This window comes from Puntigrus tetrazona, unplaced genomic scaffold (assembly GCF_018831695.1).
Source record: "Puntigrus tetrazona isolate hp1 unplaced genomic scaffold, ASM1883169v1 S000000009, whole genome shotgun sequence".
NCBI lineage: Eukaryota > Metazoa > Chordata > Actinopteri > Cypriniformes > Cyprinidae > Puntigrus > Puntigrus tetrazona.
In genome coordinates this window covers 24,349-168,527 of record NW_025047689.1, presented here as the reverse complement: position 1 = coordinate 168,527, position 144,179 = coordinate 24,349, and the positions used below count along the sequence as shown (strand labels likewise).

Genomic DNA, 144,179 nt, shown 5'->3' with positions numbered 1-144,179 from the left:
CGAGTCAATGATTCAGTTAGACACTCATTAAGAAATGACTCCTGAATGAATCAGGCTTATGAACGAATCAATTCGTATGATTCGAAGTTTTAGTTTCAATTGTAAAATACTCATTCTGGAAACTAGTTATTTTAATATTATATATATATTATATATATATATATATATATATATATATATATATATATATATATATATATATATATATATATATATATATATATATATATACACACACACTGTATGAACCACACTGCAAAAAAATCCTGGTCTTAGTTAGATTGTTTCTAATTTTCAGTTAAAATATATAAAAAAATTGTTAAATTAGATGGATTTTCTAGAATGTAAGTTTACTGACAAAGCTTTCAAGCAAAATCTCTCACTTAATTTTGACTCACTTTTTCCTAAAATGAAGCAATAATTTTGAAAAAAACAGAAAAAATGTATGTAGGAAAAGCATATTTCACAGTGCAGCAACAAAAAACAAAATTGGTCATAAAATTGGGAAGGACTAAAAAAGAAATCCAGATATTCTTGTCTGGTGACAATCTGTTAAAAATTAGCATACATTTTATTATTATTTGGTAAACTATTGTTTCTTTTAATATGGCGTGTAAGCTATTTTGTCTGTAAATGTCCCTATAGTAAAATTTGCTGATATGATCAAACCAGTGTGCATTAAAAATAAATAAAATAAAGTGAGCTGCATTAAAAACACAATGGAGCTCAACAAGAGTTTTCTGCTTGTAATTGTGGAAATTGCTTGATTTATTGACTTGTCTCTAAGGATCCTCGCTCTTATACTAAATACTAAACACAATGAAAATGAATTGATTTGAAAGACACACACCTTGTTTATGTCTGTGTTGTGGTTTGTGATGGTGACCCCCGAGACCTTTTGTACTCTGTCATCTAGTGGACATTTTATATTGTCATTTTTTATGTTAATATTCATTTTAGTAGAGTTACGTAATGCATTGGTAAAAATTAACACGAATGAATATAGAGCTAATACATTTATCTGAAAAGTATTTGCCATAAAACAAATATATATGGACATTTGCATTTCATATTAAAATCAGTCTATGTAAAATGTACTACAGATTCACTCAGAAACTCCATTTGTTGTAATGACTTGTGGATGTAGCTTCGAAATAATTCTATTAAAACACATCAGGTATCTACATAGCCTATAGGATCATAAAAACAGGCCATTTCTAAATCATTAACATTACATTTTAAAATGACCAGTATCAAAAATTCATTAACATGAACCTATAGCACGCATATATTCTTTATTCTCCCATTTACTGAACAGGATACTCTATTTTAGTTGATCTCATTATTTTGTAACGGGTCTTTTATACTTGCGGGGAACAGGAAGTGTTTTTGTTGGTCTTTCTCGCTGCTGTTAAATGAATGGCTCTATAGACTAATAAAAAGAATTAGAACGTGTGGCGCGAGCGTTCTTTGAGGCGCTTATGTCGTCACAGTAGATGTTTGAAAAGAATGTCGAAGATTAAACTTGTGCTGCTTCAGTCTCGCATCGGTATCACATCTGATCTGCTGGTGAGTCCACGATAAACTTATGTTTTTATATTGCTTTATTGACTTAATTTGCATATGAGTCATCTTAATCCTTAACGGTGTTTCCGCGTGAACTGAATTAGAGCCAAATCACATTTATTAGTGTTGTGAATATCCCTTTATGAAACACGAAGACGCAACATACGTTAATTACTGCTATTTGCGATTTTAATACACATTTTTATTTCATTTTTCCCTTATTCAAAACTTTGTGGTGCTTCTTACATGGCTGAATAAATTCAAATGTAATATAGGTTGTGATAAAAAGTCATCTGCAGTAAGATGGAAACACAAATTAGGTCTTAGCTTCTTTCCATTAACATCAAACAGTAAACGCGCAAAAGTGTTTTGGGGTCATTATTTAAGAAAAAAATATTTGAAAAAGGTATTGCAGCATAAAAGCAAACTTCAAAAACCTGTTCTAGAATTATGTTATTACTATAGGTATATGTTGTAGAGTACAGGTAAGGTTTCTTGACTAGAGGTAAGTGTTGTATAATACAGTTAAGTCCTGTAGAATACAGGTAAGGTTTGTAGAATAAAGGTAAGTGTTATAGAATACAGTTAGGTCCTGTAGAATACAGGTAATGTTTGTTGAATAAAGGTTAGTGTTGTACAGTACAGGTAAGTCTTATAGAGTACAGATACGTTCTTTAGCATATGTAACAGGTAGTATAAAATAGTATTTGGGGGCTTGTTCACTTTAAATGGTATGTGTCTAAAATGGACCAAGTTTGCCATGGTAACGTTTCTGTTCAAATGGAAATATATTTGGTTTGGTTCGATATATATTTAATTCCATTCAGTAGTTTATGTAACACATGCGGCTCTTTCGGGATTGTGTGTGTGAGCGTCGGGGAAAATAATGGTGTAGGTGCCAGTTTGATTTGGCAGCGATTGCCAAGTGAAAGCATCCATTTTTCTGGGAGCAATTGATTGGGTGTGGTAATATACCTTTGCGGGGAGTATCGCGAGAACTTCCTCATGCGACTCAGAGCCTGCTGAGGAAGTGTTGTGTTATTTTCCCCTGCTTTTTACAGGTATTACTGTGATATATGTGGAAACTCATCACTGTGTGTTTTTATAATGCATGCCAAGAGTATGAACCGGTATATTAGTAGTTGAAAGAGTGTGATATTCGCTGCAATAGTGCTGCTTGCTGAGTGTGGAGGCACATGGCCGTGGTGTGCAGCACATGGATGCAAGGTGATTTCCCTTCTCACAAATCTAGTGAGATGCACATATTTTGTGTTACATTCAGTTATACATTTGATAATCGTTATGAGTTGTATAAGAGATTATACAGTTATTACTTTAAGTTACTTTATTTTACTACAATTACAAACAATTACAAATGTATGGAACAGTTTGCATATAAAAATGGGTTTGTCTGTTTTATGCAAACACAGTATATCCATACGGTGACGGATTTGCTTTCATGATTGATTTGTGAAATGTAATGTGATTGTGTACGATAGGAGTAAAAGTTTTCATCAAGAAACATTGTCGTAACACTCGTGGTTATTATCCCCTGCTTTTTCCAGCTTTTTCCAGGGTGTTACACATAGAGGTAAGGATTGTTGACTAAAGGTAAGTCCTGTAGAATAAAGGTAAGGTTTGTTGAATAAAGGTAAGTAAGTCCTGTAAATTATAAGTAAGGTTAGTTGACTAAAGGCAAGTCCTGCAGAATACAGGTAAGGTTTGTTGAATGAAGGTAAGTGATTTAGAAAACAGGTAAGTCCTGTAGAATACAGGTAAGGTATGTTGACTAAAGTTAAGTGTTTTAGAGTACAGGTACAGTTTGTTGACTAAAAGTTAGTCCTGTAAAGTATAAGTAAGGTTTGTTGATTAAAGGTAAGTCCTGTAGAATATAGATTAGGTTTGTTGACTAAAGGTAAGTCCTGTAGAATAAAGGTAAGGTTTGTTGAATAAAGGTAAGTCCTGTAGAGCACAGGTAAGGTTTGTCGAATGAAGGTAAATGATTTAGAAAAAAAAGTAAGTCCTGTAGAATACAGGTAAGGAATGTTGACTAAAGGTAAGTGTTTTAAAGTACAGGTACAGTTTGTTGAGTAAAGGAAAGTCCTGCAGAATAAAGGTAAGTCCTGTAGAATACAGGTAGGTTTCTTGACTAAACGTAAGTGTTTTAGAGTACAGATTAGGTCTGTTGACTAAAGGTAAGTCCTGCAGAATACAGGTAAGGTTTGTTGAATGAAGGTAAGTGATTTAGAAAACAGGTAAGTCCTGTAGAATACAGGTACAGTTTGTTGACTAAAGGTTAGTCCTGTAAAGTATAAGTAAGGTTTGTTGACTAAAGGTAAGTCCTGTAGAATATAGATTAGGTTTGTTGACTAAAGGTTAGTCCTGTAAAGTATAAGTAAGGTTTGTTGATTAAAGGTAAGTCCTGTAGAATACAGGTAAGGAATGTTGACTAAAGGTAAGTGTTTTAAAGTACAGGTACAGTTTGTTGAGTAAAGGAAAGTCCTGCAGAATAAAGGTAAGTCCTGTAGAATACAGGTAGGTTTCTTGACTAAACGTAAGTGTTTTAGAGTACAGATTAGGTCTGTTGACTAAAGGTAAGTCCTGCAGAATACAGGTAAGGTTTGTTGAATGAAGGTAAGTGATTTAGAAAACAGGTAAGTCCTGTAGAATACAGGTAAGGTATGTTGACTAAAGGTAAATGTTTTAGAGTACAGGTACAGTTTGTTGACTAAAGGTAAGTTGTGTAAAGAATAAGTAAGGTTTGTTGGTTAAAGGTAAGTCCTGTATAATACAGTTAAGGTTTGTTGAATAAAGGTAAGTGTTTTAGAGAACAGGTACAGTTTTTTACAGTCCTGCATAATAAAGGTAAGTCCTGTAGAATACAGGTAAGGATTCTTAATTAAAGGTAAGTCCTGTAGAATACAGGTAAGGATTCTTGACTAAAGGTAAGTGTTTTAGAGCTCAAGGAAGGTCTGTTGAGTAAAGGTAAGTCCTCTAGAATACAGGTAAGGTTTGTTGATTAAAGGTAAGTTTTGCAGAATAAAGGTAAGGTTTGTTAAATAAATGTAAGTGTTATTGAGTCCAGGTACAGTTTGTTGACTAAAGGTAAGTCCTGTTGAATACATGTAAAGTTTGGTGAATGAAGGTAAGTGATTTAGAAAACAGGTAAGTTCTGTAGAATACACGTACAGTTTGTTGACTAAAGGTAAGTCCTGTAGAGTACAAGTAAGGTCTGTTGAGTAAAGGTAAGTGTTTTACAGTACAGGTAAGTCCTGTAGAATATACAGGTAGGTAAGGTTTGTTGAATGAAGGTAAGTCCTGTAGAGTACTTACCTTTGTTGAAGGTTTGTTGAATAATGGTCAGTGATTTAGAGTACAGGTACATTTTGTTGATTTAAGGTAAGTCCGGCAGAATAAAAGTAAGTCCTATAGAATACAGGTAAGGTTTCTTGACTAAAGGTAAGTGTTTTATACTACAGATTAGGTCTGTTGACAAAAGGGAAGTCCTGCAGAATACAGGTAGGGTTTGTTAAATGAAGGTAAGTGTTTTAGAGTACAAGTAAGGTCTGTTGATTAAAGGTAAGCATTGTAAAATACCGATTAGGTCTGTTGACTAAAGGTAAGTCCTGTAAAAAATAAGTAAGGTTAGTTGACTAAAGGTAAGTCCTGCAGAATACATTTAAGGTTTGGTGAATGAAGGTAAGTGATTTAGAAAACAGGAAAGTTCTGTAGAATACATATAAAGTTTGTTGAATGAAGGTAAGTGATTTAGAAAACAGGTAAGTCCTGTAGAATACATGTACAGTTTGTTGACTAAAGGTAAGTCCTGCAGAATACAGGTAAGGTTTATTGACTAAAGGTAGGTGTTTTAGAGTACCAATTAGGTCTGTTGACTAAAGGATAATCCTGTAATGTATAAGTAAGGTTTGTTGATTAAAGGTAAGTCCTGCAGAATACAGGTAAATCCTGTAGAATACAGGTAAGGTTTCTTGACTAAAGGTCAGTCCTGCAGAATAAAGGTAAGGTTTGCTGAATAAAGGTAAGTGTTGTAGAATACATTTAAGGTTTGTTGACTAAAGGTAAGTCCTGCAGAATACAGGTAAGTCCTGTAGAATACAGGTAAGGTTTGTTAAATACAGGTAAGCATTTTAGAGTACAGATTAGGCCTGTTGAGTAAAGGTAAGTGTTGTACAGTACAGGTAAGTCCTGTAGAATATAGGTAAGCTTTGTTGAATGAAGGTAAGTCCTGTAGAGTACAGGTAAGGTTTGTTAAATACAGGTAAGCGTTTTAGAGTACAGGTACGGTTTGTTGACTAAAGGCAAGTCTTGCAGAATACAGGTAAGGTTTGTTGAATAAAGGTAAGTGTTGTAGAGTACAGGTAATGTTTGTTGAGCACAAGTAAGTGTTTTAGAATGCAGGTAAGTTCTGTAGAGTACAGGTAAAGTCCTGCAGTACTTATTGCAGTAAACAGTAACATGCCGACAAAATAATATTTAATGTGTCTAAAAGCAGTCTAAAGAGATAAAGACAGATAAAACACTGAAGTAAATGCATGTAAACACAAACGTAAATGTATCTTTATACTCTATATTGGCAAAAGTATTGGTCTCCCCTTCCAATAAACAGGTTGAACTACTTTAATTTATTATCAATTTTATTATTAAGTTTATTATGAAGTATGTATTTATTATTATAACATCCATGAGTGCAAATCGTAATGTTAAATAATACAATGATGTTCTAGGGAATTGTGGATACAAATTTTTGGACAGGACTCTAACATGACAATGCCTCTGTGTATAAGGCAAGTTTATATAAGAAATGATTGGTTGAGTCAGTGTGGAGTCTAAAATGAACGTTACCAGTGCAAGACAAGTCTGATGTAACCTTAACTTAATGAAGTAAATAGAGCATGATCTAACGTAATGTCAAATAACGCTGCTTCTGGTTATTTTAACGACCACAAGAACAATGTCAGAGCTGTAGCCCAAGGCTGATGATACACAGGGCAATTGAGAAGAGGTAACAGATCTTTATCTGGATCATTTAGATCAGTCGTGGGCTCCATGTATCATCAGTCTGCGAGCCTCATTGATTCAGAACAGGTCCAGCTCCAGTCTACAGCCATGATCCCGGTCCATATCAGTATCATTTTCCAGTAATAAAACCGACAACTCAAATAAACAATGTAAAAATATTTTGGAATAAAGAGTGATTTTTTTTTTCACAAAACACAAGTCTTCAGTGTTGTTTTCACACTTAAGTTTATTCTGATTGAACTTTAGTATCTGTATCAAGTATCTGTAAACAAAAACGTATTTAAAAATCACATTTATATTATTTTACTTTTGAAGTCTAATCTAAAATTGAAACAATGAGGTCAATGTAATTGCAGTCTCATAGTTATGTTGGGCATATCCTACATTCACTCTTTGGTCTGCTATGTTATGCAAATAATGTCATATCATTTCAAACCTGCTGTTTTTATCTATTTGTATTTCATACACACTCAGAAAAAAAGGTACAAAAGCTGTCACTGGGCGGTACCTTTTTAAAAAATACACTTTTGTACCTATTAGGTCGTCACACATGTGGACTCTTTTGTTGTTGTTTTGTCTTCTCCCCTGTGTTCAGTGTCACCTACTTTCTATTAATTGTCTAATTGTCTTCAGCTGTGTCTTGTTAATTTAGTCAGTTCCTCTGTGTATTTAAGTTCCAGTTTGCTTCTGTTTAATCACACACGCGTGTGGTCTTTTTGTTCTGCCTGCTTGCAACTATATTGCTATTTTGCTTGTTTGTAGAGGATTAAAACTGTTTCAGTTTATTTTTCTCATTGAGTGCTCCTTCTCGCAAACCACACCGTGAGCGTGATCCAGTCTACTTCTGGAAATAGTTGAACGTGGACAAACTTAACCCATTTACAGCTGTATTTAGCTTTTTTCTACTTCAGACCAATGAAAAGGCACCTTAATAACAGGTTACTGCAATCCAGAAATGCATTTTTGATTCTTTGTGTGATATTTTTAAATTCAGCTTTTGACTGCAATGCAGTGGACAATGGATATTTTTTTTTTTTAAGATGTTGATTAAAATGGTATTTTCTTCTGCCACTAAAGCCACAAGAGCATTTTTTACAATCAGTAGTGATTGACATAAAATGTCAATGAAGTTAGAAAAGGAAACAGGATTCAGAGATCTGTGGAAATCTGTTAATAAAGTACATTGTGAGCTCATTCAAACTGTTCAGAAGTCTATAGCAGGGCTGGGTGATTTTCCATCAGTTCTGCAGTAGAATATGAATCTGAATATGAATTATGAATCTGACCATGAGATCCTTGACCGACTCCTAATAAATAAATAACTGAAGAGTAAGAGAATAAAATTTGAATATCCTAGTTAGAAAGTGAAATAAATGATTGATAAATGTCTCAGTATAAATGGTCACTCTCTTAAAGCCACAGGTGTCTAAGAAAAGAAGCAAAACCTTGGAAAACTTTTACACTTGGAAAACTAATGTTTTTTCTTCAGCAAGCACCTCACAACTTTTCTTCAGGCAATGTCAAATCTAGTGAGTGTTATATAATTATATTACATTGCATTAATAAGTATATATTTCCTCCTTAGAACATCATATAAATAAATCTCTGAAGTTTGATTCAGTGAGTTTGTGTTGTTTGTGATCCTCTCGCCATCAGCTGCAGTATCTCTCAGCTGTATCAGTGCAGTCACTGTGACTCTGACTCACAGCTTTTTGTACGACCCTTTATCACTGTGTGAACACATCTTTATTGTTGATGTAGTGATAACTCTGACAGTAATAATCTCCTGTATCTTCAGTCTGGACTCCTCTGATGGTCAGAGAGAAATCACTTCCTGATCCACTTCCACTGAATCTAGATGGAGTTCCTGACTGCCGTTGATCTGCTCCATAAATGAGGAGTTTAGGAGCTTCTCCAGGTTTTTGTATATACCAGCTAAGACATGCTGTACCTCCACAACAGCAGGGAGGACTTGTGCTAGTCGTACACTTTAGTTTAACTTCTTCTCCTGTGTTGGCAAGCAGCTGTGAAGGAGTTTGAGTCACTGTCACCTGCCCGATGGATTCTGTCAAGTGAGGAACAGTAGAAGTCAAATACTTTTACAAACTCATTTATCTTTGGAAAATACAGACATAAATAATATTGCAGACCTTGACAAAACACTGCCAGAGTCCAGATCAAGATGATGCTGAAAGTCATGTTTGTTGGTTGATGAAGAAGAGCTCTTGATCATGTCGAGTTCATAGAGATATAAGGCTTGTGCTGTTCATGCAAAACACCCTCAGTATGCAAAAACTAAAAGACAGAGACAGAAGAATCTCATTTATTGATTCAGAATCAAAGTGTTTCAATTCAATTTTAGTTTACTGTACTTCACTACTGTAATTATTGAGGTTGATTTAGTCTCCACTTCTATGAAAATGGTTGAGATTGGCCGGTTTGAATTTGTGATCTGTGTATTTAATCACTTCATTCATATTATTCATTCAGTGAGAAACTTAAACAGTATTATTGGATCAATCATGATCCATTGCTTTCATGAATCCTCAGTTATAATGAATCACCTCAGATCTACTACATTATGACAGAAAAGATACACAGAGATCATCACTGCCCTCCACACCTGGATAAAAGAGAAACGTGTGAGATGCTGTTTGATGACTTTAATTGAGTCTTGGGCCCTGTCCACATGAATAAGTGTATTTTCTGAACCCGTTCTCTACTTGTTTGGATGTTTATTCACATTTAAACACAGTATCAGGTCGCTGAAACTGAAACTTGTTCAAAACTCTTTCCAGGGTGAAGATTTTCCAGAAAGTCTGGTTGCAGTGAATGAGTTCGATGTCAGAGTGTAAGATTTTTTCAGGCGTTAGGGTTTTTATAGTAAAATACCTGTTCATGTGTGGACTTGGCTTTAGATTCAATAGTCCCAGAGTGTTAAATTTACAATTAGCAAATGAACCCTGCTCAGTGTTTTATATGAGAAACGCTAAAACAGTGTTAAAAGTAAAAGTTCTATTAAACATCAGTCAATAAAACATTTTTTTGCACTTACATATTTTAACTAAAAATATATTGCAACCTTTACAGCCTACATATGAAAGAATACACTGAAACTAACCTGACAAATAAACTGTTATGTTTGATTATTCTGTATCTTTCTGAAAGTGTTAAATCTAGATTAAAATGGAGTCTGATTTCCGCTTCAAATCTGTGTCCAGCATACAGCAGATCAAACTGAAGACCATGAAATATAGATGAATGATGAAAGACACTGATGTACAAACAACAAACACTGACTGTGAGCCTAAACTTGACTAAAAACTATAAACTGGTTCTTCAAATCTGATTGGTTAATCACAGAGTTGTTTCAGGATGAACAAAGACGCCCCACTCAAGCTAAACCAGGTTACAGGTAACTAAGTTAGGGACATGTTTAGTGATATGAGTAGATTTTAAGAGATGGGTCAACAGTATAATTATGAATATAACTACAGAAAATAAAGATGTAACTATATGAGTATTTTAAAAATATAAAAATATTTACATTTACGATGAGTACATTATATCAAATTATTGATTTAAATGTAAGTACAATGTAGTTAAGGCCAACTATAAAGTGTGACTAAATATCTTAATTAGAAACTGAAATAAATGATTGATAAATGTCTCTGTAAAACTGATCACTTTCTAAAAGAAGAGAAAACTGTTAACATGGTGCTAGTTTTTCATGAACAAGCAGCACACAACCTTTTAAATCTAGTGAGTGATATATAACTGAGAGAAATAATTATGACTGGGCTGTATTTCTTTAGTACATCATGTATATAATAATCTGTGAAGTGTTTGATTCAGTGAGTTTGTGTTGTTTGTGATCCTCTCATCATCAGCTGCAGTATCTCTCAGCTGTATCAGTGCAGTCACTGTGACTCTGACTCACAGCTTTTTGTACGACTCTTTATCACTGTGTGAACACAGCTTTACTGTTGATCTCATGATAACTCTGACAGTAATAATCTCCTGTATCTTCAGCCTGGACTCCACTGATGGTCAGAGAGAAATCACTTCCATAGTTTGATCCACTTCCACTGAATCTAGATGGAGTTCCTGAATAAAGGTTTCTTATGTAATAAATGAGGAGTTTAGGAGCTTCTCCAGGTTTCTGTTGATACCAAGACACACAGTAACTACAGCCAGAAATCGGCTGACTGGTTTTACAGCTGATCGTAACAGTTTCTCCTTGTTTGATGGTTTTTATTTCTGGATTCTGAGTCACTGTCACTTGTCCCCAGATCTCTGAAAAAGACATTCAGTGTTATTGCAATTGTTTCATAAGATGTGTGTAATGATATTTAGTGCAGTATTTAGTCAAATATTTACCCAGAATACAGAGAGTCAGAGTCCAGATGAGGATGAGGATGTTGTTCATTGTAGTAGTTGAGTCTTGTGTGATGATGAAGATTGTGTTGTGTTCTGCTCTCAGTCATGAAGTGTTAAACTCACAGCACTATAAACACTCTCATGTAAAGTGTCTCTATGTAAATGATCTTCAGACACAGAACGGCTGTCAGTCTCAGACCGCAGATGAATTCATTATCATCACGTTATTCATATATTCTATAAACTTATTTTGTATGTAAATATTCTCTTTCTCACGGAGCAGGAGTGTCTCTCTCTGTTTTATCTCAGTTTTTATCTACATTATAAAAAAGGCTTCATTTTAACATGTACAATTTTCAGATGTTCGATCGGGACCTGAGTTTCATTTTTGAGAGGGGACATTTTCTAAAATATGCCATTAAATGTTTGATCCCGCTGTGTATTTTTGTTTTTACAATGGAGAGATTGTTGAGCGTGTATGAGTACAGTCTCTGAAGAAAACACCACTGTGTAATGTTTTAAAGACTTATAGCTAATTATAACTTTTAGTGACGATGCAGAGTTTTCTAATGATTTTGTTATTAAAGAAATTTTAACTGTACCTGACCTTAATCATTATTACTATTTTATGTGCGCCGGACTGTCAGGATCCTTTCCTGACCGTCATGTGTGTCCTGTCTTTGTTTAATGTTTCTTTCTTTGTGTTTGTCATGTGCTTCTCTTCTTCTGTCTCCTTGTTTCCTGTTACCATGGACTCTTGTTTAGACCCCTTCTGTTCCTTTATAATGTCCTTGTCTTCTCTCTTGTGTTGTTAGTTTAATAACTCTACCTGTTGTGTTAACGCTCAGTGTTTGCTACTGTGTCTCCTCAATCTCAGAGTCTTTGATTATTCCCTGTCTGGAGTTGTTTTTGTTTTCTTGGTTTTTGTCAGTCATCTGTCCTGTCCTGTCCTGTCCGGTCCTGTCCTGTCCTGTCCTGTCCTGTCCTGTCCGGTCCTGTCCTGTTCTGTCCTGTCCTGTCCGGTCCTGTCTCTGTTCTGTCCTGTCCTGTCCAGCTGGCTGTGGACTGGCTTCACCTCAATACTATCAGAGCTCCGGTCATTATCTCTCTCAGTGTCTTCACCTCTCTGGTCACCCCGTCATCTGGGGCTGGACTCAGTCTCCTCTCAGACTGACTACTGTCTGGACTGTGTTCACTTCTCTCATCTAGTCTAACAGTTTTTTAAATAAAGCTGTTGACACTCACCGTGTTTTTGAGTCCTCTCTTCAGATCCCTGACACGTCATCAGCTTGAGTTCAGTTTATGAGAACAGCTTCTAACTCTCCATTAACACACAAGTATGAAGAAAACAACACACATATAAAGAACTGTTTTGTTTGTCCTAAAGCTTATTGTTAGTCGGGTATTAAACTCAATCACACACCGTTTAAACCAGTCTTAAGTTGCTGAAGAATATCTGTAACAACAAACACATTGCATTGGTCAAAATGAATGATGTTTCTTTTATTCCTAAAATCATTAAGTAAAGATCATGTTCCATGAAGACATTTGGTAAACTTACATTTTGATTTAGTAATATTCATAGCAAAACAACTTAATATGGATAACTTTAAAGGTGATTTTTTTTAACCAGTGAATCTTGTTTTTAGAGTCTGAGGGTCATTTAGGTGTTTTTTTAATTCCAGGTGTGTTTTCATGCATCTTCACCCGAAAGAGATGATTGATTTGGTCACACCACCAATTAAAGTCCAGACTTTCAGTGAAGTGTCTCCGTGATGTTTGTTATCTGTAGGTTTCTCTCATCTTCTATGATCATGGAGCTCAACTCAAGTGACCATCAGGTTCTTGGTCATCAGTCCAGACAAGGCCTTTCTCCATTAATTTGCTCAGTTTGTCCAGAAGATCAGTTGTAGGAGAAGTCCTGTTTGTTACAGTAAACGTCTTTCATTAAGAGAGACTACGTGCTTCTATGAATCTTCAAAGCTGCAGATTTTGTTTTGTACAATTCTCCAGATCTGTGTCTCTGATACAATGCAGTCTCTGTGGTCTACTGGACACTTTCTTGTACTTCATGGCTAGGTTCTGCTCTGACATACACTGTTAACTGTGGACCTTTTCAGAAGCATGTCAAGTCAAGGTGTAGAAACATTTCAAGATGATCAGTGGAAACAAAATGAACCTCTACATAGTACACATAGTAATGTCTTTCTACTTTAAGACATTGACAAGAATGTAGTGGAGGAAAAGTATGATATTTGTCTTTTGTAAAGTTAATGTTATAAGTTTCCAGAAAATAAAACAAAAAGTACAAATTAAAAAAACTCATGTAAATGTACTTTGTTGCTGTCTAACTCTGCCCCTAATACGTCTCCCTGCACATTGACTAAGATCTTTTTGCCTGATGTTTCACAACTATATCATATAAATTAATCCGCTCTGGAAGTCTTTGATTCAATGTGTTTGTGTTGTTTAGATCCTCTCATCATCAGCTGCAGTATCTCTCCAGCTGTATCAGTGCAGTCACTGTGACTCTGACTCACAGCTTTTTGTACGACTTTATCACTGTGTGAACACCCAGCTACCACTGATATAGTGTACACTCTGACAGTAATAATCTCCTGACATCTTCAGTCTGGACTCCTCTGATGGTCAGGAGAGAAATCACTGTCAGACCCACTTCCACTGAATCTAGATGGAGTTCCTGACTGGAGGCTGTTAACTCTATATATCAGGAGTTTAGAGCTTTCCAGGTTTCTGTAAGTACCAGTGTAACTCATTACCATTATTAACTCTGCTGCTGGTTTTACAGTTTATTGTGACGTCTTGTCCTCGAGTTGTTGTTATTAATGATGGACTCTGAGTTACAGTGATCTGTCCTCTACACTCTGAAAGAGAAAACAAAAATAACATTTTAAATATTTGATGTACATTTCACATTTCAAAGAATGAATAATAATCATCAACTTTTATCACACAAACCTTGTCTTGAGTCTTGTGTGATGATGAAGATTGTGTTGTGTTCTGCTCTCAGTCATGAAGTGTTAAACTAACAGCACTATAAACACTCTCAGAGCACTGAAGCATGTCTGATGATGTAAATAAGTGGGCGGTGCTTAGCTTGATCTCTGCTAATTAAGTAACTGATAAATCAGTATAAATGAGATTAGTTTGTTATTTTAATTGCAATATTTGTTTAAAAAAAGAAGAAAAAAGATTTTTTAGAGAATTTAGAATGCTATGATATTTTGATTTTTTCCAACATTATCATCAACAACAGAAACAACATTTAAATATTTATGGTTTTTCAATGTTTGAATAAACAAACAATATTGATTCAAAGATTCAACGTTAATTCTTACACTGAAACAATTACATTTTGATACTGGAAAATCATTTTATGTGGCCTTTTGTCCATTACTATAAAGATCAACTTATAGAATCAAATTATAGATCAACAAAGTAATTTTTCAAGTAATTTCTTTTATATTTTACACTGTGAATGGGACAATAATTACATTTACAGCACACGATTCTGCCCCGAGCTGATGTTTCTGTTAATAGACACTACATTTATTAGCAAAAATTTATTAATTTGTGTATTTGCATAATGCTGGACTTGATTTAGAACCTTTCTTTTTATCATTTCATGCAGGTTTTCTTACAATGTTACATCCCCTATCATTGTATTCTTCTGCTTTATACTGTTCAGTGCTTTGATGCAACCTGTGATGTTAAAAGCGCTATATAATAAAAATGATTGATTGATAAACTCGTAACGCCTGTGAAAGAGCAACAGTTGACACGAATGTGAAAGAAACAGTGAAGACATGACTGAGAAAGCTTGTGTAACGTTTCAATTAGAGTACATTTAGATCTGGACAGATCTCATGGAGAGATGGGAAAGGTCGACTTCTTGAGACTGACTCTGAGAACAATCTTACTCTTTCTTTATATGAAGTGCTGCTGGGTCTTATGTCACTGCAGGAGTGTGTATGGTGGGTTCTTAAAGCAGTTTCATATTCTTGACAGGGTATTAAAGGGGTGTTTCTTTGTTTCACAGCTTTGTTTTGTTTTACCTTCTTCAACTCGCAGTATATGTGTATTATTATAGCAATGTATGTATGTGCTATATATTGTAAAGTGTGGAGAGCCAACGACAGACACAGTGGGTGGCGTCAGGCTTTTTTATTAATAGAAATATACAAAACAAAGTGTCCACGGGGAAAAGTGCCCACAATAAACAGGGGAACTGGTGTCCTCGCCATGCTGCAGGGGAAGAGCAGGTCGGGTAGTGTTCCAGGGGAAGGGTCCAGGTAAGGGGTGGAGGCCGGCGGCGCGCACGCGCCCCTCTCTGGTCCGGGCGCAAGGGCAGCAGCTTCTTTTCCCGCGGCTTCTCCAACACATTTCCCGGTCGTCAGTCAGACAGTGCCGCGGTGGTTTAGGCTGATCAAGCAACGCGCTACTTTCTGTGGGGAGTAAAAGAAGAGCGGGTTAGTGTCGTGTTCATGGAGGCGCAAATGCTCCTCACAGCGTGCCACGTGGCTTTCTTCTGTCCGCTTGCTGATTGGGGGCAGCTGGGACCGATCAGCCTGTGACAAGCAGGTGCACATGTTCCTCGCTGCTGGGGACGCTACTGCCAGTGTCTGCAGTTGGTGTCAACAACCAGGGGACCGGTGGTCACAAGGTCGTGGAGACTTGGCCTCGATCCCTTCCATATTTTAAAGAGGTTGACATAGTACAGCTGGTCAGGTCTTTTACGGGTCGAGCGGGTGCAGTCTGTATGTGACTGGGCCGATTCTTTCCAATTACCGTGTAGGGTCCCTGCCAGTTTGCTAAGAACTTGCACGCAGTCAGAGAAACGAGGACCATGGGACCTTGTCACCAGGCTGGAATTCCTGTGGTTGGGCTGCCCAGTTGTAGTGCCGCTTTGGGCCTGCTGAGCCTTGCACAGGTGGTCCTGGACTAACAGTTACGGCGCGCCTATCCGCTTCCCTCATCTCCTTGACATGCTCTCTACGACGGATGCGATGGGCTGTCGGGCCGCCCGCTCACCCTAACCTAGCTTCGGGGTTTCCTTGCTCGTGGTGGACGGCGCGGCCAGCCAGCCAGCCAGCCAGCCAGCGCGGCAGGGGGTGCCGGATCTTCTCCATTGGAATCGGCTCGTCGTGAGCAGAGAGTGGAACCGCTGGCCTGTTGACTGGTCGCGTGGCGTGCCCTCCGGTGCCTGTCGCTCTGGACCACCCCTGGGAAAAGCGGCGCACTTGCTCCTCCAGACTCTGATGGTGGGCCTCCACTGCTTGAGCTCCATGGTGGTAGCTGGGTTCACCTCATCCCTGACAGCTTGTGCTGTGTGGCGGGAGGCTCTTAGGGGCTTGATCGGCTGCGACCTGCTCCGCCTGACCCGCCGCTAGCGCTCAGGCGGGAGATATTCAGTTGTACTGGCCCAGGTGGAAATGCTGGGCTGCGGCGATGGTGAAAAACTGAGCCAGGAGAATCTCTTGGGGTACTTCTGGTTTAGCTCTCCGCGCCTCGCTGGAAGAGGGAGAAATACACGCTGCGCGCCGCCAGTTAACAGGGAGCCGTATCCATTACTCACTCCTCTGGGTGCCAACCTTATTGCGTTGTCTCGAACATTAGCAGGAATGCCTCGGGATGGAAGTCATGTGTGGACATTTTTGGTAACAGTGGTAGCAGAAGCAGGCTCTGGGGTCAGGCAGCGGAATGCCCGTTTCGCCCTGTCGAGTGTGAATGCTCGGCAACGATTTGTTGCACAGCCGGTGCTGACCTCGGTGAGCCATTGTAGCAGTTCTTCCATGGCAGAGTGTTATGCCAGCGGTAAACTAAAGGAAACAGAAAAAAACAAGGGGGTGAAAGATGAGATCCACTTGCCGGTGTTTCTTCACCTCTTGCCACATTCTCCACCAGTGTGACAGGGTGAAGAAACACACAGAGGAGGCTCAAATCAAAACCTCGGAGGGTGGAGTTGTTAACAAAGAAAATTTTGCACTTTGCATGTCTTTATAGTCACTTTTGTTCAGTTTAATGCATCCATACACAAAGAAAAGTAGATTCATTTTTATTTAATAAATCACGTGTTGAGTTTGCACTTGTTCTCAGTTCTCATTACCAAACCAGTTCCAGACAACTAGCCAAAAAATGATTTATGTGTGTGTGTGTATATATATATATATATATATGTATATATATATATATATATATATATATATATATATATATATATATCTATATCTATCAATGCCAGCAGCAGTGATTCTGGTCTGGAACACTTTCTTGGACACAGCAGCAGAGAGGACATGTGTGAAGGACAGACTTGAAAGCTGCCAGTCATAACCTCACATAGCACTGGTCCTGTAATGGGCAACAATTGACATGAATGTGAGTGGAACCTATTAACGACAAGCTGAGTGTGTCATCATTACATTTCAGTGTGATATTGTCTCAGTTTATTGATTTTTATCTGTACTTCCTTCCGACGGCTGCAGACTACTCTCTTTCTCTCTTTCTGTCTTTCTTTTATTCCTTTACTCTTTCTTTTTTCCAGGAAGCTGACAATTACACTGACCGTACATAAGAGCAGAGATATGTGCCATATCATCTCCATAAACTTTTTGCACAGTGGCTTCTCACAACACTGACACATACATCAAAACAAATTGTGATGAAGTCCAAAACAAATGCCCACTGATATTAACACAAATATCAGAATTCAAGAGAATTTAGTAATTTCTTGAGCTCTGAAATAGGATTTGTGCTGTAAGGGTTTTAACAAATTAGGTTTAATGAGAGTTTAACAAGTCAAAAGTAGGTGCCTTTCTGACTTTCTTTGTAAGAGGCCAGCATCGTCACATTTATTGACTGAAGTGTTTTCAAAAGACAACTTCAAAAAGCCTGCCAGGAGTTACACAGTTTTTTTGCTAATGAACCAAATAATGTCGAATCCATTTCAGAGCCTTTTTTTCTATTTGTATTTCATACACTTCTCAGAAATAAAGTGCAAAGCTAATCACTGGGCGGTACCTTTAAAAAATACATGTACCCATTAGGCCAAAAAATGGACCAACTGGTACAAATATGTCCCCTTTTAAAAATCTACCCGCCCAGTGTTCTTTACTATTTAAGTGTATATTTGCACTAAAGGTATATTATACAGTATTATCATAATTCCTATGTTCCTGTTTCATCTAATCTTAGATATATCACATTAACCCTCTGTCCACTAAAAGACACACCAATCATCTGCAAATGTGCAGACTTTTATTCAAATATATTTACTATATGTATGAGTTAAAAATTACATTTCTTTATATGATTCAATGAATTTATAAAACCACAAGCTGGTTTTTAGGCAGCACGAACTCCTTTTACTGGAAATAACTAAAATCTATTACATCTAAACATTAATAAATATGAATTATATGTACAATTTGATGTACTAGTGCCTCAGTCTGTTCCTCTTATTTACACAATGCCCCATTTCTCCTTTTCTCTACTCTCTATCTGATTTCTAGCTCTAGTTTCTGCTGGTGCTGTGTGTTTCCAGCTCCTCTGAGATCCAGGCCTCGGACTGAAGATGACCAGGAAGGCAGTTCTCTGCACTTCCTGTGTCACTTCTGCTCTCCTATACAAACAGTCGAAAGCATTGATCCAGACTGATCCCAACGGCACAAATCCAGCCGTGACTGCTGTGATTCAGAAAGTGTGTCCTGGTCTTACCTGTTCAGTTAACCAGGGTAGCTCTCAATGTCCTCCTAAACTGGGCAGGTCTGATGCCGATGCTGCAGAGACACCAGCGAATCAGCTGGCGGCACTCCTGTTACACACAACACAGCCTTCAGCAACACAAGCACACGCTACCTGGATCTGGACGTGATGTCCGTCTTGCCTGCAGACAGCTCTCTACTAGGGAAGGTCAGCCTGCTTTTGGAGGTGACCCTCGCATTATCCTCTGAAGGAAACAGCTGCTGGGAGTGCTGTAGAGCGTCACCGACCGACAAACCCGTGGCGGTCCCTGCGTGATATGGTGCTGCCCTAAACCACTCAGGAGGGCGTATTCAAAGTGCCTGGGAGCACAACAAGACCTGGCGTCCGATCAAATCTTCCACTTTGGTGTTCTAAAACACATGACTGCAGTGAGATCGGGAACCTGCAAATTGTTGGTAGGCCGAGTCTTGCAGCAGATCTCCACAGCCGAAGTCCAGCAAGCGATGCCATTGGGATTTCAGTGGAGATCAGAAGTTCTCAAGTTTGACGTCCGGTGCAGGACTCCGGCTCTCGCAGTGTTTCAGGCGCCGTGATCAGCTGCAGCAGGACCTTTTGGCCAAAGTTCCTCAGACATCCGTTCTCTGCAGAAACTCTGGAGATCTGGCAAAGAGCAGGGCGCTCAGGATCATGGTGTAAGCGTCTCGCGATGGTCGGGCTCCTCAAGCAGCTGCAGGACGTTTGGGCAGGCAGGGCAGATTGACCAGGTCATCAAAGCCACCCCCTCCGTGACAGCCCAGACCTGACCTTCCTGCAGACAAGATCCATGCATCAGAGCTGAATGCGAATTCTAGCAGATTCCGCAACCTTCAACTCACCACGTTCAAGCGTCTCAGGCGCCCATACTTTGCAAGCGTGTGATGGCAACCTGTGAACAGATAAACCACAGGAAATCACGCATTCACAATGTGGCCATTTCACAAAAGCTGTTTTGAATGAAGCAGAGGGAAGAAGCGTCTTTACTAGCCGTCTGCTGGACCTGCGTAGTCCCAGCATGCAGACAGATCCTCGGCCCAGCAATGGGCCCTTGGCATACGACACAAAACTGCACAGAAATGCTTATAAACAGAACATTTTCTAATTAATAACCGAGTCGCGGCATCTTTGATAATCCTGACCTCTGCGGGGTGTTTGGCGCTGGTCTGTGTTGGGTGGACGGCCCCCTTCATCCTCCCGACCGCGCTCTGCGCTTCCTCTTCCTGTGAGGCTGATCTGTAGACACAAGAACAGCTAGGTCAGAAGGCAGAGGTGCGATGTATCCCTGTAACTCTTGCTCAGGGGCTGCTCTGGTCACGATCTACCCCGACCTCGTCTCCTCCTCCTGGTGGCCCGTCTGAGAGAATACCAGCGCTCCTGGATCTGGAAGTGACCCGGACTGAATATTGCACACTTTATTCACGCCATACTGTTTATTAACAGTCAATAAATAAAACATATCAAAACATTAATCAAAAATACACAGTTTATATCACGTGGAACAAGATACACATCCCTTAACCCAAATATAACAGGATAGTCAAGCTGTCAAACTAATGCACATACCAATAATAAATATCCTAAAATAATCAATTAAAAAACAAACTAGTCATTTCGATCAGTGGAGCCAAGTGTGATCTCCTCCAAACTCCTCAAATAAGAAAATAGGGAGAAAGAAAGAAAATTAATAGAATAAAATGAAATACAATAACAATGCAAGACACAAGTGCAGAAATAAGTTTAGTTATAGAACAAATAACAGTTTAAAACTCTTCTCAAGAAAATCCACTGATCTCATCTGAAATAAAAATCTTCTTCTAGGAATCTTCCTCAGAGTGACTTCGAAGCAACAAGATCTGATCAGAAAATATAAATGTCTCTTGTCTCACAACCAACAGATAGCGATAGGTTCAGTGTTTATATATTCAGTCAGAACTCATGAAAACTTTTAGCGTCAGCTATAACAACCTAAGGCCTTCGAATCAAGCGTGCTTACGTCAGTTCCATCGTAGCGTGCATAATCAGCACGAGTTGAATATTTATGCAATTATTCATTTTATTTTAAATATAATGTTATATAATTGTTTAGCTAAACACTTTAATTATTTAACAATTTAAAACAGCTTTAAATGAATATTAAGTTAGTTTAATTTGCAAGATTCCCTTCTAACAGTTCAATAGCAGCGGCTGATATTAAATTACTTACATTGGCTAACACTTTTTCATGATTTTTGTTCTGTTGCGTCAAAGAAAAAAAGTTTTAAATAAGTTTTGTTTATGCATGACTACAATGCGTTTTTAAGCGACAGTCAATGATTCAGTTAGACACTCATGGAAACAGACACCTGATGAATCAGTCTTTTGAACAGATCAATTGAATGTATGATTAGATTGCTTTATTTCAATTGTAAAATACTATTTCAGATTTGAGTAATTTTAATATATATATATATATATATATAGGCCATCATAAAATATGCTACTGTATTTACCACTGCAAAGAAAATGCTGCTATTTGGATTTGTTGTCATGTTTCCAGGCAAAATATAGAATAATTCTTAAATTAGGATTTTCTAGACAGCAGATTTACGACAGAGTTTTAATAAAATTTCTCACTTATTTTTGACCTTTTCTTAAATGAAGCAATAATTTTAGCTTCTAGATATTTTCTGGAAACAAGACAAAAAATGCAGAAGTAAGAAAAGCATATTTTATAGTACAGCAAAAACAAAATTGGTCATAAAATTGAAAAACAGAATAGGTAAGGACTAAAAGTCAGCTATCTTGTCTACTGACCATCTGTTAAAGAAATGACATAAGTGTATTATTATTTGATCTATTGTAAGATATTTTGTCTGTAAATACTATAGTGAAATTTGCTAATATGATTAAACCAGTGTGCATTAAAAATAAATAAAAATAAAGTGAGCCATTAAAACACAATGGAGCTCAATTTTAAGTGCTATTCATTTTAATTGAGTTCGTAATGCATTGTTGGAAGTGCTTTTGAATGAATATGGGAGCTGGCCATTTATCACAGTATTTGCCATAAATAACATATATGGACATTTGCATTTCATAATAAATCAGTCTATGTAAATGTGCCTGCAGATTCCTCAGAAACTCAATTTGTTGTAATGACTTATGGATGTAACTTCGAAATAATTCTATTAAAACACATCAGGTATCTACATAGCCTATAGGATCATAAAAACAGGCCATTTCTAAATCATTAACATTACATTTTAAAATGACCAGTATCAAGTCATTAACATGAACCTATAACTACGCATATATTCTTTATTCTCCATTTATGAACAGGATACTCTAAGCTGTTTTGATCTCATTATTTTATACTTGGTCTTTTATACTTACGAGGAATGAAGTGTTTTGTTGATCTTTCTCGCTGTTAAATGAATGGCTCTATAGACTAATAAAAAGAATTAGAACGTGTGGCGCGAGCGTTCTTTGAGGCGGCTTATGTCGTCACCAGTAGATGTTTGAAAGAATGTGAAGATTAAACTTGTGCTGCTTCAGTCTCGCCGGTATCATCTGATCTGCTGGGTAGTCCACGATAAACATGTTTTTATGTTGCTTTATTGACTTCATTTGCATGGAGTCATCTTAGTATAACAGTGTTTCACGTGAACTGAATTAGGCAAATCCCATTTTATTAGTGTTGTAGATATCCCGCTGTAGAGCAGAAGACATAGCATACATTAATTACTGCTGTTTGGCTGAATAAGTTCAAATGTAATATAGGTTGTGATAAAATACATCTAGAAGTGAATGGAGACACAAATTAGGGCTCAGATTCTTTCCATTAACATTAAACAGTAAATGCGCAAAAGTGTTTTGAGGTCATTATTTAAGAAAAATATTTGAAAAGGTATTGCAGCATAAAAAGCAAACTTCAGAATTATGTATTACTAACAGTATATATATATTTCATGAGAAACTAGGTAAAGGATTTCTTGACGAGAGGTAAAGAGGTTGTATAATACAGTTAGTTATGTAGAATACAGGTGAGTTTGTAGAATAAAGGTAAGTGTTATAGAGAATGCAGTTGGGTCCTGTGGAATACACAGGTAATGTTTGTTGAATAAACGTTAGTGTTGTACAGTACCAGTGAAGTCTTATAGAGTACAGATAAGTTCTTTAGCATATGTAACAGGTAGTATAAAATAGTATTTGGGGGCTTACATTCACTTTAAATGGTATGGGTCTAAATGGATAAGTTTGCCATAGTGACGGTTCTGTTCAAATGGAAATATATTTGGTTTGGTTCGATATATTTCATTGCATTCAATGGTTTATGTATCACGGTGGCTCTTTAGAGTGTGTGTGGCGTCAGGAAAATAGTGTAGGTGCCAGTTTGATTGGGCAGCGATTGCCAAGTAGAAAGCATCCATTTTCTGAGACGTTTGATTGGAGTGTGGTAATATGCAACTGCGAGGAGTATCATGAGAACTTCCTCATCGACTCAGAACCTGCTGAGGAAGTGTTGCTATACTCCCACTGCTTTTACAGGTATTACTGTGATATATGTGTAAACTCATCATTGTGTGTTTTATAATGCATGCCAGAGTAACGAACCGGTGTTGGTAGTTGAAAAAGAGTGTGATATTAGCAGTAGTGCTGCTTGCGAGTGTGGAGGCATGCATGGCTGGCAGTGTGCAGCACATGGATGCAGGTGATTTCCTTCTCACAATCTGGTAGGATGCACATGTTTTATGTTACATTCAGTTATACGTTTGATAATCGTTGTGAGTTGTATGAGTTATACAGTTATTACTTTAAATTACTTTTATTTTTTCTGATTACAAACAATTACAAATGTATGGAAGAGGTTTTGTCTGTTTCAACACAGTATATCCATACAGTGGATTTGCTTTCATGATTGATTTGTGTGAAATATAATGTGATTGTGTACAATCACAATTAAAAGTTTTCAACAAGAAGACATGTCATCAACTATAGTGGTTATTTCCCTACTTTTTTCCAGAGGCGTTACACATTACTGGGTAAGGTTTGTTGAGTAAAAGGTAAGTGTTGCCAGAGGAATACAGCTAAGGTTTAGGTAAAACAGGTGAGTGTTTGCAGAGTACAAAGTACAGTTTGTTGACCAAAAGTAAGTGTTTATAATTTAAATGCGATCTGTTGATTAAAAGGTAGAGATCCTGTAGGAATGCAGGTAAGGTTTATTGACTAAAGGTAGAGTCCTGTAAGAATAAAGGTAGGTTTGTTGATTAAAGGTAAAGTCCTGTAGAATATGGTAAGGTTTGTTATTAAGGTAAGTCCTGTAGAATAAGTTAAGGTTTGTTGAATAAAGGTAAATCCTGTAGAGCACAGGTAAGTTTTGTTGAATGAAGGTAGAAATGATTTAGAAAAAGAAATGGGTCCTGTGGGAATACACAGATGGGAATGTTATGAAGCTAAGGTAACTGTTTTTAGGAGTACAGAGTACAGTTTGTTGAGTAAAGGTAAGTCCTGCAGAATAAAGAGTGAGTCCTGCAGAATAGGTAGGTTTCTTGACTAAACGCTAAGTGTTTTTTTGAAAATTACTGGAGTAGGTCTGTTGACTAAAGGTAGAGTCCTGTAAAGTATAAGTAAGGTTTGTTGGTTAAAGGTAAGTCCTGCAGAATAAAGGTAGAGTCCTGCAGTGCAGGTAAGGTTCTTAATTAAGGTAAGTCCTCTAGAGAATACAGGTAAGGTTTGTTGAATAAAAGGTAGGTCTTGCAGAATAAAAGGTAAGGAGTTTGTTAAGACTGAGGTATTGTAGAATACAGTTGAGTTTGTTGTTGAATAAATGTAAGTGTTTTAGAGTGCATTTAAATGACTAAATGGAAATGCAGAGTGCAGGAAAGGTTTATTGACTAAAGTATATTGTTTTGAAATTCAGGTGTCACAAACACACCCCTTGAATCCGTCTCCCGTAATCACACTCATGTCTCCTGAATTCAGCCCACCTGTTCACACCACACCTGTTCCTTAATCAACTCTGCCCCATATATACACGGAAGCCCAATCGTTCCTTGGCTGGGATTGGAAGTTATTCTACAAGCTTCTGTCTAAGCTCTCCATGGCCAGTCTTCATGAGGAATACCTTCAATACAGACTTCCTGCACTTGGTATTCATGTTGTGTTTACTTTGTTTTGAGCTGATGTTACGCTCAGCGTTACGCCCTCCTAGTTTAATTAAACAGTTCAGAGTGTTCTCTGTCTGCCTGCCTCATCTCTCCTCAGAAACCAGTGACAAAATCCCAGCCCGAAAAGCGAGGAAATGGGAGAGCGCTAACCTTGGAACCCACCAGCTCGCGAATCCACTGCGAGTTCACACCCAGCTATCCACGCGGCTTTTCCCGACCCTGCAGCTTCACGCGTGTCCCGCCGGCTCAAACCGTCACCACTCCGGTGAGAAACTTATAGCAGCTTTGTGCTCCAATGTTCCTCTGTATTTGGGTACAGTTTACCAATTCGCCTCCGAAAGCAGCAAAGTGACCTTCATCATACGCTTTCTATTACAAGAATGGCGCTGCAGTGGGCGGAAGCCCTCCATTCAGCCGAAACCCATTAAATCAACTCGGCTCACTGACTTCTTGGCTCATTAAAAGGAGGTATTTGGACATTACTTCACGTCTGTACGCAGTGAACTGTTTTACCTCGGCGAGCAGGCGAGGATTCACGACTCGCCATCGTTCCGAACTCTGAAAGCGACGGCTGAAGTGGCTGGAATGAGCGGCTACTCTCCATAATCCGCCCGAGGATTACAGCCAGCAGCAGCCAACAAATGGCGATTTATGTGATACTGTGGGACTGAAACCTTCATTAACTAAAGCATTCGTATTTCTCAACATCTAGTGCCTGTAGTGGTCCCTTCCACCCTTCAGAACTACCTGCCTCACCATCACAAAATGTCCAGCAGACCACATGATCGGACACTATCATCTCACTCCCTCGAGCTTGTGCCCACCGACTTGCTGCCAACCTGTGCGGTACTGTGGTGACGAATCACCGCCTTAACACCTGTCTGTCAGGCCCCTCGCCGGCCCGGTGAAGGTCTGATTAGCTTCACTCCTCAAGTAACCAATCTACCACATATATCTGGTCAATTGATCCATGCCAACACGCCTCTTCCAGTTTTATATCCTGCGTGGACTCAGCGCTGCCGGGAAGCAATCTCCTCCAAGACCCTCCGCAGATACCAGATCCCCTCTCGCTCTGGCCTATACATCAGCACCATCAGAGACCCGGCTGGGCAGATGCGCGTGCCTACCCGCACCACAAGCTCACCCACTCCAGATCGGTCTGCTTCATTTGGGAGGAACTCCAACTCCTCGTCTGGAGGATGCAGCGGTGGATGTGGTGCTCGGAGACCCTGGCTGGAGCAACACCAGCTGACATCAAATGGAATCGATGAAATCCTAAAATGGAGTGCTTCCTGTTTCCAACACTGTTTGAGAAATCTACCCCTGCCTCTCTAATTCTTCTTCCATGCCTGTAGGATCACTTCAGTGGAAGGTCAGACAAAGACACGACACCCCAATTCCCGAACCTTCCAGGATTTCAGGATGTGTTCAGCAAGTCAGTGACCATCACGCTGCTCCACACCCCGACCATGGGATTGCCATCGACCTGCTGCCAGGTGCCAAGATTCCCTAAGGTCGTATACCTTATCGGTTTTCGAGGCGATGGAGGAGTGCGTGGAGGCCCGCTCCAGCAGGTTTCATTAGCCCATCTGCCTCTGGCCGCATCCAGCTTTTCTGAAGTGGCGAAGAAAGGCGGTGGTCTCCGACTACATCGACTGCAGACCTCAATTCCCAAACCGTAAAGTGCGCCTATCCACTTCCTCATCCTGCACGCTTTGAAAACCTTCTTGGGGCCGTCTTCCACGAAACTCGACCTTTTCTCCCGCAAACGCTGTCCCGGCGGAGCAGAACTCGGCGTATGGAGCGGCAAGACTCACCATGTCAGCCTAGCCTGGAGGAATGGCGCACTGGCTGGAAGGATCCCAGATTTGCCGAGGTTATCCACGGATCACAGAACCTGCAATACACTCCAATAGCGCCTGAACCCCCGACAAGCCCGTTGGGTCCTTATTCTTCCACCCGTTAATTTCTGTCTCCTACCGGCCTGGCTCAAAACGCGGCTGAAAACCCGGCGCACTCTCACGTATCAACAACCTGATCAGGTACCCGACTCACCGAACCCGTGCTTCCTCCTCACGTGTTGCAGCTCCTATGGTGTGGGAACTGGAGACCAGATCCGTGCGCCAGCGAGAGCCTGCTCCGCCCGGAGTCGGAGGGCCGATCAGCTATGTTCCATCTCGCCCTGCTTCTCGCCCTCCTGGACTCCCGCACACACGCATCTCCGAACAGGAGGGCATCCTGGCGGGTGCAGACCCTCTCCATTCTCTCCCCCAGAGTTCTGGTGGCATGGGATGGCCTGAGCGTTCTGTGGTGTCTCGCTCCTGCCCAGTCTGTGCTGTGACCTCCACCTCGTCAGCTCCCGGAGTGGCTCAACCTCCCCACCCGGCTGGCCCTGGTCCCATTGGTATTGACCGCCACCCGACCTGCCTCCCTCTAGCCAGTGTGCTGTATTAATAATAGTGAGCCGTTTTTCTAAGATGTGTACAAATTTGTATCTTTACACCAGTGTCCCCACAGCTCTGGGCACCCTGCCTCTGGCCCCTCTTCAACCATGTCTTCCAGAAGCCCGGACTACCCAAAAGACAGCCGGACCGAGCCATAATTCACCTCACGGGTATGGCGAAATTTCTTCCGTCTACTGGGGCGGCGGTGGCTCCACCTCAGGTACCATCCCCAGGCCAACGGCCAGGCGAGCATAGGTCAGGGCGCCCGCTGCCCTGCGCCTGCCGCAGAACCAGAACAGCTGGAACCAGTACCTGCCCTGGGCCGGATATGCCGAACTCATCCCATGCAGACCACCACCGGGTCCACCCCATTCCAGTGCGTGCTGGGCCACCAACCTCCTGTTCCCCTGGTCGGGTAGGCCCTCTTGATTCCGACGGTGGACTACTGGTTCGGGAAGCGAGAGGGTATGGGACTCAGCCCATGTCCAACTCCAACAGGCGATGCAGCGCCATCAACGCAAGCGAGATGTCGGCGGTCACCTGCACCCATCTGGCCGGAGGGGTGGTCTGACTCTCACCGGGACGTCATGCCGTACTGCCCTGTAAAGCTGAGTCCCGGTACGCCGAATTACTTTTCCCGTGGTCCGACCGTCACTCCATATCACCTACCCGGCTCCCAACTACCCCACCAATGCGCATCTCACCTTCCTTGCATGTTTCAGTCTGAAAATACACTAATCCTGTTTTCCTCCTCCACGAACCGGAATAATCCTGCGCGAGTATTCATGTTGTGTTACTTTGTTTGAGCTGATGTTATTGGCTCGTTCGCCTCTAAGTTTAATTAAAACAGTTCAAAGTGTTCTCCTGTCTGCCTATCATCTCCTCAAACCGTGACACCAGGTACATTTGTTGATTAAAGGTAAATCACCAGAATACAGGCAGGTTGTTAGCAAAATAATGCACCAGAATACAGGTATAGTTTGTTGAGGTGAAAGGTAATTGTTTTAAGACTAAAGTAAGGTGTGGTGAGTAAAGGTAAGTCTGTAGAATGCAGAATGAGGTTTGTTAACTAAGGTAGAGTACTGCAGAATAAAATTTTGGTTGTGACTAAAGGTAGATCCTGTTGAATACACATATATGAGGTTGGTGAATGAAAGGTAGAGTGGTTAAGAAAACAGGTAAGTCTATAAAATACACGTACAGTTTGTTGACTAAGAGTAGAGTCTATATGAAGTACAGGTGAGGTTTGTTAAGATACAGATAAGTGTTTTAGAGTACAGATTAGGTCTGTTGAGTAAAGGTAAAGTGTTGTACAGTGCAGTTAAATCCTGTAGAATATACAGGTAGGTAAAGGTTGTTGACTAAAAGTAGAGTGCAGAATACAGGTAAAGGTTTGTTGAATAAAGGTAGAGTGTTTTAGAGTACAGGTACAGTCTGTTGACTAAAAGGTAAAGTCCTGTAGAATACAGGTAAGGTTTGTTGAATGAAGGTGGATATATGAAATATGGGTGAGGTTGTTGACTAAAGTAAGTCCTGCAGAATACCAGGTAAGGTTTGTTGAATAAAGGTAGAGAGTGTTGTAGAGTACAGGTGTGTTTGTTGAGCACAAGTAAGTGTTTTTAGAAGGCAGGTAAGGTTCTGCTTAAATTGAGTAAAATCCTGCTAGGAGAGTACCTTCCATGATAAATAGTAACATGCCGAAAAAATTATGTTTAATGTGTCTAAAGCAGTCTAAAGAGATAAAGACAGGAGATAAAACACTAAAGTAAATGCATGTAAACACAAGCGTAAATGTATCTTTATACACTATAATGACAAAAGAAGTGTTGGGTCTCCCCTTCCAATAAACAGGTTGAACTACTTTAATTTATTATCAATTTTATTATTAAGTTTATTATTAAGTATGTATTTATTATAATATCCATAGTGCAAATCGTGTGTTAAATAATGCAGATGTTCCTGAGGTGTGGATACAAATTTTGGACAGGACTCTAACATGACAATGCCTCTTTGTATAAGACTAGTTTATATAAGTGATTGATTGAGTCAGTGTGGGAATCTAAATGAACATTACCAGTGTAAGACAAGTCTGATATAACCTTAACTTAATAAGTAAATAGAGCATAATCCCCTAGTGTGTCAAATAATGCTGCTAGTTATTTTAAGCCACAAGAACAATGTCAGGCTGTAGCCCAAGGATGATGATACACAGGGCAATTGAAAGAGGTAACAGATCTTTATCTGGATCAATTTTAGATCAGTCGTGGGCTCCATGTATCATCAATCCCTGCGAGCCTCATTGATTCAGGACAGGGTCCAGCTCCGTCTACAGCCGATCACGGTCATATCAGTATCATTTTCCCTTAATGAAGCCAACAACTCCACGTAAACAATGTAAAAATATTTTGGAATAAGAGTGATTTTTTTCACAAAACACAAGTCTTCAGTGTTGTTTTCACATGATTTATTCTGATTGAACTTTAGTATCTGTATCCCAAGTATTTGTAAACAAAACAATGTTTAAAAATCCACATTATATTATTTTACTTTTTGAAGTCTAATCTAAAGTGAAACAATGAGGTCAATGTAATTGCAGTCTCATAGTTATGTTAGGCATAGCCTACATTTCACTCTTTGGTCTGCTATGTTATGCCAAATAATGTCATATCATTTCAAAGCTGCTGTTTTTATCTATTTGTATTTCATACACTCAGAAATAAAGGTACAAAGCTTTGCACAGGTACCTTTTTAAAAAATACTACTTTTGTACCTATTAGGTGCGTCACACATGTGGACTCTCTTTTGTTGTTGTTTTTGTCTTCTCCCATGTATTCCAGTGTGACCTACTTTCTATTAATTGTCTAATTGTCTTCAGCTGTGTCTTGTTGAATTTAGTCAGTTCCTGTGTATTTAAGTTCAGTTTGTTTCTGTTGTTTAGTAAATCATTAATCATTATGGTCTTTTTGTTCTGTATAGCATAGCTATATTGCTATTTTGTTCATTTGTAGAGTTAAAACTGTTTCAGTTTATTTTTCTCATTGAGTGCTCCTTCTGTAAACCACACCGTTAGCTGATCAGTCTACTTCAAGATAGTTGAGCGTGGACAAACTTAACCCATTAACAGCTGTATTTAGCTTTCTACTTCAGACCAATGGCTTACCTTAATAACTGAGTTGCACTGCAATCCAGAAATGCATTTTGATTCTTTGTATGATATTTTTTAAATTCAGTTTTGACTGCAATACAGTGGACCAATGGATCATTTTTAAGATGTTGATTAAAATGTTATTTTTTTTCTGCCACTAAAGCCACAAGAGCATTTTTACAATCAGTAGTGATCGACATAGAAATGTCAATGAAGTTAGAAAAGAGAGCAGGATTCAGAGTCTGTGGAAAATCTGTTAGTAAATGGGTGTGGAAGCTCATTCAGCTGTTCAGAAGTCTATAGCAGGGCTGGAGTGATTTTCCATCAGGCCTGCAGTAGAATATGAATCTGATTGTGAAATATGAATCTGTATTTTGAGATCCCCTGAGCGCTCCTAGGGATCCTGAGGATTTGTAGCTTGTTCTCTTTGACAAATACAGTTAATTTCAGTAATGTTTTTTTTTGCATAATGTGTGATAAATGTTTAATCATGCAAAAAAACACAGTACTTTTTCATTGGATATCTTATTGATTCTTATTACACAGTGGTTTATACTGACACATGAATTCAGCATCATACAAGTAAAGCATGTTCTTCATATTGCTTTAAAAGGTCACATGTAAATGTGGCAGGTGGTGATAGAGACTGAGTGGCAGGAAAGACCAAACTACTGGCCAGTATGAAGGACTAACACTCAAATCTCTCATCTGACTTCACATACACAGTGGGTATTTCACTCAAGAATTAAAACAGGCAAATACAGATTCAGTACCACCAATTAAGAGTCAGAGGAATTGGGTTTATAAAACACTTTATTAATAAAATCTTGAGTCAAAACAGGACATAAAATGGTCTTGAGGTTGTTTGAGTACCACAAGACTTACTTCCTAAAAGTCAAGTGTAAATCAAAGAATGGAGCTTACCAAAATAAGGAGGGTTGAGCCACACCACTTGCTGTTAACTCACTGCACTTCACTGTGTACACACACACACACACACACAGACAGAGGAGATAGTCACTGCACAGTGTGGGGAAGATACCACCTAAAGAAATTTTCTTACTGCCAGTGAAGGCCCTGTCACGACAAAGAGGGAATGCAGGTCAGTAACTTAATTAAATTAAATTAAATTACCAACACAACCAATCAGAAGATGGAGTACAAAACAAACAAATAAACACAAGTCAGTTCAAATAAACAGATCAAAACTGAAAACAAATGGAAAAAGGAAAATCAATTCAACTTCAAAGATGAAGATACACAGAAAACCAAAAAAATCGAAACAGGACAGCACTGCAACCGTTGATGAAGCAAAAAAGGTGACTGCTGTGCAGTTTATGGACCGTCATAACAGACCGAGAAGAATTTGGGTTTCAACCACTTTAATCGATGAATCTTCAAAGTCAGTACAGGCAACAAAACTGTTGGTGGCGCAGTGTCACAATTTACCACAGCTTCTCCAGCGTTTAGATGCTTCTACCAAACACCACGCGGGTGGCCCAGCAGCCAAAGGAGCATTCGAACCAAGACCAGTACTTAAATCAGGTCTCAGCTCGCGTGCTCCAGTTTAGTTCGGAAATGGCCAGGCAGCGTGCAGCGCGCTCGCGGTTCGTCAGGCGACACACCTCCAAACAAGCGCATATGTTCACGTTTTTTATAACGCGGTATGACTCAACAATAATGCAATACACAATAAGATCTGCCAGCTCCTCCTGCGCAAGGTCCTTTTTAACCACTTGGGCGTAAGCTTTCAACTGCAGTGTATTGTGCCGCTTTCTCTTGTGACTCCAAATGGACAATAATAATAATTTTAAATAACTATGCCTCCGCGTCTGCGTTTTCAATTTCAGATTTACTTGGATTTGTCCTGTGTATATCAACAGTAAACAGAGAGCTGTGTCTGGGTGAAAAACAAGCAATTGTAAGCTAAGAGAAGAAAAATCAATCAAAAGCGTTGCACACACTTTTTGTAACATTTTCAGCAATGTCTAAAGAAGAAAAGAAAGCCACTGGTGTGCTAAATAACAGACATCAGACAGTGGACCAAGGAAACCTTTGCAGTTGATGACCAAACATTGAGCTGTCAGAAAGACCCCAAAACAACTGTGGAGATCGCTGGCAACCTCAGGGCAAGTGAAGGTTCACAATCTACTGTAACTTATCCAACTTGATGAATAAGGACTGAGCTGGGAAGTATATAAAGTACAGAGGATTAGCCTCAAACATCTAGGACAAAGGTTTTATGGACTGATGAGACAAAGATTAATCTTTACCAAAGTGGAAAGGCTAGAGTTTGGAGAAAGCGAGATCTGCTCAAGTGATCCCAAACATACATACTCATCTGTAAAAACACAGTGAAGGTAATAGTAGACCTTCTTTCTGGTACAGAAGCTCATTAATCTTTATTGATGATGTAACACATGATTGCAGCAGTAAAATGAACTTTACACAGAAACGGTTTTCTGCTAGTTTAAAGAAAGACACAGCAAACTTGTGGGAGATCAGCCAACATGCAGCAAATGACAGCTCCGACACACACTGCCAAAAAAATAAAGGACTCCCTTTTTGGTGAAAAAAAATAAAATAACCAAAATGAACATTCATATATTTCAGTGCAGTCTAATAACATTTTTAGAGATTTTTTTTTGTGAGATTATACCTGGATATATATACATAAACATGAATCAATCATTTCAATCAATCATTTTTATTTATGTGCTTTTAACAACACAGGTTGCATCAAACACTGTACAGTATGTGAAGCAGATGTATAATGGCAGGAGTGACCAATTTCTTACTAAATGCAGAGCGGTCTCTGTAGTCAATTCAATGATAGTCACTAGAAGTTGAGTGTCCACAACCAAGCAGAAGCCAGAGCTGACAGCGGCAAGGAAACAAAACCCCCATCCACGCTACAGAATAGAGAAAAAAAACCTTAGGAGAAACCAGACTCAGTTGGGGTCAGACAGCATTAAACGTGACAACACCATAGAAACAGGACTGCAGTCAAATTTTTGAACGATTTTGGTCTCAGGAAATATTTCATTTAGTTTTTCATATTTCAGATTCATAGTCAGATTATACTACAAACACTTTGATACAGTAAGGGTGGGAGTCAGAGTTAGGGTAGGTGTACATGGCCAGTACACAGCACTGAATATAACAAGCGCTACTGGTGCTCGTTGACTCAGGCGACACTGAAATAAGTTTAGGATGAAAGGTCCTTTAGTTCTAATCCATGAAAAGCTGAAAGATGCCAGATCAAAAACCCAGCTAGAGCAGCATGTTGTGATTTTGTGTTTTTTTCTACGTCATATTCACTTTGTTCATATACCTCAGAGTTTGGGAGTAGATTCAGATAGCACCTCAAAAATAACGACATTTTCTCTAAGATTGTTTAAATAACACGCAACCATAAACCTACTTCTTAAAATGAATAAAATAATCAATTATTATACATTTTTATACCATGTAGTCTTTTAAATAAGATATTATCATTAATATATAATAAATAAATAAATACAGCCCTAGATGAGAGCTGTAAAAAAACTAACAAAATCAAAGACCCACAAATCAATTACAGAACACTTCTGTAATAATACATAACAATTGTATTAGTAATGCCAAATTCAATGCAGAGAATTATTAAAGTGTCTAATTTCAGAGCACAGTTTGTTTAACTTTGCCACAAGTTGAAGAATTATCTTCCCAGCATCCCTCATAAATCATCAGCTGCAGTATCTCTCCAGCTGTATCCAGTACAGTCTGTGACTCTGACCTCACAGCTTTTGTCAAACTGCATCACTGTGTGAACACTATAACTACCACTGATATAAGTGTTCACTCTGACAGTAATAATCTCCTGTATCTTCCAGTCAAGACTCCACTGATGGTCAGAGAAATCACTTCCATAGCTTGATCCTTCCACTGAATCTAGATGGGTTCTGAATAAAACTTCTTATGCCATAAATGAGGAGTTTAGGAGCTTCTCCAGGTTTCTGCACGATACCAGACACACAGTTGCAGCCAGAAATGTTTGTGTTTGTGGTTTTACAGCTGATTGTAACAGATTTCTCCTTGTTGATGGATTTTATTTTGGATTCTGAGTCACTGTCACTTGTCTGAGTCTCTGAAAAGACATTCCAGTGGTTATTGCACTGTTTCATAAGATGTGTGTAATGATATTTAGTGCAGTATTTAGTCAAATATTTACCTGAATACAGAGAGTCAAGTCCAGATGAGGATGAGGATGTTATTCCTTGTAGTAGTTGAGTCTTGTGTGTGATGATAGAAGATTGTGTTGTGTTCTGCTCTCAGTCATGAAGTATTAAATCACCTTTTTCTCAAACACTCTCAGGCACTGAAGCATGTCTGATGATGTAAAGAAGTGGAAGTAGGTTTAGCTTGAGCTGCTATGTCTGCTAATTAAGTAACTGATAAATCAATATAAATGATTATAGTTTGTTATATTAATTTACGTATATGTTTAAAAAGAAGAGAAAGAAATTATTTTTAAATTTGAATGCTACAATATTTAGATTTTTCCAACATTATCATTAGCATAACAACATTAAAATATTTATGGTTTTCAATGTTGAATAAACAGACAATATTGATTTAAAGATTCAGCATTAATTCTTACTGAAACAATGACATTTTGATACAATCATTTTTGGTGGCCTTTTTGTCATTACTATAAAGATCAGCTTATAGAGTCAATTATGAATTAACAAGTAATTTTCAAGTATTTATTTATTTTTACTGTGAATGGGACAATAAAGCCATCCTACCTAACCCTATCCAATACATTTTGATTAATTCCTCTTTTAATGAAATTTAAAAGGAGGAAAAAAAAATTGTCAAGGTTTGAACCAGGAGTCACTGCATAAAACCCAACACACACATCTCCTAGAAACACTACTGTGCCCGTCCTTCAGCTCTGAATCCAGATCAGCCATAAACAGTCATGTATAGTATAGGTTACTGCAGCCACAACATACTTCATATGAGATGACGTATCATATCCAGTTGATTCATGCACTAACTTTTGACTGCTCAGCAAGTGCCTTGATGCTGTCCGTCTCTGTGCTGTTAGGCGCTGGTGGGTGTTGAGTGCCTTTTCTTTCCAGCAAGCTACAGCCACGGCTTTCCAACTAGCAGCCTTCGGGTGAAAACTTCTCAGTTTAGCTCCAGGTCCGACGTCTCAGACTCCACCTTTTGAACAAAGAGATATGGTACATTTTAGTCAAGTGCTTCTTAACCAGAATCCCACTCAAAATTGTTCATTCCAAAATAGTTTTGCTTCACGTCAGATTTTTCTACTAAATGTTTTTGCTTTTGACAATTATTTGTACGACAAAGAAGTCTTGTATTTCGCCTTAATCAAAAATACTATAAAGACATGATTTCTATTTTCCTCTGAAACTTTTTGTTCCAGTCAATTTTCACATTTTAATGCTTTAGAAAACATTATTTCATGCCTATTTTTGTTTAGAAATACCTGAAGGCAAATACATATCTATAAATATCTATACTTCCGACAGCTGCAGACTCTCTCTCTTTTCTCTTTCTGTCCTTCTTTATTCCTTTCTTTACTCTTTCTTTCTTCAGGGAAGCTGACTGAATTAAACTGACCGTACTTAAAGAGCGAGAGATATATTGCCATATCATTTTCTCCATAAACTTTTGCACAGTGACTTCCTCACAACACTGACACATGCATCAAAACCAGAATTGTGATGAAGTCCAAAACAATTGCCTGATATTAACACAAAAATATCAGAATTCAGAGGAATTTAGTCATTTCTTGAGTTCTGGAATGGGATTCTTGCTGTAAAGGGTTTTAACAAGTGGGTTTAATGAGAGTTTAACAAGTCAAAGGTAAGGTTACCCTTCTGACTTTCTTTGTGAGGCCAGCATCGTCACATTTATTGACTGAAGTGTTTCAAAAGAAACTTCAAAACTTCAGGAGTTACACAGTTTACTGCTAAATGAGCAAATAATGTCAGATCATTTCAAACCTTTTTCTATTTGTATTTCATACATACTCAGAAATAAAGTACAAAAGCTGTCACTGGACGGGTACCTTTTTAAAAATACACTTTTGTACCCATTAGGCTCAAAAATGGACCCTTTAGGTACAAATATGTCCCTTTAAAAATCTACCGCCCCAGTGACAGCTTTTGTACCTTTATTTCTAAGAGTGTATTTGCACTAAAAGGTATAATATACAGTATTATCATAATTCACTGTGTTCATGTTTTATCCTAATCCTTAGAAATAGCAGAATGTATCACTTAAAGTGTAACATAACAAATAAATACACACATTAACCTCTGTCCACTAAAAGACACACTGCAATCATCTGCAAATGTACAGGCTTTATTCAAATATATTTACACTAAATGTATAATTGAAATTACATTTCTTTATATGATTCAATTAATTTATAAAACCACAAGCTGGTTTTAGACAGCACAGACTCCTTTTTCAAACCAACTAAAAATCTATTACATCTAAACATTAATAAATATGAATTATATGTACAATTTAGTGTCTAGTGCCTCGGTCTGTTCCTCTTATTTACACAATGTCCCATTTCTCCCTTTTTCTACTCTCTATCTGATCTCTGGTTTCTGCTGGTGCTGTGTGTTCAGCTCCTCCAGGATCTACACAGAGCCCTCTCACGGACTGAAGATGACCAGGAAGCAGTTCTCTGCACTTCCTGTGTCACTTCTGCTCTCCCTATACAAACAGTCGAAAGCATTGATCTAGACTGATCCCAACGACACAATCCAGCCGTGACTGCTGTGATTCAGAAAGTGTGTGTCACTGGTCTTACACCTGTTCAGTTTAACCAGGGTGGCTCTCAATGTCCTCTAAACTGGGCCGGTCTGATGCCGATGCACGGAGACACCAGCGAATCAGCTGGACGGCACTCTGTTACACACAACACAGCCTTCAGCAACACAAAAGCACACGCTTCACCTGGATCTGGACGTGATGTCCGTCTCTTGCCTGTAGACAGCTCTCAGGGAAGGTCAGCCTGCTTTTGGAGGTGACCCTGCGTGCTCCTCTGAAGGGGAAACAGCCGCACAGGATGCTGTAGAGCGTCACCCCGACCGACCAAACCGTAGCCGGTCCTGCGTAATAGCGGTGCTGCCTAAACCACTCAGGAGGGGCGTATTCAAGAGTGCCTGAGAGACACAACAAGACCACAAACGTCCGATCAAAATCTTCCCTTTGGTGTTCACAAACACATGACTGCAGTGAGATCAAAGCAACCTGCAAATTGTTGGTAGGCCGAGTCTTGCAGCAGATCTCCACAGCCGAAGTCCAGCAGCTTGATGTCGTGGGACTCAGTGGAGATCAGAAGGTTCTCAGGTTTGACGTCCCGGTGCAGGACTCCGCGGCTCTCGCAGTGTTTCAGCGCCGTGATCAGCTGCAGCAGGACCTTTTTGGCCAAAGTCTCCTCCAGACATCCGTTCTCCTCGCAGAAACTCTGGAGATCTTTGCAAGAACGGACGCTCCAGGATCATGGTGTAGCGTCTGCGATGGTCAAACCACTCCAGCAGCTGCAGGACGTTTGGGCAGGCAGGAGGCGAATTGACCAGGGTCATCAAAGCTACCTCCAGCGGCAGCAGACCCTGACCTTCCTGCAGAGTCCAAAGATCCGTTACATCCAGAGCTGAATGCAGATTGACAACAGATTCACCTTCAACTCACCACGTTCAGCGTCTCAGGCGCCCTGCTTTTGCAAACGTACTTGATGGCAACCTGTGAACAGATAAACCACAGGAAATCACGCATTCACTGATATGGCCATTTCTAAAAGCTGTTTGAATGAAGCAGGGAAGGAAATGTCTTACTGGCAGTCTGTCGGACCTGCGTATCCCAGCATGCACCGAGCCGAATCCACCTCGGCCCAGCAATGGGCCCTTGACATACGCTTCTGAAACGCACAAGAAATGTATAAACAGAACATTTTCTATTAATAACCGAATCATGACATCTTTGATAATCCTGACCTCTGCGGGAGCGTTTGGCTGGTCTTGTGTTGGAGGTGGACGGCCCTTCATCCTCCCGGCCGCCGCTCTGCCGCTTCCTTTTCCTGTGAGGCTGATCTGTGGACACAGAAACAGCCAGGTCAGAAGGCAGAGGTGCGATGTATCCTGGTAGCTCTTGGCTCAGGGGCTGCTCTGGGTCACGATCACCAGAGCCTCGTCTCCCATCCTCCTGAGCAGCCGTCTGAGAGATACCAGCGCTCCTGGATCTGGAGCGGCCCGAGGCTGAAATATTACACACTTACAATACTTCATACTGTTTTATTAACAGTCAATAATCAAAACATATCAAAACATTAATCAAAACATTAATAAAAGTCTTCTTCTCGGGAATCCTCCGATGAGCTTCAGAAAGCAACAAGATCTGATCAGAAAATACTCAAATGTCTCCTCGTCTCACAACCAACAGATAGCGATGGGTTCGAGTGTTTATATATTCAGTCAGAACTCATAACACGCGTCGCTATAGCAACTAAGACGCGAATCCAGGCGGCTGTTACGTCAGTTCCGCATCGCGCGCACATGTCAGCACGAGTTGAATATTTATGCAATTATTCATTTCTATTTTAAATTTAATTATGATTTTAATTATGGTTTTTAATCTAAACACTTTATTTAACAACTTAGCTCTGTCTCTAAAATAGTTTTAAATTAGTTTTGTTTATACATGAATTTGCGTTTTTAAACGAACGAGTCAATGATTCAGTTAGACACTCATTAAGAACAGACTCCTGAATGAATCAGTCTTTTGAACGAATCATTTGAACGTATGATTCGGTGATAAAAACAGTTACTTGCCACCAACTACTGGCAGTTTTAGTTTCATTTGTAAACTACAATTTCAGATTTAAAATCATTTAATATTTTTGTTTAAAATCAGTTCACATTTCTGTATTAAATGTTTTGTGTGAAACCATCTTAAAATAGACTACTGTAAAAAATGCTGTTCTCACTTAGATTTGTTGTCATGTTTTCAGCCAAAATATCAAACAATTCTTAAATTAAGAAGGATTTTCTCGACATTAAGTTTACTGACAGAGTTTTCGATAGAACAAAATAACTATAAAATTTTGACTAATTTAATCTTTCCTTAAACAAGACAATAATTTAGATTTGTCTAGAAAATCTAGATCTTTTGTCCAGAAACAAGACAAAAAAATGTAAGAAAACCATAATGAAAGAAATTGCTTGAAAACGGCATATTGACATTTGTCTATCATATTAAAATCAGCTAACTAAATGTATTACATATAAACTCACTCTATTTGTTGTGCTGACTTTTATTAAAAATATATCAGAACAATTTCTGACATTCCTAAAGCATCTGAAACCCTGAAACCTAAAAAATGACTGGTGATTTAAAAAAAAAAAAATCACATTGATTTTGCCTTTTGATGTCTATTCATGCCATTTTTTTTCTACAGAGGACATAAAATAAAATATGATTAAAATATATTTTTTCAAAAATGTTATTTTTTTCTTATGACTTAAATAATGTAATGACATTAAAAAATACTTAATTCAAAAAACATTTTTTTTCTATGAGTCAGGAGGAAAAAGATAATTAAGTTATAAAGACTAATAATAATAATTTCTTCCACGGATTATTTTGGTCTCATGGGTGAGTCATGCTCAATGCGTACCTGTTTGAAGAAGAGCGGACCACATCAGATTTTGAGATGTGGCAGCACAAATAGGTTTGTTGTTGATTATTTTATAAGCCTACTTTTTTTATATTGTGCATAAATTTAAGGCAGGTCGTATTTTTGCTGAAGTGTGTTTAGTTTGAGTCGTGGCAGGACAGACAGGTATGCTGTTGACCTCATTCTCAGTGTACTCTGTTGTCTTTGTACTGTGTATAAAAACACATTGAAATTTATTCAGGTTAACTGCGATTAATCATTATTGTTCTCACTCATCGTTAATTTCCTTTTTTATTTCTCATTAATGCATATGCTCTACAAACATTGAATAATGTGAATTTACATGGAAGTGAACAGATTATTTGTAGCTTTTTCTTTGCACTACGTAGAAAGGAATTGATAGAGACTGAGCCTGCTGTGAGGGACACAGCTGAAAGGAGAGTCTTCACAGAGAGTCAAGTGACTTTTATTTTGTGTGCGTCTGTAATTTCGTTATTTAACATTTTCATAAACCACCCACATAAACTACTTTAGAGGTCTGCTTAAGAGTGACTGCTTAATGTCAGTTATAATTTTTTTCTTCGTTCAGATTTTGGCAGAGTTCAGTCAAATATCAGGCAAAAACCTGCAAACCGAATTCTTTCAGGAACCGGACAGATTCACAGACCGTTTCATTGATATTTTCACGTCCAAAAGAGGAGCAATTGGCTGTAAACTGAAGAACATTCTACAGCAGATTGATGTGAGCTCCTCATACACACCCATTTCTTTTTTTTTCAGCTGTTGGTTTTTTGTTGTTTTTGTGTGGTTTGTGCAAGCAGCACTATTAAATGCTTTTCACAATGTTGTTTAATTCTGCAGAAATCTGACATCAATGGCCGACGAACAGCTGTCCTCTATGGGCTTCCACTTCTCCTTGGAGAGGAGCCCACCGAGTTTTACAAGACATGTTTTGTAAGTTGTTTTGTCAGTCATATCCTAATAAAAAAAATGCCTTGAATGAACGAATGCCTTGATTTAAAAACTAATGCATTTTTTATTTTTTTTTACAAATAAATACTATTAAAATGTGACTGATTTTGTCTTTTGCTACACACAATTATAGGACTGTGATGACGAAAGAGAGATCGGTTGGCATACTCACGGTGATCCTGAGGACTCACTCAATGCATCTAAACGCCACATGCGGTCATTTTGGAAGGGATGAATGCGTTGGATGACGTGGGAAATCTTCCTCAAACCATGTGCCTGCTTTTCGGCCTTATTTATGCTCTGAATTTAGAGTATCCTCCCATACTGAAGAACACTTTTGACTTCATTCAGAGAGTGATTTTGTCACTTGGACACAAGGCTCTCAAACCAAAAATACAATTAACTGATTAAGGACTGACCTTTACTTCATTACCAAATTGGTAAATTAGAATAGAGATGAGTCTTTAAAAGAACTTGCACTTCTAAGAGAGCTAGTAAACTTGTTTAGGACAGTTTGTTTTCCAACACTGTTTCCTGTTGGAGTACTTGCGGTGTGCACAATGTAAAGTCGGGTTTTAGAGTAAAACTTGGTGTTAAACGGAAATTAAGGAAGTTTTAAGAGCTGTCATGTCTTATATATATTAAAAAAACCTATAAACTGTATTACATAGGTATATAGTATCTGTTGATTTCATATTTTATACATTTCCTTGACATAACTGGTGGAACCGAAAAGATGGCTGAAGAACTTGTGTTAATATACTGTTACATGACAGATTCTCAATGTGAGCTGATCAGTTTTGTTCTTCAGGCAACGATGTGTCAAGATCGAGGACAGACAGACACCTGCTGGTCATAACATATCTGCGAGGATTTCCAATCAGGTTTTAGACCGTACCATAGTACTGAGACTGCTCTCATTAGAGTTACTAATGACCTGCTTCTATCATCGGACTGTGGTTTTATCTCATTATTAGTGCTATTAGATCTTAGCGCAGCATTCGATACTATCGATCACCACATTCTCTTGGATAGACTAGAAAACTAAGTTGGCATTAGAGGAAGCGCCTTAGCATGGTTTAAATCATATCTATCTGACCGCTATGATGAGGTATCATATCGCTCACAAGTGAAATATGGAGTTCCTCAAGGCTCAGTGCTAGGACCGTTATTTTTCAACCTATACATGTTACCTCTGGGAGATATTATCAGGAGTCATGGTGTTAGCTTTCACTGCTATGCTGATGATACTCAGCTCTATATTTCAGCGCAGCCTGGTGATACACACCAAACTGAGAAACAAACAGAATGCATAGTCGATATAAAAAACTGGATGATGAGTAACTTCTTAATGCTAAATTCTGAAAAAACAGAGGTGCTAATAATTGGACCTAAAAACCCCACATATAATAATCTAGAACACAGTCTAAGACTTGATGGCTGCTCTGTTAATTCTTCATCATCAGTTAGGAACCTAGGTGTGCTGTTTGACAGCAATCTTTCCTTCGAAAACCATGTTTCTAGCATCTGTAAAACTGCATTTTTCCATCTTAAAATATATCTAAATTACGACCTATGCTTTCAACCTCTAATGCAGAAATATTAATTCATGCGTTTATGACCTCGAGGTTTGATTATAGTAATGCTTTATTGAGTGGTTGTTCTGCACGCTTGATAAACAAACTTCAGCTAGTCCAAAACGCTGTAGCTAGAGTCCTTACTAGAACTAGGAAGTATGATCATATTAGCCCGGGTTCTGTCAACACTGCACTGGATCCCTATCAAACATCGGATAGATTTTAAAATCTTATTATTACCTATAAAGCCCTGAATGGTTTAGCTCCTCAATACTTGAGCGAGCTCTTATCACATTATAGTCCTGCCCGTCCGCTGCGTTCTCAAAACTCTGGCCATTTGATAATGCCTAAAATATCAAAATCGACTGCGGCCGGCAGATGCTTTTCCTATCTAGCACCTAAACTCTGGAACAATCTCCCTAACGCTGTTCGGGAAGCAGACACACTCTGCCAGTTTAAATCTAGATTAAAAATCTAGATCTTTTTAACTTAGCCTACACATAACACACCAACACACTTATATTATTTAAATCAGTTAAAGGATTTTTAGGCTGCATTAATTAGATTCACTGGATCCGGGAACATTACTCCTAAAACACGATGTACTTGTGACATCGTAAAAAGAATGGCATGTATGCTAATATTAGTCTTGTTTCTTTCTTAATCTGTTTCACAGTTTGTATCCAGAGTAGATGGTGTATCAGCACTGTTGGAAACTTTTTTTAGCTTCTTTTTAAGAAGAGACCAGGAGATTCTTGGTAAAGCAGGAGTTCGTTTTTTTATTTCGTTGCTGTAGTCATCTGCAAGAAGTCTTCAAGAAATCTTTAAGAAAATCGTCAAGCAATCTCCAAGAAAATCTTCAAGAAATCTCCAAGAAACAAATCTAACCGAAACATGTTAGGTTGAAGTATATATGTTTCAAAGGGGAGGAGTACACAGAGGTGGAGACCAGTAAAACAAGAGTATGCAAATGCGATCAGGAACTTAGCCCAGAACAGGAACTTTCCCGATCCTTGATCTATTTAGCATCCAGGTGTCATTCAAATGCATAGGTGAAACAAAAGGCACAGTTGTACCTTAGGATTAGCATTCACACTTGATTTAGGACACCTACCAGATGTTCAAGAACTGAAAGACAAAAGATAACTGTCTCGGAGCTTGGGCTTCCTGCTCTTAGAATGTAAATCACAATACACATTCAGCATATACTGTTATATTGGCGTCTGTGTTTAACCTTTTATAAATTTGTAATACAACAGCACCCAGAGATTATGTTCATCAGAGACCAGAAAACCTAGATGCGCCCGTGGACAGATCACCAGACCCTGATGCGCACACACACACACACACACACACACACACACACACACACTCACTCACTCTCTCTCGAAGTCATTTACACTATCTGACAAAGCTGTGTTTAAAATTGAACTGGCTCCAACTGGTTTCTCCCATGTTTTTTTCTTCATTCTGTATGGATGGGGTTTTGGTCCCTTGCACCGCTTATCGCCTCTGGCTTGCTTTGTTGGGGACACTTAACTTCTAGCAACTATTGTCGAATTGATTACAGAGACCGTCTCTTCATTTAATAACAAATTGTTCACTCTCGTTATTATACTTCTCCCATGTGTTCTGAGTGACCTACTTTCTATTAATTGTCTAATTGTCTTCAGCTGTGTCTTGTTAATTTAGTCAGTTCCTGTGTGTATTTAAGTTCCAGTTTTCTTCTGTTTAATCGTCACTTCTCGCCCTTAAAGCGGTTTCCTCTAAAGCGTACCAGCACTTTACGTCTAATAAACACTTTCATGTTCGATTCATGTCTACCAGAAATCTCAAAGATCATTTAGGTTCTTCTTATCAAAGGTGTCTGTGGTCCTGGTTACACCTCGTGTTAAGATGTGTTTTGGTCAATCACAGTTTTTTTTTAAAGTTGAATGCTTTCGACCACATGAGCGTCTACTCTATGAGCGCGATCCAGTCTACTTCTGGGAATAGTTGAACGTGGACAAACTTAACCCATTCACAGCTGTATTTAGCTTTTTTCTACTTCAGACCAATGAAAAGGCACCTTAATAACAGGTTACTGCAATCCAGAAATGCATTTTGATTCTTTGTGTGATATTTTTAAATTCAACTTTTGACTGCAATGCGGTGGACAATGGATAATTTTTTAAGATGTTAATTAAAATGTTATTTTCTTCTGCCACTAAAGCCACAAGAGCATTTTTACAATCAGTAGTGATAGACATAAAATGTCAATGAAGTTAGAAAAGGAAACAGGATTCAGAGATCTGTTGAAGTCTGTTAATAAAGTAGATTGTGAGCTCATTCAAACTGTTCAGAAGTCTATAGCAGGGTGATATAGATATGGGTGATTTTTCCATCAGTCCGTAGTAGAATATGAATCTGAATATGAAATATGAATCTGTGACCACGAGATCCTGAACGACTCTAATAAATAAATAACTGAAGAGTAAGAGAATAAAATTTGGATATCCTAGTTAGAAAGTGAAATAAATGATTGATAAATGTCTCAGTATAAATGGTCACTCTCTTAAAGCCACAGGTGTCTAAGAAAAGCAAGAACTTGGAAAACTTTTACACTTGGAAAAACCTTTACAATGTTTTTTCTTCAGCAAGCACCTCACAACTTTTCTTTAGGCAATGTCAAATCTAGTGAGTGTTATATAATTATATTACATTGCATTAATAAGTATATTTCTTCCATAGAACATCATATAAATAAATCTGTGAAGTGTTTGATTCAGTGAGTTTGTGTTGTTTGTGATCCTCTCGTCATCAGCTGCAGTATCTCTCAGCTGTATCAGTGCAGTCACTGTGACTCTGACTCACAGCTTTTTGTACGACTCTTTATCACTGTGTGAACACCCAGCTACCACTGATATAGTGTCTACTCTGACAGTAATAATCTCCTGTATCTTCAGTCTGGACTCCTCTGATGGTCAGAGAGAAATCACTTCCATAGTTTGATCCACTTCCACTGAATCTAGATGGAGTTCCTGAATAAAGGCTTCTTATGCCATAAATTATGAGTTTAGGAGCTTCTCCAGGTTTCTGCTGATACCAAGACACACAGTGATAACAGTTAGAAGTCAGACTCTGACTGGTTTTACAGCTGATCGTAACAGTTTCTCCTTGTTTGATGGATTTTATTTCTGGATTCTGAGTCACTGTCACTTGTCCCCAGATCTCTGAAAAAGACATTCAGTGGTTATTGCACTGTTTCATAAGATGTGTGTAATGATATTTAGTGCAGTATTTAGTCAAATATTTACCCTGAATACAGAGAGTCAGAGTCCAGATGAGGATGAGGATGTTGTTCATTGTAGTAGTTGAGTCTTGTGTGATGATGAAGATTGTGTTGTGTTCTGCTCTCAGTCATGAAGTGTTAAACTCACAGCACTATAAACACTCTCAGAGCACTGAAGCATGTCTGATGATGTAAAGAAGTGGGCGGGGTTTAGCTTGAGCTGCTATTTAATCTCATACGCTGTTAAATAACTAATGAATTTACATTTTCAAAAAAAAAGTTATTCAGTAATTTTTGTTAAGGGTGTAAATTATTTTTGTTGTTATTTCAGTTATTCTTATTAAAGTGGTTTATACTAAAACAATGCAGCATCATATAGAAGTGACTGTATAAACAGCCTCTTCACTGTCATCGGCCTCTGATAATAATTATTGAGGTAAAGATATAATATTTAGCTGGTCATGTGATCTCAACATCTCAGCTTCTCCAGTCACTGTGTGTCATAAATCACTTTCATATTCTCCAACAAAGATAATGACGTGTATATCAGTGTTACGAGACGCTGTAATGTTTAACATCTCTGTTTCATTTACAAACATACGGTATGGAGAACGTCTGAAAGAGAGTTTGTTTCCAACTGATTCATTTTGCTTTTAAAAAGGTCATATATAAAGATTATCATGCCTCTGATCACAAGTACAGATGAACAATGTGTATATTGAAAATATGCATCACATTTCGGAAAAATTTCTCTGCAGCTGCAGGATTTTCTGTGAATCAGAACAGAAACATATTACGAGAAACTACACAACATACTTTTTTAAAGAAATATATAATTACTATTTCTGACTTAAGATGACCTAAGACGACCTTTGACCTCTTTTGTTATGGATGCATAATAAAAGAGGTCAAAGGTCATCTCAGAGGTCAGGGATAGTAAATAAATATATTTATTTATAAGTATTATATAAACACATCACGAGAGAATGAATGAAAAATATAGGACCGAATCTATTGTAAATTAATAAAAAATAATAAACTCTTAATCCAATTATGAAAGTTTTACATAATGTTCAAGGAATAAATAACATTTTGAGAGGAATTTGTGTGAAAGAGTTTATTTTACTTTTCTTTCTTTTCTTTACAGTTTTCGTTTTAAAGCATTTACTAAAACTAAATTGAGTGTTTCTCTCTCAGTGTGTTGAAGTGTTTGTGTCTCTGCTGGAGTTTGTGTTCACTCGAGTGAAGAGAGGTTTTTGTACGAGTCTTTCATTAGATCGTATCACTGTGGTGGACTTTCGGTGGAGGAACTAAACTGGTGCTCGGTAAGTCTTTTTAATTCTCCAGACATACAATTTATGAATAAAATATTTATTACTGGTTTATTTTCTCAATTAGTTTTAACTCTGTGTTCATACGTAACTAAACTTCTTTTGTAGATGTACAAAAATAAACAGATTTGATATCAGAATATATATAGCAGCTACTTTCTGTAGTTCAGTCAGTGATTCTGAATCTCGTTTGATATCGTTGTTTTTATAATTCAGTCTTTTTAAAAACAGGAACCATTTCTCAAAAAATATATAAATTCTGTTTATTCTGTATTTTCTAATTATAAAAACATTATTTTTAGTTACAAAATCTTTTGTTTAAATTTTAGTTAGTGTCTTCTGTGTTTAATTTCATTCATGAGATTGAATTGAAGAATTGAAATATAAAGTGAGTCTGTAACTTGTATATTGTGTGTATATCAGCTCATTTCTAATGTTTTCTAATATATTCAGCAACATAATATTAACTTCATCTGAACTGTGTCACAACATTTCATCTTAAATTAGTCACATTTTTAGCTGCATATAAAAAAATAAAACATGAGAGGACTATTTAGCGCTGGTTCTTATAATTCAGTGCTTTTAAATACAGGAAACGATTTGTAAAACCAGAAAAGAAAGAAGGAAAAAAACCTAATTTATAAATTCAGTTGATTCAGTTGTTTTCTAATTACGAACAACAGTGAAATCATTTTAGTCACAAAATCTCTGTTTAAATTTCATTTATAAAGAATTTAAAAATATTCAACAAAAAAAAACACTAAGTGTCTTGTATGTTTAGTTTCATTTATGACGTCTAATTGAATTAAAATGTATAGTGATTCTGTAACTTGTATATTGTGTGTATATCAGCTCATTTCTAATGTTTTCTATTATAATCAGCAACATAACTTAACTTCATCTGAACTGTGGTCACAAAATTTTAGCTTAAAATAGTTATATTTTATTAAGTGTAAAATAAATTTTAAAAACATGAGCGGAATATTTATCCTAAAACACTAAACTACTGGATTCAAGCGGTCAGTGCCCTGCTTTAGTTTAGTTTTCTTTCTGAAGTTTGATATAAATGTAGGCAGTGATCGTGTAGTTTGTGTTTATCACATGAACTGTGATGAGATGGTGATCGTGACTGCGCTCCTCACGTCTGCTGCTGAAAGTCCTGTAGAAATGCTGTGAACGCTGCAGAAGAGTGTGTTTGTGAATGTGTTGTGTTTGTCTCCTGCAGCTGGTCCCACAGAGAAGCCCTCGGTGTCTCTGCTGCCGCCCTCTTCTCTGCAGATCTCTGGAGACTCAGCCGCACTGCTCTGCCTGCTCAGCTCTTACTCTCCACAGGGGCGCAGGTGAGCTGGACGCTGGACGACTCAGAGGTCACCGAGGGGTCGTGACCAGCGCAGAGAGCGAGCGGGACGGCCTCTACAGCCGCAGTAGCGTCCTGACCTCAGCAAAGCACGCTGGGAAAAGGGAGAGAAGTACGTCTGCAGAGTAACACATGATGGAGCTTCTCGTGACGCCTCGTTCCGCAAGAGTCGCTGTTAGTCGCCGCAGTGCTGATGTTTCTCTCCTGAAGATGAGCCGTATCTGAGTGTCCTGTGTCAGGCAGGATTCACGTGAGTCTAGTGCTGCAGCTGTAGTCATTTACTGTAACTCAAGACTGAAAGAGAGCTCTAGTGTCAAAGCACTGGCTGATCTTTCAATCTGCTGTGTTTGCTGCAACATTCAATAAAGCTTCTCAACAAGCTCCGTTTGTGTCCGACCACATCATTCCACAACTAACAGATCAAGACGCATGTAGTGTTTTTCACAAGCTCCATCAGTAGCAGTAAATGGAGTCAAATAAAGCTCTTGGGGTTTGAACATGGTCTCTGGAGACAGAGCTGCTCTATTCTGAGACCGTCACAATCACTCCACCCTGACCATGAAAATGAGATTTGATTGGTTACATAATCTGGACGGAAACAGATGGGTTTTGCTTCTCTAGTCAAGCAGAACAGCAGATAAACTATTACTAATTTAGACAGAAACAGGAACGTTATTATTGGCTTGAGTCTGAATAATTTTTCAGTTACAGTGTTTTGCAACCATAGGACAGGAAGAGTTAAATAAACTAATCACTAAGTCTAAATCTGCCACGTGTGTATTAGGTCCTATTCCAACTAAATTTCTGAAAGATATATTACCAGCTGCTGGTGAACCTCTTCTAAATATTATTAACTCCTCCCTATCATTAGGTCACGTTCCTAATCCATTCAAATTAGCAATTATTAAGCCTCTGATCAAAAAAACACAACTTGATCCTAATGAATTATCTAACTACAGACCGATATCAAATCTCTCATTTATATCAAAAATATTAGAAAAAGTTGTGTCAGCGCAGTTATGCTCCTTCTTAAAGATGAATGACGTCTATGAGGAGTTTCAGTCAGGTTTTAGACCGCACCATAGCACAGAAACCGCATTAGTTAAAATCACTAATGACCTGCTCTTATCCTCCGGCCGAGGCTGCGTCTCGCTACTCGTTTTACTGGATCTCACTGCTGCATTTGACACCATAGATCATAATATTCTCCTGGAGCGTTTAAACACCGCTGGTGTACAGGGACAGGCTTTAAAGTGGTTTAAATCATACCTATCAGACCGTTATCAATTTGTAGATATAAACGGAGACCGCTCTAGTACAATGCCTGTAAAGTGTGGTGTGCCTCAAGGATCAGTTCTAGGCCCCTTACTGTTCTCTATATACATTCTGCCCCTGGGGAACATTATTAGAAAACACGGGGTTAATTTCCACAGTTATGCAGATGACACACAGCTATACATTTCATCTAAGCCTGATGAGTTATCAAAAAAGTGTGTTAAAGACATAAAAGACTGGATGACTAGAAATTTTCTTCTATTAAACTCTAATAAAACAGAGGTGCTTCTTATCGGCCCAAAAACATGTTTGCAGCAAATTTCTGAGCTCAAACTACAATTAGATGGATGTGATATAAATGTTACTTCGACAGTTAAAGACTTGGGTGTGATGTTGGACAGCAACCTGTCCTTCGAACACCATATCACTCATGTTACAAAATCTGCCTACTTTCATCTTAGAAATATTGCTAAACTCAGACACATGCTCTCTCTCTCAGATGCAGAAAAGCTAGTTCATGCGTTCATGACATCTAGACTGGATTACTGTAATGCGCTGCTCGCTGGTTGTCCAGTATCTTCAATAAACAAGCTTCAGTTAGTGCAGAAAGCAGCCGCTCGAGTTCTTACCAGGACAAGGAAATATGATCATATAACCCCAGTTTTATCCTCCCTGCACTGGCTGCCTGTTCATTTCCGAATTGATTATAAAGTACTGTTACTGACCTACAAGGCTCTAAATGGTTTAGCCCCCATTTATCTGACCAGCCTTCTGTCAAGCTACAACCCGCCACGCTCTTTAAGATCTCAAAACTCAGGGCTCCTGGTAGTTCCTCGTATAGCAAAGTCCACTAAAGGTGGTCGAGCATTTTCACATTTGGCACCCAAACTCTGGAATAACCTTCCTGCAAATGTTCGGGGATCAGACACACTCTCTCAGTTTAAGTCTAGGCTAAAGACATATCTTTTTAGCCAAGCATACTCATAAAGATTCACATAAACCTATGCTACAGTACATCGTGATTCCCAATAGTATGAATGGCCGCTACGCTAATTATCCTTTTGTCTCCACCTCGGGATGCACATCCTGAGCCATCTAGTTACCGAGCCTCTCCAGTGGACCCAGTGAGGAGATGACCTTCCTGCGATGACGTCGAGGAAAACTTAACCTTCCGCCTGGATTAATTCATTAATTAATTCTCTTAATGACCAATTCTATCTTGAATTTTCTTGTATTGTAATTCATCCTGTTGTGTAATGATTTGCTTTTGTGCAGCTGCTTTGGAGCAATAGCCATTGTAAAAAGCGCTATACAAATAAACTTGAATTGAATTGAATTTTTAAAAAAATAATAAGTGGAACTAACTGAAATAAGCCTGGATTATTTGGTAAACCGCTCATGTCTGGACTTCAATAAATCTTCAATAAACAAGTCTTGTATTTCAATAAATTTAATAAGTGTTAAATTAATAATTAATACTTCTCAGTGTTTATAAGAAAATCACTGGAATGGTGTTAAAAGTAACAGTGAATCATTATTGGAGTTAATTTGATAATTAAGTGTTTAATTGAGTGTTAATAAGCAGAATCGAGGAAAGAGAAACAACAAGAACAGAAATAAAGAGAAGAGACCAAAAGAAACACAACAAATAAAACTGAACTACAGACAGAGCTTTAGATGAAATCAGCTGAAATCTCTCAAGATCTCATCAGACAATGATTAAACATTGATCTTCTTCTTCTTATTATTATTATTATTTAAAAAGCAGAAACTGTAAGACAATTTAACAGCATAATATATTAATGCTATAATGCATGCTGAGAAACATGAATGAGATTTATGTTGGCTCCCATCATGCAATGTGATATAAAGCTTTTTGTTGATTTAAAGGGTCAGAGATGTAATTTTTGTAATAATCCTTGTGTTGTTTGTGATCCCTCGTCATCAGCTGCAGTATCTCTCAGCTGTATCAGTGCAGTCACTGTGACTCTGACTCACAGCTTTTTGTACGACTCTTTATCACTGTGTGAACACCCAGCTACCACTGATATAGTGTACACTCTGACAGTAATAATCTCCTGTATCTTCAGTCTGGACTCCTCTGATGGTCAGAGAGAAATCACTTCCAGATCCACTTCCACTGAATCTAGATGGAGTTCCTGACTGGAGGTTGTTTATGTAATAAATGAGGAGTTTAGGAGCTTCTCCAGGTTTCTGCTGATACCAGGCTAAGTAGCTGCCGTATATTCCTACATCTATGTTACACTCTATTGTAGCTGTTTGACCGAGCTGGACAGTTTTAACTTTAGGTTGAGTCAGAGTGACTCCTCTGGATTCTGAAGAAGAGAAAATAAAGTCAGTTTGTTTGTAAATCACCTTCACAGAAGAATATTTGTATACTAAATTGGTAAAAACAAGAACAACAGTAACTTTTTTTTTTAATATAAAATCATAGTATTTCACCTAGGATAAAAGCTGCAACGGTCCAGATGAGGATGAGGATGTTGTTCATTGTAGTAGTTGAGTCTTGTGTGATGATGAAGATTGTGTTGTGTTCTGCTCTCAGTCATGAAGTGTTAAACTCACAGCACTATAAACACTCTCAGAGCATTGAGACGTGACTATAATGCAAAGTGACTCTCAACACACATATATATTGTTACGGGGTGAAGAATCACCTGTGGCCAGGTTCTCCTTGTTTGTTTCCAGGGTGACGCTGGTGATCTCTCAGGATGCTCTTCACTATATATATATATATATATATATATATATATATATATATGCAGGATTTATGTTTGTATACATTAGTCTTTCGATCTGTGCAGTAGTAACTGCAACTGTTTCAACAATCATTTTGTTAATGCATTGAAGCAGGCAAAGATTTACACTGCGTTTAAATTATTAATTTAGCATACATAATTTTGCATGTAGACGGTAATGCTAGTAAATATATTAGTCTGAAATAGATTAAAAGCATTATATACATCATAGTTTATCTAGAGAAATAACTGACTACATGAAGCTTTCATTTCAAGATGATGCATGGCATGTTGCCATCTACTAATGGGCATTAGTGTGTGTTCTCTGATCAGTGTTGTGTGTGATTGTGTTGTAGAGCAGCTGCATTATCTCTCAGCTGTATCAGGTTTTGTACGACTCTTTATCACTGTGTGAACACAGGTTTATTGTTGATCCAGTGGTAACTCTGACAGTAATAATCTCCTGTATCTTCAGTCTGGACTCCACTGATGGTCAGAGAGAAATCACTTCCATAATCAGCTCCATTTCCACTGAATCTTGATGGAGTTCCAGAGTAAAGGGTTTTAATGCTGTACACTAAAAGTTTAGGAGCTTCTCCAGGTTTCTGTAGGTACCACGAGACGCATAAGACTTGCAGTCACCATCTGACCGGCGCCCAATAGAGCTGCTGGTTTTACAGGTCAGAGTCACTGTTTGTCCGTTCTGAACATGTTTCTCTGTTGGAGTCTGAATCGAAGTCACCTGTCCTGCAGAGTCTGAAGAACAATTAAACGACATTAAACTTTCAGAACTGAATAGAGAATAGAAATGTTTGAATTACAACTGCAAAGTTGTCATTTTAGTTGTTGTGTCTGTTAAAGTGTCAGTCATGACGTGTTAAACTCTCAGCACTATAAACTCTCTCAGAGCACTGAAGCATGTCGATGAAAATTTGAATAATTTACCTAAAAAGCTGTAACTCAAACCACTGATCAGTGGACAATGCGCTCATCATTAAACATGGACTGACCTTATATGAATGTATAAACATTATCAAAAAGCCAAACCATAATTGGTTATAACACAGTATTCCAGATTTGTTCAAGTCAAGTGACTATTATTTAAGTCACACAAAAAAAAGAGTGATGAGCTATTAAATAGTGACTGAAGTGACTTGTGGCCAGGTATGGTGATTCATACTTGGAATTTGTGTTCTCTAACCATTATGCCATTTCAAATGCTTAGCTGAGACTGTTGGGAAGGGCTTGATTTGATCCAATTGGCGTTTATATCAGTAACTGTAGCAGTGAATGTGGTGAGTGGTAACTAGAAAGCTGAATGGCACTGGAGACTGTGAATGCCACCTACAATAGTACAATTGTAGGTGCACTACAATTACAAAAAACATGCCTAGCCAGCAGAGGAAGCCATCGCCAGAGTACTAGTAGTGCTCCCTCTGCAGTCATTTCCTGTTTGTGGGCTTTATATCAAGAGGCCCACCATGTGCTCAATGTGAAGTATTGCCAGTATCACCGCCTTACCAAGTGTTTGCTTACCATTGTTCTATTGACTGCCAAGTGTATGATCTCTGCCTGTTTGCCTGACTGCAGATCTCTGATCTGTTTGCCTGTCTGGATTCATTGCCTGGTAAAGACCCATTGCCTGTTTATTGATCACTTGATTACTCTTGGATTATCCCTGAACCTGTCAGCCTGTCGGACTGCCTCTCTGTGTGTGACCCTCTACCTGAATTACGTTTATGTTTGTTGCCCTTCTAATAAACTTCTGCACATGGTTTCTACGCCAACATCTGCCTCCTCATTACACACTGGAAATTTAGTGTACTTACTCTGTATGTTGCAGGTTGTAATCTAAAGCATTACCAGACGAGACAATGTATTGTGATAATACTCTTAGGTGTGTTTGTTGAAAACACCAGAAGAGTCGACATTTTCTGGTGGCATTATAGTCTTTTATTACTGTCACACTCTGCAAAATTAATAAAAGCTTGAGTTTATACCTCTGCATGTTTGTTCTCTGATCAGTGTTGTGTGTTATTGTGTTGTAGAGCAGCTGCAGTATCTCTCAGCTGTATCAGTGCAGTCACTGTGACTCTGACTCACAGCTTTTTGTACGACTCTTTATCACTGTGTGAACACATATTTACTGTTGATGTAGTGAAAACTCTGACAGTAATAATCTCCTGTATCTTCAGTCTGGACTCCTCTGATGGTCAGAGAGAAATCACTGTCAGATCCACTTCCACTGAATCTAGATGGAGTTCCTGACTGGAGGCTGTTAGCTCTATATATCAGGAGTTTAGGAGCTTCTCCAGGTTTCTGTAAGTACCAGTGTAACTCATTACCATTATAAACTCTGCTGCTGGTTTTACAGTTTATTGTGACGTCTTGTCCTTGAGCTGTTGTTATTAATGATGGACTCTGAGTTACAGTGATCTGTCCTCTACACTCTGAAAGAGAAAACAAAAATAACATTTAAATATTTGATGTACATTTCACATTTCAAACAATGAATAATAATAATCATGTTTTATCACACAAACCTTGAGCGAACAGCGTGAGAGTCCAGATGAGGATGAGGATGTTGTTCATTGTAGTAGTTGAGTCTTGTGTGATGATGAAGATTGTGTTGTGTTCTGCTCTCAGTCATGAAGTGTTAAACTCACAGCACTATAAACACTCTCAGAGCACTGAAGCATGTCTGATGATGTAAAGAAGTGGGCGGGGTTTAGCTTGAGCTGCTAATTAAGTAACTGAGATATAGCTTACGTTCATTGCAATATATGTATAAAAAAAGAAAAAAAACTGAATGCCAAAAATTTTTTGAGTTGATTTTTTTGAGAATTTTTGGATTTTTCCAACATTTTCATCAACAGCAGCAACATCATCAAAATATTTAGGGTTTTCAATGTTTGAATAAACAGACAATATTGATTCAAAGATTCAACGTTAATTCTTACACTGAAACAATGACATGTTGATACGGGAATTCATTTTATGTGGCCCTTTTTATCATTACTATAATTTTGCAAGTATTTCTTTTATATTTTACACTGTGAATGGAACAATAAAGCCATCCCTACCCTAACCCTATGCAACACATTTTGATTATTTCCTCTTGTTTTAATGACTTTAATGACATTTAAAAAGGGAGGGAAAAAATTGTCAAAAGTCAGGTTTGAACCCGAGTCACTCGCATAAAAGCATTACAGCACACACATCTCCTCGACACTACTGTACTTGTCCTTCAGCTCTGAATCCAGATCCTTCATAAACAGTCATGTATAGTATAGGTTACAAAGCCACAACACTTCATAGCAGAGATGACGTATCATATCCAGGTGATTCATGCACCTTTTTGAGCTGCTCAGCAAGTGCCTTGATGCTGTCCGTCTCTTTCTCTGTGCTGTTGGCGCTGGTGGAGGTGTTGAGTGCCTTTTCTTTCAGCAAAGCTACATCGCTTTCCAACTTCAGCAGCCTTCGGGTGGCTTTACTCAGTTTTAGCTCCGAGTCCGATGTCTCAGACTCCACCTTTTGAACAAAAGAGATATGGTACATTTTAGTGAAGTGCTTCTCAACCACAATCCCACTCAAAATTGCTCATTCCAAAAATAGTTTTGCTTCACGTCAGATTTTTCTACTAAATGTTTTTGCTTTTGACAATTATTTATAGGACAAAGAAGTCTTGTACTACGCTTTAATCAAAAACGCTATAAAAACATGATTTATATTTTTCTCTGATACTTTTTGTCAATTTCACATTTTAATGATTTAAAAAACATTATTTCACACCTATTTTTGTTTAGAAATACCTGAAGGCAAATACATATCTATAAATATCTGTACTTTTGTGAGGCCTCGATGAACAGACACGAACCATAAAAGGGGGAATCGCGCTAAAGCCAGGTCGTAAAATTGCACATCCTCCGCACCCCGGACCATAAAGGCAATCAAGATGGTCCGCAGAGCGTTGCGGAGCGCCGCAAAGTCTACCAAACGTTCGCAAGGGACTGTCGCTGCAGTGAGCTCGACCAATCCGAGCGTACCCACGTCAAGATTGGGATGATTGAAATGCAACATCTGGTCGACAGCACGATAACCCGTTCTGCGCACTGATCTGGGACCAGTTCTACCGAGCCACCAAGTCAAAAGGTGATAAGACTCCCGCGGTGAATCAACGTGGTCAGGACAGCATCACACTTTCAACCCCCCCCAGGGAGGCTTGCTGTGTCCCAAGACGCATTCCTCAAAAGCGCGCCTTTTTCCTTTTCGCTACAATAAAGGAACTGCCAGGACACACATAAAACTACTAATCGAACAATCTAAATGCCTTCCTTTCAAACAAATAAAGGTTCATCTGTAAATAACTGCTTAATAAATGTTTTGGGATGCATGTAGTAACCGCTATATACTCCTTAAATAATCCTCTAACAGAGAGCGTTCCATAAGCGCTAGATAATGCATGTTTGATATCAAATTGAAGCTTACGATGTTTCCAATATCGTGGTGAGTGAATATGTGTGTTTGTGCAATGCACAACAGTGTATTCCACTTATAAGCTTTTTGATAAGGAACAGAAGTGCAGAATGTCAATTCTAACTGGGATAAAGTATGCACGAAACCGGAGTCGAAAGCAGGCGTGGACACGCCCCTTCGACCTCGTGATTGGACAACTGCCCAGGGCACGGGCCAAAACTTGCACCTCAAAACGCAGGAACAGAGTTCTCTGAGTCGAGTCGAGCGGAGTCGAGACGAACCTTTCGGAACTACCAGGAGTCGCAAGGGAATTCGGGTCGCTGCAGGAACTGCCAAGGAAACGGAGAAACTTCGGAACTTGAAGAAGTTAGAAGACTCTGACGAGAACGACCCGATACCCTCGACTCCGGTCCGCTCCGTTACCTCACTCCACGGACACTCACTGCCCTTTCCATAACCAACTCGGTTCATCCAAAGCGAACCACCAAGCTAGAGAGACTTCATTCAAACGGCCCGGGAAAGCCCGACCACGTCCTCCCACGGACGAGCCTGACCAATCAACAAGCCGGGGTTTCCCCAGACACGCCGAGTGGTAAAACTACCTTTCCGTCTCTACTGAATTGGCGCAGACACATATAAGCGAGGCTAAACCTAACTTTGCTTTGTTGGTGCTCTTAGTGCGATCTCAGAACTAGCTAACAGACTTTGGACAGACAATTATCCATTTCCCTTCCAACCTGTGAATGTGTGTATGAATGCATGTGTGTGTGTATGTGTTTATGTTTAGTCTTCTCAGTGTAGTCTTGTCAATTAGTAGGTACTGTTTAATAAATTGTGTTTCATTATTACGAATTCTTGTTTGTGTGTTATGTAACTGGAAAGTCAAACTCATGCCCAGATCCGTTGTTACCTGCTCGAGGTAAAGCGAAGAATCCAATTGATTTATTTTGCTGATCACAGAGTAAATTCATATTGGTAACATACATTTAAATTGCCCTAAAACGCTGGACGTATTAGGTGATTTAAAGGTATACTTGAATTGCATACCAACGTGAATCTTTTAAGATTCAATTCCCCAAACTTGAATTGAGAGCTGATTCAAATGACAATTCATAATTATCATAATTAATAAAATTAGGTGTGAAAACCCTACAAAAGTATTATCATAATTCACTGTGTTCCTGTTTTATCCTAATCCTTAGAAATAGCAGAATGTATCACTTAAAGTGTAACATAAAAAAATACACACATTAACCCTCTGTCCACTAAAAGACACACTGCAATCATCTGCAAATGTACAGGCTTTATTAAAATATATTTACACTAAATGTATAATTGAAATTACATTTCTTTATATGATTCAATGAATTTATAAAACCACAAGCAAACCAACTAAAAATCTATTACATCTAAACATTAATAAATATGAATTATATGTACAATTTAGTGTCTAGTGCCTCGGTCTGTTCCTCTTATTTACACAATGTCCCATTTCTCCCTTTTCTCTACTCTCTATCTGATCTCAGGCTCTGGTTTCTGCTGGTTCTGTGTGTTCAGCTCCTCCAGGATCCACACAGAGCCCCTCACGGACTGAAGATGACCAGGAAGCAGTTCTCTGAACTTCCTGTGTCACTCCTGCTCTCCCTATACAAACAGTCGAAAGCATTGATCTAGACTGATCCCAACGACACAATCCAGCCGTGACTGCTGTGATTCAGAAAGTGTGTGTCACTGGTCTTACACCTGTTCAGTTTAACCAGGGGTGGCTCTCAATGTCCTCTAAACTGGGCCGGTCTGATGCCGATGCGGAGACACCAGCAGAATCAGCTGACGGCACTCTGTTACACACAACACAGCCTTCAGCAACACAAAAGCACACACTTCACCTGGATCTGGACGTGATGTCCGTCTCTTGCCTGTAGACAGTTCTCTAGGGAAGGTCAGCCTGCTTTTGGAGGTGACCCTGCGTGCTCCTCTGAAGGGGAAACAGCCGCACAGGATGCTGTAGAGCGTCACCCGACCGACCAAACATGTAGCCGGTCCTGCGTGATAACGGTGCTGCCTAAACCACTCAGGAGGGGCGTATTCAAGAGTGCCTGAGAGACACAACAAGACCACAAACGTCCGATCAAAATCTTCCCTTTGGTGTTCACAAACACATGACTGCAGTGAGATCAAAGCAACCTGCAAATTGTTGGTAGGCCGAGTCTTGCAGCAGATCTCCACAGCCAAGTCCAGCAGCTTGATGTCGTGGGACTCAGTGGAGATCAGAAGGTTCTCAGGTTTGACGTCCCGGTGCAGGACTCCGCGGCTCTCGCAGTGTTTCAGCGCCGTGATCAGCTGCAGCAGGACCTTTTTGGCCAGAGTCTCCTCCAGACATCCGTTCTCCTCGCAGAAACTCTGGAGATCTTGGCAAGGAACGGGACGCTCCAGGATCATGGTGTAGCGTCTGCGATGGTCAAACCACTCCAGCAGCTGCAGGACGTTTGGGCAGGCAGGAGCCGAATTGACCAGGGTCATCAACGCCACCTCCAGCGGCAGCAGACCCTGACCTTCCTGCAGAGACCAAAGATCCGTCACATCCAGAGCTGAATGCAGATTCACAACAGATTCACCTTCAACTCACCACGTTCAGCGTCTCAGGCGCCCTGCTTTTGCAAACGTACTTGATGGCAACCTGTGAACAGATAAACCACAGGAAATCACGCATTCACTGATATTGCCATTTCTAAAAGCTGTTTGAATGAAGCAGGGAAGGAAATGTCTTACTGGCAGTCTGTCGGACCTGCGTATCCCAGCATGCACCGAGCCGAATCCACCTCGGCCCAGCAATGGGCCCTTGGCATACGCTTCTGAAACGCACAAGAAATGTATAAACAGAACATTTTCTATTAATAACTGAGTCATGACATCTTTGATAATCCTGACCTCTGCGGGAGCGTTTGGCTGGTCTTGTGTTGGAGGTGGACGGCCCTTCATCCTCCCGGCCGCCGCTCTGCCGCTTCCTCTTCCTGTGAGGCTGATCTGTGGACACAGAAACAGCCAGGTCAGAAGGCAGAGGTGCGATGTATCCTGGTAGCTCTTGGCTCAGGGGCTGCTCTGGGTCACGATCACCAGAGCCTCGTCTCCCATCCTCCTGAGCAGCCGTCTGAGAGATACCAGCGCTCCTGGATCTGGAGCGGCCCGAGGCTGAAATATTACACACGTACAATACTTCATACTGTTTTATTAACAGTCAATAATCAAAACATATCAAAACATTAATCAAAACACACAGTTTATCTGTCACGTGGAACAAGATACACATCACTTAACTTAAATATAACAGGATGATCAAGCTGTCAAACAATGCACATACCAATAATAAATATCCTAAAATAATCTATTAAAAACATACCTCGTCTTTTCGTCTGAGTGAGCCATTGACGACCTCCTCCAAACTCCTCAAAAAAAGAAAATAGGGAGAAAGAAAGAAAATGAATAGAATAAAATGAAATACAATAACAATGCAAGACACAAGTGCAGAAATAAGTTCAGTTATAGAACAAATAACAGTTTAAAACTCTTCTCCAAGAAAATCCGCTGATCTCCGTCTGAAATAAAAGTCTTCTTCTCGGAATCCTCCGATGAGCTTCAGAAAGCAACAAGATCTGATCAGAAAATACTCAAATGTCTCCTCGTCTCACAACCAACAGATAGCGATGGGTTCGAGTGTTTATATATTCAGTCAGAACTCATAACACGCGTCGCTATAGCAACTAAGACGCGAATCACGCCGGCGCTTACGTCAGTTCCGCATCGCGCGTGCATGTCAGCACAAGTTGAATATTTATGCAATTATTCATTTCTATTTTAAATGTAATAATTATAATAGATTGTTTCACCTGAACACTTTAATTATTTAACTATTTTAAAAACAGCTTTTAATGAATATTAAGGGCGTTTAATTTGCAAGATTTCATTCAACAGTTCAATAAACGACGCTGATATTAAATGACTTACATTGTCTGACTGCAACGCTTTTTCATGATTTTGCTCTGTTTCCTCAAAGAAAATAGTTTTAAATGAGTTTTGTTTATGCATGAATGTGCGTTTTTAAACGAACGAGTCAATGATTCAGTTAGACACTCATTAAGAAAAGACTCCTGAATGAATCAGTCTTATGAACGAATCAATTCGTATGATTCTATGTTTTAGTTTCGATTGTAAAATACTCATTCTGGAACTAGTTATTTTAATATTTCTGTATTTATATATATATAGTCTTAGTTAGACTGTTTCTAATCTTTTCAGCCAAAATATATTAAAAAATTCTTAAATTAGAGGACTGTAAGTTTACTGACAAAGCTTTCAAGCAAAATCTCTCACTTAATTTTGACTCACTTTTTCCTAAAATGAAGCAATAATTTTTAAAAAACAGAAAAAATGTATGTAGGAAAAGCATATTTCACAGTGCAGCAACAAAAACAACATTGGTCATAAAATTGGGAAGGACTAAAAAAGAAGTCCAGATATTCTTGTCTGGTGACAATCTGTTAAATGAGCATAAATTGTATTATTATTTGGTAAGCTATTGTTTCTTTTAATATGGCGTGTAAGCTATTTTGTCTGTAAATGTCCCTATAGTGAAATTTGCTGATATGATCAAACCAGTGTGCATTAAAAAATAAATAAAATAAAGTGAGCTGCATTAAAACACAATGGAGCTCAACAAGAGTTTTCTGCTTGTAATTGTGGAAATTGCTTGATTTATTGACTTGTCTCTAAGGATCCTCGCTCTTATACTAAATACTAAACACAATGAAAATGAATTGACTTTGAAAGACACACACCTTGTTTATGTCTGTGTTGTGGTTTGTGATGGTGACCACCGAGACCTTTTGTACTCTGTCATCTAGTGGACATTTTATATTGTCATTTTTGCGGTTAATATTCATTTTAGTAGAGTTACGTAATGCATTGTTGGAAATTAACACGAATGAATATAGAGCTAATACATTTATCTGAAAGTATTTGCCATAAAACAACATATATGGACATTTGCATTTCATATTAAAATCAGTCTATGTAAAATGTACTACAGATTCACTCAGAAACTCCATTTGTTGTAATGACTTGTGGATGTAGCTTCGAAATAATTCTATTAAAACACATCAGGTATCTACATAGCCTATAGGATCATAAAAACAGGCCATTTCTAAATCATTAACATTACATTTTAAAATGACAAATATCATAAAATCATTAACAGGAACCTATAACACGCATATATTCTTTATTCTCCAATTTACTGAACAGGATACTCTATTTTAGTTGATCTCATTATTTTGTAACGGGTCTTTTATACTTGCGGGGAACAGGAAGTGTTTTTGTTGGTCTTTCTCGCTGCTGTTAAATGAATGGCTCTATAGACTAATAAAAAGAATTAGAACGTGTGACGCGAGCGTTCTTTGAGGCGCTTATGTCGTCACAGTAGATGTTTGAAAAGAATGTCGAAGATTAAACTTGTGCTGCTTCAGTCTCGCATCGGTATCACATCTGATCTGCTGGTGAGTCCACGATAAACTTATGTTTTTATATTGCTTTATTGACTTATTTTGCATATGAGTCATCTTAATCCTTAACGGTGTTTCGCGTGAACTGAATTAGAGCCAAATCACATTTATTAGTGTTGTGAATATCCCTTTATGAAACCCGAAGACGCAACATACATTAACTACTGCTATTTGCGATTTTAATACACATTTTTATTTCATTTTTCCCTTATTCAAAACTTTGTGGTGCTTCTTACATGGCTGAATAAATTCAAATGTAATATAGGTTGTGATAAAAATACATCTGCAGTAAGATGGAAACACAAATTAGGGCTTAGCTTCTTTCCATTAACATCAAACAGTAAACGCGCAAAAGTGTTTTGGGGTCATTATTTAAGAAAAATTATTTGAAAAGGTATTGCAGTACAAAAGCAAACGTCAAAAACCTGTTCTAGAATTATGTTATTACTATAGGTATATGTTGTAGAGTACAGGTGAGGTTTCTTGACTAGAGGTAAGTGTTGTATAATGCAGTTAAGTCCTGTAGAATACAGGTAAGGTTTGTAGAATACAGGTAAGGTTTGTAGAATAAAGGTAAGTGTTATAGAATACAGTTAGGTCCTGTAGAATACAGGTAATGTTTGTTGAATAAAGGTTAGTGTTGTACAGTACAGGTAAGTCTTATAGAGTACAGATAAGTTCTTTAGCATATGTAACAGGTAGTATAAATTAGTATTTGGGGCTTGTTCACTTTAAATGGTATGGGTCTAAAATGGTTCAAGTTTGCCATTGTAACGGTTCTGTTCAAATGGAAATATATTTGGTTTGGTTCGATATATATTTCATTCCATTCAGTAGTTTATCTAACACAGACGGCTCTTTCGGGAGTGTGTGTGTGAGCGTCGGGGAAAATAATGGTGTAGGTGCCGGTTTGATTTGGCAGCGATTGCCAAGTGAAAGCATCCATTTTTCTGGGAGCAATTGATTGGGTGTGGTAATATACCTTTGTGGGGGAGTATGAAAACTTCCTCATGCGACTCAGAGCCTGCTGAGGAAGTGTTGTGTTATTTTCCCCTGCTTTTTACAGGTATTACTGTGATATATGTGTAAACTCATCACTGTGTGTTTTTATAATGCATGCCAAGAGTATGAACCTTTATATTAGTAGTTGAAAGAGTGTGATATTCACTGCAATAGTGCTGCTTGCACTATTGGAGGCACATGGCCGTGGTGTGCAGCACATGGATGCAAGGTGATTTCCCTTCTCACAAATCTAGTGAGATGCACATATTTTGTGTTACATTCAGTTATACATTTGATAATTGTTATGAGTTGTATAAGAGATTATACAGTTATTACTTTAAGTTACTTTATTTTACTACAATTACAAACAATTACAAATGTATGGAACAGTTTGCATATAAAAATGGGTTTGTCTGTTTTATGCAAACACAGTATATCCATACCGTGACGGATTTGCTTTCATGATTGATTTGTGAAATGTAATGTGATTGTGTACGATATGAGTAAAAGTCTTCATCAAGAAACATCGTCGTAACACTCGTGGTTATTTTCCCCTGCTTTTTCCAGGGCGTTACACATACAGGTAAGGTTTGTTGACTAAAGATAAGTGTTGTAGAATACAGTTAAGTCCTGTAGAGCACAGGTAAGGTTTGTTAAATACAGGTAAGTGTTTTAGAGTACAAGTACAGTTATTGACTAAAGGTAAGTCCTGTAGAGCACAGGTAAGGTTTGTTAAATACAGGTGAGTGTTTTAGAGTACAGGTACAGTTTTTACAGTCCTGCAGTACAGTCCTGCATAATAAAGGTAATAAGGTAATAAGTTTTTTGACTAAAGGTAAGTAAGTCCTGTAAATTATAAGTAAGGTTAGTTGACTAAAGGTAAGTCCTGCAGAATACAGGTAAGGTTTGTTGAATGAAGGTAAGTGATTTAGAAAACAGGTAAGTCCTGTAGAATACAGGTAAGGTATGTTGACTAAAGGTAAGTGTTTTAGAGTACAGGTACAGTTTGTTAACTAAAGGTCAATCCTACAGAATAAAGGTAAGTCCTGTAAAATACAGGTAAGGTTTGTTGACTAAACGTAAGTCCTGTAGAATACAGTTAAGGTTTGTTGAATAAAGGTAAGTGTTGTAGAGTACAGGTACAGTTTGTTAACTAAAGGTCAGTCCTGCAGAATAAAGGTAAGTCCTGTAAAATACAGGTAAGGTTTGTTGACTAAAGGTAAGTCCTGTAGAATACAGCTAAGGTTTGGTAAAAACAGGTAAGTGTTTTAGAGTACAAGTACAGTTTGTTGACTAAAGGTAAGTCATGTAAAGTATAAGTAAGGTTTGTTGGTTAAAGGTAAGTCCTGCAGAATAATGGTAAGTCCTGTAGAATACAGGTAAGGTTTCTTAATTAAAGGTAAGTGTTTTAGAGCACAAGGAAGGTCTGTTGAGTAAAGGTAAGTCCTCTAGAATACAGGTAAGGTTTGCTGAATAAAGGTAAGTCCAGTAGAGCACAGGTAAGGTTTGTTGAATGAAGGTAAATGATTTAGAAAAAAAAGTAAGTTCTGTAGAATAAAGGTAAGGTTTGTAGACTAAAGGTAAGTCCTGCAGAATAAAGGTAAGTCCTGTAGAATACAGGTATGTTTCTTGAATAAAAGTAAGTGTTTTAGAGTACAAATTAGATCTGTTAACTAAAGGTAAGTCCTGTAAAGTATAAGTAAGGTTTGTTGGTTAAAGGTAAGTCCTGCAGAATAAAGGTAAGTCCTGTAGAATACAGGTATGGTTTCTTAATTAAAGGTAAGTGTTTTAGAGCACAAGGAAGGTCTGTTGAGTAAAGGTAAGTCCTCTAGAATACAGGTAAGGTTTGTTGAATAAAGGTAAGTCTTGCAGAATACAGGTAAGGTTTGTTAAATAAAGTGTTGTAGAATACAGTTAGGGTTTGTTGAGTGTTTTTGTAAGTGCATTTAAATGACTAAATGTAAATGTAGAGTGCAGGAAAGGTTTATTGACTAAAAGTATTTGTTTTAGAGTCCAGGTACATTTTGTTGATTTAAAGGTAAGTCCTGCAGAATACAGGCAAGGTTTGTTAATTAAAGGTAAGTACTGCAGAATACAGGTAAAGTTTGTTGAGTGAAGGTAACCGTTTTAGAGTACAGGTACAGTTTGTTGACTAAAGGTAAGTCCTGTAGAATACAGTTAAGGTTTGTTGAATAAAGGTAAGTGATTTAGAAAACAGGTAAGTCCTGAAGAATACAGGTAAGGTTTATTGACTAAAGGTAAGTGTTTTAGAGTACAGATTAGGTTTGTTGACTAAAGGTTAGTCCTGTAACATATAAGTAAGGTTTGTTGATTAAAGGTAAGTCCTACAGAATACAGGTAAGGTTTGTTGAATGAAGGAAAGTCCTGCAGAATACAGGTAAAGTTTGTTGAATAAAGGAAAGTGTTTTAGAGTACAGATACAGTTTGTTGACTAAAGGTAAGTCCTGTAGAGTACAGGTAAGGTTTGTTAAATGAAGGTAAGTGTTTTAAAGTACAAGTAAATTCTGTTGATTAAAGGAAAGCATTGTAAAATACAGATTAGGTCTGTTGACTAAAGGTGAGTCCTGTAAAAATAAGTAAGGTTAGTTGAGTAAAGGTAAGTAAGGTTTGGTGAATGAAGGTAAGTGATTTAGAAAACAGGTAAGTCCTGTAGAATACACATACAGTTTGTTGACTAAAGGTAAGTCCTGCAGAATACAGGTAAGGTTTATTGACTAAAGGTAAGTGTTTTAGAGTACAGATTAGGTCTGTTGACTAAAGGATAATCCTGTAACATATAGGTAAGGTTTGTTGATTAAAGGTAAGTCCTGCAGAATACAGGTAAGGTTTCTTGACTAAAGGTTAGTGTTTTAGAGTACAAGTAAGGTCTGTTGAGTAAAGATAAGTCCTCTAGAATACAGATTAGGTTTGTTGACTAAAGGTCAGTCCTGCAGAATAAAGGTAAGGTTTGTTGAATAAAAGTAAGTGTTTCAGAGTACAGATTAGGTTTGTTGACTAAAGGTCAGTCCTGTACAATACAGGTAAGGTTTGTTAAACACAGGTAAGCATTTTAGAGTACAGATTAGGTCTGTTGAGTAAAGGTAAGTGTTGTACAGTACAGGTAAGTCCTGTAGAATACAGGTAAGGTTTGTTGAATGAAGGTAAGACCTGTAAAATACGAGTAAGGTTTGTTGACTAAAGGTAAGTCCTGTAGAGTACATGTAAGGTTTGTTAAAAACAGGTAAGTGTTTTAGAGTACAGGTACAGTTTGTTGACTAAAGGTAAGTCCTGCGGAATAAAGGTAAGTCCTGTACAATACAGGTAAGGTTTGTTAAACACAGGTAAGCATTTTAGAGTACAGATTAGGTCTGTTGAGTAAAGGTAAGTGTTGTACAGTACAGGTAAGTCCTGTAGAATATAGGTAAGCTTTGTTGAATGAAGGTAAGTCCTGTAGAGTACAGGTAAGGTTTGTTAAATACAGGTAAGCGTTTTAGAGTACAGGTACGGTTTGTTGACTAAAGGTAAGTCCTGCAGAATACAGGTAAGGTTTGTTGAATAAAGGTAAGTGTTGTAGAGTACAGGTAATGTTTGTTGAGCACAAGTAAGTGTTTTAGAATGCAGGTAAGTTCTGTAGAGTGCAGGTAAAGTCCTGCAGTACTTATTGCAGTAAACAGTAACATGCCGAAAAATAATATTTAATGTGTCTAAAAGCAGTCTAAAGAGATAAAGACAGATAAAACACTGAAGTAAATGCATGTAAACACAAACGTAAATGTATCTTTATACACTATATTGAAAAAGTATTGGGGTTCCCCTTCCAATAAACAGGTTGAACTACTTTAATTTATTATTAATTTTTTTATTAAGTTTATTATTAAGTATGTATTTATTATTATAATATCCATGAGTAAAAATCGTAATGTTAAATCATACAATGATGTTCTAGGGAATTGTGGATAGAAATTTTGGACAGGACTCTAACATGACAATGCCTCTATGTATAAGGCAAGTTTATATAAGAGATGATTGGTTGAGTCAGTGTGGAGTCTAAAATGAACGTTACCAGTGTAAGACAAGTCTGATGTAACCTTAACTTAATGAAGTAAATAGAGCATGATCTAACATAATGTCAAATAACGCTGCTTCTGGTTATTTTAATGACCACAAGAACAATGTCAGAGCTGTAGCCCAAGGCTGATGATACACAGGGCAATTGAGAAGAGGTAACAGATCTTTATTTGGATCATTTAGATCAGTCGTGGGCTCCATGTATCATCAGTCTGCAAGCCTCATTGATTCAGGACAGGTCCAGCTCCAGTCTACAGCCATGATCCCGGTCCATATCAGTATCATTTTCCAGTAATAAAACCAACAACTCAAATAAACAATGTAAAAATATTTTGGAATAAAGAGTGATTTTTTTCACAAAACACAAGTCTTCAGTGTTGTTTTCACACTTGAGTTTATTCTGATTGAACTTTAGTATCTGTATCAAGTATCTGTTTAAAAATCAAATTTATATTATTTTACTTTTGAAGTCTAATCTAAAATTGAAACAATGAGGTCAATGTAATTGCAGTCTCATAGTTATGTTGGGCATATCCTACATTCACTCTTTGGTCTGCTATGTTATGCAAATAATGTCATATCATTTCAAACCTGCTGTTTTTATCTATTTGTATTTCATACACACTCAGACATAAAGGTACAAAAGCTGTCACTGGGCGGTACCTTTTTAAAAAATACACTTTTGTACCTATTAGGTCGTCACACATGTGGACTCTTTTGTTGTTGTTTTGTCTTCTCCCATGTGTTCAGAGTGACCTACTTTCTATTAATTGTCTAATTGTCTTCAGCTGTGTCTTGTTAATTTAGTCAGTTCCTGTGTGTATTTAAGTTCCAGTTTGCTTCTGTTTAATCGTCATTAATGTCTGTGGTCTTTTTGTTCTGCCTGCTTGCAACTATATTGCTATTTTGTTCTTTTGTAGATGATTAAAACTGTTTTAGTTTATTTTTCTCATTGAGTGCTCCTTCTCGCTAACCACACCGTGAGCGTGATCCAGTCTACTTCTGGAAATAGTTGAACGTGGACAAACTTAACCCATTTACAGCTGTATTTAGCTTTTTCCACTTCAGACCAATGAAAAGGCACCTTAATAACAGGTTACTGCAATCCAGAAATGCATTTTTGATTCTTTGTGTGATATTTTTAAATTCAGCTTTTGACTGCAATGCAGTGGACAATGGATCATTTTTTAAGATGTTGATTAAAATGTTATTTTCTTCTGCCACTAAAGCCACAAGAGCATTTTTACAATCAGTAGTGATAGACATAAAATGTCAATGAAGTTAGAAAAGGAAACAGGATTCAGAGATCTGTTGAAATCTGTTAATAAAGTAGACTGTGAGCTCATTCAAACTGTTCAGAAGTCTATAGCAGAGCTGGGTGATTTTCCATCAGTCCTGCAGTAGAATATGAATCTGATTATGAAATATGAATCTGTGACCACGAGATCCTGAACTACTCCTAATAAATAAATAACTGAAGAGTAGGAGAATAAAATTTGAATATCCTAGTTAGAAAGTGAAATAAATGATTGATAAATGTCTCAGAAAAGCAAGAACTTGGAAAAACCTTTACACTTGGAAATCTAACACTTTTCTTCAGGCAATGTCAAATCTAGTGAGTGTTATATAATTAGATTACATTACGTTAATAAGTATATTTCCTCCTTAGAACATCATATAAATAAATCTCTGAAGTTTGATTCAGTGAGTTTGTGTTGTTTGTGATGCTCTCGTCATCAGCTGCAGTATCTCTCAGCTGTATCAGTGCAGTCACTGTGACTCTGACTCACAGCTTTTTGTACGACTCTTTATCACTGTGTGAACACATCTTTACTGTTGATATAGTGTCTACTCATACAGTAATAATCTCCTGTATCTTCAGTCTGGACTCCACTGATGGTCAGAGAGAAATCACTTCCATAGCTTGATCCACTTCCACTGAATCTAGATGGAGTTCCTGAATAAAGGCTTCTTATGTAATAAATGAGGAGTTTAGGAGCTTCTCCAGGTTTCTGCTGATACCAAGACACACAGTTACTACAGCCAGAAATCGGCTGACTGGTTTTACAGCTGATCATAACAGTTTCTCCTTGTTTGATGGATTTTATTTCTGGATTCTGAGTCACTGTCACTTGTCCCCGGATCCCTGAAATAAGACATTCAGTGGTTATTGGACTGTTTCATAAGATGTGTGTAATGATATTTAGTGCAGTATTTAGTTAAATATTTACCCTGAATACAGAGAGTCAGAGTCCAGATGAGGATGAGGATGTTGTTCATTGTAGTAGTTGAGTCTTGTGTGATGATGAAGATTGTGTTGTGTTCTGCTCTCAGTCATGAAGTGTTAAACTCACAGCACTATAAACACTCTCATGTAAAGTGTCTCTATGTAAATGATCTTCAGAGGTCGGGGAGGCAGCAGAAAGAGTCTCTTGTTGTCTTTGGAGTAAACAGGAGGAGTTGAGCTGAAGTCAGGAGAAGATGGCACTTTAACTGCTGACTCATCAACTGAAGACGTCGTGGTTCAGGGTCGAAACGTTTGAGGAAGTTTGGACACCACCTGACGATCTTTCTCTGGCTGAAAGCTGGAGTCAAAAGACTGTGATGTTGTTAGCATACAGATCTAATAACAAACACTGATCTTCTACATTTTACCAATATATGATTGATGAGAATCAATTTTTGAATCATTGTGTGACAACATAATGTTTTAAACATTTAATCTTTAAAGGAACACGTTTTTGTGGATACTTCATTGGTTCTTGTGACACACACACACTCTCACACACACACACACACACACACACACACACTCTCACAGATTATATACTTTATTTGATTCCACATTACAAGGTAAATTCATTAGGAATCAAATCTTCTGAAAGTTCCAACACGTTTTTAAACAAGAAGCACACTGCCTTGAGTTTACCATTTCAAGGGTACAAAAAACATCGCATTTTCCAAATATACATGCTTCCTATGACAGCTGAAATAGAGCAGTACTTTGCTAGCTGTTTGGCCCTTGTTTTCCGTAACCCCCCAATACAAAGTCCACTAACAACCAGCCTGTGTACATGACCCAAACTGCCAAACACAAGCACAATAAGTCGGCTCTTGTAACCCAGGCTCTCAGTGGCAGATAGTAAAGGTTGATATTTCAGAATCTTTGTACAGTAAGAGTCCTCCATAAACAAATCAAATGCACATGACACTTCAAAATAAATGGCTGTTTTACTAGTTTGGGATATGTAAACAATGTCTGGTGTGTTGGGAATGCCTAAAAAGATGTTCGCAACTGAATTATACCAATGTGGCTGTACCATAGTGTGTTTGTACAACTGTCCATCAGTCCCACAGGGGATCTGGGCAGCAATAAGCTCAACAAGTCTGTCATGTCTTGCGATATACAGTCCTTTATATGCTGGGCAGCCATTCATGATGTGCGCTACTGACTCCAGATGTTGTAGAGGTTCATGCAAAATGCAGAAGGGGGAATGTATGGCGGGAAACCACAGAGAAAGATTGTATCTTGTGGGGAGAACCTGCAGGCGGGCTTTCACACAAAATATGAGGATCTCCTCATTCAGGGTGGTATTACTGTATATGGTGTGTGACACTGAGTGGTCTGCACAGGTCAATTTGGTCAGCTTTCCCTGAAGCTTTAAGTTAGACCAATACTCCATATTACGAGCTCTTTGGATGGACATGAGAGTCTGCCTTGATGTTTTTGATAAGAGGAAGTATGTGGTGTTGTTATAATCCAGTCTAGCTTCCACCGTAACCGATGCATCCTCCACCACTGCGTCCGAGACCTCTACAGGCTGAAGGCTGTGGATCCACTTTAGTTGCGTACCTGTTCTCCAGCATAAATTGTTTAAATCAGGCCAATCTGACGACACACCAAACCCCTGCGCCCTTCCATCCAGCTTTCCACTGCTCTTCCTTTTAAAGCCCAAGAAGCTGTCTTCCCCTCCGCATGCCTGTAGTACCTTCCTTCTTTTAAAGTCCAGTAGCAGAGATGCTCTCGCCAATCTCCTCACGCTGGTATCATCGCAGTTCAGCATGTTAGTAAGATGTGACTGACGTGAGGCTATATATTCCCACATGCAGTTTGGGACACCGAGCCCTCTATCCTGTCTCTTCTGGAAGATAAAGCACCTTGTAGAGTGCGTATTGAGGTACAGCCATTTCCTTACCAATTGCACAGTGTTATTATCCATTTCACACAAAACCTTCTGTGAGATATGGACATTTGCAAAAATGGTGCTGTATTTTAGAAAAGCTATATCTCTAATCGCTTGAATCTTCATAATGACCGGAAGAGGTGATGCATCAATCAAATCCAGGCTGATGGTAAACTGATGTTCTAAATCAGTCACTTGTTCATTCCAGTCCCCAGCGATGTTGAATTTGTGACCCAGATAGTTGTAAATTTCATGTCTGGCATACACTCTAAGAGGCTGGTCTAAAATGGTGAAAGAAGGTGGCTGGTCAGTCTTAGATCTATACCAGCGGTTGCCACCGCTCCTCCTCTCCCAGAAGACCGCATATTTGCTCTGCTTTACTTGAAGGCCAGACCAGGTCAAAAAACTGTTGGTGCAGGTAAGCATGTTCTTAATCACTCCTCATCGCGAGATGACCACATCACACACACACACACACACACACACACTCTTCACTGGTGTCTGATAATAGATTTATTGAGATAAAGATGAGTGATAATCAGCTGGTCATGTGATCTCAACATAAGATATTGACACATAAGTTACTGCAAAAACATGAATAAATAATGAATAAATGATTAGTTAAATGTGTAAATAGAGTCAGTTCAGGTCATTTAGTGCACATTTTAACTCTTCATGAAGGTACTAATGATTTATAATCATTTTCAAATATTTTTATGTACAGATTTGACTGTAATCATGTTTATGTGAATTAATATTCACTAATGATGTGTGTTTCTCTCTCAGTGTGTTGAAGTGTTTGTGTCTCTGCTGGAGTTTGTGTTCACTGAGTGAAGAGAGGTTTTTGTACGAGTCTTTCATTAGATCGTATCACTGTGGTACACTTTCGGTGGAGGAACTAAACTGGTGCTCGGTAAGTCTTTTTAATTCTCCAAACATACAATTTATGAATAAAATATTTATTACAGGTTTATTTTCTTGATTAGTTTTAACTCTGTGTTCATACGTAACTAAACTTCTTTTGTAGATATACAAAAATAAACAGATTTGATATCAGAATATATATAGCAGCTACTTTCTGTAGTTCAGTCAGTGATTCTGAATCTCGTTTGCTATCGTTGTTTTTATAATTCAGTCATTTTAAAAACAAGAACGATTTGTCAAAAAATATATAAATTCTGTTGATTCTGTATTTTCTAATTATAAAAACATATTATTTTTAGTTACAAAATCTTTGTTTAAATTTTAGTTATAAAGAACTGAAAAGTTGAAATATCTAAAAGAGATTTTTCTTTGGGATGTAAAACCTAATGAAATTTAAGCAGTCGGTGTCTTCTGTGTTTAATTTCATTCATGAGATTGAATTGAAGAATTGAAATATAAAGTGAGTCTGTAACTTGTATATTGTGTGTATATCAGCTCATTTCTAATGTTTTCTAATATATTCAGCAACATAATATTAACTTCATCTGAACTGTGTCACAACATTTCATCTTAAATTAGTCACATTTTTAGCTGTATTTAAAAAAAATAAAACATGAGAGGACTATTTAGCGCTGCTTCTTATAATTCAGTGCTTTTAAATACAGGAACGATTTGTAAAAACCAAAAAAGAAAGGAAGAAAAAAAAACTACAACAACAGTGATATCATTTTAGTCACAAAATCTCTGTTTAAATTTCATTTATAAAGAATTTAAAAATATTCAACAGAAAAAAACACTAATCAGTCGATTGTCTTGTGTGTTTAGTTTTATTTATGACGTCTAATTGAATTAAAATGTATAGTGATTCTGTAACGTCTATATTGTGTGTATATCAGCTCATTTCTAATGTTTTCTATTATAATCAGCAACATAACTTAACTTCATCTGAACTGTGGTCACGACATTTTAGCTTAAAATAGTTATATTTTATTAAGTGTAAAATAAATTTTAAAAACATGAGCGGAATATTTATCCTAAAACACTAAACTACTGGAATCAAGCGGTCAGTGCCCTGCTTTAGTTTAGTTTTCTTTCTGAAGTTTGATATAAATGTAGGCAGTGATCGTGTAGTTTGTGTTTATCACATGAACTGTGATGAGATGGTGATCGTGACTGCGCTCCTCACGTCTGCTGCTGAAAGTCCTGTAGAAATGCTGTGAACGCTGCAGAAGAGTGTGTTTGTGAATGTGTTGTGTTTGTCTCCTGCAGCTGGTCCCACAGAGAAGCCCTCGGTGTCTCTGCTGCCGCCTCTTCTCTGCAGATCTCTGGAGACTCAGCCGCACTGCTCTGCCTGCTCAGCTCTTACTCTCCACAGGGGCGCAGGTGAGCTGGACGCTGGACGACTCAGAGGTCACCGAGGGGTCGTGACCAGCGCAGAGAGCGAGCGGGACGGCCTCTACAGCCGCAGTAGCGTCCTGACCCTCAGCAAAGCACGCTGGGAAAAGGGAGAGCTGTACGTCTGCAGAGTAACACATGATGGAGCTTCTCGTGACGCCTCGTTCCACAAGAGTCGCTGTTAGTCGCCGCAGTGCTGATGTTTCTCTCCTGAAGATGAGCCGTATCTGAGTGTCCTGTGTCAGGCAGGATTCACGTGAGTCTAGTGCTGCAGCTGTAGTCATTTACTGTAACTCAAGACTGAAAGAGAGCTCTAGTGTCAAAGCACTGGCTGATCTTTCAATCTGCTGTGTTTGCTGCAACATTCAATAAAGCTTCTCAACAAGCTCCGTTTGTGTCCGACCACATCATTCCACAACTAACAGATCAAGACGCATGTAGTGTTTTTCACAAGCTCCATCAGTAGCAGTAAATGGAGTCAAATAAAGCTCTTGGGGTTTGAACATGGTCTCTGGAGACAGAGCTGCTCTATTCTGAGACCGTCACAATCACTCCACCCTGACCATGAAAATGAGATTTTCAGACCGTTTGATTGGTCCATAATCTGGACGGAAACAGATGGGTTTCGCTTCTCTAGTCAAGCAGAACAGCAGATAAACTATTACTAATTCAGACAGAAACAGGAACGTTATTATTGTCTTGAGTCTGAATAATTAAAAAAAAAAATCCACCGATAATAAGTGGGACTAACTGAAATAAACCTGGATTATTTGGTAAACCGCTCATGTGTGGACTTCAATAAATCTTCAATAAATAAGTCTCGTATTTCAATAAATCTCAGAGTGTTAAATTAATAATTAATACTTCTCAGTGTTTATAAGAAAATCACTGGAATGGTGTTAAAAGTAACACTGAATCATTGTTGGAGTTAATTTGATAATTAAGTGTTTAATTGAGTGTTAATAAGCAGAATCGAGGAAAGAGAAACAACAAGAACAGAAATAAAGAGAAGAGACCAAAAGAAACACAACAAATAAAACTGACCTACAGACACAGCTTTAGATGAAATCAGTTGAAATCTCTCAAGATCTCATCAGACAATGATTAAACATTGATCTTCTTCTTCTTATTATTATTATTTAAAAAGCAGAAACTGTAAGACAATTTATCAGCATAATATATTAATGCTATAATGCATGCTGAGAAACATGAATGAGATTTATGTTGGCTCCCATCATGCAATGTGATATAAAGCTTTTTTGTTGATTAAAGGGACAGAGATGTAATTTTTTGTAATAATCCTTGTGTTGTTTGTGATCCTCTCATCATCAGCTGCAGTATCTCTCAGCTGTATCAGTGCAGTCACTGTGACTCTGACTCACAGCTTTTTGTACGACTCTTTATCACTGTGTGAACACCCAGCTATTACTGATATCATGTACACTCTGACAGTAATAATCTCCTGTATCTTCAGTCTGGACTCCTCTGATGGTCAGAGAGAAATCAGTTCTGGATCCACTTCCACTGAATCTAGATGGAGTGTTTGACTCTCTTTGGGTTGAATAACGAATCAAGAGTTTAGGAGCTTCTCCAGGTTTCTGCTGGTACCAGGCCATACATGTATATGAACCTGGACAGGCATTGCTCACTATTGTGTTAGTTTTGCAGGTTATAGTGACTGATTCATCAATCTGAACTGTTTTTACAGAGGGAGTCTGAGTCACACTCACTTGTCCGCTGAGACCTGTTAGAAACATAACAAGAGTTTAAAAAACAGGATCTATGTAAAAATGTAACTTTTTTTATAGTAATTACACCATTTTAACATCACCATGTATAAATACACAGAGAGTCCAGATGAGGATGAGGATGTTGTTCATTGTAGTAGTTGAGTCTTGTGTGATGATGAAGATTGTGTTGTGTTCTGCTCTCAGTCATGAAGTGTTAAACTCACAGCACTATAAACACTCTCATGTAAAGTGTCTCTATGTAAATGATCTTCAGACACAGAACGGCTGTCAGACCGCAGATGAATTCATTCAGTCATGTTATTCATATATTCTATAAACTTATTTTGTATGTAAATATTCTCTTTCTCATGGAGCAGGAGTGTCTCTCTCTGTTTTATCTCAGTTTTTATCTACATTATAAAAATGGCTTCATTTTAACATGTACAATTTTCAGATGTTCGATCGGGAACTGAGTTTCATTTTTGAGAGGGGACATTTTCTAAAATATGCCATTAAATGTTTGATCCCGCTGTGTATTTTTGTTTTTACAATGGAGAGGACAATGGAATTGTTGAGCGTGTATGAGTACAGTCTCTGAAGAAAACACGAGCGTGTAATGTTTTAAAGACTTATAGCTAATTATAACTTTTAGTGACGATGCAGAGTTTTCTAATGATTTTGTTTTTAAAGAAATTTTAACTGTACCTGACCTTAATCATTATTACTATTTTATGTGCGCCGGACTGTCAGTATCCTTCCCTGACCGTCATGTGTGTCCTGTCTTTGTTTCTTTCTTTGTGTTTGTCATGTGCTTCTCTTCTTCTGTCTCCTTGTTTCCTGTTACCACGGACTCTTGTTTAGTCCTTGTTTGTCTGAGTCTTGTCTTCTGTTCCTCGTGTTCTCTGTACCTTTATAATGTTCTTGTCTTCTCTCTTGTGTTGTTAGTTTAATAACTCTACCTGTTGTGTTAACGTCAATGTTTGCTACTGTGTCTCCTCAATTCTCAGAGTCTTTGATTATTCCCTGTCTGAGTTGTCTTTGTTTTCTTGGTTTTTGTCAGTCATCTGTCCTGTCCGGTCCGATCCGGTCCTGTCCTGTCCAGCTGGCTGTGGACTGGCTTCACCTCAATACTATCAGAGCTCTGGTCATTATCTTCTCAGTGTCTGTAATGTATTGTCATTCTGACAGTGTGTCTTTAAGAAACTCTCTGGACTCTGCATTTGTTTTGCATAAGCTCCGCCTCACTCTTGTGCACGGGAACAGATTTTGAAGTAAAGTTGCCTGGAACACTTGAGAGCACTGTGTCGGTATCATGCATTATTTTACATGGTGTCAGAAGTCTCTAAAACACGAAAAAAGGCAGAATGGCATCCTCGCAGTTCGAGCATCCAAGAATCGACTGGGACGCTCCGGATTTATATCAGGAATTCGAAAGATTTCGGAGTCATGTCACGTTTGTCTTCGAAGGCCCACTATCAGAGCTGACCGCAAAGCAGCGTGCAGACTGGCTAGGTACGTGGATTGGCGAACAAGGTCGAGAGATTTATAAGACATTTAACTGGGCGGAAGGTGAGAAGGATGATCCATTTAAAGTGTTGGACAAATTCGCAAGCTATATAAGGCCGCGAAAGAATAAGAGACCAGACACCGTATTAAGCAAAGAAAACAAGCGATTGCTGAAAGTTTTGATAACTTTGTGAAGGATTTAAGACTTATACTAATGGATTGTGAGTATGCTGATCCAGATGACATGTTGATCGATGCAATAATCGCGGGTGTCAGAGAGAAGCGCGTTCAAGAACGACTGTTAGACAGAGGAGAAGATTTAACGCTGGCAAAAGCGCTGGAAACCGCTCAGCAATTTGAACTTTCCCAAAAGCAGATTCAAATCGTCAGGGAAGAGGAGTCTCAAGTGCGAGCAGTACAAGTGAAAACAAAATACCAAGTGGCAAACAAAAAAGCCTATCAGAAATATCAACTTAAATATCCTCAGAAAGAAATGCATGTGAACCGGCCCAAAAGTGCTCAACCTGTGGTAAAGACCCTCAGCACAAGTGGAATCAAGGAAAATGCCCAGCAAAAGGCTCTGTCTGTTCCTACTGTCATAAGCCAAACCACTGGGTGGCAGTATGTCATAAAGATCTGTCAACACTGTAAGCGTTGAGATGGATTCGGAAGAATTAGAATCTAAAGAAGAGGAAATTCTCCACATTAATTTGACACAGACAAATAATGTGAGTAGCGACAAATGGACAGCAGACATTGATATTTTGTCACAGAAAGTGCCGTTCAGAATTGATACTGGTGCAAAGTGTAATACGTTGACTTTGAGTAGTTATCAGACACTTATGCACACTGGTGAGCTTAAACGTTCACATCGAGTACTGCAATCATACTCAAACCACAAGCTAAAACCAGTAGCAGCAGTGGATCTAAGGATTGAACACAAAAGTGCTACTGTGAATGCAGAGTTTGAAATTGTGGATATCTCTCAAGAAAATGTGCTAAGTGGTGAAACAGCTGAAGCACTAGGCTTGGTTGCTAGGTTTGATGCATTGCAGCCATCAGATGGAAAGAATAAAGAAAAATGCTCTAGTAATGCAATGGAGACACAAAATATACCACCTGGGTTAGACGATTATCCAGAGTTGGCTCATACAACAGGAACTTTGCCGGGCAAATACACCATCAAAATTGACCCAAATGCAAAAGGCGTTGTTCATCCAGTCAGAAGGCAACCAGCGGCACTCCGAAAGAAAATAATTGAGACACTATAAGAAATGGTCACAGATGGATTCATCACCAAAGTCGACCAACCAACCGAATGGGTCAGCTCAATGGTAACAGCTGTTCGAAATGGCAAGATCAGAATTTGCATCGATCCGAATGATTTAAATAAGGCCATAAAGCGTGAGCACTACCCGATGCGTACCATTGAGGAAGTAGTCTCAGCAATCCCGGGCGCCAAAGTTTTTTCAGTCCTGGATGCAAAATCTGGGTTCTTGCAAATAGAACTGGATGAAGCATCATCTTTATTGACAACTTTCAACACACCTATTGGGAGGTTTAGGTGGCTGAGGCTTCCTTTTGGCTTGAAATGCTCACCAGAAATTTTTCAAAGAATAATGGACAAAATGCTGGATGGAATCAGTGGCGCAATAAGCATTGTGGATGATATCCTGATTGCAGCTCCCACCGAAACGGAGCATGAAGCGATTCTCCATAAAGTAATTCAGAGAGTCACAAGTTACAATTTGAGCCTCAACTTCGATAAATGCCACATCAAGCAATCTTCTGTGCCATATGTAGGACACCTAATAACAGCCGAGGGCCTAAAGGCTGACCCAGCTAAAATAGAAGCTGTTAAGTCAATGCCAGCGCCAACAAACAAGGATGGTGTCCGTCGCTTTCTAGGCTTTGTTACCTACTTGTCGAAGTTTCTGCCAAACCTCAGCGAGGTGGATGCTCCACTGCGGCAGCTTCTAAAGACTGATGTTGAATTTGCATGGCAGCCAGCACAGCAACAAGCATTTGACAAACTAAAAGATTTATGCACACAGGCACCAGTACTTAAATTCTTCGATCCTTCCAAACCTGTTGAAATTTACTGTGATGCCAGCAGCAGCGGCTTGGGTGCTGTTCTGCTGCAGGACGACCATCCAGTCGCCTTCTCGTCTCGATCACTAACAGACACCGAAACTCGCTACGTGCAAATAGAGGAGATGCTCTCCATTGTCCACTCCTGTACCAAGTTTCACAATTACATCTTTGGAAACCTTGTCACAGTGTACAATGACCACAAACCTCTGGAAGACATTTTTAAGAAGCCACTCCTCTCTACCCCCATGCGCATACAAAGAATGCGTCTTAGGCTCCAGTGGTATGACCTGACAGTCCATTACAGGCGAGGGAAAGACATGGAGCTACCTGACACATTGTCTAGAGCACAACTACCTGAGAAAAAGACAGAAATTGAAGGCTTGGAATGTATCTCAATGCTCAGTTTTGTCTCGGTTAGTGAGAAGAAGTACTCTGAGCTCCAGGAGTGTACAAAAAAAGAGTTCAGTGCTCTCCAACAAATGATACAGCAAGGGTGACCAAACCACAGACGCGACACGCCCACAGTAGTCCAACCGTATTGGGATTCTCGAAGTCAGCTTGCTATAGTTGACGGCATAATCTACAAAGGCCTGTGTATAGTAATACCTCCATCCATGCAAGATAATATGCTGAAAATTGTACATCAGTCTCACTTAGGAATAGTGAAAAGCAAACAGAGATCTCGTGAGGTCTTATACTGGCCAGGCATGAGTGCTAAAATAGAGGAAATGATAAAGAACTGCAGTAAGTGTGCTGAATTCCAGAACCGGCTACCCAGAGAACCGCTCAAGCCCACAGAAACTCCAGGACTTCCGTTTGAAGAGGTAGCCTCAGATCTGTTTGAGTTTGAAGGTAATCATTATGTTTTAGTGGTGGATTACTTTTCAAAATTCATTGAAGTGGATAAGCTGAAAGGTCTGTATAGCAGTGCTGTTGTTGAAGCTCTTAAGGCTCAATTTAGCAGACATGGAATCCCAACCACTCTTCGAACGGACAATGGTCCCCAGTACTCTGCAGAAGAATTTAAGGATTTCTGCCAAAGCTATGGAGTCACGCATAAGACGTCATCACCTCACACACCACATTCAAATGGTGAAGCAGAGCAAGCAGTTCAGACTGTTAAGAGACTATGGAGCAAGGCATTAGACAAACATCTTGCTCTTTTGGACTACAGGTCAACGCCAATAGAGTCAGTAGGCCTATCACCAGCACAGCTACTAATGGGCAGACGGCCCCGTAACAACCTGCCTGCTGCTCGGCAGTTGCTCACACCTACTGTCTATGACCCTTTCAAAGTGAAATGTCGTCTGGATGAAAGCAAAAGCATCCAAAAGTACTATTGCGACCGCAAAAGGGCAAGTGGTCCCCGGACTCCTCTGCGTCCCGGAGAGGAAGTAAGGATGCAACCATATCCTGGACATTTCAAGTGGTCTCCTGGTGTCATCGTGAGACCACATTGTGCTCCAAGATCCTATGTTGTAGACTGTGGAAGTAAGGAGTACCGTCGCAACATTCAGCATCTTCGTAAAAGTACAGCAAAAGCAAATGAGGCCCGTCATAGGCCTGACAACGAACTTTGGACTAAAATGCCAGAGGCATTTAGTGATGAAGGGCACAAACCTACAACTCACACTATTTTGCCTCAATCAACGCATGAGGAGCCTTTCTCTGGCAAGCAATCACTGCCAGCAGGACAGTATGTCACTAGGCGGGGCAGAGTAGTGAAACCTCCAAATAGGCTCTGTCTGTAGTCAGGGAAAGGTGTGGTAAAGACACCTTGTGGAAGTGATGTGCTGGTAACCTCTCCTGCCTAGATAGATGTAATGATGCTGGAATGTTCATTGTTAGTGTTAAATGCATCATTGACTGAAGTTTACACAGAATGTGTGCTAATTCCTTTATTTATATTTTTGTAGTTTGAAAGGAAAATAGCAGTCAAGAATTTAACATTCATAATAGTTATATGGATGTATATATACATATACAATTGTTTTGTTTGAGTTTGAATGTTTTCTGCTGAGGAAGGGAGATGTAATGTATTGTCATTTTGACAGTGTGTCTTTAAGAAACTCTCTGGACTCTGCATTTGTTTTGCATAAGCTCCGCCTCACTCTTCTGCACGGGAACAGATTTTGAAGTAAAGTCGCCTGGAACACTTGAGAGCACTGTGTCGGTATCGTGCATTATTTTACAGTGTCTTCACCTCTCTGGTCAACCATCATCTGGGGCTGGACACAGTCTCCTCTCAGCCTGACTACTGTCTGGACTGTGTTCACTTCTCTCATCTAGTCTACCTGTTTCTTAAATAAAGCTGTTGACACTCACCATGTTTTTGAGTCCTCTCTTCAGATCCCTGACACGTCATCAGCTTGAGTTCAGTTTATGAGAACAGCTTCTAACTCTCCATTAACACACAAGTATGAAGAAAACAACACACATATAAATAACTGTATTGTTTGTCCTGAAGCTTATTGTTAGTCGAGTATTAAACTCAATCACATACCATTTAAACCAAAGAGTCTTAAGTTGCTGGGGTATATCTGTAACAATAGGCAAAAACACATTGTATTGGTCAAAATTATTGATGTTTCTTTTATTCCTAAAATCATAAAGTAAAGATCATGTTCTTTGAAGACATTTAGTAAACTTACATTTTGATTAGTAATATGCATAGCTAAGAACTTAATATGGATAACTTTTAAGGTGATCTTTTTTGACCAGAGAATCTTGTTTTTTAGAGTCTTTCAGGATCTGTATTTTCGCCACTTGATGGTGCCAATTTTCCTGTGTTTCTTTCTCTCAGCTAATTAGGTTTATTAGTCCTAGCCCTGTCTAGTTAGCTTCCCTATTTAAGTGTCTTTCTCTGTGTCATTTATGTTTGGTTATTTTTGCTCGCTGGTGCCCTTTTGGTTCATCTTGAAGTTCTCTTGAATCATCTCTTTTTCTTTGAATTTTTGTCCCTGGGCTTCTGATATTCTGATATTTTTTTGTCCACTCTTGAGAGAAGTAATTTGCCTTTTGGAGTAGTTTTTGTTTGGACTGTTATTTTTTTTTTGCCCTGGAAATAAAAGATGTTTTTTTTTTTTACTTTTGTGTCATTTTGGGTTCAACACTTCAGTGGGAGAGTATCTTATTACGGCACTAGAGACCCATGTTCAAGTCCCGGTTCTGACAGAGTCTGAGGATCCATTAGGTGTTTTTTTTATTTCCAGGTGTGTTTTCATGCATCTTCACTGAAGAGATGATTGAGTTTGGTCACACCACCATAAAGTCCAGATCAGTGAAGTGTCTCTGTGATGTTTGTTCTTCTGTAGGTTTCTCTCATCTTCTATGATCATGGAGCTCAACTCAAGTGACCATCAGGTTCTCGGTCATCAGTCTAGACAAGGCCCTTCTCCATTAATTGCTCAGTTTGTCCAGAAGATCAGTTCTAGTAAAAGGTTTGTTTGTTACAAACGTCTTTCATTAAGAGAAAACACGTGCTTCTGTGAATCTTCAAAGCTGCAGATTTTGTTCTGTATAATTCTCCAGATCTGTGTCTCGATACAATGCAGTCTCTGTGGTCTACAGACACTTTCTTGTACTTCATGTGTTTTGAGTGTCACGGCAAAAGCTGTAAATACTGATGTGCATTTTGGTTTGTTTGCAAAAATTTCAACTGACTTTCTAACCCGCTACATAGTAATGTCTTTCTACTTTAAGGACATTGACAAGAATGTAGTGGAGTGAAAAGTATGATATTTGTCTTTTAAAATTTGTAAAGTTAATGTTATAAGTTTCCAGAAAATAAAACAAAATCATTTAAATGTACTTTGTTGCTGTTTAACTCTGCTCCTAATACGTCTCCTGCACATTGACTAGGATATTATCTTTTTGCCTGATGCTTCACAACTATATCATATAAATGAATCCGCTCTGAAGTCTTTGATTCAATGTGTTTGTGTTGTTTGTGATCCTCTCATCATCAGCTGCAGTATCTCTCAGCTGTATCAGTGCAGTCACTGTGACTCTGACTCACAGCTTTTTGTACGACTCTTTATCACTGTGTGAACACACCACCACTATGATAACTCTGACAGTAATAATCTCCTGTATCTTCAGTCTGGACTCCTCTGATGGTCAAAGAGAAATCACTTCCAGATCCACTTCCAATGAATCTAGATGGAGTTCCTGACTGCCGTTGATCTGCTCCATAAATGAGGAGTTTAGGAGCTTCTCCAGGTTTTTGTAGATACCAGCTAAGACATGCTGTACCTCCACAACAGCAGGGAGGACTTGTGCTAGTCGTACACTTTATTTTAACTTCTTCTCCTGTGTTGGCGAGCAGCTGTGAAGGAGTTTGAGTCACTGTCACCTGCCCGATGGATTCTGTCAAGTGAGGAACAGTAGAAGTCAAATACTTTCACAAACTCATTTATCTTTGGAAAATACAGACATAAATAATATTGCAGACCTTGACAAAACACTGCCAGAGTCCAGATCAAGATGATGCTGAAAGTCATGTTTGTTGGTTGATGAAGAAGAGCTCTTGATCATGTCGAGTTCATAGAGATATAAGGCTTGTGCTGTTCATGCAAAACACCCTCAGTATGCAAAAACTAAAGATGAGACAGAAGAATCTCATTTATTGATTCAGAATCAAAGTGTTTAAATTCTAATTTTAGTTTACTGTACTTCACTACTGTAATTATTGAGGTCGATTTAGTCTCCACTTCTATGAAAATGTTTGAGATTGGCGGTTTGAATTTGTGATCTGTGTATTTAATCACTTCATTCATATTATTCTTTTAGTCAGAAACTTAAACAGTATTATTGGCTCAATCTTGATCCATTGCTTTCATGACTCTTCAGTTATAATGAATCTCCTCAGATCTACTACATTATGACAGAAAAGATACACAGAGATCATCACTGCCCTCCACACCTGGATAAAAGAGAAACGTGTGAGATGCTGTTTGATGACTTTAATTGAGTCTTGGGCCCTGTCCACATGAATAAGTGTATTTTCTGAACCCGTTCTCTACTTGTTTGGATGTTTATTCACATTTAAACACAGTATCAGGTCGCTGAAACTGAAACTTGTTCAAAACTCTTTCCAGGGTGAAGATTTTCAGAAAGTAAATGTGTTCGATGTCAGAGTGTAAGATTTTTTTCAGGCGTTAGGTTTTTATAAAATACCTGTTCATGTGTGGACTCGGCTTTAGACTTCAATAAATCCCAGATTGTTAAATTTACAATTAGCAAATGAACCCTGCTTAGTGTTTATATGAGAAACGCTAAAACAGTGTTAAAAGTAGCACTGAAGAAATAGGTGTGTAATAATATCAATAATAATAATAGTATTAAAATAAGCAAAAATGTTAACACAATTAAGCAGCATAATTTATTTATGCCCCAATGAGCAGATAATCTGAATAATTAAATGAAATTAGTCAATTAGGGAGACATGTAAAATGTGCAGAGCTCTGGGTCTCCAGAAACAAGTATAAAAACCACTGCATTAATACCAGCATCCTCTATTCCTTTTCTATTCTATCTACTTGTTTTCTTTTTTCTGTTAATTATGAAATAAGAAAACTCATACTCATACTGTTTTAGGCAAAGGTTTTCATTGCTGCTGTAGAAATAAACCATGCACAGCAAAGTATTATTCATTTATTTTTTAAGTAAATCTGATCTGATAAAATAAGTGTAAGATAAAGTGATTACTTTTCATTTGGTCATGTGATCTCAAGATGGTTGACGCTATAAAGAGGGACCGATATTATGAAAAAACAGAAGCTTTTTCTACTGAGTTTTCAGACACTCACTGCTGACTGTGTCTGTCTGATTTCTGTAGTTCACATTCATCAAAACACATTAAAGCTTCAAATGTTTTGCAGAACATGAACATGCATGAATGAATTCATCTGTGGTCAGAGTCTGAAGATCATTTACATAGAGACACTTTACATGAGAGTGTTTATAGTGCTGTGAGTTTAACACTTCATGACAGAACACAACACAATCTTCATCATCACACAAGACTCAACTACTACAATGAACAACATCCTGTTCCTCATCTGGACCGTTGCAGCTTTTATTCAAGGTGGAATATTTATTTGGCAGCACTTTAGAACAGAGAACACTAATGACTTTTCTTCAATATGTTTATTCTTTTTAATACACTTTCTGTAACAATGGATATTCATTAATTGTTTTTATTTTCTCTTCTTCAGAATCCAGAGAAGTCACTCTGACTCAACCTAAAGTTAAAACTGTCCAACAGGGTCAAAGAGTTACAATAGAGTGTAGTATGGATGTAGCGTTAACGTATGATGACTTAGCCTGGTATCAGCAGAAACCTGGAGAAGCTCCTAAACTCCTGATTCATGACATAAATAACCTTTATTCAGGAACTCCATCTAGATTCAGTGGAAGTGGAACAGCACACACTGGAAAAGATTTCTCTCTGACCATCAGTGGAGTCCAGACTGAAGATACAGGAGATTATTACTGTCAGAGTTATCACTATATCAGTGGTAGTTATGTGTTCACACAGTGATAAAGAGTCGTACAAAAAGCTGTGAGTCAGAGTCACAGTGACTGCACTGATACAGCTGAGAGATACTGCAGCTGATGATGGATGAGATGCATCACTTTTTTCTAGATCACTGTATCACACAACAAAACAATGTTAATGGCACTAAATGTTTTTAGTGTCAAGTACTCAGTAACTATATAATAATATGAGCCAGAAAAAGAATTGATTAGTTCATCTCCTGAGTCTTTTAAACTAATTTCAGTACAGAACCTAAAGAGAGTCCAGAGTCACAGACAACCAATCAGAGCAGAGCTGGCTGGTGTAAGGGAGGGGTTTACAGACATTAAGATCCGAATTGATTCGAATGAACCATATCGAAATCATTGCAAAACTATTCTAATATTTAAAATCTTATGACCTGATGTCACCAAGCCAGCAGAGGGAGCCCTTACCTCTGGGTGATCTGCATTCACTCCCTCTGCGACAACTTCCTGTTCCTGGACTATAAATACTGCAGCAGGCCACTCACCTGCAGGTTGCATTGTTCTGCTGTTTGATTGTTTGGATTGCTATTTGATTATTGTTTCTAGTTCTCTTGGTTTTGACCCTGCCTGTCTTCCGGTATCCTGATTGTTTGCTGCCTCACCTGACCTTCGCCTGTTTTTGGATTTTGTTTTTGCCTTGTCTCCGATACTCCTGTTTGCCCTGTTAGACGCCTGCCTGTTTTGACCATGCCTTCGTTGTTCAATAAAAGCCTGCACATGGATCCGCACGCCTCAGACCCATCGTTCGTGTCACCTGACCTCTATATACCTGTTTGTCGTTGTCTGACCATGTTTCCTAATAAACCCCTGCAGATGATCTGAAAGTTCTTACATTTTTTTTTAAACAAAATAATAACAAATGGAGCAATTAATCACATTTGTTCAGTTACACTTATTTATATAAAATTATTCAAAAAATTATTTTAAAGTCATGCAAAAAAAACACGGTGTGAGTAAAGTATACGATTAAATAATTGTGATTACACAAGTCCTGTAGTAATTAAATACTGGGAATATATAAACCATATAATCTACAAACAACATGAAAAATGAAGACATAACTGAACTGATCTATAAAACATCAGTCAATAAAACATTTTTTGGCACTTAACTAAAATTATATTGCAACCTTCACAGCCTACAAATGAAATAATTTTTTTAAAGAATACAGTTAGAATTATACGTCTATAAAGAGGTCCAAGTTTAAGAATACACTGAAACTAACCTGACAAATGAACTGTTATGTTTGATTTATTCTGTATCTTTCTGAAAGTGTTAAATCTAGATTAAAATGGAGTCTGATTTCGCTTCAAATCTGTGTCCAGCATACAGCAGATCAAACTGAAGACCATGAAATATAGATGAATGATGAAAGACACTGATGTACAAACAACAAACACTGACTGTGAGCCTAAACTTCACAAAAACTATAAACTGATTCTTCAAATCTGATTGGTTAATCACAGAGTTGTTTCAGGATGAACAAAGACGTCCCACTCAGCTAAACCAGGTTACAGGTAACTAAGTTAGGGACATGTTTAGTGATATGAGTAGATTTAAGAGATGGGTCAACAGTATAATTATGAATATAACTACAGAAAATAATTAAAGATGTAACTATATAGGTATTTTAAAAACTATAAAAATATTTACATTTTACGATGAGTACATTATATAAAATTATTGATTTAAATGTAAGTACATAGTAGTTAAAAAGTACTTAAAAGTAGTTAAGGCCAACTATAAAGTGTGACTAAATATCTTAATTAGAAACTGAAATAAATGATTGATAAATGTCTCTGTAAAACTGATCACTTTCTAAAAGAAGAGAGAACTGTTAACATGGTGCTAGTTTTTCATGAACAAGCAGCACACAACCTTTTAAATCTAGTGAGTGATATATAACTGAGAGAAATAATTATAACTGGGCTGTATTTCTTTAGTACATCATGTATGTAATAATCTGTGAAGTGTTTGATTCAGTGAGTTTGTGTTGTTTGTGATCCTCTCATCATCAGCTGCAGTATCTCTCAGCTGTATCAGTGCAGTCACTGTGACTCTGACTCACAGCTTTTTGTACGACTCTTTATCACTGTGTGAACACCCAGCTACCACTGATATAGTGTGCACTCTGACAGTAATAATCTCCTGTATCTTCAGTCTGGACTCCACTGATGGTCAGAGAGAAATCACTCCCTGATCCACTTCCACTGAATCTAGATGGAGTTCCTGACTGGAGTCTGTTAGCTCTATATATCAGGAGTTTAGGAGCTTCTCCAGGTTTCTGTAAGTACCAGGACAGACATGGTGATGGGCTGCAGCCTGTTAAAGGAGTGCTGGCGGTGCATCTCATCACTACAGTCTTTTCTAGTTCAGTTGTTTGAACTTCAGGAGTTTGAGTAACTGTGATCTGTCCACTGGAGCCTGAGAGAGAAATGTACTATAATTAATGTATACGCATCAAGACAATGTTTTAGTATAACGTAGGCCTATACTTTAGCTAACTTTATTAATTATACTGTTTTCAAGCTCTCATCATGTACCTTGTGTACAGCACAGCAATGTCCAGATGAGGATGAGGATGTTGTTCATTGTAGTAGTTGAGTCTTGTGTGATGATGAAGATTGTGTTGTGTTCTGCTCTCAGTCATGAAGTGTTAAACTCACAGCACTATAAACACTCTCAGAGCACTGAAGCATGTCTGATGATGTAAAGAAGTGGGCGGAGTTTAGCTTGAGCTGCTGACAAAATATTAAAAACTTTACAGATAATATTTAACTTTGAAAATAATGTTTTGAACCAGTTGTGATAATAACATGTGGATTCTTTGTAAAACATATTTTGTTTATGTTTCGCTGGCTGATATGACTTTAATATTTGACTTTATATTAATATCTATCAGTGTGTATGTGGTGTTTTTAGTTTTCAGCGCTGATGTAGAAATAACATTCACAGTCATCCATGATGCATTTATTCATGAAGTTAAAGTATCTGAGTGTTACCAAGATAAAGTGAGTAGTTTCCGTCAGGTCATGTGATCTCAACATACATGGACCAACATTATCTTCATGTCATCTTTAAACAGCACTAATAATTGAATTAATAAAATGACATACTACTATCTTAAAATCAGTTTTACTGTATTTAGATGAAATCAGGAAACGTTGATATCATGTGTTTTCAGTGTTGATGTGAAATGTTTTCATGTGCTCTAGTTCTCCTCGTGACTGAATAAAGATCATCAGGACTGTGTCAATGAGTCTGGATTTAAACAAACAAGCCTGAAATGACCAGAAATACTGATTCATTTGTCTGAAGCTGCGGGTTTTTCTGTGAATCATGACGATTGAGCACATAATAATAACATAAATATGATTATGATGAACCATACAACATCGTCAGTGATAGAAGAGGTCAAAGGTCACCTCAGAGGTCACAGCTCGTCACATGCATTTCTTTAAAAAGTGTTTTATCAGCACATGACAGGATTTTGTGTGAAAGTGTTTTCTTGTACTTTTTAAAAACTATTTTCTGTCACACTGAGTGTTCATCATCTGAGGTGTTTCTCTCTCAGTGTGTTGAAGTGTTTGTGTCTCTGCTGGAGTTTGTGTTCACTCGAGTGAAGAGAGGTTTTTGTACGAGTCTTTCATTAGATCGTATCACTGTGGTGGACTTTCGGTGGAGGAACTAAACTGGTGCTCGGTAAGTCTTTTTAATTCTCCAAACATACAATTTATGAATAAAATATTTATTACTGGTTTATTTTCTTCATTAGTTTTAACTCTGTGTTCATACGTAACTAAACTTCTTTTGTAGATATACAAAAATAAACAGATTTGATATCAGAATATATATAGCAGCTACTTTCTGTAGTTCAGTCAGTGATTCTGAATCTCGTTTGCTATCGTTGTTTTTATAATTCAGTCATTTTAAAAACAAGAACGATTTGTCAAAAAATATATAAATTCTGTTTATTCAGTATTTTCTAATTATAAAAACATATATTATTTTTAGTTACAAAATCTTTGTTTAAATTTTAGTTATAAAGAACTGAAAGGTTGAAAAATATCTAAAAGAGATTTTTCTTTGGGATGTAAAACCTAATGAAATTTAAGCAGTCGGTGTCTTCTGTGTTTAATTTCATTCATGAGATTGAATTGAAGAATTGAAATATAAAGTGAGTCTGTAACTTGTATATTGTGTGTATATCAGCTCATTTCTAATGTTTTCTAATATATTCAGCAACATAATATTAACTTCATCTGAACTGTGTCACAACATTTCATCTTAAATTAGTCACATTTTTAGCTGTATTAAAAAAAATAAAACATGAGAGGACTATTTAGCGCTGGTTCTTATAATTCAGTGCTTTTAAATACAGGAACGATTTGTAAAAACCAAAAAAGAAAGAAAGAAAAAAAAAGAATTTATAAATTCAGTTGATTCAGTTGTTTTCTAATTACGAACAAAAGTGATATAATTTTAGTCACAAAATCTCTGTTTAAATTTCATTTATAAAGAATTAAAAAATATTCAACAGAAAAAAACCCACTAATCAGTCGGTGTCTTGTGTGTTTAGTTTCATTTATGACGTCTAATTGAATTAAAATGTATAGTGATTCTGTAACTTCTATATTGTGTGTATATCAGCTCATTTCTAATGTTTTCTATTATAATCAGCAACATAACTTAACTTCATCTGAACTGTGGTCACAACATTTTAGACTACTGGAACACTACTGGAATCGAAGCGGTCAGTGCCCTGCTTTAGTTTAGTTTTCTTTCTGAAGTTTGATATAAATGTAGGCAGTGATCGTGTAGTTTGTGTTTATCACATGAACTGTGATGAGATGGTGATCGTGACTGCGCTCCTCACGTCTGCTGCTGAAAGTCCTGTAGAAATGCTGTGAACGCTGCAGAAGAGTGTGTTTGTGAATGTGTTGTGTTTGTCTCCTGCAGCTGGTCCCACAGAGAAGCCCTCGGTGTCTCTGCTGCCGCCCTCTTCTCTGCAGATCTCTGGAGACTCAGCCGCACTGCTCTGCCTGCTCAGCTCTTACTCTCCACAGGGGGCGCAGGTGAGCTGGACGCTGGACGACTCAGAGGTCACCGAGGGGTCGTGACCAGCGCAGAGAGCGAGCGGGACGGCCTCTACAGCCGCAGTAGCGTCCTGACCCTCAGCAAAGCACGCTGGGAAAAGGGAGAGAAGTACGTCTGCAGAGTAACACATGATGGAGCTTCTCGTGACGTCTCGTTCCACAAGAGTCGCTGTTAGTCGCTCGCAGTGCTGATGTTTCTCTCCTGAAGATGAGCCGTATCTGAGTGTCCTGTGTCAGGCAGGATTCACGTGAGTCTAGTGCTGCAGCTGTAGTCATTTACTGTAACTCAAGACTGAAAGAGAGCTCTAGTGTCAAAGCACTGGCTGATCTTTCAATCTGCTGTGTTTGCTGCAACATTCAATAAAGCTTCTCAACAAGCTCCGTTTGTGTCCGACCACATCATTCCACAACTAACAGATCAAGACGCATGTAGTGTTTTTCACAAGCTCCATCAGTAGCAGTAAATGGAGTCAAATAAAGCTCTTGGGGTTTGAACATGGTCTCTGGAGACAGAGCTGCTCTATTCTGAGACCGTCACAATCACTCCACCCTGACCATGAAAATGAGATTTTCAGACCGTTTGATTGGTCCATAATCTGGACGGAAACAGATGGGTTTCGCTTCTCTAGTCAAGCAGAACAGATGTTACTCTCAGTATATTTAAATAGCGCTATTCTAATTTTTATTTTGACAAAATAAATATATTTGGAAATATAATATATAAGGAAATATATTCTAGTGCAGGAGTATAATATCTTGACCAAAACATAACAAATAAAAGATCAGTGAAATTATCTTTTTAACCATTTCTAGAACATTTCATTTATACTTGTATGACTTAAAATAACACCATAAATAGAACATCATTGAATATATAAGCAGCGAAAATACAATTTTCTGAAGAAACAATGCAGAAGTGAACAGTATATTTACAAACTTAAGCCTCCGAGTGTCTGAAGCAAACAAAGAAAAAGAAGAGTTTAAATGTGATTTTCATCTTATCTTTGAGTGTGACTTATATTTTCTTCAGCTGTGTTTCAGACTCTGTAGAAGTTATAGACTGCTTTATCACACACACGGCCTGTGAAAGACAAGAAGAGTCCATCAATGCTTTACAGGTTTGCATCTGTGTTTTAATTTTATACGTCTGTATCTAGACCCGTGGATTACAGACATAAGACATCAAATTAATAGTGATAGGCTAATAACACACACAGAAATAAATCTAATAAAAGAAATAAATAAACATAGCTAAATAAATTAATAATATTAACATTTTAAGAACATCTTAAGAATGCACTTTTAGCAAATAGCACTTATACCTGTAGTGTACTTATGTAGTGAATTAATGTGCTTCATAAAATATATTAAAAAGCAAACTGAAACTCATTATACACTCATTACATAAATATTATACAGCAACCAGGTTAAGGCCTGCTTAATAACTGTTACTTTAAACCCATTAAAAGGATGGTTTTGCTATTTTCATACACAAAGAAAAACATACAATATACTTCAATTAATAGTAAAATAAGTATGTTTTATATAAATATAGTGAAACTTCACTTAAGTTGTGCTTGTCTTAAATATATTTCTTAAAAGACAGAAGAAGTGATTGAATGAATTGATTGACATCATATTTAACTAAAACACATCAGGAATATAATATTTGTGTTGTAATGATATCGTGTTATGAGTGTGTGTTCTCTGATCAGTGTTGTGTGTGATTGTGTTGTAGAGCAGCTGCAGTATCTCTCAGCTGTATCAGTGCAGTCACTGTGACTCTGACTCACAGCTTTTTGTACGACTCTTTATCACTGTGTGAACACCCAGCTATTACTGATATAGTTTATAGCCATACAGTAATAATCTCCTGTATCTTCAGTCTGGACTCCACTGATGGTCAGAGAGAAATCAGTTCTGGATCCACTTCCACTGAATCTAGATGGAGTTCCTGACTGGAGGCTGTTTATGTAATAAATGAGGAGTTTAGGAGCTTCTCCAGGTTTCTGCTGATACCAAGACACACAGTTACCACAGCGAGTAAGTGTTTGACTAGTTTTACAGCTGATCGTAACAGTTTCTCCTTGTTTGATGGATTTTATTTCTGGATTCTGAGTCACTGTCATTTGTCCCCAGCTCTCTGAAATAAGACATTTTAGCTGTTTAGTGAACATTTTGACCAAATATTATACTATAACTTTTCATAAAATATTTACCCTGAATACAGAGAGTCAGAGTCCAGATGAGGATGAGGATGTTGTTCATTGTAGTAGTTGAGTCTTGTGTGATGATGAAGATTGTGTTGTGTTCTGCTCTCAGTCATGAAGTGTTAAACTCACAGCACTATAAACACTCTCATGTAAAGTGTCTCTATGTAAATGATCTTCTTCAGACACAGAATGGCTGTCAGTCTCAGACCGCAGATGAATTCATTCAGTCACGTTATTCATATATTCTATAGACTTATTTTGTATGTAAATATTCTCTTTCTCATGGAGCGGGAGTGTCTCTCTCAGTTTTAGAGGAACTACATTTTATCTTTTATCAGACATTCGATCAAGGCCTGAGTTTCATTTTTGAGAGGGGAACTTTTCTAAAATATGCCATTAAATGTTTGATCCTGCTGTGTATTTTTGTTTTTACAATGGAGAGATTGTTGAGCGTGTATTAGTTCAGTCTCTGAAGAAAACACCAGTGTGTAATGTTTTAAAGACTTACTGTAATGACGGGTCAGAGGCGGTTGGATCCATGTGCGACAAGGTTTAATCGTAGTCAAACGGGCACGGTCAAAACAGGAGGAAACAGGGCAAGAAGGGAGATCCAGAAGACAAAACGATAACAGGCAATAGGTCAGTAGGCAGGCAGAGAACAATCACAGAAACGGATACAGTCAAGGTCGGCAACAGATAAACTAGAAAAGAATAAACGCTCGGAATTGCTGTGTAGACAAACAAGACTTCGCATTGAATGTCCGTGGGGAAGTTCATTATAAAGGGCGTGGTGAATAAGAAACACCTTGCAGCACTAATCAGCCCAAGGCACAGGGTTGTGGGAAACTGAGTCCAAAGTGATCAATACTCCGGTGAGAGCTCCCTCCGGTGGTGGTTGAAGAGAGCCACAGAGGTGCTGTTTGTGACACTTATAACTAATTATAGCTTTTAGTGACAATGCGAAGTTTTCAAATGATTTTGTAAGTTATTGAAGAAATTTTAACTGTACCTGACCTTAATCATTATTACTATTTTATGTGCGCCGGACTGTCAGTATCCTTCCCTGACCGTCATGTGTGTCCTGTCTTTGTTTAATGTTTCTTTCTTTGTGTTTGTCATGTGCTTCTCTTCTTCTGTCTCCTTGTTTCCTGTTACCACAGACTCTTGTTTAGTCCTCGTTTGTCTGAGTCTTGTCTTCTGTTCCTCGTGTTCTCTGTACCTTTATAATGTCCTTGTCTTCTCTCTTGTGTTGTTAGTTTAATAACTCTACCTGTTGTGTTAACATCAGTGTTTGCTACTGTGTCTCCTCAATCTCAGAGTCTTTGATTATTCCCTGTCTGAGTTGTTTTTGTTTTCTTGGTTTTTGTCAGTCATCTGTCCTGTCCTGTCCTGTCCTGTCCTGTCCGGTCCTGTCCAGCTGGCTGTGGACTGGCTTCACCTCAATACTATCAGAGCTCCGGTCATTATCTTCTCTGTGTCTTCACCTCTCTGGTCAACCGTCATCTGGGGCTGGACTCAGTCTCCTCTCAGCCTGACTACTGTCTGGACTGTGTTCACTTCTCTCATCTAGTCTACCTGTTTCTTAAATAAAGCTGTTGACACTCACCGTGTTTTTGAGTCCTCTCTTCAGATCCCTGACACGACATCAGCTTGAGTTCAGTTTATGAGAACAGCTTCTAATTCTCTATTAACACACAAGTATGAAGAAAACAACACACATATAAATAACTGTATTGTTTGTCCTGAATCTTATTGTTAGTTGAGTATTAAACTCAATCACACACCGTTTAAACCAGTCTTAAGTTGCTGAAGAATATCTGTAACAATAGGCAAAAACACATTGTATTTGTCACGAACAGCACCTCTGTGGCTCTCTCCGACCACCACCGGAGGGAGCTCTCACCGGAATACTGATCGCCAAGGACTCAATTTCCCACAACCCTGTGCCTTGGGCTGATTAGAGCCACCAGGTGTTTCTCATTAGACTCAGCCTTTATAATGAACTTCCCCACGATCACTCTTTGCGAAGTCTTGTTTGTGTATACTGCAATTCCGAGCGTTTACTCTTGTTTTGATTATCTGTTGCCGACCCTGACAGTGTTCGTTTCTGTGATTGTTCTCTGCCTGCCTACTGACCTATTGCCTGTTATCGTTTTGTCTTCTGGATCTACTGTATTGCTCTGTTTATTCCTGTTTTGACCCTGCCTGCCTGACCACGATTAAACCCTGTCGCACATGGATCCAACCATCTTTGACCAATCATTACAGTATTGGTCAAAATGAATGATGTTTCTGTTATTCCTAAAATCATTAATACACTGTTAACCGTGGGACCTTTCAGAAGATTTAGCACAGGTGCACTCCAGTCAAAGTGTAGAAACATCTCAAAGATGATCAGTGGAAACAAAATGAAAAAAACTCAATTTTGAGTGTCACGGTAAAAGCTGTAAATACTGATGTACATTTTGGTTTGTTTGTTCGTTATTTGTATAATGAATTTGCAAAGATTTCAAACAAACATCTTTCACATTGCTTCAAGTCAAACACCTGCTGTGTGTGTGTGTGTTTTAAGAAAAGCTTAACTGTTGTTCTGTGGCATTATAGGTCATATTTACAGAATCCTGTAATATTGTGAAAAATATATATCACAATATTAACTTCTTATTTGTCTTTAAAATGTTATGAAATTAACGTTATAAGTTTCCAGAAAAAAAAAGCAACCACTCAAAAAACCTCATGAAAATGTACTTTGTTGCTGTCCATCTCTGCTCCTAATAAATCCCTGCACATTGACTAAGATCTTATCTTTTTGCCTGATGCTTTACAACTATACTCACACCCCACATTTATAAGGTACACCTTACTAGTACCAGGTTGGACCCCTTTTTGCCTTCAGAACTGCCTTAATCCTTCATGGCATAGATTCAACAAGGTACTGGAAACATTCCTCAGAGATTTTGGTCCATATTTACATGATAGCATCAAGCAGTTGCTGCAGATTTGTCAGCGGCACATCCATGATGTGAATCTCCCGTTCCACCACATCCCAAGGGTGCTCTATTGGATTGAGATCTGGGAACTGTGGAGGCTATTTGAGTACAGTGAACTCATTGTCATGTTCAAGAAACCAGTCTGTGATGATTCACGCTTTATGACAAGGTTGTGTTATCCTGCTGGACGTAGCCATCAGAAGATACACCATGGTACACTGGGTCATAAAGAGATGGACATGGTCAGCAACAATACTCAGGTAAACTGTGGCATTGACACAATGCTCAATTGGTACTATTAGGTCCAAAGTGTGCCAAGAAAATATCCCCCACACCATTACACCATTACACCACCACCACCACAAGCCTGAACCGGTGATACAAGGCAGGATGGATGCATGCTTTCATCCTGTTGGCGCCAAATTCTGATCCTACCATCCGAATGTCGCAGCAGAAATCCAGATTTCTCCAATCTTCTATTAGAAATTAGCGTTAACGAGCAGTTGGACAGGTGTACCTAATAAAGTGGCCGGTGAGTGTATTTGAAATATAAGGCAGCAGGCCTTAACATGATTACTGAATATCATGATGATCATATTAAAACACTGTATTATTTTCATCAGGAATATTCATCAGAGATCAGTCCTAGACACTGAACAGATGTTAGTTGTTTTAATAAGATGTGATAATCATCATGAGCTGGTCTGCTTGTGTAACTCTCTCTCTATTTGACACAGACAAGAGTTATTTCTGTGTATGACCAGATGAATCAGAAGACTAAGTTCTTCTACAGAGAATAAGGATTTCAAAACAACAGTGAACCACTCACATAACATATTAGGTTTGACTGAATATATTCGTTTTCTTTGAAAGTGTCAATAAATGTGTCACCACGTCACCTTACGCCTCACTGGCAATTAAATGAACCCAAAATACAACTTTACCATTTATATTTCACTTGTATGAATATGTACGTAACATTTTACCAAAAATAAATATGAAATAAATGTTTTAACTCACCAAGACTTGATGAAGTTGAATAATTTAATTTTTTTATGTCTTAAAGACTTTGTCACTTCTTCTTTTGTTGCTTATACATATGGTAGAAATTAAATTTGGTTTATGTTTTTTCTTCACCAAAATATCTGAAGTGTTAATGAGCTTATGCGATGACGAGACCTTATCAACTGCGTCACACGTTATAAATCAGTTCAACAATCTCTTCTTCTCATACAATTAGATTCTTCACTCAATAAATTCTCTCTAACCACATATAACTTTCATTTTAGTCCGAAATCACCACTTGACAAAAAAAGAGTATTATTTTTCTCAGGAGAGCTATAACTATATTATTTTATTCACTATTTAAATGCCCATGAAAGCTATATAAAATATATGTAATAAAGAAAATATAATCTTATATATCTCCTTCAATCATATGTTAATGCTTTTGGTGACACGGATTACAATTAAATTCAAATCAACTTTTTATTTAATTTATGTGTCTAGTTTTTAAATCTCAATCAATCTTTTGGAACTAAAGCATGTGAGAGAAGAGTTGCTCTTATAGTTATAATGAATTAATTAGAAATCTAGTGTATGTAATGCATATAAATCTAGTAGTATTTAGACACACTCAGACATCAAGAACAGCATGTTAATCTCAACGACGCTGACAATCAAAAAATGCTTCATGCTGCAGTGCATGCTGGGTAACTCCACAGTAAAAACTCCCATCATGTAATACAGTATAAAACATTATCTTCATATTAGTCACCACTTTTGAGGATCATATGATAAATGTTCATGTTTAAAAGCCTCAGCTGATACTGATGTTTTTTTCACAATAATTAAGCATTACAGTGGTGTTAATAGGAAACGTTTTTTAAAGTAATAATAACCGAATATCAGTCAATAAACCAAATAGAAACACCTTCATGATGTTCATTCAAATGCTTGATGAGCAGAAAAAGCTGAATTGCTTTCTCAAGTTTTAACTCAGCTCTGCACTAACGTTTATTGTGAAACACAACTGTAAGTGTATAAAAGCAAATTGAAGTAAAAGTAAAAGAGTCAAAAGCCCAAATCTCCACGACGGTGATTTGAACCAATAAAACATCAACTTCTGATCCTCTGTCATTCTCAGTTGACTCAGTTTAATAGAAGTTAATAGTGATAAGAGTTAATAAAAAAGTAAGTAATCAGAGTTAATACATTTTTTTGAGTCATTTCCAGTCAATAATTCAGTCTATAATTTTACTGAATTGTAAGAAAACTGTGAAAAAGGAGATGAACTAGTTTTATTCTGGACTGAAAGGACAGGAGGACTCTGCTGTTTCTCTTCTCAAGTATTTTCAGATTTCATTCATAGTTTAATGCTGGAACATTTTAAATGAAGAATTAAAAATATCCAAAATGATGTTATGAGTGAAAAACACAAGACCCAGAAAGACTCATAAACTTTAATATTATTGAGTGAAAGAGACTGTTATGAGAAATAATAACCTTATCATCAGCTGCAGTATCTCTCAGCTGTATCAGTGCAGTCACTGTGACTCTGACTCACAGCTTTTTGTACGACTCTTTATCACTGTGTGAACACATATTTACTGTTTGGGTAGTGAAAACTCTGACAGTAATAATCTCCTGTATCTTCAGTCTGGACTCCTCTGATGGTCAGAGAGAAATCAGTTCTGGATCCACTTCCACTGAATCTAGATGGAGTGTTTGACTCTCTCTGGTTTGCTGAATGAATCAAGAGTTTAGGAGCTTCTCCAGGTTTCTGCTGGTACCAGGCCATACATGTATATGAACCTACACAGCCATTGCTCACTATTGTGTTAGTTTTGCAGGTTATAGTGACTGATTCATCAATCTGAACTGTTTTTACAGAGGGAGTCTGAGTCACAGTCACTTGTCCGCTGAGACCTGTTAGAAACATAGCAAGAGTTTAAAACACAGGATCTATGTAAAAATGTCACTTTTTATAGTAATTACACCATTTTTACATCACCATGTATAAATATACAGAGAGTCCAGATGAGGATGAGGATGTTGTTCATTGTAGTAGTTGAGTCTTGTGTGATGATGAAGATTGTGTTGTGTTCTGCTCTCAGTCATGAAGTGTTAAACTCACAGCACTATAAACACTCTCATGTAAAGTGTCTCTATGTAAATGATCTTCAGAGGTCGGGGAGGCAGCAGAAAGAGTCTCTTGTTGTCTTTGGAGTAAACAGGAGGAGTTGAGCTGAAGTCAGGAGAAGATGGCACTTTAACTGCTGACCCATCAACTGAAGACGTCGTGGTTCAGGGTCGAAACGTTTGAGGAAGTTTGGACACCACCTGACGATCTTTCTCTGGCTGAAAGCTGGAGTCAAAAGACTGTGATGTTGTTAGCACACAGATCTAATAACAAACAATGAACTTCTACATTCTACCAATATATGATTGTTGAGAATCAGTTTTTGAATCATTGTGTGACAACATAATGTTTTAAACGTTTAATCTTTAAAGGAACACTTTTTTGTGGATACTTCATTGGTTCTTGTGACACACACACACACACACACACACACACACACACACACACACACACACACACACACACACACACACACACACACACACACACACACACACACACACACTCTCTCACACACACACACACACACACACACACACACACACACACACTCTCTCTCACACACACACACACACACACTTTCACACACACACACACACACACACACTCACACACACACACACACACACACACACACACACACACACTCTCTCACACACACACACACACACACACACACACACACTCTCTCACACACACACACACACACACACACACACACACACACACACACACACACACACACACACACACACTCTTCACTGGTGTCTGATAATAGATTTATTGAGATAAAGATGAGTGATAATCAGCTGGTCATGTGATCTCAACGTAAGATATTGACACATAAGTTACTGCAAAAACATGAATAAATAATGAATAAATGATTAGTTAAATGTGTAAATAGAGTCAGTTCAGGTCATTTAGTGCACATTTTAACTCTTCATGAAGGTACTAATGATTTATAATCATTTTCAAATATTTTTATGTACAGATTTGACTGTAATCATGTTTATGTGAATTAATATTCACTAATGATGTGTGTTTCTCTCTCAGTGTGTTGAAGTGTTTGTGTCTCTGCTGGAGTTTGTGTTCACTCGAGTGAAGAGAGGTTTTTGTACGAGTCTTTCATTAGATCGTATCACTGTGGAGGACTTTCGGTGGAGGAACTAAACTGGTGCTCGGTAAGTCTTTTAATTCTCCAAACATACAATTTATGAATAAAATATTTATTACAGGTTTATTTTCTTCATTAGTTTTAACTCTGTGTTCATACGTAACTAAACTTCTTTTGTAGATATACAAAAATAAACAGATTTGATATCAGAATATATATAGCAGCTACTTTCTGTAGTTCAGTCAGTGATTCTGAATCTCGTTTGATATCGTTGTTTTTATAATTCAGTCTTTTTAAAAACAAGAACGATTTGTCAAAAAATATATAAATTCAGTTGATTCTGTATTTTCTAATTATAAAAACATTATTTTTAGTTACAAAATCTTTGTTTAAATTTTAGTTATAAAGAACTGAAAAGTTGAAAAATATCTAAAAGAGATTTTTCTTTGGGATGTAAAACCTAATGAAATTTAAGCAGTCGGTGTCTTCTGTGTTTAATTTCATTCATGAGATTGAATTGAAGAATTGAAATATAAAGTGAGTCTGTAACTTGTATATTGTGTGTATATCAGCTCATTTCTAATGTTTTCTAATATATTCAGCAACATAATATTAACTTCATCTGAACTGTGTCACAACATTTCATCTTAAATTAGTCACATATTTAGCTGTATTTAAAAAAATAAAACATGAGAGGACTATTTAGCGCTGCTTCTTATAATTCAGTGCTTTTAAATACAGGAACGATTTGTAAAACCAAAAAGAAAGAAAGAAAAAAAACGAATTTATAAATTCAGTTGATTCAGTTGTTTTCTAATTACGAACAAAAGTGATATAATTTTAGTCACAAAATCTCTGTTTAAATTTCATTTATAAAGAATTAAAAATATTCAACAGAAAAAAACACTAATCAGTCGGTGTCTTGTGTGTTTAGTTTTATTTATGACGTCTAATTGAATTAAAATGTATAGTGATTCTGTAACTTCTATATTGTGTGTATATCAGCTCATTTCTAATGTTTTCTATTATAATAACAACATAACTTAACTTCATCTGAACTGTGGTCACGACATTGACCAGAATATTTATCCTAAAACACTAAACTACTGGAATCGAAGGCGGTCAGTGCCCTGCTTTAGTTTAGTTTTATTTCTGAAGTTTGATATAAATGTAGGCAGTGATCGTGTAGTTTGTGTTTATCACATGAACTGTGATGAGATGGTGATCGTGGATCGCGCTCCTCACGTCTGCTGCTGAAAGTCCTGTAGAAATGCTGTGAACGCTGCAGAAGAGTGTGTTTGTGAATGTGTTGTGTTTGTCTCCTGCAGCTGGTCCCACAGAGAAGCCCTCGGTGTCTCTGCTGCCGCCCTCTTCTCTGCAGATCTCTGGAGACTCAGCCGCACTGCTCTGCCTGCTCAGCTCTTACTCTCCACAGGGGCGCAGGTGAGCTGGACGCTGGACGACTCAGAGGTCACCGAGGGGTCGTGACCAGCGCAGAGAGCGAGCGGGACGGCCTCTACAGCCGCAGTAGCGTCCTGACCCTCAGCAAAGCACGCTGGGAAAAGGGAGAGAAGTACGTCTGCAGAGTAACACATGATGGAGCTTCTCGTGACGTCTCGTTCCAGAAGAGTCGCTGTTAGTCGCCGCAGTGCTGATGTTTCTCTCCTGAAGATGAGCCGTATCTGAGTGTCCTGTGTCAGGCAGGATTCACGTGAGTCTAGTGCTGCAGCTGTAGTCATTTACTGTAACTCAAGACTGAAAGAGAGCTCTAGTGTCAAAGCACTGGCTGATCTTTCAATCTGCTGTGTTTGCTGCAACATTCAATAAAGCTTCTCAACAAGCTCCGTTTGTGTCCGACCACATCATTCCACAACTAACAGATCAAGACGCATGTAGTGTTTTTCACAAGCTCCATCAGTAGCAGTAAATGGAGTCAAATAAAGCTCTTGGGGTTTGAACATGGTCTCTGGAGACAGAGCTGCTCTATTCTGAGACCGTCACAATCACTCCACCCTGACCATGAAAATGAGATTTTCAGACCGTTTGATTGGTCCATAATCTGGACGGAAACAGATGGGTTTCGCTTCTCTAGTCAAGCAGAACAGCAGATAAACTATTACTAATTCAGACAGAAACAGGAACGTTATTATTGGCTTAAGTCTGAATCATTTTTTTAAAAATCCACCGATAATAAGTGGGATTAACTGAAATAAGCCTGGATTATTTGGTAAACCGCTCATGTGTGGACTTCAATAAATCTTCAATAAATAAGTCTCGTATTTCAATAAATCTCAGAGTGTTAAATTAATAATTAATACTTCTCAGTGTTTATAAGAAAATCACTGGAATGGTGTTAAAAGTAACACTGAATCATTGTTGGTGTTAATTTGATAATTAAGTGTTAATAAGCAGAATCGAGGAAAGAGAAACAACAAGAACAGAAATAAAGAGAAGAGACCAAAAGAAACACAACAAATAAAACTGAACTACAGACACAGCTTTAGATGAAATCATCTGAAATCTCTTAAGATCTCATCAGACAATGATTAAACATTGATCTTCTTCTTCTTATTATTATTATTTAAAAAGCAGAAACTGACAATTTAGCAGCATAATATATTAATGCTATAATGCATGCTGAGAAACATGAATGAGATTTATGTTGGCTCCCATCATGCAATGTGATATAAAGCTTTTTTGTTGATTAAAGGGTCAGAGATTTAACTTAATATTATAACAGAAACAGGACTCTAGTCAAATTATGAATGTGGTGACCTGGGGACATTTTTCATTTTATTAATAATTTTAAAGATGCAGACTTTGATGTGAGTCTCATATCAGCCCTCAGTGTGTGATCTTGATAAACAAGACAAATTAATACTAGACTTTACAATTATCACATAATGAATGAATGATAATATGATGCACTGTATATGCCTATTAAATAAATATTAGTATGTATATGTAAATAATTAAATATCTGAAATTTGTTTGTGATCCTCTCATCATCAGCTGCAGTATCTCTCAGTTGTATCAGTGCAGTCACTGTGACTCTGACTCACAGCTTTTTGTACGACTCTTTATCACTGTGTGAACACATAACTACTACTGATATAGTGTGCACTCTGACAGTAATAATCTCCTGTATCTTCAGTCTGGACTCCTCTGATGGTCAGAGAGAAATCACTGTCAGATCCACTTCCACTGAATCTAGATGGAGTTCTGACTGGAGTCTGTTTATTAAATATATCAGGAGTTTAGGAGCTTCTCCAGGTTTCTGTAAGTACCAGTGTAACTCATCACCACCATACACTCTGCTGCTGGTTTTACAGTTTATTGTGACGTCTTGTCCTTGAGCTGTTGTTATTAATGATGGACTCTGAGTTACAGTGATCTGTCCTCTACACTCTGAAGAAGAAAACAAAAATAACATTTAAATATTTGATGTACATTTCACATTTCAAAGAATGAATAATAATAATCATGTTTTATCACACAAACCTTGAGCAAACAGCGTGAGAGTCCAGATGAGGATGAGGATGTTGTTCATTGTAGTAGTTGAGTCTTGTGTGATGATGAAGATTGTGTTGTGTTCTGCTCTCAGTCATGAAGTGTTAAACTCACAGCACTATAAACACTCTCAGAGCACTGAAGCATGTCTGATGATGTAAAGAAGTGGGCGGGGTTTAGCTTGAGCTGCTATCTCTGCTAATTAAGTAACTGATAAATCAGTATAAATGATTATAGTTTGTTATATTAATTGCAATATATGTTTAAAAAAAGAAGAAATTATTTTTTAGAGAATTTAGAATGCTACAATATTTACATTTTTCCAACATTATCATCAACAGCAGAAACAACATTAAAATATTTAAAATGGTTTTTCAATGTTTGAATAAACAGACAATATTGATTCAAAGATTCAACGTTAATTCTTACACTGAAACAATGACATTTTGATACGGAAAATCACTTTATGTGGCCTTTTTGTCATTACTATGAAGATCAACTTATAGAGTCAATTATAGTTTCAAGTATTTCTTTTATATTTTACACTGTGAATGGGACAATAAAGCCATCCCTACCCTAACCCTATCCAACACATTTTGATTAATTCCTCTTTTTTAATGAGATTTAAAAGGGAGGGAAAAAATTGTCAGGTTTGAACCAGAGTCACTTGCATAAAAACATTACAGCACACACATCTGCCCCGGAGCTGATGTTTCTGTTAATAGACACTACATTTATTAGCAAACACTTATTAATTTGTGTATTTGCATAATGCTGGACTTGATTTTAGAACCTTTTCTTTTATCATTTCATGCAGGTTTCCTTACAATGTTACATCCCTATCATTGTATTCTTCTTCTTTATACTGTTCAGTGCTTTGATGCAACCTGTGATGTTAAAAGCACTATATAAATAAAAAATGATTGATTTATTGATTGATTGATAACCTCGTAACGCTTGTGAAAGAGCAACAGTTGACACGAATGTGAAAGAAACAGTAAAGACATGACTGAGAAAGCTTGTGTACGTTCACCAGAGTACATTTAGATCTGGACAGATCTCATGGAGAGACGGGAAAGGTCGACTTCTTGAGACTGACTCTGAGAACAATCTTACTCTTATCTTTATATGAAGTGCTGGTGGTCTTATGTCACTGCAAGAGTGTGTACGGTGGGTTCTTAAAGCAGTTTCATATTCTTGACAGGGTATTAAAGGGGTGTTTCTGTTTCACAGCTTTGTTTTGTTTTACCTTGTTTCAACTACAAGCTATTTGTGTATTATTATAGCAATGTATGTATGTATTGTCACGGGGCGGATGAAGCACAGCACAAACAGAGGCGTTTGAACCCCGGAGGGCACGTTTATTTAACAATATATGTGATACGTGAATGGTGAGCCGGTGCACAACCGCTGTCAGTGGCGTTATCTTCTGGGTGCTCGGTGCTCAGGGTGCAGTCGGTGAGTACGGCAACGGTGAATCTTGGGGGAATTAGCTCTGTGTCGCGGTTCAAGGACTGGCTTCTAGAAGATACAAAAGAGACAACAGTCAGAGACAGCATGTAGGAGTGTGGTAGCTCACTGGAGTGCGAGCCTGACGTGGCTTATCTGGCCACCGGCAAACGAGCTCCAGGTGCGGCGAGTCCGGTGATCAGTGGCTTTCCCAGGTGATGGTGGTTTATTCCCAGGGCAACGCTGATGGTAGCTCGGGACGCCCGTCACAGTATATATATATATATATATATATATATATATTGGCAGGAGGAGCCAACGACAGACACAGTGGGTGTGGCGTCAGGCTTTTTTATTAACAGAAATATACAAAATAAAGTGTCCAGGGGGGAAAAGTGCCCACAATAAACAGGGGAACTGGTGTCCTTGTCGTGCTGCAGGGGAAGAGCAGGTCAGGTAGTGTTCCAGGGGGAAGGGTCCAGGTAAGGGGTGGAGTTGGGACCGATCAGCCTGTGACGAGCAGGTGCACATGTTCCTCGCTGCTAGGGACGCTGGTACAGCTGGTCAGGTCTTTGGCGGGTGCAGTCTGTATGTGACCGGGCCGATTCTTTCCACCACGGTGTAGGGTCCCAGCCAGTTTGCTAAGAACTTGCACGCAGCCGTAGGAACGAGGACCATGACCTTGTTACCGGGCTGGAATTCCTGTGGTTGGGCTGCCCAGTTGTAGTGTCGCTTTTGGGCCTGCTGAGCCTTGCACAGGTGGTCCCGGACTAACAGCATGGCGCTGCCTATCCGTTCCCTCATCTCCTTGACATGCTTTACAACGATGTGATAAGCTGCCGGCTGCCCGTTCACCCTAACCCTAGCTTCCGGGTTTTCCTTGGGCGGCTCGTGGTGGACAATGCAGCCAGCCAGCCAGCCACCCAGAGTGCAGGGGGTGCCGGATCTTCCATTGGAATCGGCTCGTCGTGAGCAGAGGGAACCGCTGGCCTGTTGACTGGTCGTGGCGTGCCCTCCGGTGCCTGTCGCTCCTGGACCACCCCCTGGGGAAAAGGCGGCGCTTGCTCCTCAGACTCCTGATGTTGGGCCGCGCCTGAACGAGCTCCATGGTGGTAGCTGGGTTCCTCATCCTGACAGCTTGTCTGTGTAAGCGGGGAAGGGCTCTTAGGAAACGATCGACTGCGACCTGCTCCGCTCCCTGACCCGCCACTAGCGCTCAGGCGGGTAGATGTGGGTTGTACTCCCAGCGGTGGAAATGCTGGGCTGCGGCGATGGGTGAAAGGCTGAGCCAGGAGAGAATCTCTTGGGGTACTTCTGGTTAGCTCTCATCCGCCTCGCTGGAAAGGGAGAAATACGCACGCTGCGCCTCGCCGGTTAACAGGGGGGCCAGTATCCGTGCTCACTCCTCTGGGTGCCAACCTTCTGCATTGGCAGTTATCTCGAACATTTGCATGAATGCCTCGGGATCGTCATGTGCGGACATTTTTGGTGGCTCGGGCTCTGGGGTCAGGCAGCGGAATGTGTTGGGCGGCGGCAGCAAGCTCCTGCTCCGCTTCGAGTTGCCAGATGCTCGATTTAATTGTTGCTGACGGACGCTGACCTCGGTGAGCCGTTGTAGCAGTTCTTCCATGGCGGGGGAGTGCTATGCCAAGCAGTAAACTAAGGGAAACAGAAAAAAAACAAGGGGGTGAAGATGAGATCGCTTGCGGTGTTTCTTCACTCTTGCCCACATTCTCCACAAGTGTGACTGGGTGAAGAAGCACACAGCAAGGAGGGCTCAAATCAAAACCTCGGAGGGTGGAGTTATTTAACAAAAGATTTTGTAACACTTTGCATGTCTTTATAGTCACTTTTGTTCAGTTTAATGCATCCATGCTAAAGAAAAGTAGATTCATTTATTTAATAACTTCACATGTGTTGAGGTTTTTACACTTGTTCTCAGTTCTCATTTACCAAACCAGTTCAGACACGCTTCTTTGAAAATGACTATATATATATATATATATATATATATATATATATATATATATATATATATATATATATATAATATCTCAGTACCTGACATCAGTGATTCTGGTCTGGAATCAGGGTCTTTCTTGGACACAGCAGCAAAGAGGACGGCTGTGAAGGACAGACTGAAAGCTGCCGGTCATAACCTCATAACACTGGTCCTGTAACGGAGCAACAATTGACATGAATGTGAGTGGAGCCTAACGACAAGCTGAGTGTGTCATCATTACATTTCAGTGTGATATTGTCTCAAGGTCAGTTTGAAATGGGATTCTTGCTGTAAAGGGTTTTAACAAGTGGGTTTAATGAGAGTTTAACAAGTCAGGGATAAGGTTACTTTCTGACTTTCTTTGTGAGGCCAGCATCGTCACATTTATTGATTGAAGTGTTTCAAAAGAAACTTCAAAACTTCAGGAGTTACGCAGTTTATTGCTAAATAAATGTCATGCAAATAATGTCAGATCATTTCAAACCTTTTTTCTATTTGTATTTTATACATACTCAGAAATAAAGGTACAAAAGCTGTCACTGGACAGGTACCTTTTAAAAATACACTTTTGTACCCATTAGGCTCAAAAAATGGACCCTTTAGGTACAAATATGTCCCTTTTAAAAATCTACCGCCCCAGTGACAACTTTTGTACCTTTTATTTTTAAGAGTGTATTTGCACTAAAAGGTATAATATACAGTATTATCATAATTCACTGTGTTCATGTTTTATCCTAATCCTTAGAAATAGCAGAATGTATCACTTAAAGTGTAACATAACAAATAAATACACACATTAACCCTCTGTCCACTAAAAGACACACTGCAATCATCTGCAAATGTACACGCTTTATTCAAATATATTTACACTAAATGTATAATTGAAATTACATTTCTTTATATGATTCAATGAATTTATAAAACCACAAGCTGGATTTAGACAGCACAGACTCCTTTTGCCAACCAACTAAAAATCTATTACATCTAAACATTAATAAATATGAATTATATGTACAATTTAGTGTCTAGTGCCTCTGTCTGTTCCTCTTATTTACACAATGTCCCATTTCTCCCTTTTCTCTACTCTCTATCTGATCTCTGGTTTCTGCTGGTGCTGTGTGTTCAGCTCCTCCAGGATCCACACAGAGCCCCTCACGGACTGAAGATGACCAGGAAGCAGTTCTCTGCACTTCCTGTGTCACTCCTGCTCTCCCTATACAAACAGTCGAAAGCATTGATCTAGACTGATCCCAACGACACAATCCAGCCGTGACTGCTGTGATTCAGAAAGTGTGTGTCACTGGTCTTACACCTGTTCAGTTTAACCAGGGGTGGCTCTCAATGTCCTCTAAACTGGGCCGGTCTGATGCCGATGCACGGAGACACCAGCGAATCAGCTGACGGCACTCTGTTACACACAACACAGCCTTCAGCAACACAAAAGCACACGCTTCACCTGGATCTGGACGTGATGTCCGTCTCTTGCCTGTAGACAGCTCTCTAGGGAAGGTCAGCCTGCTTTTGGAGGTGACCCTGCGTGCTCCTCTGAAGGGGAAACAGCCGCACAGGATGCTGTAGAGCGTCACCCCGACCGACCAAACCGTAGCCGGTCCTGCGTAATAGCGGTGCTGCCTAAACCACTCAGGAGGGGCGTATTCAAGAGTGCCTGAGAGACACAACAAGACCACAAACGTCCGATCAAAATCTTCCCTTTGGTGTTCACAAACACATGACTGCAGTGAGATCAAAGCAACCTGCAAATTGTTGGTAGGCCGAGTCTTGCAGCAGATCTCCACAGCCGAAGTCCAGCAGCTTGATGTCGTGTGATTCAGTGGAGATCAGAAGGTTCTCAGGTTTGACGTCCCGGTGCAGGACTCCGCGGCTCTCGCAGTGTTTCAGCGCCGTGATCAGCTGCAGCAGGACCTTTTTGGCCAAAGTCTCCTCCAGACATCCGTTCTCCTCGCAGAAACTCTGGAGATCTTTGCAAGGAACGGGACGCTCCAGGATCATGGTGTAGCGTCTGCGATGGTCAAACCACTCCAGCAGCTGCAGGACGTTTGGGCAGGCAGGAGCCGAATTGACCAGGGTCATCAAAGCCACCTCCAGCGGCAGCAGACCCTGACCTTCCTGCAGAGTCCAAAGATCCGTTACATCCAGAGCTGAATGCAGATTCACAACAGATTCACCTTCAACTCACCACGTTCAGCGTCTCAGGCGCCCTGCTTTTGCAAACGTACTTGATGGCAACCTGTGAACAGATAAACCACAGGAAATCACGCATTCACTGATATGGCCATTTCTAAAAGATGTTTGAATTAAGCAGGGAAGGAAATGTCTTACTGGCAGTCTGTCGGACCTGCGTATCCCAGCATGCACCGAGCCGAATCCACCTCGGCCCAGCAATGGGCCCTTGACATACGCTTCTGAAACGCACAAGAAATGTATAAACAGAACATTTTCTATTAATAACCGAATCATGACATCTTTGATAATCCTGACCTCTGCGGGAGCGTTTGGCTGGTCTTGTGTTGGAGGTGGACGGCCCTTCATCCTCCCGGCCGCCGCTCTGCCGCTTCCTCTTCCTGTGAGGCTGATCTGTGGACACAGAAACAGCCAGGTCAGAAGGCAGAGGTGCGATGTATCCTGGTAGCTCTTGGCTCAGGGGCTGCTCTGGGTCACGATCACCAGAGCCTCGTCTCCCATCCTCCTGAGCAGCCGTCTGAGAGATACCAGCGCTCCTGGATCTGGAGCGGCCCGAGGCTGAAATATTACACACTTACAATACTTCATACTGTTTTATTAACAGTCAATAATCAAAACATATTTAGCACCGTTTATCTGTCACGTGGAACAAGATACACATCACTTAACTTAAATATAACGGGTTGCACAAGCTGTCAAACAATGCACATACCAATAATAAATATCCTAAAATAATCAATTAAAAAACATACCTCGTCTTTCGTCCGAGTGAGCCATTGACGACCTCCTCCAAACTCCTCAAAATAAGAAAATAGGGAGAAAGAAAATTAATAGAATAAAATGAAATACAATAACTATACAAGACACAAGTGCAGAAATAAGTTTAGTTATAGAACAAATAACAGTTTAAAACTCTTCTCCAAGAAAATCCGCTGATCTCCGTCTGAAATAAAAGTCTTCTTCTCGGGAATCCTCCGATGAGCTTCAGAAAGCAACAAGATCTGATCAGAAAATACTCAAATGTCTCCTCGTCTCACAATCAACAGATAGCGATGGGTTCGAGTGTTTATATATTCAGTCAGAACTCATAACACGCGTCGCTATAGCAACTAAGACGCGAATCATGCCGGCGCTTACGTCAGTTCCGCATCGCGCGTGCATGTCAGCACGAGTTGAATATTTATGCAATTATTCATTTCTATTTTAAATGTAATAATTATAATAGTTTGTTTCATCTGAACACTTTAATTATTTAACTATTTTAAAAACAGCTTTGAATGAATATTAAGGGCGTTTAATTAGCAAGATTTCATTCAACAGTTCAATAAACGACGCTGATATTAAATGACTTACATTGTCTGACTGCAACGCTTTTTCATGATTTTGCTCTGTTTCCTCAAAGAAAATAGTTTTAAATGAGTTTTGTTTATGCATGAATGTGCGTTTTTAAACGAACGAGTCAATGATTCAGTTAGACACTCATTAAGAAAAGACTCCTGAATGAATCAGTCTTATGAACGAATCAATTCGTATGATTCTATGTTTTAGTTTCAATTGTAAAATACTCATTCTGGAACTAGTTATTTTAATATTTCTGTATATATATATATATAGTCTTAGTTAGACTGTTTCTAATCTTTTCAGCCAAAATATATTAAAAAATTCTTAAATTAGAGGGACTGTAAGTTTACTGACAAAGCTTTCAAGCAAAATCTCTCACTTAATTTTGACTCACTTTTTCCTAAAATGAAGCAATAATTTTTAAAAAACAGAAAAAATGTATGTAGGAAAAGCATATTTCACAGTGCAGCAACAAAAACAACATTGGTCATAAAATTGGGAAGGACTAAAAAAGAAGTCCAGATATTCTTGTCTGGTGACAATCTGTTAAATGAGCATAAATTGTATTATTATTTGGTAAGCTATTGTTTCTTTTAATATGGCGTGTAAGCTATTTTGTCTGTAAATGTCCCTATAGTGAAATTTGCTGATATGATCAAACCAGTGTGCATTAAAAAATAAATAAAATAAAGTGAGCTGCATTAAAACACAATGGAGCTCAACAAGAGTTTTCTGCTTGTAATTGTGGAAATTGCTTGATTTATTGACTTGTCTCTAAGGATCCTCGCTCTTATACTAAATACTAAACACAATGAAAATGAATTGACTTTGAAAGACACACACCTTGTTTATGTCTGTGTTGTGGTTTGTGATGGTGACCCCCGAGACCTTTTGTACTCTGTCATCTAGTGGACATTTTATATTGTCATTTTTGCGGTTAATATTCATTTTAGTAGAGTTACGTAATGCATTGTTGGAAATTAACACGAATGAATATAGAGCTAATACATTTATCTGAAAGTATTTGCCATAAAACAACATATATGGACATTTGCATTTCATATTAAAATCAGTCTATGTAAAATGTACTACAGATTCACTCAGAAACTCCATTTGTTGTAATGACTTGTGGATGTAGCTTCGAAATAATTCTATTAAAACACATCAGGTATCTACATAGCCTATAGGATCATAAAAACAGGCCATTTCTAAATCATTAACATTACATTTTAAAATGACAAATATCATAAAATCATTAACAGGAACCTATAACACGCATATATTCTTTATTCTCCAATTTACTGAACAGGATACTCTATTTTAGTTGATCTCATTATTTTGTAACGGGTCTTTTATACTTGCGGGGAACAGGAAGTGTTTTTGTTGGTCTTTCTCGCTGCTGTTAAATGAATGGCTCTATAGACTAATAAAAAGAATTAGAACGTGTGGCGCGAGCGTTCTTTGAGGCGCTTATGTCGTCACAGTAGATGTTTGAAAAGAATGTCGAAGATTAAACTTGTGCTGCTTCAGTCTCGCATCGGTATCACATCTGATCTGCTGGTGAGTCCACGATAAACTTATGTTTTTATATTGCTTTATTGACTTAATTTGCATATGAGTCATCTTAATCCTTAACGGTGTTTCCGCGTGAACTGAATTAGAGCCAAATCACATTTATTAGTGTTGTGAATATCCCTTTATGAAACCCGAACACGCAACATACATTAACTACTGCTATTTGCGATTTTAATACACATTTTTATTTCATTTTTCCCTTATTCAATACTTTGTGGTACTTCTTACGTGGCTGAATAAATTCAAATGTAATATAGGTTGTGATAAAAAGTCATCTGCAGTAAGATGGAAACACAAATTAGGGCTTAGCTTCTTTCCATTAACATCAAACAGTAAACGCGCAAAAGTGTTTTGGGGTCATTATTTAAGAAAAATTATTTGAAAAAGGTATTGCAGTATAAAAGCAAACGTCAAAAACCTGTTCTAGAATTATGTTATTACTATAGGTATATGTTGTAGAGTACAGGTGAGGTTTCTTGACTAGAGGTAAGTGTTGTATAATGCAGTTAAGTCCTGTAGAATACAGGTAAGGTTTGTAGAATACAGGTAAGGTTTGTAGAATACAGGTAAGGTTTGTAGAATAAAGGTAAGTGTTGTATAATACAGTTAGGTCCTGTAGAATACAGGTAATGTTTGTTGAATAAAGGTTAGTGTTGTACAGTACAGGTAAGTCTTATAGAGTACAGATAAGTTCTTTAGCATATGTAACAGGTAGTATAAATTAGTATTTGGGGGCTTGTTCACTTTAAATGGTATGGGTCTAAAATGGTTCAAGTTTGCCATTGTAACGGTTCTGTTCAAATGGAAATATATTTGGTTTGGTTCGATATATATTTCATTCCATTCAGTAGTTTATCTAACACAGACGGCTCTTTCGGGAGTGTGTGTGAGCGTCGGGGAAAATAATGGTGTAGGTGCCGGTTTGATTTGGCAGCGATTGCCAAGTGAAAGCATCCATTTTTCTGGGAGCAATTGATTGGGTGTGGTAATATACCTTTGTGGGGAGTATCGCTAAAACTTCCTCATGCGACTCAGAGCCTGCTGAGGAAGTGTTGTGTTATTTTCCCTGCTTTTTACAGGTATTACTGTGATATATGTGTAAACTCATCACTGTGTGTTTTTATAATGCATGCCAAGAGTATGAACCTTTATATTAGTAGTTGAAAGAGTGTGATATTCACTGCAATAGTGCTGCTTGCACTATTGGAGGCACATGGCCGTGGTGTGCAGCACATGGATGCAAGGTGATTTCCCTTCTCACAAATCTAGTGAGATGCACATATTTTGTGTTACATTCAGTTATACATTTGATAATTGTTATGAGTTGTATAAGAGATTATACAGTTATTACTTTAAGTTACTTTATTTTACTACAATTACAAACAATTACAAATGTATGGAACAGTTTGCATATAAAAATGGGTTTGTCTGTTTTATGCAAACACAGTATATCCATACGGTGACGGATTTGCTTTCATGATTGATTTGTGAAATGTAATGTAATTGTGTACGATATGAGTAAAAGTCTTCATCAAGAAACATCGTCGTAACACTCGTGGTTATTTTCCCCTGCTTTTTCCAGGGCGTTACACATACAGGTAAGGTTTGTTGACTAAAGATAAGTGTTGTAGAATACAGTTAAGTCCTGTAGAGCACAGGTAAGGTTTGTTAAATACAGGTAAGTGTTTTAGAGTACAAGTACAGTTATTGACTAAAGGTAAGTCCTGTAGAGCACAGGTAAGGTTTGTTAAATACAGGTGAGTGTTTTAGAGTACAGGTACAGTTTTTACAGTCCTGCAGTACAGTCCTGCATAATAAAGGTAATAAGGTAATAAGGTTAGTTGACTAAAGGTAAGTCCTGCAGAATACAGGTAAGGTTTGTTGAATGAAGGTAAGTGATTTAGAAAACAGGTAAGTCCTGTAGAATACAGGTAAGGTATGTTGACTAAAGGTAAGTGTTTTAGAGTACAGGTACAGTTTGTTAACTAAAGGTCAGTCCTGCAGAATAAAGGTAAGTCCTGTAAAATACAGGTAAGGTTTGTTGACTAAACGTAAGTCCTGTAGAATACAGTTAAGGTTTGTTGAATAAAGGTAAGTGTTTGTAGAGTACAGGTACAGTTTGTTAACTAAAGGTCAGTCCTGCAGAATAAAGGTAAGTCCTGTAAAATACAGGTAAGGTTTGTTGACTAAAGGTAAGTCCTGTAGAATACAGCTAAGGTTTGGTAAAAACAGGTAAGTGTTTTAGAGTACAAGTACAGTTTGTTGACTAAAGGTAAGTCCTGTAAAGTATAAGTAAGGTTTGTTGGTTAAAGGTAAGTCCTGCAGAATAAAGGTAAGTCCTGTAGAATACAGGTAAGGTTTCTTAATTAAAGGTAAGTGTTTTAGAGCACAAGGAAGGTCTGTTGAGTAAAGGTAAGTCCTCTAGAACACAGGTAAGGTTTGTTGAATAAAGGTAGGTCTTGCAGAAAACAGGTTAGGTTTGTTAAATAAAGTGTTGTAAAATACAGTTAAGGTTTGTTGAGTGTTTTTTTGTAAGTGCATTTAAATGACTAAATGTAAATGTAGAGTGCAGGAAAGGTTTATTGACTAAAAGTATTTGTTTTAGAGTCCAGGTACATTTTGTTGATTTAAAGGTAAGTCCTGTAGAATACAAGCAAGGTTTGTTAATTAAAGGTAGGTACTGCAGAATACAGGTAAAGTTTGTTGAGTGTAGGTAAATGTTTTTGAGTACAGGTACAGTTTGTTGACTAAAGGTAAGTCCTGTTGAATACATGTAAGGTTTGGTGAATGAAGGTAAGTGATTTAGAAAACAGGTAAGTCCTGAAGAATACAGGTAAGGTTTATTGACTAAAGGTAAGTGTTTTAGAGTACAGATTAGGTTTGTTGACTAAAGGTTAGTCCTGTAACATATAAGTAAGGTTTGTTGATTAAAGGTAAGTCCTACAGAATACAGGTAAGGTTTGTTGAATGAAGGAAAGTCCTGCAGAATACAGGTAAAGTTTGTTGAATAAAGGAAAGTGTTTTAGAGTACAGATACAGTTTGTTGACTAAAGGTAAGTCCTGTAGAGTACAGGTAAGGTTTGTTAAATGAAGGTAAGTGTTTTAAAGTACAAGTAAATTCTGTTGATTAAAGGAAAGCATTGTAAAATACAGATTAGGTCTGTTGACTAAAGGTGAGTCCTGTAAAAAATAAGTAAGGTTAGTTGAGTAAAGGTAAGTAAGGTTTGGTGAATGAAGGTAAGTGATTTAGAAAACAGGTAAGTCCTGTAGAATACACGTACAGTTTGTTGACTAAAGGTAAGTCCTGCAGAATACAGGTAAGGTTTATTGACTAAAGGTAAGTGTTTTAGAGTACAGATTAGGTCTGTTGACTAAAGGATATTCCTGTAACATATAGGTAAGGTTTGTTGATTAAAGGTAAGTCCTGCAGAATACAGGTAAGGTTTCTTGACTAAAGGTTAGTGTTTTAGAGTACAAGTAAGGTCTGTTGAGTAAAGATAAGTCCTCTAGAATACAGATTAGGTTTGTTGACTAAAGGTCAGTCCTGCAGAATAAAGGTAAGGTTTGTTGAATAAAAGTAAGTGTTTCAGAGTACAGATTAGGTTTGTTGACTAAAGGTCAGTCCTGTACAATACAGGTAAGGTTTGTTAAACACAGGTAAGCATTTTAGAGTACAGATTAGGTCTGTTGAGTAAAGGTAAGTGTTGTACAGTACAGGTAAGTCCTGTAGAATACAGGTAAGGTTTGTTGAATGAAGGTAAGACCTGTAAAATACGAGTAAGGTTTGTTGACTAAAGGTAAGTCCTGTAGAGTACATGTAAGGTTTGTTAAAAACAGGTAAGTGTTTTAGAGTACAGGTACAGTTTGTTGACTAAAGGTAAGTCCTGCGGAATAAAGGTAAGTCCTGTACAATACAGGTAAGGTTTGTTAAACACAGGTAAGCATTTTAGAGTACAGATTAGGTCTGCTGAGTAAAGGTAAGTGTTGTACAGTACAGGTAAGTCCTGTAGAATATAGGTAAGCTTTGTTGAATGAAGGTAAGTCCTGTAGAGTACAGGTAAGGTTTGTTAAATACAGGTAAGCGTTTTAGAGTACAGGTACGGTTTGTTGACTAAAGGCAAGTCTTGCAGAATACAGGTAAGGTTTGTTGAATAAAGGTAAGTGTTGTAGAGTACAGGTAATGTTTGTTGAGCACAAGTAAGTGTTTTAGAATGCAGGTAAGTTCTGTAGAGTGCAGGTAAAGTCCTGCAGTACTTATTGCAGTAAACAGTAACATGCCGAAAAAATAATATTTAATGTGTCTAAAAGCAGTCTAAAGAGATAAAGACAGATAAAACACTGAAGTAAATGCATGTAAACACAAACGTAAATGTATCTTTATACACTATATTGAAAAAAGTATTGGGGTTCCCCTTCCAATAAACAGGTTGAACTACTTTAGTTTATTATTTTTTTTTTTATTAAGTTTATTATTAAGTATGTATTTATTATTATAATATCCATGAGTACAAATCGTAATGTTAAATCATACAATGATGTTCTAGGAATTGTGGATAGAAATTTTTGGACAGGACTCTAACATGACAATGCCTCTATGTATAAGGCAAGTTTATATAAGAGATGATTGGTTGAGTCAGTGTGGAGTCTAAAATGAACGTTACCAGTGTAAGACAAGTCTGATGTAACCTTAACTTAATGAAGTAAATAGAGCATGATCTAACATAATGTCAAATAACGCTGCTTCTGGTTATTTTAATGACCACAAGAACAATGTCAGAGCTGTAGCCCAAGGCTGATGATACACAGGGCAATTGAGAAGAGGTAACAGATCTTTATTTGGATCATTTAGATCAGTCGTGGGCTCCATGTATCATCAGTCTGCAAGCCTCATTGATTCAGGACAGGTCCAGCTCCAGTCTACAGCCATGATCCCGGTCCATATCAGTATCATTTTCCAGTAATAAAACCAACAACTCAAATAAACAATGTAAAAATATTTTGGAATAAAGAGTGATTTTTTTCACAAAACACAAGTCTTCAGTGTTGTTTTCACACTTGAGTTTATTCTGATTGAACTTTAGTATCTGTATCAAGTAACTGTTTAAAAATCAAATTTATATTATTTTACTTTTGAAGTCTAATCTAAAATTGAAACAATGAGGTCAATGTAATTGTTATGTTGGGCATATCCTACATTCACTCTTTGGTCTGCTATGTTATGCAAATAATGTCATATCATTTCAAACCTGCTGTTTTTATCTATTTGTATTTCAAACACACTCAGACATAAAGGTACAAAAGCTGTCACTGGGCGGTACCTTTTTAAAAATACACTTTTGTACCTATTAGGTTGTCACACATGTGGACTCTTTTGTTGTTGTTTTGTCTTCTCCCATGTGTTCAGAGTGACCTACTTTCTATTAATTGTCTAATTGTCTTCAGCTGTGTCTTGTTAATTTAGTCAGTTCCTGTGTGTATTTAAGTTCCAGTTTGCTTCTGTTTAATCGTCATTAATGTCTGTGGTCTTTTTGTTCTGCCTGCTTGCAACTATATTGCTATTTTGTTCTTTTGTAGATGATTAAAACTGTTTTAGTTTATTTTTCTCATTGAGTGCTCCTTCTCGCTAACCACACCGTGAGCGTGATCCAGTCTACTTCTGGAAATAGTTGAACGTGGACAAACTTAACCCATTTACAGCTGTATTTAGCTTTTTTCCCACTTCAGACCAATGAAAAGGCACCTTAATAACAGGTTACTGCAATCCAGAAATGCATTTTTGATTCTTTGTGTGATATTTTTAAATTCAGCTTTTGACTGCAATGCAGTGGACAATGGATCATTTTTTTAAGATGTTGATTAAAATGTTATTTTCTTCTGCCACTAAAGCCACAAGAGCATTTTTTACAATCAGTAGTGATAGACATAAAATGTCAATGAAGTTAGAAAAGGAAACAGGATTCAGAGATCTGTTGAAATCTGTTAATAAAGTAGACTGTGAGCTCATTCAAACTGTTCAGAAGTCTATAGCAGAGCTGGGTGATTTTCCATCAGTCCTGCAGTAGAATATGAATCTGATTATGAAATATGAATCTGTGACCACGAGATCCTGAACTACTCCTAATAAATAAATAACTGAAGAGTAGGAGAATAAAATTTGAATATCCTAGTTAGAAAGTGAAATAAATGATTGATAAATGTCTCAGAAAAGCAAGAACTTGGAAAAACCTTTACACTTGGAAATCTAACACTTTTCTTCAGGCAATGTCAAATCTAGTGAGTGTTATATAATTAGATTACATTACGTTAATAAGTATATTTCCTCCTTAGAACATCATATAAATAAATCTCTGAAGTTTGATTCAGTGAGTTTGTGTTGTTTGTGATGCTCTCGTCATCAGCTGCAGTATCTCTCAGCTGTATCAGTGCAGTCACTGTGACTCTGACTCACAGCTTTTTGTACGACTCTTTATCACTGTGTGAACACATAACTACTACTGATATAGTGTCTACTCATACAGTAATAATCTCCTGTATCTTCAGTCTGGACTCCACTGATGGTCAGAGAGAAATCACTTCCATAGCTTGATCCACTTCCACTGAATCTAGATGGAGTTCCTGAATAAAGGCTTCTTATGTAATAAATGAGGAGTTTAGGAGCTTCTCCAGGTTTCTGCTGATACCAAGACACACAGTTACTACAGCCAGAAATCGGCTGACTGGTTTTACAGCTGATCATAACAGTTTCTCCTTGTTTGATGGATTTTATTTCTGGATTCTGAGTCACTGTCACTTGTCCCCGGATCCCTGAAATAAGACATTCAGTGGTTATTGGACTGTTTCATAAGATGTGTGTAATGATATTTAGTGCAGTATTTAGTTAAATATTTACCCTGAATACAGAGAGTCAGAGTCCAGATGAGGATGAGGATGTTGTTCATTGTAGTAGTTGAGTCTTGTGTGATGATGAAGATTGTGTTGTGTTCTGCTCTCAGTCATGAAGTGTTAAACTCACAGCACTATAAACACTCTCATGTAAAGTGTCTCTATGTAAATGATCTTCAGAGGTCGGGGAGGCAGCAGAAAGAGTCTCTTGTTGTCTTTGGAGTAAACAGGAGGAGTTGAGCTGAAGTCAGGAGAAGATGGCACTTTAACTGCTGACTCATCAACTGAAGACGTCGTGGTTCAGGGTCGAAACGTTTGAGGAAGTTTGGACACCACCTGACGATCTTTCTCTGGCTGAAAGCTGGAGTCAAAAGACTGTGATGTTGTTAGCACACAGATCTAATAACAAACACTGATCTTCTACATTCTACCAATATATGACTGTTGAGAATCAATTTTTGAATCATTGTGTGACAACATAATGTTTTAAACATTTAATCTTTAAAGGAACACGTTTTTGTGGATACTTCATTGGTTCTTGTGACACACACACACTCTCACAGATTATATACTTTATTTGATTCCACATTACAAGGTAAATTCATTAGGAATCAAATCTTCTGAAAGTTCCAACACGTTTTTAAACAAGAAGCACACTGCCTTGAGTTTACCATTTCAAGGGTACAAAAACATCGCTTTTCCAAATATACATGCTTCCTATGACAGCTGAAATAGAGCAGTACTTTGCTAGCTGTTTGGCCCTTGTTTTCCGTAACCCCCCAATACAAAGTCCACTAACAACCAGCCTGTGTACATGACCCAAACTGCCAAACACAAGCACAATAAGTCGGCTCTTGTAACCCAGGCTCTCAGTGGCAGATAGTAAAGGTTGATATTTCAGAATCTTTGTACAGTAAGAGTCCTCCATAAACAAATCAAATGCACATGACACTTCAAAATAAATGACTGTTTTACTAGTTTGGGATATGTAAACAATGTCTGGTGTGTTGGGAATGCCTAAAAAGATGTTCGCAACTGAATTATACCAATGTGGCTGTACCATAGTGTGTTTGTACAACTGTCCATCAGTCCCACAGGGGATCTGGGCAGCAATAAGCTCAACAAGTCTGTCATGTCTTGCGATATACAGTCCTTTATATGCTGGGCAGCCATTCATGATGTGCGCTACTGACTCCAGATGTTGTAGAGGTTCATGCAAAATGCAGAAGGGGGAATGTATATGGAAACCACAGAGAAAGATTGTATCTTGTGGGGAGAACCTGCAGGCGGGCTTTCACACAAAATATGAGGATCTCCTCATTCAGGGTGGTATTACTGTATATGGTGTGTGACACTGAGTGGTCTGCACAGGTCAATTTGGTCAGCTTTCCCTGAAGCTTTAAGTTAGACCAATACTCCATATTACGAGCTCTTTGGATGGACATGAGAGTCTGCCTTGATGTTTTTGATAAGAGGAAGTATGTGGTGTTGTTATAATCCAGTCTAGCTTCCACCGTAACCGATGCATCCTCCACCACTGCGTCCGAGACCTCTACAGGCTGAAGGCTGTGGATCCACTTTAGTTGCGTACCTGTTCTCCAGCATAAATTGTTTAAATCAGGCCAATCTGACGACACACCAAACCCCTGCGCCCTTCCATCCAGCTTTCCACTGCTCTTCCTTTTAAAGCCCAAGAAGCTGTCTTCCCCTCCGCATGCCTGTAGTACCTTCCTTCTTTTAAAGTCCAGTAGCAGAGATGCTCTCGCCAATCTCCTCACGCTGGTATCATCGCAGTTCAGCATGTTAGTAAGATGTGACTGACGTGAGGCTATATATTCCACATGCAGTTTGGGACACCGAGCCCTCCATCCTGTCTCTTCTGGAAGATAAAGCACCTTGTAGAGTGCGTATTGAGGTACAGCCATTTCCTTACCAATTGCACAGTTTTATTATCCATTTCACACAAAACCTTCTGTGAGATATGGACATTTGCAAAAAGGTGCTGTATTTTAGAAAAAGCTATATCTCTAATCGCTTGAATCTTCATAATGACCGGAAGAGGTGATGCATCAATCAAATCCAGGCTGATGGTAAACTGATGTTCTAAATCAGTCACTTGTTCATTCCAGTCCCCAGCGATGTTGAATTTGTGACCCAGATAGTTGTAAATTTCATGTCTGGCATACACTCTAAGAGGCTGGTCTAAAATGGTGAAAGAAGGTGGCTGGTCAGTCTTAGATCTATACCAGCGGTTGCCACCGCTCCTCCTCTCCCAGAAGACCGCATATTTGCTCTGCTTTACTTGAAGGCCAGACCAGGTCAAAAAACTGTTGGTGCAGGTAAGCATGTTCTTAATCACTCCCTCATCGCGAGATGACCACATCACACACACACACGCACACACACACACACACACTTCTCACACACACACACACACACACACACACACACACACACACTCTTCACTGGTGTCTGATAATAGATTTATTGAGATAAAGATGAGTGATAATCAGCTGGTCATGTGATCTCAACATAAGATATTGACACATAAGTTACTGCAAAAACATGAATAAATAATGAATAAATGATTAGTTAAATGTGTAAATAGAGTCAGTTCAGGTCATTTAGTGCACATTTTAACTCTTCATGAAGGTACTAATGATTTATAATCATTTTCAAATATTTTTATGTACAGATTTGACTGTAATCATGTTTATGTGAATTAATATTCACTAATGATGTGTGTTTCTCTCTCAGTGTGTTGAAGTGTTTGTGTCTCTGCTGGAGTTTGTGTTCACTCGAGTGAAGAGAGAGTTTTTGTACTGAGTCTTTCATTAGATCGTATCACTGTGGTACACTTTCAGTGGAGGAACTAAACTGGTGCTCGGTAAGTCTTTTTAATTCTCCAAACATACAATTTATGAATAAAATATTTATTACAGGTTTATTTTCTTGATTAGTTTTAACTCTGTGTTCATACGTAACTAAACTTCTTTTGTAGATATACAAAAATAAACAGATTTGATATCAGAATATATATAGCAGCTACTTTCTGTAGTTCAGTCAGTGATTCTGAATCTCGTTTGATATCGTTGTTTTTATAATTCAGTCATTTTAAAAACAAGAACGATTTGTCAAAAAATATATAAATTCTGTTGATTCTGTATTTTCTAATTATAAAAACATATTATTTTTAGTTACAAAATCTTTGTTTAAATTTTAGTTATAAAGAACTGAAAAGTTGAAAAATATCTAAAAGAGATTTTTCTTTGGGATGTAAAACCTAATGAAATTTAAGCAGTCGGTGTCTTCTGTGTTTAATTTCATTCATGAGATTGAATTGAAGAATTGAAATATAAAGTGAGTCTGTAACTTGTATATTGTGTGTATATCAGCTCATTTCTAATGTTTTCTAATATATTCAGCAACATAATATTAACTTCATCTGAACTGTGTCACAACATTTCATCTTAAATTAGTCACATTTTTAGCTGTATTTAAAAAAAATAAAACATGAGAGGACTATTTAGCGCTGCTTCTTATAATTCAGTGCTTTTAAATACAGGAACGATTTGTAAAAACCAAAAAAGAAAGGAAGAAAAAAAATATATATAATTTCAGTTGATTCAGTTGTTTTCTAATTACGAACAACAGTGATATCATTTTAGTCACAAAATCTCTGTTTAAATTTAATTTATAAAGAATTTAAAAATATTCAACAGAAAAAAAACACTAATCAGTCGGTGTCTTGTGTGTTTAGTTTTATTTATGACGTCTAATTGAATTAAAATGTATAGTGATTCTGTAACTTGTATATTGTGTGTATATCAGCTCATTTCTAATGTTTTCTATTATAATCAGCAACATAACTTAACTTCATCTGAACTGTGGTCACAAAATTTTAGCTTAAAATAGTTATATTTTATTAGGTGTAAAATAAATTTAAAAACATTAACAGAATATTTATCATAAAATACTAAACTACTGGAATCGAAGCGGTCAGTGCCCTGCTTTAGTTTAGTTTTCTTTCTGAAGTTTGATATAAATGTAGGCAGTGATCGTGTAGTTTGTGTTTATCACATGAACTGTGATGAGATGGTGATCGTGACTCGCGCCCTCACGCCTGCTGCTGAAAGTCCTGTAGAAATGCTGTGAACGCTGCAGAAGAGTGTGTTTGTGAATGTGTTGTGTTTGTCTCCTGCAGCTGGTCCCACAGAGAAGCCCTCAGTGTCTCTGCTGCCGCCTCTTCTCTGCAGATCTCTGGAGACTCAGCCGCACTGCTCTGCCTGCTCAGCTCTTACTCTCCACAGGGGGCGCAGGTGAGCTGGACGCTGGACGACTCAGAGGTCACCGAGGGGGTCGTGACCAGCGCAGAGAGCGAGCGGGACGGCCTCTACAGCCGCAGTAGCGTCCTGACCCTCAGCAAAGCACGCTGGGAAAAGGGAGAGAAGTACGTCTGCAGAGTAACACATGATGGAGCTTCTCGTGACGTCTCGCGTTCCACAAGAGTCGCTGTTAGTCGCCGCAGTGCTGATGTTTCTCTCCTGAAGATGAGCCGTATCTGAGTGTCCTGTGTCAGGCAGGATTCACGTGAGTCTAGTGCTGCAGCTGTAGTCATTTACTGTAACTCAAGACTGAAAGAGAGCTCTAGTGTCAAAGCACTGGCTGATCTTTCAATCTGCTGTGTTTGCTGCAACATTCAATAAAGCTTCTCAACAAGCTCCGTTTGTGTCCGACCACATCATTCCACAACTAACAGATCAAGACGCATGTAGTGTTTTTCACAAGCTCCATCAGTAGCAGTAAATGGAGTCAAATAAAGCTCTTGGGGTTTGAACATGGTCTCTGGAGACAGAGCTGCTCTATTCTGAGACCGTCACAATCACTCCACCCTGACCATGAAAATGAGATTTTCAGACCGTTTGATTGGTCCATAATCTGGACGGAAACAGATGGGTTTCGCTTCTCTAGTCAAGCAGAACAGATGTTACTCTCAGTATATTTAAATTACGCTGTTCTAATTTTTATTTTGAATATTAACATTTTAAGAACATCGTAAGAATGCACTTTTAGCAAATAGCACTTTTACCTTTAGTGTACTTATGTAGTGAATTAATGTGCTTCATAAAATATATTAAAATGACTTTTAAAAAGGAAACTGAAGCTCATTATACGCTCATTACATAAATATTATTAAGCAGGCCTTAACATGGTTGCTGTATAACTGTTACTTTAAACCCATTAAAAGGTTTAAAGGATGGTTTTGCTATTTTCATACATAAAGTAAACATACAATATACTTCAATTAATAGTAAAATAGTATGTTTTATATAAATATAGTGAAACTTCACTTAAGTCGTGCTTGTCTTAAATATATTTCTTAAAAGACAGAAGAAGTGATTGAATGAATTGATTGACATTATATTTAACTAAAACACTGACTTAGTTTCATCAGGAATATAATATTTGTGTTGTAATGATATCGTGTTATGAGTGTGTGTTCTCTGATCAGTGTTGTGTGTGATTGTGTTGTAGAGCAGCTGCAGTATCTCTCAGCTGTATCAGTGCAGTCACTGTGACTCTGACAGCTTTTTGTACGACTCTTTATCACTGTGTGAACACATAACTACCACTGATATAGTGTACACTCATACAGTAATAATCTCCTGTATCTTCAGTCTGACTCCACTGATGGTCAGAGAGAAATCAGTCCCTGATCCACTTCCACTGAATCTAGATGGAGTTCCTGACTGGAGTCTGTTTGTGTAATAAATGAGGAGTTTAGGAGCTTCTCCAGGTTTCTGCTGATACCAAGAAACACAGCTACCACAGTTAGTAAGTGTTTGACTGGTTTTACAGCTGATCGTAACAGTTTCTCCTTGTTTGATGGATTTTATTTCTGGATTCTGAGTCACTGTCATTTGTCCCCAGCTCTCTGAAAAAGACATTTTAGCTGTTTAGTGAACATTTTGACCAAATATTATACTATAATAACTTTTCATAAAATATTTACCCCGAATACAGAGAGACAGAGTCCAGATGAGGATGAGGATGTTGTTCATTGTAGTAGTTGATGATGAAGATTGTGTTGTGTTCTGCTCTCAGTCATGAAGTGTTAAACTCACAGCACTATAAACACTCTCATGTAAAGTGTCTCTATGTAAATGATCTTCAGTCTCAGACCGCAGATGAATTCATTCAGTCACGTTATTCATATATTCTCTAAACTTATTTTGTATGTAAATATTCTCTTTCTCATGGAGCAGGAGTGTCTCTCTCTGTTTTATTTCAGTTTTATCTACATTATAAAAAGAATGTAGATAACTATTTTATATGGGCCGGACTGTCAGGATCCTTTCCTGACCGTCATGTGTGTCCTGTCTTTGTTTAATGTTTCTTTCTTTGTGTTTGTCATGTGCTTCTCTTCTTCTGTCTCCTTGTTTCCTGTTACCACGGACTCTTGTTTAGTCCTCGTTTGTCTGAGTCTTGTCTTCTGTTCCTCTTGTTCTCTGTACTTTTATAATGTTCTTGTCTTCTCTCTTGTGTTGTTAGTTTGATAACTCTACCTGTTGTGTTAACGTCAGTGTTTGTGTAGCCAGGTATAACAGGCCCATTGATAATATTATAATAATTGAGTTCACTAAAAAAAAAAAAAAAAAAAAAAGAGAGAGAGACTGTTTATTTTCTGTATCTCTATTTGTTCACATCAGCAGATTTTTTAGTTCTCTTATCGCAGTTGTATGCATCACACAGTACGTATTCCCACGTGGGTGTACGTAGCCTCAGCAGTCAATCAGAGGTTACGCAGGTCACGTTCAGCGTGTCGACACAGAGACAAGGCGCGGGTGCAGCTTCTTCCTGTTTTTTCTCAAATCATAGCCAGACAGACGGGGTAGCTGTGTGCTAGCAAGGAGACAAAACCAGGACAAAATTTTGAAGGTTGCCTTAAAAAAAAGGAAAAAGAAAGAGTCGGAGCACATTTCACCCAAGATCCGAGTCGTGTTATAGAACAAAGGAGAGAAGTTACGTCGGCTAACCTCTTGCCCTTTTGTCTGGGAAGTTGCCACGAAGTCCATCATCGTCGTGTTACACTTTGATATACCCGGAGCAACGGTGAGATATGTGCCATTTTAGCTGTTGCATTTTAGGTGCTATATTATCCTTGTTTTCCGTGTGTTGAAGGGAAACAGTGATGATATTAATGTAATAAGTAAACTGAAGTGCATAAAGTTAAGTTCTCAGAAATTATATACTTAAGACTGAATGTTGTACAACGGAAAGACAGAAGAATGAAGATTTATGTCAAAGTTACATGTAAAGGGTTGTGTTTTTTGACATTTTATATCCTGATTGATGCATCTGAGAATGAATGGTATTGAATGTAAATTTTCTGACCCGGTCTGCAGGTCAGGTTTTTTTTTTTAGGACGGATGTTGTCCAGAACCAACATCTTGCTGATTTCGATGGCGAGCCAAGTCCACTGAGGAAAGTCCAGCACCGATTTCCCTATTCACCCCCACATAATACTTACCTTACAAGTATCTTTGGAACAAGGTGAACTGCACAACCTCTACAGCAAATACACCGGAAACTATTTTTTAAATTTTTGTTTAAGGGCCCGACGGACATTCTTTTATTTTCTAGTGTGCACACTACTACTTTTATTTTTGTAACTTTTGGGGGTTATTCCACATTTTGTACAAACCGAACAGGTCAACTGTCAAGTGTAAACAATATAAGAGTGGCTACTCAACTGTTACTCTTGTGTCTGCCTTATTTTTGATGCTCAGTACCGTGGCTCCTGTCGAATTTGGTATCTTCTGATTCTGGTCCAGGGTCCATTACTAGTAGAGGCTATTATTATACTGTAATTCACTTTTATATCGTTAAAATTGGTTACATTTGCTACTGTGTCTCCTCAATCTCAGAGTCTTTGATTATTCCCTGTCTAAAGTTGTCTTTGTTTTTGTCAGTCATCTGTCCTGTCCGATCCGGTCCTGTCCTGTCTGGTCCGGTCCTGTCCAGCTGGCTGTGGACTGGCTTCACCTCAATACTATCAGAGCTCTGGTCATTATCTTCTCAGTGTCTTCACCTCTCTGGTCAACCGTCATCTGGGGCTGGACTCAGTCTCCTCTCAGCCTGACTACTGTCTGGACTGTGTTCACTTCTCTCATCTAGTCTACCTGTTTCTTAAATAAAGCTGTTGACACTCACCGTGTTTTTGAGTCCTCTCTTCAGATCCCTGACACGTCATCAGCTTGAGTTCAGTTTATGAGAGCAGCTTCTAATTCTCCATTAACACACAAGTATGAAGAAAACAACACACATATTAATAACTATTTTGTTTGTCCTGAAGCTTATTGTTAGTCGTGTATTAAACTCAATCACACACTGTTTAAACCGGTCTTAAGTTGCTGAAGAATATCTGTAACAACAAACACATTGCATTGGTCAAAATGAATGATGTTTCTTTTATTCCTAAAATCATAAAGTAAAGATCATGTTCTTTGAAGACATTTAGTAAACTTACATTTTGATTAGTAATATGCATAGCTAAGAACTTAATATGGATAACTTTAAAGGTGATCTTTTTTTAACCAGAGAATCTTGTTTTTTAGAGTCTTTCAGGATCTGTATTTTCGCCACTTGATGGTGCCAATTTTCCTGTGTTTCTTTCTCTCAGCTAATTAGGTTTATTAGTCCTAGCCCTGTCTGGTTAGCTTCCCTATTTAAGTGGCTTTCTTGTTTGTCATTTGTGTTTGGTTATTTTTGCTCGCTGGTGCCCTTTTGGTTCATGTTTAAGTTCTCTTGAGTCATCTCTTTTCTTTGAATTTTTGTCCCTGGGCTTCTGATATTCTGATATTTTTTTGTCCACTCTTGAGAGAAGTAATTTGCCTTTTGGAGTAGTTTTTGTTTGGACTGTTATTTTTTTGTCCTGGAAATAAAAGATTTTTTTTTTTTTTTACTTTTGTGTCATTTTGGGTTCAACACTTCGGTGGGAGAATATCTTATTACGGCACTAGAGACCCATGTTCAAGTCCGGTTCTGACAGAGTCTGAGGGTCATTTAGGTGTTTTTTTATTTTCAGGTGTGTTTTCATGCATCTTCACTGAAGAGATGATTGAGTTTGGTCACCCCACCATAAAGTCCAGATCAGTGGAGTGTCTCTGTGATGTTTGTTCTTCTGTAGGTTTCTCTCATCTTCTATGATCATGGAGCTCAACTCAAGTGACCATCAGGTTCTCGGTCATCAGTCTAGACAAGGCCTTTCTCCATTAATTGCTCAGTTTGTCCAGAAGATCAGTTTTAGGAGAAGTCCTGTTTGTTACAAACGTCTTTCATTAAGAGAAAACATCTCAGAGAAATCCTCTCTGAAGTGTTTGATTCAGTGAGTTTGTGTTGTTTGTGATCCTCTCATCATCAGCTGCAGTATCTCTCAGCTGTATCATCAGTGCAGTCTCTGTGACTCTGACTCACAACTTTTGTACGACTCTTTATCACTGTGTGAACACCCAGCTACCACTGATATAGTGTGCACTCTGACAGTAATAATCTCCTGTATCTTCAGTCTGGACTCCTCTGATGGTCAGAGAGAAATCACTGTCAGATCCACTTCCACTGAATCTAGATGGAGTTCCTGACTGGAGGCTGTTAACTCTATATATCAGGAGTTTAGGAGCTTCTCCAGGTTTCTGCTGATACCAGTGTAAGAAGTCACCATTATAAACTCTGCTGCTGGTTTTACAGTTTATTGTGACGTCTTGTCCTTGAGTTGTTGTTATTAATGATGGACTCTGAGTTACAGTGATCTGTCCTCTACACTCTGAAAGAGAAAGAAAAATAACTTTTAAATATTTGATGTACATTTCACATTTCAAAGAATGAATAATAATCATCAATTTTTTCACACAAACCTTGAGCAAACAGCGTGAGAGTCCAGATGAGGATGAGGATGTTGTTCATTGTAGTAGTTGAGTCTTGTGTGATGATGAAGATTGTGTTGTGTTCTGCTCTCAGTCATGAAGTGTTAAACTCACAGCACTATAAACACTCTCAGAGCACTGAAGCATGTCTGATGATGTAAAGAAGTGGGCGGGATTCACAACAGCTTGAGCTGCACTATGTACTGTATTATTATGGGTCTAATAATTTCAGATATAGATGAAAGCATTTATTAAAGCCATTATTTTATACTGTGGTCTTGAATGCAGCATCACTCTGTCACGTTCCCGGACTTTGTTATTGTTTTCGTCTCGTGCCATGTGTTCCCTGTGGCCTGCCTTTCCTCCATGTTAATTGTATGATTGTCTGCAGCCGTGTCTCGTCAGTCAGTGTTGTCAATTACCCTCGTGTATTTAAGTCCTGTGTTTTGAGTTCTGTTGGTCCGAGCGTCGAGGTCCTTACCTGATGTCTTTACGTGTGTTTATCCTGCCTGCCTGTTCTACCTGCCTGCCTGCCTGCCTTTATATCTTTATTTTGTCATTCTTGAGATTAAATCCATTTAAGTTTATTTTGAGCCTCGTCTCCTCAGTCTCTCGAAAGCGCAACCGTGACAGAACGCTCGGACCTCAAAAAAAGTAAATAGCGGCGTATTTTCCCCCTTATTTTTTTGTTTTTGTTTGTCATGTTTGCCCAGTTCAAAGACCCAAACTTCTCATCCGCCTGCTGGAGCAGGGGGATTGCTCTCTCGAGGACTACACCGAACTGTTCCTCGAACTGGCCAACGACTCCCGCTACCCGGACTGCTCTCTGCTCGAACTCTATTTCCGTGGACTTAACACCTCCAGCCAAGCGCAGCTGTCCGGGAGCGGTCCTCGAGAGAGCCTCGCCGCATACGTCGAGTGGGTGCTGGTGTCCTGCAAATCAACCATGATGGTTGCGCCTGAGGACAACGACACCAGCCCCACTCCAGATCCAGAGCCTAGCTCAGCCCTTCACCGCATGGTCGGGCCCCAGCCTGAGCCCACCGCTGACACGGGGCGGAGTCAGCGCGACCACGGACCCATCGCCAGAGAGAGCGACAGAGCCGTGGAGCGTAACAGGACCCGAGCCGTATCGTCAGACCAGGTGCGCGAGCCAGCAACGGAGCTCCTCGCGGTGGAGACAGCCGACTGCGAGGAGAGCGGAGTGGAGCTCCGCCCACTACACATCGGCTGAGGATGAGCTGATCATCCACCTGGGGCTGCTGGATCTGCAAAGGGAGCTGGATGATGTAGACTTGGACTTGGACTTAGACTGGACACCTCCCTGTATCCTGAGTTCCTGTTCCCGTTCAGCTACCCAGTAAGCCCGCTGGTTCCGCCCAGCCGTCCCGTTAGCCCGCTGGTTCCGCCCAGCCGCCCCGTTAGCTCGCTGGTTCCGCCCAGCCGCCCCGTTAGCTCGCTGGTTCCCGCCCAGCCTTCCCGTAAGCCCGCTGGTTCCGCCCAGCCGTCCCGTTAGCTCGCTGGTTCCGCCCAGCCGCCCCGTTAGCTCGCTGGTTCCGCCCAGCCGTCCCGTTAGCCCGCTGGTTCCGCCCAGCCGCCCCGTTAGCCCGCTGGTTCCGCCCAGCCGTCCCGTTAGCCCGCTGGTTCCGCCCAGCCGCCCCGTTCCTGTGCCCGCGCCACGCGCGCTCCTCCAGTGCCCGCGCCGCGCACGCGCTCCTCCAGTGCCCGCGCCACGCGGCGCTCCTCCAGTGCCCGCGCCACGTGCGCTCCTCCAGTGCCCGCGCCACGCGGCGCTCCTCCAGTGCCCGCGCCCGTCGCTTCCCTCCTGTGCCCGCGCCCGCGGCGCTCCGTCCCGTTCCTGTGCCCGCGCCCGCGCGCCCGTCCCGCTTCCTGTGCCCGCGCCCTGCGCTTTCTCCAGTGCCGCCTCAAGTTTTCCCACCCTCCCACCCTTGCCACACCACGTCGATGGATCCCAGCAGCCCCTGCGCTCATCCTCAGCTCACCATCCGGAGCTCGCCACGGGTCTGCCGGTCTCCATCGCCGTCGAGGGTGAAGGATCCCCTCGCCGTCCTGCCTCCGAGACCCAGACTCCTCCTCGGCCCGTAGACCGTCGGCCGGCCCCTGGGCTCCTAGCTCCCTCCCTCTACACCGTGGTCCGTCAGTCCACCAGCTCCACCAGGCTCCATCGTCCCTCCGGCTCGCTTGGTCTGTCGTCGACCATCCGTCGCCTCGGGATTCCTCTCCTCCGGCTTCGCCTCGTCCCTCCATCCCACCGGCTCTGTCAGGCTCCTCCTTCCCTCCGGCTTCACCTCAGTCCTCAGTCGCTCTGGCTCCGCCGCGTCCTTCCCGTCCCCCGTCTCCGTGTCAGTCGCCGAAGCCTGCGGCGTCGCCTTGGACCTCCAGCGCCTCGACGTCACCCTGGCTCTTCGGCTCTCCGTCTCTGCCTCAGTCTCCTCCACCACCTGCTCCGCCGCCGTCGGTCGGCCCCATGGAGTCGATGGCTGCTCCTCCTCCATGGCTCCTCCCTCCGTCGGCTCCACCTTGGACCACCATAGCTGGGCTCTGGATCTCCTCCTGCTCCGGACTCCTCCTGTCTCCTTCCTGGCTCCTCCCTCCGTCGGCCCCACCGTGGACCACCATAGCTGGGCTCTGGATCTCCTCCTGCCCGGACTCCTCCTGTCTCCTCCTGGCTCCTCCCTCCATCTACACCTCCTTGGACCCTTCTGCCTTCTGCCTGCCCCATCCTGGCTATCCGTCCTCCACCAGAACCTCCTCCCAAGACCCGGTATCCCCAAATCCTAGTCATCTTGGTTTTTGTTTGTGTTTGTTTGTTACCCTTTAGGTGCGAGGACGCACCTTCCGGGAGGGGGTAATGTCACGCCTCGGACTTTGTTATTGTTTTCGCCTCGTGCCATGTGTTCCTGTGGCCTGCCTTTCCTCCATGTTAATTGTATGATTGTCTGCAGCCGTGTCTCGTCAGTGTTGTCAATTACCTCGTGTATTTAAGTCCTGTGTTTTGAGTTCTGTTGGTCCGAGCGCCGAGGTCCTTACCTGATGTCTTTACGTGTGTTTATCCTGCCTGCCTGTTCTACCTGCCTGCCTGCCTGCCTTTATATCTTTATTTTGTCATTCTTGAGATTAAATCCATTTAAGTTTATTTTGAGCCTCGTCTCCTCAGTCTCTCGAAAGCAAGAACCGTGACACACTCACTTTATTTTATATAAACGCTCAATATTAAATAATCTGTACAAAGTGAGGTGCGTCAAATGCTGACATCAGTTGTGTTTTGGGGGTGTAGGGGACAAATTCAACATGGGGGTTTGTAGCTGTAATGTGGAGACTGACAACAGAGTTAGGGATCCAAATGCAAAAAACTTTATTTACAGTACGTTTTTAGATTTTCAAATCTTTAGTCAGATTTCAGCACTACATCCACACAATTAAAGTGCATTAAGTACAAAATGAGTTGTTACAGTTTAGCAGACTTTTAATACTTTAAGTATAGTCTAGACAAGGCCCAAGGGGTCTTACAAACCCTACTTTACTGCAACATGAGTAGCAACATCAGTCAGCAGAAAGGTAGGCCATACCGACACACGCAGATATCAGACGTTTTATTTAAACCCCTAAATCAGACAGAAAGATAGCCAGGCTGTTTGTGGAGTTGTTTAATCCTCTTCTGCTGAGATCTAATGTCTTTTATCTTCAGCTAATTTAATTTATGGCTGTGGCTGCAGTCAGTTGTAGTTCACCTTTTCTCTCGGCTTGTCTAACTACCTCACTGCAGTCAAACAAAGCTTATGTGAATTTGTGAAAAGTATATGTCATGCGCATGAACATTACATTTTAGCAGTTTGATTGCCAACCACTGACCTGGCTCCCAGAGTCACTTTCTTCTGGCAGGTTATGTGTCGCTAGCTGGGGACTCTACAGAGACACTGGGTCATCCCAGTCCTTCGTGCTTGTACCACTGGAACGTCTTTCTACTGTGAACGAGTGTACTGTAGTTAGTGGAAGCTAGAGACTAAGGCTGAAAGTTTTACGTATGTATATTTTTCTTATAAAAATTACTTTTTGGGAATTTACAATTTACTCAGGAGGCCTTTATTCTCATGTTGCATATGTACCATTTCCAGTATTTACTATTTTCGGTTTTCTCAGAAAGATATGACTGTATGAGCAAACATGACATGAAAAGAAGCAAACGTGTAACTTTACCTTCCCTGTCTAATACAGATAGATGTTTTCTAGTTTGATTTAATGGGTAAAGGGATAGGACATCTAAAGTAAAGCATTGCCACATTTATAACAATAAACTTCACCATCTATTTATTTTGTGTTATGAGTGTGTGTTCTCTGATCAGTGTTGTGTGTGATTGTGTTGTAGAGCAGCTGCAGTATCTCTTAGCTGTATCAGTGCAGTCTCTGTGACTCTGACTCACAGCTTTTTGTACGACTCTTTATCACTGTGTGAACACCCAGCTATTACTGATATAGTTTATAGCCATACAGTAATAATCTCCTGTATCTTCAGTCTGGACTCCACTGATGGTCAGAGAGAAATCAGTTCCACAGTCAGCTCCATTTCCACTGAATCTTGATGGAGTTCCTGACCGGAGGGTTTTAATGCTGTACACTAAAAGTTTAGGAGCTTCTCCAGGTTTCTGTAGGTACCAGGAGAGACATGACCCACACCAACCGTCTGACTGGTGTCCAATAGAGCTGCTGGTTTTACAGGTCAGAGTCACTGTTTGTCCGTTCTGAACATGTTTCTCTGTTGGAGTCTGAATCACAGTCACCTGTCCTGAGTCTGAAGAACAATTAAATAATGTGAAATTTAAAAAGTTTGAAATAACTTTTAAGAGAGCTAACTGAATGAAAGGTCTTACCTTGAAAATACATCCCTAAGATCAAGAAGAATATGATCAATGTCATTGTAGTTGCTTTTTTTGTGATGATAAACAGTATCAGTCATGAAGTGTTAAACTCACAGCACTATAAACTCTCTCAGAGCACTGAAGCATGTCTGATGATGTAAAGTGACTCTCACTATTTAAATCATTCACCTGAAGACTGTAGTTCACTCTCGAAGACAGATAACTGAATGTGGCACAACCTGTAACTGAATTCAACTGAAAGAATTATGAAGAACATCAAGAAAATCATCACTGATAGGGACTAAAATGTTACAAGTTAGTTTTAATACAAAAGTAAATTAAGTCAGATTTAAATTAGATAAGTTTCATTAATAAATCCACTGGTGGACAAACAATAAATGATCATAAAAACAACCAGTATAGACAAAAATGGCTATATTCTTTAACACATGTAGTGTTTTTTGATAACTTTCATTAAGATTTAGATTACTGTTTAGATTACATAGTTTTAAGCACTCCTGAAAATTCAGCAATATTAATATTATGCTTTGCTGCTATTTGCCAAACGTTCATGTTCATAAGAGTTTATTCACATGCTAGTGACGCCCCCTCTAGAATAAAACAGTCAATATCGCTCTAAAATACTTTAATAATCTACAATACAATAATAATAATCTACAAAACAGTAATGTTCTTTTATTTAACTGGAGTTTAATCCTTTGAAAAGAATAAATAAATAATAAATATATATTTTTTGTTGTTGTTCATTTGTTTGAGAACCACACATGTATGTCCAACTTATATTTAATAAACTATGGTGATTCTTTAGGAAGATATGGTTACTTTACAGAGCAGATAATAGACATATTTACATAGATTTATTTACAGTCTTGTTGTTCAATGCTTTGGCAGTACTCTAATGTGATTTTCTGAGTTAAATGTTCATGTGTTTATTAAGGCTTTGATGGATTTAGTGTGCATTGAGAGCAAGTACACTGTTAAACTAATTAATATGTATCAAATATTTCAATTTGAAATGTCATTTAAATGTATAAATTAAAAATAAAACCTTTATATTACACTATTGTAAAAACTCTTATTACATTATTATTATGTCTGTTTTGATGAATATTTTGTCTTCTCTTTTACATTGAAATATTTAGGGTTCACTCACTGAACCATGAAAACACCTGCAAATGGAGGAAATTATGAAACTATTTTGAGTAGTCAAATGATGAACCCCAACCACTGAAACAGATGACTGTTGGTTCTGTGTGTGTTGACTCGGTGTAGTCTGACTGTATCTTGAAGCTCCTGTGAAACATCTGCTGATGGAGCTGATCTATTCTGAGAGGAACAGAATGAGTCAGGACTAAAGAGAGATGATGTTTGTTCACTGAGACTCTCAGCAGTCAGACTGAGCTTCCCAATGATTGATCAACCATTTACTGTTTTGTATGGGACTATATATAAGTGTGTGTGTGTGTGTGTGTGTGTGTGTGTGTGTTGTTTGTGATCCTCTCATCAGCAGCTGCATTATCTATCAACTGTATCAGATACGACTCTTTATCACTGTGTGAACACATGTTTGCTGTTGATGTAGTGATAACTCTGACAGTAATAATCTCCTGTATCTTCAGTCTGGACGTCTTTCATGGTCAGAGAGAAATCACTTCCAGTATCTCTTGTTCCTGTCACTGAATCTAGATGGAGTTCCTGACTGGAGGGTGTTCGTTTGATATATGAGGAGTTTAGGAGGTTCTTCAGGTTTCTGCTGATACTAATATAAGTGACCAACAAAGTAATTTGGCAAGTATTTCTTTTATTTTTACACTGTGAATGGGGCAATAAATCCATCCCTACCCTAGCCCTATCCAACACATTCTGATTATTTCCTCTTTTTATGACTTTAATGAGATTTAAAAGGGAGAGAAAAAATAGTCAAAAGTCATGTTTGAACCGAGTCACTGCATCAAATACATTACAGCACACGTATCTGCCCCGGAGCTGATGTTTCTGTTAATAGACACTACATTTATTAGCACACATTTATTAATTTGTGTATTTGCAAAATGCTGGACTTGATTTTAGAACCTTTTCTTTTATGATTTCATGCAGGTTTCTTTACAATGTTACATCCCTATCATTGTGATCTTCTGCTTTATACTGTTCAGTGCTTTGATGCAACCTGTGATGTTAAAAGCGCTATATAAATGAAAACGATTGATTGATTGATTGATAACCTCGTAACGCTTGTGAAAGAGCAACAGTTGACACGAATGTGAGAGAAACAGTAAAGACATGACTGAGAAAGCTTGTGTACGTTCAACAGAGTACTTTCAGATCTGGACAGATCTCATGGAAAGGTCGACTTCTTGAGACTGACTCTGAGAGCAATCTTACTCTTTTCTTTATATGAAGTGCTGCTGGTCTTATGTCACTGCAGGAGTGTGTACGGTGGGTTCTTAAAGCAGTTTCATATTCTTGACAGGGTATTAAAGGAGTGTTTCTGTTTCACAGCTTTGTTTTGCTTTACCTTGTTTCAACTACAAGCTATTTGTGTATTATTACAGCAATATATATATATATTGTGTTGGAAGGAGCCAACGACAGACACAGTGGGTGTGGCGTCAGGCCTTTTTATTAAAAGAAATATACAAAATAAAGTGTCCAGGGGAAAAGTGTCCACAATAAATGGGGAACTGGTGTCCTCGTCGTGCTGCAGGGGAAGAGCAGGTCGGGTAGTGTTCCAGGGGGAAGGGTCCAGGTAAGGGGTGGAGTACGGCGGCCGCACACGCTCCTCTCTCTGGTCCGGGCGCAAGGGGTGGTCGGGCTGGTGTAGTCTGTATGTGACCAGGCTGATCCTTTCCACCACGGTGTAGGGTCCCTGCCAGTTCACTAAGAACGCAGCCGTGGGAAGCGAGGACCATGACCTTGTCACCGGGCTGGAATTCCCGTGGTTGGGCTGCCCAGTTGTAGTGCCGCTGTTGGGCCTGCTGAGCCTTGCACAGGTGGTCCCGGACTAACGGCATGACGCTGCCTATCCGTTCCCTCATCTCCTTGACATGCTCTACGACGGTGCGATGGGCTGCCGGCTGCCAGTTCACCCTAACCCTAGCTTCTGGGGTTTCCTTGCGCGGCTCGTGGTGGACGATGCAGCCAGCCAGCCACGCGTGCAGGGGTGCGGATCTTTCATTGAAATCGGCTCATTGTGAGCAGAGGGAACCGCTGGCCTGTTGACTGGTCGTGGCGTGCCCTCCGGCGCCCGTCGCTCCTGGACCACCCCCTGGGGAAAAGGAGGCGCTCGCTCCTCAGACTCCTGATGTTGGGCCGCGTCCGCCAGCTCCACCGCCTCAACGAGCTCCATGGTGGTAGCTGGGTTCCTCATCCTGACAGCTTGTCTGTGTAAGCGGGGAAGGGCTCTCAGGAATGACCTGCTTCGCCACCTGACCCACCATTGGGGTCACATCGAGGAGCCAGTGTTGGGTGAGGCGCGCGAGTTTGCCCACTTGCGCTCGGGCGGGAGGTGTGGGTTGTACTCCCAGCTGTGAAAAATGGGTGAAAGGCTGAGCCAGGAGAGAATCTCTTGGGGTACTTCTAGTTAGCTCTCTGCCGCCTCGCCGAAAAGGGAGAAATTGCATACGCTGTGCCTCACCGGTTAACAGGGGCCAGTATCCGTGCTCCCTCCTCAGGGTGCCAACCTTCTGCTTTGGCAGTTGTCTCGAACATTTGCAGGAATGCCTCGGGATCGTCATGTGTGGACATTTTTGTAGCATTTTTGGCTTGGGCTCGGGGGTCAGGCAGCGGTATGCGTTGGGCGGCGGATCGTAGGGCAGCAAGCTCCTGCTCCCGTTTCGCCTGTCGAGTTGCCAGATGCTCAACGATTTGTTGCTGATGGACGCTGATCTCGGTGAGCCGTTGTAGCAGTTCTTCCATGGCGGGGAGGAGCGCTATGCCAAGCGATAAACTAAAGGAGATAGAAAAAAAGAAGGGGTGAAGATGAGATCACTTGCCGGTGTTTCTTCACGCTCTTGCCCACATTCTCCACCAGTGTGATGGGGTGAAGAAGCACACAGCGAGGAGGGCTCAAATCAAAACCTCGGAGGGTGGAGTTATTTAACAAAGAAAGATTTTGTAACACTTTGCATGTCTTTATAGTCACTTTTGTTCAGTTTAATGCATCCATGCTAAAGAAAAGTAGATTCATTTATTTAATAACTTCACATGTGTTGAGGTTTTTTACACTTGTTCTCAGTTCTCATTTACCAAACCAGTTCAGACACGCTTCTTTGAAAATGACTATATATATATCTCAGTACCTGACATCAGTGATTCTGGTCTGGAATCAGGGTCTTTCTTGGACACAGCAGCAAAGAGGACGGCTGTGAAGGACAGACTGAAAGCTGCCGGTCATAACCTCATAACACTGGTCCTGTAACGGAGCAACAATTGACATGAATGTGAGTGGAGCCTAACGACAAGCTGAGTGTGTCATCATTACATTTCAGTGTGATATTGTCTCAAGGTCAGTTTTATTGAAGTTTTTTATCTGTACTTCCCCTCTGACAGCTGCAGATTCTTTCTCTCTCTCTTTCTGTCCTTCTTTTATTCCTTTCTTTACTCTTTTTTTTTTTTTCAGGGAAGCTGACAGAATTAAATTGACCGTACATAAAAAGCGAGAGATATATTGCCATATCATTTTCTCCATAAACTTTTGCACAGTGACTTCCTCACAACACTGACACATGCATCAAAACCAGAATTGTGATGAAGTCCAAAACAATTGCCTGATATTAACACAAAAATATCAGAATTCAGAGGAATTTAGTAATTTCTTGAGCTCTGAAATGGGATTCTTGCTGTAAAGGGTTTTAACAAGTGGGTTTAATGAGAGTTTAACAAGTCAGGGATAAGGTTACTTTCTGACTTTCTTTGTGAGGCCAGCATCGTCACATTTATTGACTGAAGTGTTTCAAAAGAAACTTCAAAACTTCAGGAGTTACGCAGTTTATTGCTAAATGAGCAAATAATGTCAGATCATTTCAAACCTTTTTTCTATTTGTATTTTATACATACTCAGAAATAAAAGTACAAAAGCTGTCACTGGGCGGTACCTTTTTAAAAAATACACTTTTGTACCCATTAGGCTCAAAAATGGACCCTTTAGGTACAAATATGTCCCTTTAAAAATCTACCGCCCCAGTGACAACTTTTGTACCTTTTATTTTTAAGAATGTATTTGCACTAAAAGGTATAATATACAGTATTATCATAATTCACTGTGTTCATGTTTTATCCTAATCCTTAGAAATAGCAGAATGTATCACTTAAAGTGTAACATAACAAACAAATACACACATTAACCCTCTGTCCACTAAAAGACACACTGCAATCATCTGCAAATGTACACGCTTTATTCAAATATATTTACACTAAATGTATAATTGAAATTACATTTCTTTATATGATTCAATGAATTTATAAAACCACAAGCTGGTTTCAGACAGCACAGACTCCTTTTGCCAACCAACTAAAAATCTATTACATCTAAACATTAATAAATATGAATTATATGTACAATTTAGTGTCTAGTGCCTCAGTCTGTTCCTCTTATTTACACAATGTCCCATTTATCCCTTTTCTCTACTCTCTATCTGATTTCTAGCTCTGGTTTCTGCTGGTGCTGTGTGTTCAGCTCCTCCAGGATCCACACAGAGCCCCTCACGGACTGAAGATGACCAGGAAGCAGTTCTCTGCACTTCCTGTGTCACTTCTGCTCTCCTATACAAACAGTTGAAAGCATTGATCTAGACTGATCCCAACGACACAATCCAGCCGTGACTGCTGTGATTCAGAAAGTGTGTGTCACTGGTCTTACACCTGTTCAGTTTAACCAGGGTGGCTCTCAATGTCCTCTAAACTGGGCCGGTCTGATGCCGATGCACAGAGACACCAGCGAATCAGCTGACGGCACTCTGTTACACACAACACAGCCTTCAGCAACACAAAAGCACACGCTTCACCTGGATCTGGACGTGATGTCCGTCTCTTGCCTGTAGACAGCTCTCTAGGGAAGGTCAGCCTGCTTTTGGAGGTGACCCTGCGTGCTCCTCCTCTGAAGGGGAAACAGCCGCACAGGATGCTGTAGAGCGTCACCTCGACCGACCAAACCGTAGCCGGTCCTGCGTAATAGCGCGGTGCTGCCGAAACCACTCAGGAGGGGCGTATTCAAGAGTGCCTGAGAGACACAACAAGACCACAACGTCCGATCAAAATCTTCCCTTTGGTGTTCACAAACACACTGACTGCAGTGAGATCAAAGCAACCTGCAAATTGTTGGTAGGCGAGTCTTGCAGCAGATCTCCACAGCCGAGAGTCCAGCTTGATGTCGTGGGACTCAGTGGAGATCAGAAGGTTCTCAGGTTTGACGTCCCGGTGCAGGACTCCGCGGCTCTCGCAGTGTTTCAGCGCCGTGATCAGCTGCAGCAGGACCTTTTGGCCAGAGTCTCCTCCAGACATCCGTTCTCCTCGCAGAAACTCTGGAGATCTTGGCAAGGAGCGGGACGCTCCAGGATCATGGTGTGTAGCGTCTGCGATGGTGAACCACTCCAGCAGCTGCAGGACGTTTGGGCAGGCAGGGCGAATTGACCAGGGTCATCAACGCCACCTCCAGCGGCAGCAGACCCTGACCTTCCTGCAGAGACCAAAGATCCGTCACATCCAGAGCTGAATGCAGATTCACCAACAGATTCACCTTCAACTCACCACGTTCAGCGTCTCAGGCGCCTGCTTTTTGCAAGCGTACTTGATGGCAACCTGTGAACAGATAAACCACGAAATCACGCATTCACTGATATGGCCATTTCTAAAAGCTGTTTGAATGAAGCAGGAAGGAAACGTCTTACTGGCAGTCTGTTCGGACCTGCGTATCCCAGCATGCACCGAGGCGATCCACCTCGGCCCAGCAATGGGCCCTTGGCATACGCTTCACAAACGCACAAGAAATGTATAAACGGAACATTTTCTATTAATAACCGAGTCATGACATCTTTGTTAATCCTGACCTCTGCGGGAGCCGTTTGGCTGGTCTTGTGTTGGAGGTGGGCGGCCCGCCTTCATCTCCCGGCCGCCGCTCTGCGCTTCCTCTTCCTGTGAGGCTGATCTGTGGACACAGAAACAGCCAGGTCAGAAGGCAGAGGTGCGATGTATCCTGGTAGCTCTTGGCTCAGGGGCTGCTCTGGGTCACGATCACCAGAGCCTCGCTCTCCCATCCTCCTGAGCAGCCGTCTGAGAGATACCAGCGCTCCTGGATCTGGAGCGGCCCGAGGCTGAAATATTACACACTTACAATACTTCATACTGTTTTATTAACAGTCAATAATCAAAACATATCAAAACATTAATCAAAACACACAGTTTATCTGTCACGTGGAACAAGATACACATCACTTAACTTAAATATAACGGGTTGCACAAGCTGTCAAACAATGCACATACCAATAATAAATATCCTAAAATAATCAATTAAAACATACCTCAAGTCTTTCCTCCGAGTGAGCCATTGACCTCCTCCAAACTCCTCAAAATAAGAAAATAGGAGAAAGAAGAAAAGTAATAGAAAAAACGAAATACAATAACAATACAAGACACAAGTGCAGTAATAAGTTTAGTTATAGAACAAATAACAGTTTAAAACTCTTCAAGAAAATCCGCTGATCTCCGTCTGAAATAAAAGTTTTCTTCTCGAATCCTCCGATGAGCTTCAGAAAGCAACAAGATCTGAGTCAGAAAATACTCAAATGTCTCCTCGTCTCACAACCAACAGATAGCGATGGGTTCGAAAGTGTTTATATATTCAGTCAGAACTCATAACACGAGTCGCTATAGTAACTAAACGCGAATCACGACGGCATCACGTCAGTTCCTCATCATCGCGCGTGCATGCCAGCACTAGTTGAATATTTATGCAATTATTCATTTTCTATTTTTAAATTTAATTATGATTTTAATTATGGTTTTTAATCTAAACACTTTAATTATTTAACAACTTAGCTCTGTTTCTAAAATAGTTTTAAATCAGTTTTGTTTATACATGAATGTGCGTTTTTAAGCGAGCGAGTCAATGATTCAGTTAGACACTCATTAAGAACAGACTCTGAATGAATCAGTCTTTTGAGCAGAATCATTTGAGCGTATGATTCGGTGATAAAAACAGTTACTTGCCACCAACTACTGGCAGTTTTAGTTTCATTTGTAACGACAATTTCAGATTTAAAATCATTTAATATTTTTGTTTAAAATCAGTTCACATTTCTGTATTAAATGTTTTGTGTGAAACCATCTTAAAATAGACTACTGTAAAAAATGCTGCTCTCACTTAATTTGTTGTCATGTTTTTCAGCCAAAATATCAAACAATTCTTAAATTAAGAAGGATTTTCTCGACATTAAGTTTACTGACAGAGTTTTAGATAGAACAAAATAACTATAAAATTTTGACTAATTTAATCTTTCCTTAAAACAAGACAATAATTTTGATTTGTCTAGAAAATCTAGATATTTTGTCCAGAAAAAGAGAAAAAATGTAAGTAAAAAACCATAATGAAGAAATTGCTTGAAAACTGCATATTGACATTTGTATATCATATTAAAATCAGCTAACTAAATGTAGCCACATATAAACTCACTCTATTTGTTGTGCTGACTTTATTAAAAATATATCAGAACAATTTCTGACATTCCTAAAGCATCTGAAACCCCGAAACCTAAAAATGACTGGTGATTAAAAAAAAAAAAATCACATTGATTTTACCTTTTGATGTCTATTCATGCCATTTAATTTTTTGGAAAGATAGTCCTAGTGTCCTCTACAGAGGACATAAAATAAATATGATTAAAATATTTTTTTTCAAAAATGTTATTTTTTTCTTATGACTTAATGTAATGACACGAAAAATACTTAATTCAAAAACATTTTTTTCTATGAGTCAGGAGGAAAAAGATTATAAAAGTTATAAAGACAATAATAATAATCTGAATAATAATAATAATAATAATTTCTTCCACAGATTATTTTGGTCTGTGGTCGAGTCATGCTCAATGCGTACCTGTTTGAAGAAGAGCGGACCAAATCAGATTTTTGAGATGTGGCAGCACAAATAGGTTTTGTTGTTGATTATTTTATAAGCCTACTTTTTATATTGTGCATAAATTTAAGGCTAGTACGTCGTATTTTTTGCTGAAGTGTGTTTAGTTTAGTCGTGGCAGGACAGACAGGTATATGCTGTTGACCTCATTCTCAGTGTACTCTGTTGTCTTTGTACTGTGTATAAAAAAACACATTGAAATTTATTGAGGTTAACTACGATTAATCATTATTGTTCTCACTCATCGTTAATTTCCTTTTTTATTTCTCATTAATGCATATGCTCTACAAACATTGAATAATGTGAATTTACATGGAAATGAACAGATTATTTGTAACTTTTTTTCTTTTTTTTTTTCACGTAGAAAAGGAATTGATAGAGACTAGGCCTGCTGTGAGGACACAGCTGAAAGGAGAGTCTTCACAGAGAGTCAAGTGACTTTTATTTTGTGTCGTCTGTAATTTCGTTTATTTAACATTTTCATAAACCA

General features: G+C 38.9%; 2 long non-coding RNA genes, 5 pseudogenes and 5 gene segments (V, D, J or C); 4 read left to right on the top strand and 8 right to left on the bottom strand.

Moving 5' to 3' along the window:
* LOC122332338 overlaps window positions 1-55,381 on the bottom strand; it is a 190,245-nt pseudogene extending 134,864 nt beyond the window's left edge.
* LOC122332334 overlaps window positions 1-70,321 on the bottom strand; it is a 249,997-nt pseudogene extending 179,676 nt beyond the window's left edge.
* On the bottom strand, window positions 10,568-11,093 carry LOC122332347 (annotated as a pseudogene).
* Window positions 40,474-41,072, top strand: LOC122332359. Its single transcript, XR_006248474.1, has 3 exons — window positions 40,474-40,660; window positions 40,775-40,927; window positions 41,047-41,072. It is a non-coding gene; the product is annotated as an uncharacterized LOC122332359 (long non-coding RNA).
* LOC122332340 lies at window positions 45,609-46,137 on the bottom strand (annotated as a pseudogene).
* Window positions 70,322-72,888: 2,567 nt separating the features above from the next.
* LOC122332361 lies at window positions 72,889-124,309 on the top strand (the record flags this gene model as incomplete). The annotated part of the segment is given in 2 exon segments: window positions 72,889-72,925; window positions 123,949-124,309. Coding segments are annotated over 2 exon segments (398 nt in total), but the record flags the coding sequence as incomplete, so codon positions are not given.
* Window positions 83,701-84,172, bottom strand: LOC122332349. The segment is given in 2 exon segments: window positions 83,701-84,029; window positions 84,115-84,172. Coding segments are annotated over 2 exon segments (378 nt in total).
* LOC122332335 lies at window positions 85,610-91,703 on the top strand (annotated as a pseudogene).
* A 1,055-nt stretch (window positions 124,310-125,364) lies between the features above and the next one.
* Window positions 125,365-125,909, bottom strand: LOC122332352. The segment is given in 2 exon segments: window positions 125,365-125,679; window positions 125,758-125,909. Coding segments are annotated over 2 exon segments (336 nt in total).
* An 829-nt stretch (window positions 125,910-126,738) lies between these two features.
* Window positions 126,739-127,957, top strand: LOC122332363. Of its 2 annotated transcripts, XR_006248477.1 has the most exons (3): window positions 126,739-126,857; window positions 127,151-127,298; window positions 127,718-127,957. It is a non-coding gene; the product is annotated as an uncharacterized LOC122332363 (long non-coding RNA). The 2 variants fall into 2 exon arrangements; XR_006248476.1 differs by having other exon boundaries at window positions 127,151-127,957.
* Window positions 127,958-129,241: 1,284 nt separating this feature from the next.
* Window positions 129,242-129,793, bottom strand: LOC122332333. The segment is given in 2 exon segments: window positions 129,242-129,567; window positions 129,659-129,793. Coding segments are annotated over 2 exon segments (375 nt in total).
* A 4,322-nt stretch (window positions 129,794-134,115) lies between these two features.
* On the bottom strand, window positions 134,116-134,674 carry LOC122332365. The segment is given in 2 exon segments: window positions 134,116-134,471; window positions 134,557-134,674. Coding segments are annotated over 2 exon segments (387 nt in total).
* Window positions 134,675-144,179: the final 9,505 nt, after the last annotated feature.